This window comes from Miscanthus floridulus, chromosome 15 (genome assembly GCF_019320115.1).
Source record: "Miscanthus floridulus cultivar M001 chromosome 15, ASM1932011v1, whole genome shotgun sequence".
NCBI lineage: Eukaryota > Viridiplantae > Streptophyta > Magnoliopsida > Poales > Poaceae > Miscanthus > Miscanthus floridulus.
Window position 1 is genome coordinate 15988296 of NC_089594.1, and position 144179 is coordinate 16132474.

The 144179-nt window shown below is 45.5% G+C and overlaps 3 protein-coding genes, 1 long non-coding RNA gene and 2 pseudogenes across 5 annotated transcripts; 2 read left to right on the forward strand and 4 right to left on the reverse strand.

Annotated features, from left to right (window-relative positions):
- Positions 1-34315: 34315 nt before the first annotated feature.
- On the forward strand, positions 34316-57897 carry LOC136506637 (uncharacterized). The gene is made up of 4 exons (XR_010771682.1): positions 34316-34446; positions 34533-34605; positions 57376-57577; positions 57664-57897. It is a non-coding gene; the product is annotated as an uncharacterized lncRNA (long non-coding RNA).
- A 2131-nt stretch (positions 57898-60028) lies between these two features.
- LOC136508832 (protein SCARECROW-like) lies at positions 60029-63976 on the forward strand. The gene is made up of 2 exons (XM_066503613.1): positions 60029-61960; positions 63297-63976. Exons 1-2 carry the CDS (start codon positions 60348-60350, stop codon positions 63742-63744), a joined length of 2061 nt encoding a protein of 686 aa, XP_066359710.1. The 5' UTR covers positions 60029-60347; the 3' UTR covers positions 63745-63976.
- A 7353-nt stretch (positions 63977-71329) lies between these two features.
- LOC136508003 (putative disease resistance protein At1g50180) lies at positions 71330-77863 on the reverse strand (annotated as a pseudogene).
- A 3859-nt stretch (positions 77864-81722) lies between these two features.
- LOC136509135 (disease resistance protein Pik-2-like) lies at positions 81723-89739 on the reverse strand. Of its 2 annotated transcripts, none has more exons than XM_066503946.1 (10): positions 88830-89739; positions 86429-88439; positions 86056-86322; positions 85857-85952; positions 85484-85750; positions 85286-85381; positions 84913-85179; positions 84512-84809; positions 84347-84442; positions 81723-82298 (listed from the first exon to the last, which is right to left on the reverse strand). In XM_066503946.1, exons 1-9 carry the CDS (start codon positions 89675-89677, stop codon positions 84381-84383), a joined length of 4212 nt encoding a protein of 1403 aa, XP_066360043.1. In that variant the 5' UTR covers positions 89678-89739; the 3' UTR covers positions 81723-82298; positions 84347-84380. The 2 variants fall into 2 exon arrangements, with proteins under 2 accessions (XP_066360043.1, XP_066360042.1); XM_066503945.1 differs by lacking the exon at positions 81723-82298 and adding an exon at positions 83353-83830.
- A 22651-nt stretch (positions 89740-112390) lies between these two features.
- Positions 112391-115995, reverse strand: LOC136509330 (disease resistance protein Pik-2-like; annotated as a pseudogene).
- A 16142-nt stretch (positions 115996-132137) lies between these two features.
- Positions 132138-132547, reverse strand: LOC136507078 (uncharacterized). The gene is made up of 2 exons (XM_066501917.1): positions 132449-132547; positions 132138-132362 (listed from the first exon to the last, which is right to left on the reverse strand). The coding sequence occupies exons 1-2, from the start codon at positions 132545-132547 to the stop codon at positions 132138-132140; spliced, it is 324 nt and encodes a 107-aa protein (XP_066358014.1).
- Between the last annotated feature and the right edge of the window lie 11632 nt (positions 132548-144179).

Below are 144179 nucleotides of genomic sequence, written 5' to 3' on the forward strand. Positions count from 1 at the left end.
ATTCTGCAATGCTATCAGGGCCCTAGTAAGAGATAAATTGAACCCAGCAATCCTTAACTAGAAAGAGGTACCAGAGAAGAAAAATGATGAACTATGGGATAAGCAGTTGAAGCTCAATTTTAGATTTCCAGAGGGTAAGCACGAACTGGTAAAAAATGCTTTCAAGATCATGGGAGAGTCATTCTGACGTTGGAGGTCAGAGCTCAACAAGAAGTATATCCAAAAGGGGTTAACTCCGTTCAACGAGTTTGGCAACATAACTCCTAGTCAATGGGAGGAGCTTGTGGCTCAGAAGACTTCACCAGAGGCATTAGAGCTCAGTGCCCATAACACCGAGCTGGCGAAGAGGAACAAACATCACCATCATCTAGCCCCCGTGGCTACTATGCCAAGAAAGAGCAATTTAGGAAGATGGACGAAGAGGCCACAGCTGCTGGGAATATCGATGTGAAGAATTTGAACGCACGCTCAAAAAATTTGATATATGCGAGGAGTACAGAATCATCCGGTGGTAATCTTAAGTTTGATAAGCCGAAGACCCAATAGGTAGTATCAAGGATACTGAAATATGCTAACGACAAGAAGAAGGGCTCATTCAATCCTTCCAGAGAGAGGGACGAGCTTAGCCTTGGCTTAGGAAACAATGAGCACACAGGCCGCACCAGGGGGCTAGAGAAAAGAATGTCCTGGAAGCACAGATTCGAAGAGGACAGGCACATATACAAGAAATATGGCATAGACCGGGAGGCTAATCTTGAGCTCCAAGTGAAGGCTCTAGTTGCAAAGACGCTGGAGGAGCAAGGACTGTCTATGGAGCCACGCATATTAATGACGCCACTGGGAGAACTAGCATTAGTTGGCAGCCCTCCAAAAGTTCCTAGTAGCCAAGGTTCCACTGCAGCCACAATCCCCATCGATCGCATACGGGAACCAACTAGTTGCACCTTGGTGTTTCTCAGCGGCCGGTAGAACATTGTGATGGAGGTGGCAACGAGTGTGGCACATCCTCCTGGTGGCTTACACCATAATAATAAGATATCGTCGGACTACACTAGGGTCGAGGTGCATACCGTGAAGCCCGAGTTCATGCAGTGGAGGATAGACTACGCAACTCCCGAGGGTTGGTGTTACTCGAAGACGTAATGGGGCAGTTCATCCTCTGGCACAAACGGGACATTATATTGACTGCTTCTTTGCCGCCTCCCCCTCTCTCAAATTTGGAGCGAGTTATTGAGGACAGGGAGATATTTTCCCCATCTCGTGACCACCACATTCCTGAGATGACACATTCTTCCCCGCCTCCTAGCGAGCATGTGCCTGATAAGCCATAACCTTCTCCAGCTCATACCGAGCAAGTGCATGATGAGATGCCACAATATTCTCAACAAGCATAGCCAATACATGAACAACGAGTGCCTCCTGAAGAAGGTGATACACAAGAAGATGAGGACATGCCTGAATGGGAATTTTGAAAGAAGCATCCAATCACCATAAGACCAATTTATGTTCTGATGAAAGACATCTCATCGGTGCACAAGTGATATTCCCATAACCAGTTCAAGCCTGAGAATCAAGTTAAAAAAGTCCCATCACGGGCTTCTGAGGAGGCCATCACTAGTAAACTCCACCAAACAGCAAAGCAGTATCCAAATGTTGATGCCATCAAATGGTCAAAGGATTGCCCGAAAACATATGAAAGAGGCAAGCCCTTCCTACCAAACCGGGACATCCTGCGCCTACCACTTGGAATGAGAAGGTTCCATGATTGGTACTTGCGTGTTCTCCTAATGAGCATAGACCTCGTACAAGCATGCTTCTCCCCACTAGCATATTTGGAAGCCCAGCCAGGAAAATTATCTTTGACTTCAATGACATGCAGACATGCTTTCACCTCGGAGCAATGGAAATAAATCTAATTCGCACGTGGTGCCTATAAGTCCTTGTTCTTCCGATATGATATGAATATAATCTTTGAATTTTGTTGTAACTAACCCACGTCGTGATTTGTAGAATGCAAGTGCGCATTGTAAAACAAATGCCAAGTGTGAAAGTCGGGTATATAGACCCTCAAGCTATAGCACAAACAAATTTTAATTACCCTAGACAGTGGAAACTGGATGCCAAAGAGCTAACAGCTGGAAAGACCTTTCGGGAGAAAGAGGACATCCGTGTGAAGAAACTAAGGCAAGAGTCCCTTAAGGTTTTGGCATACATTGCCCTGGCTTTTAAAAATCTCCAACAACACTCTACTATATGGCTACCATACAACTTCGAGTAAGTTCAACTCTATACTTAAAGCTTTGTTCGATATATTTTATTCGATGCAAAAGAGTTTATCTAGTTCTATGATTAAATCCATGCAGCAACCACTGGATTTATATAGGCGTCGATGTCGGGAGGAGCATGGCATGGGTCTTTGATTCAATAGATAGGGACCCGGTGATATACAAAGACTTCATATTGATTCTCAAGACATATACATATCGACAATCCTCATTAGCTTATATGTTTGTATACAAACTTGTAACGTTCACTTTTGGATACTAACAAGTTGTATTTGCTAAAATAATTCGAACTGGGCATTTAGGTTCTATGTCAATCAACATCACGAAAGGCATGATCTAGTAAGAAAGGAAAGGTTGGCTATAAAAACACTATGTGCGGTAAGTGTAACTTACTTCAGTACTCCATTACATGGCTGTCAAAAGCATTACTTAACATTTCCATATGCAAAACATATAGTGCCCCAAGCAGAAGCCTGGGAATGTACATTGTGGATACTATGTATGTTCTATGATGAGTAACACCGGTGTCTAGAGGAGACACCCCTTAAGGGTAAGTTTGAACCTCTTCACCCATAGTATAAAAACTTCGCACATGGTATGAAATACTAAACCGAAACTAGTTCTCTTGTAGTGGAAAGAAGAGGAAGAAATGAATAGAGACATATACAAGGATGACCAACTCTTAGAGCTCGTCGGTGACCTTTGCAACTTTATATTGAACCAGATTGTACACGTCAAAGACACCTACCATGACCGAGATTCTGACTTAGGTAGAAATCCTCAGTATCAACACCTTCGTGAGACTGAAAGGCTAACTCTAGGCCGTTGATTATAATGTGTATGGAATTTGGCATTGGTCTTACCTTATGGGACGGTTTGGAGTTGTGGAACGAATTAGACACGTGAATTATGTATATTTAATGATGGATTGTATATATTCTTGTGAATTGGACTTGTAATTGTAGTTTATATAATACTCTTTTGCTTGTGGTCGGATTTGAATTATATATGCATATATATATATATATATATATATATATATATATATATATATATATATACACACACACAATCCTGTAGCTGGCTACAAAATAACTTATTATATAGCCACTTTGAGTTACGATAATTACTATGTTAATTTACGAGATTATAGTAACTCCTTACAAAGTAGTTTACTATAACGTTATGGTAAATATCCCCATGTGTTATTAGAACCCAACTATCGTAAATACGTATTGACATTATCGTAAATGAAGATGGCTACAGAATAACTTATTTTGTAGTTGGCTACTGAATATACTCTCCATATATATATATATATATATATATATATATATATATATATATATATATGTGTGTGTGTGTGTGTGTGTGTGTGTGTGTGTGCGCGCGCGCGCGCTGGTCAAATTTGAATTTTTTGGCGAAAAAATATACTGTAGGGGCAGGTATTATAGGGGCGGCTGTGTGTGTGAATTGTAAATTTGAATTTTTTTGGTGAAAAAATATACTGTAGGGACGGATATTCTACAAATCGATTTGTAGGGGCGGCTTATAACACCAGCTGCCCCCTACAAATAAATTTGTAGAGACGGCTTATAACACCAGCCGCTCCTACAAATAGATTGGTAGGGGCGGTCTGAGAACCGCTCCTATAAATACATGATTTATAGCCACACTTTAGTAGGAACGGTTGGCTAAACCGTCTCTACAAATCACCTGGAGCCGCTCCTATAAACAAAATTTTATATAGTAGTGACAGGACAGGACTCTGCTGATGCAGCGCAAGCGTGCTAGGCCGCTAGCAGCTGTGCCCTTCCAATTGTGAGACTGGTGACTGCACAACTCCTATTATCCTACAATAATACCATAAAATTATTCAAAGAAAAAAATCATATACCACAAAATCATAGATCGATCGTTTTCCAAATTTTATTCTAGACTGGATATATACGTGCATACGGTGGATTTGAATCATGCATGCGTTCTGATCTCTCTAGATCTATTCATCAGGTCGATCCTTTTACTAGTTACTAGTAGCATTACATATATAACTCAGAAACACTTGGTTGCATTACATTATAATTCGTCGGGTAAGTTGCAGACATGTAGGTGGCTCCAAGAGCATGCATGTGTATGAAGGAACACGCACGTACGAGTGGTCACTGACGCTGCATGCATGGAGATCTGGATCTGGAATACCACCAACCTGGTACACTTGTGTGTGGTTGCACTGGTACGGAAGTAGAGTCATGATTGTGTAGCCCCGGCGCAACGCAAGAGACTCGGCTTTTACTGATTGTCTCGCCGGAATAATCGGCGCTCTGTCGGAGATCAGATCGGATGAGAATGGCATTTGTGTCACGTTCACTGCTACAGGATTCTTTTCAGCGGCGCCAACCTTTTTTTACTGGAGACGGGCACAACTTTTGACCCCTTTTTCATTGGAGACGGGCACAACTTTTGACCCCATCCGTGAGCGATCGCCTCGGTTAATATTTAACGGAGACGGTCGCCTTAACGTGACTGTCTCGGTTAATCAGCCATTAATCAAGACTGTTGGCTTAACACAACCGCCTTCGTTAATCTATTAACGAAGACGGTCAACGTTGCTTAACCGCCTCCGTTAATGGCAATTAACCGAGTCGGACGCCTTACAGAAATCGCCTCCGTTAATCAATGACATATGCAATGATGAAATTTTTTAAATTTCAAAAAATGTGCTGAGGCAGTGGCATATGTAATGATGTGAACCATTTTATGCTGAGGCAGCGGCTATGTTGATTGAGTGCGCCCCCTACTTGTGAGCTGCTAAAACTAGGATGGCTTGTATACCATATACAAGCAACCAGTTTAGAAGCGATGTTATATCGATGACAATGGGGCAAATCTAAGCCAACTATGTAAATGATTTTTTTGTATTTAACACTTTTGTCCTTTCCTTTCTATAATTTTGTACTATCCTTCTATTTATGTATGGCAATTCCAAATGTTAATGAAAAAAGAATTCTGTATTAAGTTATGAGATGAATATAATCATTCCATTGTCTATACAAGTGAATTGTCCATATAACCCTATTCTTCATAGATTATAATGGCGAACGAATCGAAGGCTCTGCGCGAGGGACGTGAGGCTACCCTTGATGACGATAGTGACAAAGGGTCATCGTCTGGCTCAGACGGCGGGAGCACGAGTACGAGAGCGAAGAGCTGACACCGAGGCCGCAGAAGAAAGCTCGTCGAGAGGAAGAAAACGATCCCGACTTCGACCCGTTGGTCGAAACACAAGGTTCTCGCAAGCAGCCACTGCAGATTCCTCTGGATGAGGATACCGAGACACCAAGGCTCGAGGTACTTGCATCAATGCACACGTTAATTAACATAGCATTTGATGTGCTTGTGCAAGTATATAGCTAATGCGAGTTTTTGCCCTCGACAGCTACCGCTGGTGCCTCGAAATTTGCAGTTCGTCATGGAGGAGGAAGAAGAAAGGGCTCCTAGAGCACCCGCTCCCTCCACGACAGCCTCTTCAACCACAACGGCCGGTGACAAGCCGAAGCGGAGAAGGGGCCAACATGGAAGGCACAAGAAGCACGATGATGTGCACGTGATAGCCTAGGTGGGGCCGCAGGGATAGCCATTGTAGCCAACAGGGATCCTTGGCAAATTCAGCAACCAGTGCTCCATTTTAGTCAGGGAGAAGGTGCCTATCACTGTATGAAAATTGGAAGGATGTCCCAGGAAGACCTCAAGGAACACGTGTGGAAAGAGATGCTGAGGCGGTTCACGTATCCAGAGGGCTATGATAAAGAAAAGTGCAGGGGGCATGTCATGGTCCTGGCAGGAAAATCACTTCGAAACTTCAGGTACAAGCTCAACAAGGAGTATGTGCAGAAAGGGGAGACACCCTTCACATGTTACAATTACGTATTGCCTGAAGTTTGGGAACAGTTCGTCAGTCAAAAACAAACCCCATAAGCAAAGCTCAAGAGCGAGTAGTTCTTCCGAGCTTGCTAAGAGGAACCAGCACCACCACCACCTGGGCATGATAGGGTATGCCTGCTAAGAGGTCCGCAGTGGCTGAGCAAAAGAAATGGCTTTAGCTGAGGCCGAGCTGCCGGATCCGTATGTAGACTATGATGTGAGGGCACGGGACTTCCTCAAATGCTGCAAGCCAGAAAAGCTTGAAGGAGGGCAAGTCCAAGTTCAACTGAGCCACAGACTGAGGAGGCGAAAGAAGTGGATCTTGGAGGTTGCTACGTCTGAGAAGGGCGGGTCATTCGAACCTCGCCGAGAGAGGGACGTACTAACCGAGGCGCTTGGGAAACCCCTGAGCACTACGGCCGCGTCCGTGGCGTATCCTCAAGGAAGGGCTAGAATACCGTGGATTCCTAGCAATCCTGACGCAAGCACATACCACACGAGGCAAAGATACAAGGAAGGGCTCGTCCAGAAAGGCAAAGATGAGGCAATGAAGGACATGATCATTGGGGTCGATACAAGATGCTTTCATGAGCATCCGACCCCAAGATGGTGGAGCTAAGGTCACGGCTATTTTCGCCAGGCTGGCGTGGTGCTGCCACAGGTTCAAGACGCCATACAAGGGTAGATGGTGCCATCGCTCGGAGGACTCCCCAGGTACCCAGGTCGACGACATCGTGGAACCTACTGAGCTGCACGCTTCAGGTGCCCTTTAGCAAGGCGCAGAGGAAGAAGGATGTGGTCATGGGAGTGGCATTTCCACCCGAAAGCAACGCCTTGTACGGCGGCAAGCTGATCCCGCCTGACTACACCAGGGTGGACGCGGCGTGGACCAACACAAAATTTGATGAGGATGAAATCAACATTCCCACTGAAGAGGGGAGCAGATTCATCGATGCTACTCTTAGCATGCGTGTGCTATGGAATAAGGGCAACATTGTCTTAGAAGTGCCGACGTCGACGTCAGCCGCTCATAGCCATCTCCCCCTAGTGACTCGGGTGACGACAACGACGATGACAACATCGACGATGACAACGGCGGCGACAATGCCAATGCTGGCGGCCCAGGTAGCAGTCCTCGAGACAGTCTGGCTCCTGGCAATAGCAGTCCACAGGGATTCATAGGGCCAGCATCGAGCGATGTGACACCACCGCCTACAAGTGGTTTGAACGAGGGCACAAGCCAATGTCCTCCCCAACCAAGGAAGCCTACAGATGAAGAGGAGGCCATACCCTGCAACCAAACCAAGACGAGTTGGGCGGCCTATAAAATAGCCGACAAGCACCCATACTCAGCTATGTTTGAAAGGTTTGCTACTTGCGAACATAGTCAATTATAATTCAATTGGAGATGAAAGCTGCTTTTTTCACTCCCTAACATCTTAAGCCCCGGTGTTGTAGGCCGAAAACACCCTCGTCGATTTGGGGCCTGTCGGATGATTGCCCCGACAACTATGAGCATGGCAAGTTCATGATGACCTTGGGCGACCTCCTTGAGAATAAGTGGGAGGTAAGGAGGTTCCATCTATGGTACATCGAAGCGGCGAAAGCGGGCCTCCGAGATTTTGTCATCAAGATTCTGGCGGACTACTTCCACACGCCCAAGGATGGTGAAATACTCGTAGATTTCCACGACATGTATAGACTACTACGGTGAAAGGACCTCAACGTCGTCCCAAGTCACCTTATTTGCTATGTAAGTTAACTACGACTTTAACACCAATACATCGTTGTAGGTACTTTAGGAGCAAACTAATAATGCCATGATGACTTTTCCTTGCAGGATGTAGGCCTATGTAAGTAAGGAATTGGGGAAGGGTATTATATATCTCTCTCTCCGATGCTTATTGTGGCAGAACCGCCTAAAATAACATACCTTCGGAGGCGCTTGTCTTCCACTAGACACTAAGCACCCCGAAAGCAAGCTATATCGGACGGTTCCGTCGAGCACACCCCAAGGGATAACTCAAACCATCTAGGATTTTCCTCCAGGATCCAATAATGAGAATGAGTTTACAATACTTAGTCCATTTCATACAACAAGAGTTCTCAGAAATACATTATTATAATACCCAGTTCAAGTGTGGAATTTAAATAGCGGAGTTACAATAAACATCTAACGATAAGATACAAGGATTCGTCTATGCCCACTAGAAGAATCCTCCAAACAATAGCTACTTCTCAAGCTGCACCTGCAACAAGGGTAAATAAACCCTGAGTACATAATGTACTCGCAAGACTTACCCGACTAGTGGGAATAATTTTCTGACTCTAAAGGATATGATAAGTTTTATGGTTTGTTGGGTTTCCTTTTTGGCGAAAAGCATTACTAGTAGTGAATCCTTATGTATGTGTTTTATTAGCAATCATGATTAGTTCATTGGCTAACCATTCTATGTAAGCACATGTTCTACTTTCAAGCAAAAGTTGAGCAATCAGGTCCATTCATCCGCTTTCATCTTATAGTTCTTACTATGGTGCTAGATCGTAGATAAGTCATATCATATTATATGGCAATTCGCGAATCAATGTAGCCCAGTTGGGTACCTTGAAACATATGCCCCGCTCGTACCCTAGGCACAAGTAGGACCAACCCACCACTCTCCTACCAAAGGGTCTAGGTCCCCGTCCAAACTTAGACTCCAAGCCCCCACACATGAGTCCCGAACTCAGTGTGGTGCTTAGACCTCCACCATCCCCGTCTCCAATCAATCGGTCTGGAAAGAGCCAGAACCCACGACAAGAGAGCAACGAGCCTTCCTGCCCCCATAAGCAAGTATGTGCTCAGGATAATAAGTCCGTGACTTGACTAGAATTCAATGCAACGGCCGGTCCTTAACCGACACGGACAAGGAAAACAGTGTAACCAAGCTATGCCCCGTTGGCCGCGGGACACAACCTCTTACACCCACCAATAGCCACACCATATCTCTACCCAGTCTCCATTTCTTTTCACTATTTTATCATGAGAGTGATAATAATAATCACATATTATGAGTAACGGCAGGTTACTCACGCTACCGATAGCCTAAGCATAGCAGCTACGCGGCCTAAGCTAGTAGGACTCATGGTAGATATATCTATGCATGTAGTTTCAACAATAAGCCTGTAACATAAATGCACATCACATATATATATCCAGTGGTTATTCAAAATAAGGGTTATGCACCGGGGCTTGCCTTGGGCAGGTGGGGGTGTCAGCTCAGTTAGTCAGTGGCGGCTCTAGGACCTCCTCCTGCACAAGGATCTCCTCCTCGTACTCCTCGATCACCTCCTCAAACTCGTGGTCTCTAATGGTCACGATCTCCGCCAACTCGTTCTCTACATGCATGCGATGATGATGCAACACTTAGCATTTCGGCAACAGCAACTCTTAAAATAAGAATACACATGGTAAGCTACTAAGCTAGCTCAAATGACTAAGATACTAAGCTAACTATCATTTCCACAAAAATAGGTATGGATTCATCTAATTGATATTAACTTAGCAACTAAAATGTAATCTTACTCTTATTAGTGATTTAACTTATATAACAACAAGGAACACCTAACTACGCTAGTACTTAGCCTATTCTAAGGCTACAAAAATTACGACGAGCACATAATAATACAATGAAGCTACTATAAAAATTTCAAGGTTTTCGCTATCACCAATCTACCACAAAAATTCCTACAATAATTAACTTAATAATATTGAGCATTCTCAAATGATTTAATAGCTCCTGGTATCAACAAGCACATATATGCACTAAATACACTAACAGATAGAACACAATTTTAGAAACTTAACAAAATTTGTTTCACAATTTTTGGATACCTACATAATTTTATATTAATAACCAAAGTTCAGTTCAGAATTAAAATGAAAATCTATTTCTATTCTCCACGAAAAAGCTAAACTGATTTCGTCCCAACGCGGCCCACGTGACGCAACGCGCGCGAGCGCGCGGTGGCCCTTAGGCGTGGCCCACATGAGGCTGGCCTACAGCACGAGGCAGCCCACAGCGGGGGAATCCCACACACGCTGGCATATTAGCAAAAATGCGCCTGAACTATGAGCAAAACAACACGCAGTGCACGTTACTATTTCTATAGACAACGACTTTGCAACAAAACCCTCGGATATTTTCACCTTCACACCGGAGAGGTCCCCGGGATGCCCCACGCTCACTGGTGCGGCGGGCAATGGCACTAGGCGGTACGCCGGCCACCCGAGACCCTTGTAGACCTAGCTAGGGGACCGATGCTCACCTATGGGCCAACACGCGATGATGGGCGGTGGTTGCACAAATGGGGGTGAACCAGAGTGGGCTCTCCCCGGCGGCGGCAACCTGCAATGGCGGCAACCGCATTCCGGTGAGCCACAGTGCTAATAGGATGGTAGAGATAGGGGATAAGCACCAATGGCACACCGCGAATCCGGCCGAAGTGGCGGTTCGGTCGGCGACTACCTAAGCAGTGCAAGCCATGTGCGCGCAATGAGCACGGCGATGAGCCGTGGTGGACACGGCCACGTTAGCGGTAGCGGGGAGGTAGTAGAGCTCCCACTGGTGTGCGCATGGTGGAGAGGGAGCCAAGGCGATCTAGTGGTGTAGAGGAATTTGCGCAAGGTGAAGTGGTGGGGGCTGGACACGACGCGGGCGGTGATGGTTCATAACGGCATGGTGGCGGGCAAAGCTCCAAAAATTGGAGCTCGGCCAGGCCATAATCAAGGCGGGGTAGGGTCGGCTGGAGAAGGGACATGAAGAAGGAGATGCGAGCATGAGGATTTGATGAGAGGTGCTCGCTCTCTGGCTCACCGTGACGCGACACAACGATGGCGGAAATAGAGGGAGAAAGAGGGAAAGGGAGAGACGCCGCGCCAGGTGGGCTCGACTCGTCCACGCCTTGGTGGGACGTTAGCGGCAAGATCGAGAGGCCCATGCGAAGGCGCTAGCAGATAGGCGCGCGCCCGACCGGCATGGCCCGTGTGGCCGCAACGCCTTAAATGACAAGGCGACGGCGGCTCGCCCACGTGCGCATGGTAGAGGCAACACGCACAGGGACGGCAACAGCGCAGAGATGTAGCGGACCAGTGCAAATACGATGACGATGCGACGGTAGCAGCAGCATCGCGACGCAAGGAGTGACGGTAGTGCGGACGCGACAGCAGCGTAGCGTGGCCGTGGCGGCACCCAAGGCGGTAGCATGAGGCAGAGCAGCAGGGTGTGGGACCAGCTGCTCGCTGCGGCCGGCCTCAGCCATGCCCAGGCGCTCGACCGGCCAAGCACGGCGGCATGGTTTACCGCGTGGGATGCGACCGTGTGCGTGGCATAGGGAGGCCGCGTGGTGACCGCGCACCCTGCGCCAACCAACACGAGACCAGTAACGCGCACAAATTTTAAAGCGCTCAACATGACCAAACGGTTGCTCCTAATCCTAAACCGTCTTCACTACATTCAAGATGGCATATGGAACTACCAAATCGAATCATAACACTACACCACTCCTTAACCCAATCTCTCATAATAAATTGCTAAACATAGCAATGTCTAGCTGTTGGTAGACTTGAAAATTTCTAAGTTTTTGAGCTGGATTTGTTTTCAAGTATCGTTTCTAGACTATTAGAAATACCAGCTAGTAACATTATTTTTCGACCACAACTATTTCATTGTCATCTACAAAGTTTGTACTTCAAACTTTATTTAAGTATCACATACATGTTCTATAGCATTTTTGCTTAACAAAAATTAGTTTTAAACCCTAAGTGACATAACATGACTATCGAATCAACTTTCGTTTCGCATTTTTGTGGATCATTTTGAGTTACGGAAATTGATCTACACACTTTATCACATGCATTAACACCTAAACATAATGCTCATGACATGTTTTAATAAATGATTTAGGGTTTAACACCGAGGGTGTTACACTTATTACAGAGAGAACCATCACGGGTTATGATATACCGGACACTCATGAAGACCTGGTGAACTTGAACCCGGAGGAGAGAAAGAAATTCTAGGAAGATCTAGAAATCGAACATAAGTATCGGACGGGAATGTACATCTATGGAGCCATGAAGAAGGTCCAGGAAAATGGGTGTGCCATGGCCGCCCACTAGTTCGGGTAAGTTCAAAATCTTCTTAGAACATATATATAGCTACTTGGATCATGACTTCTCATATTTGAACATTTCAAATCTCTATTGTATGAATGGTGCAGCAAGGGCATCATGAGCCACTGAATTGCGTTTGTAATCTATCCTTATGATGAAAGGGCCTGTATATTTGACTCTTTGCGGGATACAAACAAAGCAGGCTACAGGAACTTTGAAAGTGTATTGAGATAGTAAGTGACGGAACTTATTCATTAACAGCTAACATACGTGTTAAATTGTCATTGACACAAGTGTTTTTTCGTACAGTGCTTATAAGAAGTACGTGCAAGATCCTGACTGCTATGATCGGAGATCCGAGAAGAAGAATATCAAGAATGGCACGAAACTAAAACTCGGGCGCGAGTTCCCGGTAAGTACATCAAAAGTCCTTTGTGCTATTATATCGAGCATGCTCTCTACTACTGCTACTGTTGCTGCTATTGCTATTGCTACTACTGCTACTGCTACTGCTACTGCTACTGCTACTACTACTGCTGCTGCTACTGCTGCTATTGCTACTGCTCCTGCTGCTGCTGCTGCTACCACCACTACTACTACTGTTGTGGCTACTGCTACTGCTGCTCCTCCTACTACTGCTACTACTGCTACTGCTGCTACTACAACTCCTCCTACTACTACTACTCCTGCTCCTACTCCTGCTCCTACTACTGCTACCACTACTGGAATCTCTCTTTTTCTGTGTGTGCGAAAACCCACGGAAAAAATCGAATACCATCAGAAAAATATTTTTCTGACGGTGTACCATCAGAAAATAACCCACAAAAATAGAATGACAGAAAAATCAACTTTTTCTGTGGGTTCACCGTCAGAAATAATTTTTCTGTGGGTCTCACATGCACAAAAAATTGTGTTCACCCAGATTAAAACTAATTTTTCTGTGTGTTAATCCACACAGAAAAAAAGAAATAAACGCACAGAAAAACACATGTTTTTTTCTATTGGTCTAGTGAACTCACAGAAAAATTCATTTTGCCCAGATTAAAAATAATATTTCTGTATAGCCAGCCTCACAGGAAAAAAAAGTTAAACACACAAAAAATTTATTTTAAAACAGTAGCAACAGCATATTAAAATATATATTGTCCATACAGTAATGAAGTCTACAAGCACGGCTCATAACTAATGACTATCATCATATTTCATCATACATGAATAGTATCATTTAGCCATGCATCAACATGTTACATTCAGCAATCTCGATACATATAATCAGCATGAAAGTTGTTACATATCATTGTTGTTCATAACAATGGACTCAATGTTTCAATGTCATTATACAGTTACAAAACACAATGTTATTGAAACCATATAAACAAAGCACGTCTACTGATCAACATATCTACAATCTGTTCTCAAACTAAGAAATTCCCAAAGCCTCCTGCAAAAGACCATTTTTCATTAATTAGAATAATCTTGTGAATAGGAAAAAATATTCAGAGGTAAAGAGAAAAGTAATTTCTAATAGACATTGAACTGAATTAACCATAACTCAAGATAGTGTTTAGACACTAGTCCACAAATTTCAGTAAGTTTATGAACCCAACCACAAGCCTCTAAATCTACAGTTCAGTGTTTAGACCACCCTTTTTATTGGTGGGGAAAAGGCTATTGGGCTAACAAGCGTGTCAGCAGGGGAGAAAGCTGTGAGCAAGGTAACAGGAGACATCATGCATGCAAGGATTACACTATTATAAAGAAATAGATATGCTGGATTGGTCGTCAAGCATCAATTCAACTCTAACACAATGAACCCTCCATAGCAATCCAAGTACTTCATGTGTACAGACTAATGGGGAAAAAACAATGGATAAATTCTTCAGCTCGCTAGAAGCAACAATCTCCAGTAAGCTGGACACATATTGTAAAACAGATGAGGTCTATATTCATACTATATTATTATGTAATATTAAGTTCTGAAAGATTGTCCACAGTTGTAAGATCTTATAGCTTAGATGATACTAGCTAATATTTGGTTTCATCAACAAAACTGAAAGACCTAATACTTTTCTCCACTAACTCTAATTAGAAAATCAGAGGCACATCATTTTGGAGATGAAATAAGAAATATGCGTATTGTCAACATCAAGAATAAATAAAAATAATTATAAAAAAACTAGTTCAAATGAGAATACCTGAAGACAGCCAGCCATCAGTATATTTGTCAGTCAAACTGTACTGATCATTGCAGACTTTGACCATGTGTTGGTCCAGAATCTTTTCCAAACCCTGGAAGCACAAAAATAGCCCAATTTAGCAATCACAGACATCCCATTGATAAAAGTACAAAAGCAATAGAATGACATAAGAATAATACAAAAGCAACAGAAAGGTTCTTATCCGATAATAATGTTGCTCTGAAAATATTTCCAGAACTGAATTTTTTTGGATCCGATTACTTATCATTACTAAACTATTTAAAAAAACTATCCTCATAGAAGGGCCTTTCAGCAATGCATGCTGCCTAGTGAATTCTGTGGAAGGGGACCTCATATGTTTAGGAGATCAAGCTAGGAAGTTCAGCTGTCCTTAATACTGTAATCTACAAGAAATGATCTGAGCACACATCTAATTAAATAGGATGTACATTTCATTCTCAAGAAATGAAAAGAGAGTTACAGTAGTTCACTACAAGAGTGATCTGAGCACTGCATCCTGCTATATATTTACAAGGTTTGCTCTTGAATACATTCATAGAGTTCCTGTTGCAAGGTTGTCATGTAACTTTCCATATCAAGCAGAAATGCAATAACATGGACACCATAAAGAGAAAAACAGATACCAAGCTGAATCATCTCATGAAGGCAATTGGGAGCATCCCAGCAACTGGAATGGGCAGAGTTTGAATGTAGATCAGGACACGTGGGGAAATGTCAGGGGCAAAAAGAAGGCAGATGGTAACTGCTAATGCATGGTCTGAATTCATGGGAAGTGCATGCTGAGGTGCAGGACAATTCCACTGATTGGGGAGGCTTTGCTTGGAATGCTGGAGATGGAATTGGAAGACCAAATGCCAAGTCTAATGCAGGAAATGGAATTGAACATTCTTCTAGAAGTTGAACCCATAATATTCCGTGTGAGAAGTTGAACCCATAATATTCCTATGTTACAACAAAAGCACCATCTAAAGGACTCAGCTTTTACAAATATATTGAATTAAGCATTGCCTTCAACAAATAATCAGCACGAGAAGGCTCGAGAAAGTAAGGCAGTGCAAAGGAACAGATCAGTTATATCTCAAAATAATAATAAGAAGAAAAAAAACAGGTCACGAGCGCTGAACAAAACATGATGACAAGGCGCAGGTACACAAAATACCAATAATAAGATGGTGATCAAATGATGTAGTATTCAACACATTAGCCTCAGATATCAGTTGCTCCTCGGTTGACCTTGAGCTTGGAGCATAAGAAACAAACAGAGTAAGAAACAAAGTTCTAGTACCTCAACACAAGCTCAAGGTCATCAGTTCTTGGCATGCTTAATATGATATCATCATTGGCAAAGTAAGTGAGTGTCGATGTTCGACCACCGATAGCCTGCCACGGGGGTCCTTGACGCAGTATGTTTGGGCTTCAGCGTATGTGGAACTCGATGGTTAACGCAAGAGACAGTCGATTTATCCTGGTTTGGGCCCTCGATCGTAGATCGAGTAATAGCCCTACGTCCAGTCGGCGTTAGCCTTTGCGTTGGATTAATTATGCAGTGTTGTGTTGTACAATTGTTCTCTTGAACTCCTGATTCAAGGAGCCCTGCCCTCCATTATAAAGTCAGGAGGCCAGAGTCCTAGTCGGTTTACTATGAGAGTTCCTAGTAGGATTACAGGATAATACTACTACTAAGATTACAGGGGAAGAATCCTAGTCAAGCTAGTTCTTCTCCCTTCCTTGCGGGGTATCCCGTGGGTCCCGCACCGACAAGCCCTCGAACACTTCATGGTTGAGTTCTAGAAGCCTCGTCTTGTTCCTTCAAGTCTTGTCGAGCAGGAACAAGCGTCGTCCGAGTGCTTTCTTGAGCGAAACCGTGTAGCGCTTCGTGAGATCTTCGCGTGGTGTGTACCTTTTTGAAGAAAAAAGTACCCCCATTTGGATGTAGCCCCCGAGCCTCTTGCTGTTTGGGACAAGGAGCTTGAGGGTCTCTTCTTGATTCTTCGTTGAAAGGTTCCCCAGATTCCTTGTTGAAAAGAGCTCTGATTTAGCTGTGTTCAGGTTCTTTTTATCTTGTGGCCTTGAAGTCGTCTGTCTTGAAGAAGTGTTCTGAGTGACGTGTGCTTTTTTGAAGAAAAAAGTGCACTCACTGAGTGTAGCCCCCGAGCCTCTTGCTATTTGGACCAAAAAGTTAGAGGGTCTTGAATCTGAGTTGTTCTACAGAACTGTATACCTCTCCTTTTGCAGCCCCCGAGCATATATCCGGGTTGTTTTGTTCAGGAAGAACTCGGATGCAGAGCCTTGGCGTATTCTCTGGTAGTCTGCTATTGTCAGATGTAGTTTTATGGTGGTGGTTGAGTGTAAATGCCTTTTGTTCAAGGGTTGTACTGTGTGGGTATATTCTTCCGAATATGCTCGTCTTCGAGTACTGTTCCCTCTCGCCTGAGTCTTCCATTATTGAGCCATGTCTTTTCACTGTGTCCTTTGTTAGGCTTGTTTCATTGGTACTCCTAGTCCATGTGCACCGCTCCTTCGATCTATAAATACCCTCCCAAAGTGCTTGTTTTTATTCATTGAACATTCTGTTGAAACCTTCGTGGTCATGAACATGGTAGTTTGCGAAGTAGAGCAGCCCCCGGGCGTGTTTTGTGGTTCCTGTGTGTCTTTTCATAGCTGGAGGAAGTCTTGTGATAGGGATTAGAGGTAGGCTAATCCCGTAGCAGCATTGTACCAGGATGTACGTGGCGGTAGTTGGAGGAAGTCTTGTGATGTGGGCTTTATTCCTTCATCTGGCAGTTCTGGGTTGATCCTCGTCGCCTGTCCTGAGACTGTACGGTGCAGATCAACACCATATCCAGCATCACATTGGTCTTGGGTAGACAGATGCCTGCTGGCCTTCTCTGCTCCATGTCCCGTCGTGCTGCTGATTTCCGCCTTGGATGCACTGCGTCCGTCCTTTGAAGAAAACAGTGTAGCCGATGGTGGTTTGTCCTTCCGAGTAGCAATTTGGGACACGTAGTCGTTCCAGAGCCTAGCCGTGTCCGGGTTCCTCTTTGCTACTTTGCTTTTCATGGTACCAAGTTCATTGGGTCTTGTAAGGTTTGTAATCTTCTATTTTTGAAGTCGCTTGTAATGGAAAGAATCTTGTCTTCTGAGTTGTCATTTATTATTCTGTTGTAGTCCTGGTTGTTCATGAGATTCCTGAGTTCTTTCCGTAAGGACCGAGTTCTTATGTTTCTTGTAAGGTAGCCCTTCTTTTCTTCATGGTTGACGGGTTGTTTTTGCAATAATCTGGTAACCCCATCGTAGTGCTGGATGGATAAGTCTAAAATCTGCCCGTTGAATTGTACCGTTGTGTGGATCTATGCCCTCCGTCATTTTAGCTGTGTCAGTAAATGAACCGTTGCGTTCTCACACGGTGCTTTAATGGGCCTGGTGGGCCATTTTTATCGCTGTAAAATCTATTTAAAGACCCTTCATCTTCTTTTTCTTTACTTCCCTTCTCTTGCCTTGAAACCCTAGCTTTCAGAAATCCGCCGTCGCCATTGTCGCCGTCACCCGAGCGCCGCCATCCTAGCTTTCATCTTTCCTAGTGCCTTTTCGCTTCTGCTAGTTCATGGGTACGAAGAAAGCCGCGAACAAGTCCCAGGGAGCCTTTGTGGATGAGGAGTCATCCCTTTCTTTGATCGAGAACCAAGAGTTTGTGGCCATGAGGGCTGCCCAGAAGGTTTGGCCGGCTCCGACAACAACCGAAGAGCAGCTTCGCGAGCTTGTCAGCGACGGCTTGATCCAGAGCAAGGACTTTGCTGAATGGAGAGCTCCAGGCGAGCATCGGGTCCCTGCTCCCGGTCCTGGTGAGATTGTCCTCTTTGTCTCCTTTGTCTGTGCTGGACTCTGCCTTCCCGCTTCTTCCTTCCTCCATCGATTCCTTAATTATTTTGGGGTTACTTTGAACCATCTTACCCCCAATGCTGTCCTCCATCTTTCTGTCTTTATTCATCTTTGCGAAACCTTTCTTGGAATTCCTCCTTCTCTTTCCCTCTTCCATTTCTTCTTTCGTCTGAAACCACAACCCCACCGGGATGACACTTCTGTTCTTGGTGGGTGTGGGATTCAGTTCCGTCAGGGTCTCAGAATTAAATTCTTTGATTATGACTTAGTTGACTCTGTGAAGGATTGGCGTTCCGAGTGGTTTTATTCCGCCAACATGATTCCTCCTCTTTCCGTTCATTCTTCTTCTGGTCCCACAGTTAACGATCGATGGGAAAAGAAACTCTTGACGGATTATGAGAACCAGGCGATCAAGCCGCTTGTTGAGAGGATAAGTACTCTGAAACAACAAGGTTTGACCGGCCTTGGTATTATTTCTAGTTTTCTTCGCCGTCGAGTCTAACCTCTTAAGGAGCGAGAAAACTTTGGTTTTGAGTACTCTGGGGCAGAGGATCCTTCTCGTATGGTCCCTGCCCTTGAGTTGACCGACGAGGAGGTGCTCGAGCGTCTTCGAAAGATGCTGAAAGGGGTCAACGTCGTTCCTTATGCTGTTGTTGAGTATTGCGCTAAGAACCCTCCTCCTGCTGTGAGTTGTTTTTCTTTATTCGAGTACTTTTTGAATTTCCTTTGTGGTCTCCACCTTTGTTTAATCTTTATCTGATTGTTTTACTCTTCTTTGTAGGAATTGGGGCGCAACTTTGTTGACCCAATCCCCATTGATGTCCTCCCTGCCGTGGTGAATACTGGGGAGGATCTTGCTGGGGCTTCTATAATTAGTAAGCTCCAAATCACCACATCATTTCCTGGAGTTTCTTCCGGAGTTGTTGATGTATATGAAGAATATGTTCCTCGTCCTGTCCCTCAAGGTCCTCGTAGCATCTCAAAGAGGGGGCAGGCGGATGGCCCTTCATCTGGTTTACCTGTTTCCAAGAAGTCTCGCCAGCCGAGTACTCATCCAGGTACTCCAGTTATAGGTAGCGTGCTCCTAGGTGAGCATATTAATATGTTTGGTCTTTCTGTTATTTATTTGTGCCTTTGAATGAGTTCTTCTCTCTCTGTTTTCAGATGGCGCTGTAGCTGTCTTGCTGGAGACTGAGGAAGATGAGGACGATGATGTGCCTCTCATTGCGCGTCGGTGAGTTGTTTACTTGTCTTTGTTTTGTTGAGCGTTTTTTTCTTGTTATGACTTCATCTTGGCTCTTTTGTAGCAAGCGGTCATTGGGCTTGAGTTCCTCTGGGGCTCTGGCACCAAGTTCTTCTGGGGCTCTGGTACCGGGTTCGTCTGGGGCTCCGGTACCAGCCGCGCCGCTCCTATCGCAGCGTAGCGGTAATGTTTTTGCTGCCGTGGTTCCTCCTACGAGGTCTTCTTTTTGTTTTACGAAGAAGAAGATAGCTGGGTGAGTGGATTCTGGTTTTGTCTCTTTGCTTTTGTTCTGCTTTTCTTTTGTTCTCATTGACGAGTTCTCTTATCAACTTTCAGGCCTTCGTCTTCTCTCGTCCCCCCGTCGACTTCTTCTTAGCCCTCTGTTGTGCCACCGAGTACTGAGCCTCAGGACTCGCAGCGCACTGTCGGTGAAGTGGCTGTGGGGGCGACGAAGCTTTCTGGCGACGATGCCACTGCTGACTTGGTTATCCCAGAGGTGACCATGGCCATTGCGGCGGGTCCTTCTGAGGGATTGGCCTAGGCTTCCCTAGAGATTGCTCTGGTCGTGCCTTCTTCGCCTCGGCTGGCTTCTCCTTCTCCTTCTCTTGCCTCCGGTGGTCCACCTTTTGCTGATGATGTGGTGCAACAGTTTGATGCCACTCATCGACTATCGGATTTAACTGCTGCCTAGGGAAGCTTGTCGACCCTTGCGACTTCTTTTGGAGAAAAGCTCCAGGTAGGTTTTTCCGCCGTTCCTTCTTTGGATGTTCGCTTTTCTTCTGTCCTTATGCTTTGTTTTTCTTTGTCTCTTTTTGCTCAGTCCTTCTCTCATGATCATACCGACTTCTTTTTCTTGTCTGAAAACAAGAAAAGTTGCCTTCTGAAGTGAGCGCCCTGAAAGCTGATCTTGACCTCCTCCGGGCCGAAATGGAGGCTGAGCGCCAAACGCATCAGGAGGAGGAAAAATCTCTTCGTGCCCGGGTTGTTGAGACCGAGAAGCAGAGGGATGCTGCTTTCTAGGAGGCTCAAAAGAATTCGGAGGCCGTGAAGAAGGAGTGCAACGGTATTGCAGGTTCTTTTTGTTTCCTTTTGCATTCAAATTCTCCTTTCTGCCGACTTGTTGTTTGTTGTCTTGTCTAGCTCTCTAGGTTGAAAAGCAGAAGCTCTCGGAGGGCGTTGATGAAATGAAGACTCTTGTTCGTACGAGTCACAACAAGGCTAAGGAGGTAATTACTCATGCTGAGGAGGAACTTGCGCTTGCTAAGTTGATTAGGCGTGGAGCTGATAGAGATCTTGTGCAGGCCAAAAAAAACTATTGAAGACTTGTCTGGCAAGTTGGCGACGGCTACTGAAAACTAGAAAGCTTTGTGGAAATCCTTTCGTTCAGTAGCCGATGTTCTACGAACTCCAGCGGATGATGGGCAATCTTGGGCTCAGTTAATTCCTCGAATTCCGACTCGTTTCCAAGAGTTCGTGAAGAGGTGCGCTCAACTATGTACCAAGAATGTCCTGGCCTAGGTCCGGGTTCTTGCTCCAGCGGCTCCTTTGTCCAAGATAGCAGAGGAAGCTGATAGTCAAGAATACATTGATGCCGTTGAGAGGATGGAGCCTGAGGTTGAAGACTTAGCTAGTAGAATAGTAGATAATCTTAATATTGTTATCCCTTCTCCTGATGATGATGAGGCTTGATGTATTTGACCTTTATGCCCGTGCCTTATAATATGACATTATACTTCTTTTGAATAAAGATTTTTTGTTGATGTCTTCTTTGCCTAGATGCCTTGTTTATTCCTTGGATGATTTGTCCAATTGGTCAGAGTTACTTGACTTGCCGAGTACTTTGTCTTGCTTTTGTCTTTGCCTTGTAAACAACTCTGCGCGCTATCTTGACAAACTTTCTTGATTTGTCGAGTACCATGTAAACAACTCATTATATATTGTGTTGACAACCTTTCTTGATCTGTCGAGTGCTTGTCTGATTTGTTGAGTACTTTTCCGTCCCATGTAAACAACTCGTTATATATATAGATCTTTGTGTTGACAACCTTTCTTGATCTATCAAGTGCTTGTCTAGCCTTCTTTTGTGCCATGTAAACAACTCGTTATATGTAGACCTTTGTGTTCTTGGGTACCTCCAGTGTAGCCCCCGAGCCTCTTGCTATTTGGAATAAGTAGGTGAAGGGTCTTGTCTTGAAATTGCTCTGGTCTATGCTCAGGCTTAGTTTTAGTTGTTTTGCTTTTTGTTTCGGGTGTTAGCTTATTAGCTACCCTCATTGGTGGGCTCAAGCATCTTTTCAGCTATTTTGCTCTCGGTCGGGATGCTCAGGCGTCTTCTTGGCCATTTTGCTTTTTATTTCGGGTTTTAGCTTGTTAGCTACCCTCATCGGCGGGCTCAAGCGTCTTTTCAGCTATTTTGCTCTCGGCCGGGATGCTCAGGCGTCTTTTCAGCCATTTTGCATTTTATTTCGGGTGTTAGCTTATTAGCTACCCACATCGGCGGGCTCAAGCGTCTTTTCAGCTATTTTGCTCTCGGCCGGGATGCTTAGGCGTCTTTTCAGCCATTTTGCTTTTTATTTCGGGTGTTAGCTTGTTAGCTTACCCTCATCGGCGGGCTCAAGCATCTTTTCAGCTATTTTGCTCTCGGCCGGGATGCTCAGGCATCTTTTCAGCCATTTTGCATTTTATTTCGGGTGTTAGCTTGTTAGCTTACCCTCATCGGCGGGCTCAAGCATCTTTTTAGCTATTTTGCTCTCGGTTGGGATGCTCAGGCGTCTTTTTAGCCATTTTGCATTTTATTTCGGGTGTTAGCTTGTTAGCTTACCCTCATCGGTGGGCTCAAGCATCTTTTCAGCTATTTTGCTCTCGACCGGGATGCTCAGGCGTCTTTTCAGCCATTTTGCATTTTATTTCGGGTGTTAGCTTATTAGCTACCCTCATCGGCGGGCTCAAGCGTCTTTTCAGCTATTTTGCTCTCGGCCGGGATGCTCAGGCATCTTTTCAGCCATTTTGCTTTTATTTTGGGTGTTAGCTTGTTAGCTACCCTCATCAGCAGGCTCAAGCGTCTTTTTAGCTATTTTGCTCTCGGCTGGGATGCTCAGGCGTTTTTTCAGCCATTTTGCATTTAAGAAACAACTCGGAGAAAGCCATGATGAGACATATGTTTGTCGAAAGAGAATCATCTTTATTGATCATGAATACTGATGGGTCACAATGATACATATGTTTTTGGTGAGCGCTATCTTTGTTGATCATGAACGTTGATCTCTTGCGTTTTGTATACATATTTTCCCTTGAGTTGTTTTCATGCGTAGAATCTTCGTAGCTGACTGATGTGCCATGTATTGTTGACTTCTTTTTTGTCTTTAGTTATGAGCTTGTATGTGCCTGGTCCGATGACTTTTGTGATGATAAAAGGACCTTCCCATGGACTGAGTAGTTTGTGGCGTCCGTTGATTTTTTGTATTCTTCTTAGTACCAGGTCTCTGACTTGTAGTGATCGAGACTTTGTATTTTTGTTGTAGTGGCGCCTTAATCCTTGGAGGTATCTTGTTGATTGCAGGGTAGCGTTTACTCTGACTTCTTCTGTACTGTCGAGTTCTAATCTTCGGGTGTGTTCTGCTTCTCCTTCGTCATATTGCTCTATCCTTGTTGACGTCCAGATCAAGTCTACGGGTAGTACGGCTTCTGATCCGTACACCAGGAAGAAAGGTGAGTATCCGGTGGCTCTGCTTATTTGAGTCCGTAGCCCCCATACAACCTTAGGTAATTCTTCAATCCATTTTGATCCATAGTCTACTAGTTCTTCATACAGTCTTGGTTTTAATCCGGCTAGTATGAGTCCATTAGCCCTTTCTACCTGTCCGTTGGCTTCTGGATGTGTGACTGATGCGTAATCTATGCTGAACCCAAATCTATGATGATTCGATTGGGCATGCCGAAGCGGTGCATAATGTATTGGATGAACTCGACTGCTTTGGCTGCGCTGTATTTTGCGAGTGGTTTGTATTCGATCCACTTGGTGAACTTGTCAATTGCTACAAAGATGTACTCGAAACCGCCCTTTGTTTTCTTGAGAGGTCCTACTTGATCTAGCCCCCAGCAGGAGAAAGGCCAAGCGGGCGGGATGTAGATGAGATTGTGAGCTGGCACATGAGCTTGTCTTGCGAACATTTGACAACCTTTGCATTTTCTGATAAGTTCTTCTGCGTCTTTCAAAGCGGTTGGCCAGTAGAATCTGGTGCGAAATGCCTTGCCTACTAGTGTTCTTGAAGCAGCATGATTTCCGCAGCAACCTGAGTGTATTTCGCCTAGGATTTCTTTGCCTTCTACAATTGAGACGCATTTTAGGAGTACTCCTAACGATGCGGCTCTTCTATATAGCTTGTCCCCCACTAGGACGTAGTTTTTGCTTCTGCGAACTACTCGGGTAGCTTCCTCTTTATCTGCTGGCAACTTATTTTCTTTGATATAATCAATAAAAGCCTATGTCCATGAAGTGTTAACTACCATAATCTGGATGCCTTTGGCTATGAGTTCTAGGGTTGTCTCATCGGGTTGTTTGATAGAGGGAGCTGATAGCTCCTCTATGAATACACCGGGTGGGACCTTCGCCCTATCTGATCCAAGCTTGGCGAGGATGTCTGCCGCAATATTAGAATCCCGCAGGACATGTAGAATTTCTAATCCTTGGAAATGTTTTTCGAGTTTTCGGATTTCAGCACAGTAAGCATCCATGTTTTCTTTGGTGCAATCCCAATCTTTGTTGACTTGGTTGATGACTACTGCCAAATCGTCGTATACGAGTAATCGCTTGATTCCGAGGGTAATTGCCACTCGTAACCTGTGGATGAGAGCTTTGTATTCTGCTTCATTGTTGGTAGCTTGCCATAATATCTGATGGACATACTTGAGTTGTTTTCCGTCCAGAGAAATTAGGAGGACGCCTGCACCAGCTCCGCCTAGCTTGAGTGATCCATCAAAGTACATCTTCTAATGATCAAGGATGGTGCTTGACACGGGTTGTTGAATTTCTGTCCATTCGGTAACAAAATCAGCAAGGGCTTGGGATTTAATTGCTTTCCGTGGGGTGAAATTGATGTTGAGAGCACCGAGTTCGACTGCCCACTTGGATATGCGCCCTGTTGCATCTTTGTTGTGTAAGATGTCTCCTAGTGGGAAATCTGTCACCACGGTAATCTTGTGGCTTTCAAAATAGTGGTGAAGCTTACGTGAAGTGATCAGTAGGGCGTAGAGTAGTTTTTGCACATGTGGGTACCGGATTTTTTATTCTGACAGTACTTCACTGATGTAGTATACTGGGCGTTGTACCTTATATACGTGCCCTTCTTCTTCTCTTTCTACTACTATCGCCGTGCTGACCACAGTAGAAGTTGCCCCAATGTATAGCATCATGTATTCGTCTTTCTTTGGAGGTATGAGGACTGGTGAGGAGGTGAGGTATGCCTTCAGTTTCTTGAAAGCTTCATTGGCTTCTTCTGTCCACTCGAACTTGTCTGTCTTCTTTAGCAATTTAAAGAAAGGTAACCCTTTTTCGCCGAGTCTTGAAATGAAACGGTTGAGTGCCGCCATGCAGCCTATTAGTTTTTATACATCTTTGACGCTTCAGGGAGGGCCCATCTCTGTTATGGCTTGAATTTGCTTGGCGCTTGCTTCGATTCCGCGATGATTGACTAAGAATCCAAGTAGTTGTCCTGAAGGAACTCCGAATACACACTTGTTTGGGTTCAATTTCCACCTCCATCTTTTTAGATTCTCAAAGGTTTATTTTAAGTCTTCAATCAGTGCATCCGAGTTCTTTGTTTTTACAACCACATCATCCACGTATGCTTCTACGTTTTCACCGATCTGATCTCCAAGGCATGTTTGGATAGCTCTTTGGTAAGTGGCTCCAGCATTCTTGAGTCCAAACGACATGATCTTATAGCAATAGGCGCCGAACGGAGTGATGAAAGATGTCTTGCTTTGGTCCTGTTCTTTTAATGTGATCTGGTGATATCCGGAATAGCAGTCCAGAAAGGATAATAGGGCAGATCCTGCCATTGAATCAACTATCTGATCAATGCGTGGTAGCCCGAACGGATCTTTCAGGCAGTGTTTGTTGAGATCTGTGTAGTCGACACACATGCGCCACTCGTCCGTATTCTTTTTCTGTACTAGAACTGGGTTTGCTAGCCAATCTGGATGAATGATTTCTCTGATAAATCCGGCTGCCATTAGTTTTGTAATTTCCTTTTTAATTGCTTCCTTCTTGTCGGGAGAGAATCGTCGTAGTCGTTGTTTCACGGGCTTGGAGCCTTCATTGATATCAATTCTGTGCTCAGCCAACTCTCTTGGGACCCCTATCATGTCGGTCGGCTTCCATGCGAAGATCTCTTTGTTGTCCTGAAGAAAGTTGGTGAGCGCGAGTTCCTATTTTGCTGATAGGTATGCACTGATGGTTGCCATTTTTGAGGGATCACCGATGCCCAGTTTGATTTGCTTGACGTCGGCTTCTTTTGGTGGTGCTAGGATGCTTGGCTTTTTAGTCGGTATCTCTAGTTCTTCTTGACTTATTTCTGCGGCAATAGTGACTATTTCTTTTCTTCCATCGTTTGCTTGTGTTCTTGCTGCAATTTGAATAGCCTGAACATCACAGTCAAATGCGCGCTTTAAATTACTCCGAAGAGAAAGAACACCGTTAGGCCCTGGCATCTTAAGCAATAGGTACGGATAATGCGGTATTGCCATGAATTTTGCTAGTGCCGGGCACCCGAGGATTGCGTGATATGATGAATCGAAGTCTGCGACTTCAAACTTGATGAACTCTGTACGGTAGTTTGAGGGAGTTCCAAAGGTAACCGGTAGAGTGATCTATCCAAGTGGCATTGCTGCCTTGCCGGGTACTATGCCATAAAAAGGTGTGTTTGTTGGTGTGATCATCCTAGCGAGTTGTAGTCCCATCTTCCTTAGAGTTTCTAAAAAAAATAATGTTGAATCCGGCTCCTCCGTCGATTAGTACTTTTGTAACAGTCATATCGGCAATGGTTGGATCTAGGACCAGTGGGTAATGGCCTGCGTTTCCTACGCTAGTCCATTGGTCTTCTCTTGAAAATTAGATTGGATACTCTGACCAATTGAGATATCTTGGTGTAGCAGGTTCTGCTACCATGATGGTTCGTAACGCTAGTTTTTCTTGATGTTTGCTTCTAGAATCTGGAACCCCAACAAAGATTACTGCCACTGTCCCTCTGGATTTTTGGAATCCCTTGTCTTCATGGTTGTCTCCTTCTTTTTTCTGGTTGTCTTCTTTATTGTTTCCCTTGCTATCTTTTCTAGTGTATCTTTCGTTGAAGGTGTAGCAATTTTCGATGGTGTGCTTTCCACTGGGGTGCAAGGGGCAACGTATGTTTTCAATGTCATCATATCTTCTGGGCTTGGTAAATTTCTTTGATTTATCAGCCATTGCTACTATGTTGTCTGGACCTCGCTTTTTCTCCTGATGTCTATTGTTTCGAGGATTCTGCCTGTCCGGGTTGTCTCTACTGTTCCTATCCGGGAATCTTTCTCTTGTTTTTTCCTCTGCGGTAATCATCTTTTCCACTGTCCATCTGAATTCTTCATTGTTTCTTGGGTTTTCTTTGCAGAAGTCTTGAAATTGCCACCTGGCTATGATTCCGTGTGAGAAAGCTTTGATTACTTCTCTTTGGGTGATGTCATGTACTTGAGCTCGTAGTTCGCCAAATCGTCGATAGTAATTTCTTAGACTTTCCCCGCCCTTCTGCTTGAGTCCTTTTAATTCTGCATGGGTGATTGGATGTGTAATAATTCCCGCGAAATTTTCACAAAAAGCTCTTTGCAAGTCTTCCCAATTTCTGATTGATCCTGGATTCAATTTGTCGAACCATTGAAGTGGCATGGTTTTCTAGGGCCATGGGAAAGAACAAGGTTTTGATGTCATCATCCCCATCGGCCAATTCAATCGATTGCGAATAAATCCTGAGCCATTGCTTTGGTTCGGTCTTGCCATCATACTTGGAGTGGTTGGACGGCTTGAACTTGTGAGGTAGTCATATTGAAGCAAGTCTGTTTGCAAAATAGAGGAATCTATCATGCATTCTGGCTTCTGTATATTCTGATTCTACGCCCCCTTCTTGCCAACTGTCATCTTGGTGAGAGTAGTTCTGTGTGGCTGTCCGAGTAGGCATTTCGCTTCTAGCCTTTCTTGGTTGTTCGACTCGGTTGTTTTGACTATGATTTCTTCGGCTCTCTCTGTTATGACTTCCACTTGGTCCAAGTCTTTCGAAAGCGGACTTCCTTTGATTTTGATCTTCCTGTTCATGAGATGTTGCTCTTCCATCGCGTGTCCTAAGGACTATTGATCGGAGGAAGTCCTGGAGTTGTTCTTGTTTTTCATTGGGATGTGAAGTTGCTCTGAGTTCTTCTAATGCTTCTCGGATCTTATCGTAGGGTGTATTCGCTGCCCGTCCTTCTTCTTCTCGCTCCGATTTTCTTCTGTTGTACTCGGCTAGATCTGACTCACATTTGATCCAAGTGTCCACGGCGTTGACGTCCTTGTTTCAATTTATTCTTTCTTTCTCTCGCTTGCCTTTGACTTTCAGTCTCACCATTGTGCCCCTGGATAAATGGTGATATGTTGGATTCGGATTCATCTGAAGACCTTACGTCGGGTGCTTCTGGAGGGATCAATGGTGATCGAGGACGGCGAATCATCAATACTTCTCTAGCGTGAGTTGTTCTGTCATCGTCGTTGATTTCCGTATAGCCAGAGCTGTTGATAACTTTAGTAGAGGTTTCAAGGTCATAGATCGAATCTCCTTCTTGGTAGGGTAGAATTGCTGTTGTCATATCATCGACTAGTTGGGTGTTGTCATCCTTAGGAACGGTACCTGGCCAGTGAACGATGTAGTCTTGAGATGTTATAGTTAAAATGAGACCTTCCTGGGCTCCTTTCAGTGGCATTCTAAGCACGGGATAGGTGGATCCTTCATGCCATGTTTGATAAGGTGTTGCCATGTTGTGGAGTCCAAACGGAAGAGGACCCGACTTCTTTGAAGTACTTTCAGTGAACTCCGAGTAGTTTCTTGATAGGTTGACGTCATGTTCTGGAGCTTTGTCAGAAAAGAACTCGGTTTTCCGAAAGAACTCGGATAAGACTTCGTCTCGGAAGCGGAACTTGAGTTCGAATCGAATACATGAAGTCGCGGAATCTGAGTTGGGTTGGAAATCGCGAGCTACGCAAATCTTCCAACAAGCTGATCTGTCGTTGTCGTCGAACTGAAAGAGTCCTGATGATGATCTGAATCTTCGAGGAGATGGCCTTGGAGCTTGCCATCGTCGCCTGCCTCGCAGATCCATGAACCGATGATGAAGATTGATCCCTTCGAGAAGATCATGTTGTCGAGGTCCATCGAGCTCTTGGATGCAAAATCGCCGAAAGCCCCTACCTGGTGCGGCAGCTGTCGATGTTCGACCATCGATAGCCTACCACGGGGGTCCCCGAGGTAGTATGTTCGGGCTTCAGCGTATGCGGAACTCGACAGTTAACGTAAGAGATAGTCGATTTATCCTGGTTCGGGCCCTCGATCGTAGATCGAGTAATAGCCCTATGTCCAGTCGGCGTTAGCCATTGCGTTGGATTGATTATGCAGTGTTGTGTTGTATAATTGTTCTCTTGAACTCCCGATTCAAGGAGCCCTGCCCTCCTTTATATAGTCAGGAGGCCAGAGTCCTAGTCGGTTTACAATGAGAGTTCCTAGTAGGATTACAGGATAATACTACTACTAAGATTACAGGGGAAGAATCCTAGTCAGGCTAGTTCTTCTCTCTTCCTTACGGGGTATCCCGTGGGTCCCGCACCGACAGTGAGGCCTCAGCTTAACGATATGTTGGTACAATTTCTAGATACTCAATCATAGGTGGCTGCCAAGGCAAAAAAACAGATAGAAAAAAACTAAGATCATGTCCCATGGTTTGATGATAGTCATGAGAATCATACAGAATGCACAAAAAACAAATTGCAGCCACCTCAGAGTTTATTTTTCATGTTGCATCATTGGCCAAATAGATATCAAGAGTTTGAACATCACAGTCATATCAAGAGATTGAACATCAGTGTCATAAATTCTAGATGCTTCAGCACAAAGAACCCTCACTAGAATCAGAGCTATGGACTTAAGCAAGACGCGGCTGCCACACCATAGGGTGCTCCTCTAGCACCTAGGGTTAAGTAAACATCATCGACCAAGGCACTTTGCTCAGTTTGTAAATCGGACTAGGCATCATCATGTGCAAAATCTAGGCGACAACACATGTGTACAACAAATAAGAGGTGCACATCACATAGATCTGAGGGCAGAACAAGACGAAAGCAAATGTAAACATGTACATCAACAAAAATATCGCCCAGATCTAAGTATCTAAGAACATGAACCCTAATATCAGTGGACGACAAACAAAATCCACAAACGATTCAATAGAGGGGCAGGAGATGGGGGCAGGTGAGATATACTGTCGGAGCACTGGAGGACCAACACGAATCCACCGGTGGAGGTTGACCGTATAGGTCAAGCGAGCTCAATGGGGAGGAAGAGGAGAGAGCGCACCAAACTAGAGGAGGAAGGAGAGGCACGAAATAGGGGCGGTAACCCTAGCCCAGGCCCTAGGACGACAAGATCTCCCACGCAAGATCTGGGGGCGGCGGTGGCCGCCGCGACGGTGGAAGAGAGGAGGGGGAGGCAGATCTGGGGGCGGTGGGCGGCGAAGCTCCTTGGTGCGGCAGGAGGCAGATCTGGGGGCGGAGGCGCCGCCATCCGGCCTTGCACGGGCAGCCACCGCCGTCTTCCGAGGGAAGGGAGGGGAGGAGTTGTAGTGGAGGAGGGGGTGGTGGCCTCACCGGTGGAGGAGGGGGTGGCCGCCGCGACGGTGGAAGATAGGAGGGGGTGGCCGCTGTGAGATCTAGGAGCGACGGGAGTGCGGGCGTGGTCTCGGGCGGTTGCGGGCGGCGAGTTTGGGATAGGGATGGGCGGCCGCATCTGGGTGTATTGACGCAGATCATTTTTTTGTGTATATGGTTTTTCTGTGCGTGTATATAGTTTTTCTGTGAGTTTTGAAAAGACCGACAGAATGATGTCAATTTTTCTGTGTGTATTGACACGCAACGAAAAATCACGCAATTTTTCTGTGGGTTTTCGAATATTTCTGTCGGGATTTTTGAAACTGTATAAAGAAAAACGCACAGAAAAATTAATCAGTTTCCAGTAGTGTACTGCTGCTACTGCTACTACTACAGCTGCTACTGCTGCTACTGCTGCTGCTACTGCTACTACTACTCCTGCTACTGCTACTACTATATATGCTCTAATGATTGAGTATTATATATCGTGCAGTGCGTCAAACAACCCTATGACTCAGTTCTATGTGGATTCTACGTTTGCGAGTACCTGAGGACGTGCACCAGATTCAGCAGCAGCTGGCGGTAGCTGAAGAAAGCATAAGGATGGTGGCGAAGGGAGAAGGTCGACCAAAACTTCAGACAAACAGTAGCAGACATATGTAAGTTTGTCACAGAGTGCGCGCATGAAGGGCGACCGTTCTTCAACAAGGAAAGCGAGTTAGCGCTTGATTCGAAGTTCGAGAAGATCAGAAACTGGAGCACCAAGTTAGAAATGATGGATTACTTGTTGCCAGACCTCTTTTCCGACAAAAGTTGATAGCGTGGTGATTTTAGTTTCGCATGTAAACATTTGACATCATGCATGTGTAATAACTTTGAATGTTGTTGGTTGACGATGGAGGACACCAATGAATGTGTTATATGTTTGTGCTCGATATGCGTAATATGTGTTTATATATGTCTTGATTCTGCTTTTATATGTGTTTGGTCTGTGAAAATAGAATTCAAATCAAATTGCCGAGGCTATTTTGTTATAATAGGAAAATATTAACGGAGGCAGGCAAGTAACAACAAACCACCACCATTAAATCTTTATCTGTGGCGGTCACATTGGCCCTGTTCGGCTTACCCCATATTCGGCTTGTTCGGCTTCTTTTTTCAATCGGAACAGTGTTTTTCTCTCACAACAATTCAGCCGGAACGGGGCCATTATAGATTTTCAGCCGAGTTTCAGACCAGCGAACGGGGCCATTATAGAGACCGCCTCGGTTAATTGTTTAACGGAGACGGTCACCTTAGGGCAACCATCTCCGTTAATCATCATTAACGGAGGCGGTTGCCCTAAGACGTCCGCCTCCATTAAACAATTAACCGTGGCGGGCAGGGCAACCACATGTCACGATTAACCGTGACCTTTGATTGAGATGGTTGCAATGCCCGCCTCCATTAAGCATTTTCGTCGGCCTTCGTTAAGATTTCTATACTAGTGGTTCGTCTCATCACCTTCTATTCTATTCGATAGTACTGGATGTAATCTCTTCATCGGCTTGGCTTGCTTGTACGTGACGCTAGTATCAGGAGAGCTGAAGTTGAAGGAGAATGCACCCGGTTGTATGGCCATGCGCGGACCACTGGAGCACTGATCGATCGTATAGTCACGTCACGTGAATGCACGGCTATTATAAACGACACCTAGGCCTCGTTTAGATTGAAAGTTTTTTCAACCTGATGAATAGTACCACTTTCGTCTTATTTGGTAAATATTGTCCAATCCTGAACCAACTAGGCTCAAAAGATTCATCTCGTGATTTTCAACTAAACTGTGTAATTAGTTATTTTTTTACCTACATTTAATACTCCATGCAAGCGGCTAAAAATTGATGTGATGGAGAGAGAGTGAAAAAACTTGGAATTTTGGAGTGATCTAAACAAGGCCCTAATTAGATGCACGTGAGTACGCCGGAGTGCCAGCAGCAGCAGCAGCAGCTAGCAGCCTTATATACTTGCAGACTTGCAGTGCATTGTGCTTCTGCAGGATTATATACTGATGTCTGTATGCTGCAAACTCGCTCGCTCGTCGTCAGTTGCCCCCACTCCGGTCACTGCCACTGCCATGCATTGCCAATTTGCCATGCTGTAGTATACCATATGCATGCAGAGCTAAAGCTAGCTAGCTAGCAGCTGCTATCTTCCACCGAACACAAGCTTGCAAAGTGACGAGCACCTGCAACTACAAGAATACGAAAAAGAGAGTAATCGATCGAGGGGGAAAGGAAAGGGACGACGATGCGGTCGCCGATGCATGGATCCTTGCGTCTGCAGAGGTAAGCAGTACTCCCTCCGTTTTAAATTAAAGATGTTTTGGCTTTTCTAAATATATTATATTTGTTATGCATATAGATATACATTATGTCTAGATACATAGTAACATTACGGGTAGAAAAGTCAAAATATCTTATAATTTAGGACGGATTTAGTAGTATATATAGCTAGCTGCTACCGTACTGCTGCTGCAGAAATGCCAAAATATAGCGCATGCAGTATCTATATGCAAAAATGCCAAAAATGCATGCATGCATTCAGAATTTTCACTTGGGATCGATCGATCCTACTACTACAACGCCGCAGCTAGCATGCGTGCCAAACAAATACTACCGCCGGTACTGGACATGAATGCAGTGTATCTACTGGTTTGTTTCGTAGCTTTGTACCATGCATGCATGCTTGCTCTGCAGCTAGCTGTGAGTACTCATTGTTGCATCGCATTTGCCCGTCTACTACTTCTTTGTATCCTACAGCGCGTGTATCCACTGCACGCCTTTCATTTCTTATCCGCCGCCACCGCATCCACATCTTCATGCATTGGCAACCACGCACGTTTCTTGTTCAAAATGTTAACCATATAAAGATAAGCTCCCCGCTTCGACCAGATCAGTACTCCCTCCGTTTCAAAAATATATATATTACAGGTTCATAAAATGAACCTCGTAAATATCGAACAGTAATTATTCAAATTATATCAGTATATGAATCCTTAGTGAAGTACTATCATCAATACATTCATGTGTCTTCTAATACAAGAAAAGAAGAAGCATCACGCAAATAGCATGGGTAGTTAGTTTTTCTTTTCATTATAACATTTAGTAATCTTTTAACTTGAAGATATTTTGTGAAAAACAACTTTGTTTGTTTTGTTGGTTGAAATTTTCCTCTATTGATGCCACCCGTTGTATCCATTTGTACAATCTTCATAAACCTGTCATGGACCAATTCCTTGCTCAAAGAACTCTCCTATTTTTCTTTTTTTCACTCCTATCATTGTTCAAGCCTCTTCTTCTTCTTCTTTTTTATTTCTTGGGCTCTCTTGTAATTTAAATTTTAAGGCATCTTATACCTTCCTTTATGCATTCGTTGTTTCCTCTTTTCTCCTTACCATTACCGGATCCTTCATAATGTTGCTCATGTTTATTAGAAGACTACAGGTTCCTCAAGCAACTGCTTGCTGGTCTGGTCATTGCACCAACACATAGCCCTGTTCGTTTCTCTTATATCCCGTCTTTTTCAGCTTGTTTTTTCAGCCGGAACAGTGTTTTTCTCTCACAACAAATCAGCCGGAATAGTGTTTCGGCTTGTTTTTTTAGCGAAGCGAACGGGGGTACCGTTTGACAGGGATTCAATTGGAGCTAGAGCCAACATATATTTGATATGTCTGCACGGTGCTAATAGAGAAAGCGGCTTGGCCGGCTCCTTCAAACTTATTTACCAAAGTCGTTTTCTTGGATGTCCGTTTGACAGGGATTCAATCGGAGTCAAAGCCAACATATATTTCACAGGTTGGCACGGCGCTAAAAGAGAAAACGGCTCCACAGCTCCTTCGAACTTCTTTGACAAATCCGTTTCTTGGATGACCGTTTGATAGGGATTCAATTGGAGCCGGAGCCGAAACCAGAGAATGCCAAACGGGCCCAAGCACTTCATTTCTCTTTTAATGGGTAAAATCTACTCCCTATGTCCAATAAAAGAAAGCAACTATAGCATGTCTAGAAGTCAAGTAATCTTCAACTTTAACTAACCAAATACATAGAAGAGAATACTAGCGATAGTTATGATGCATAATAAGTATTATTATATTAATAATAAACTATATTTTATAATGAAATTATTTAGAGATATAAATATTAGTACTGTTTTTCCATAAATATCATAAATTTAAAAATGTTTGACTGATTTAAATTGTTTTCCTTTTACGGAGCGAGTAAAATGTCACCGGAACGACGCACACCGGCACATTATTAGATTAGTGACGAACTATATTTTAAAATAAATGTTTTTAGATATATAGATTTTAGAACTATTTCCTAAAAATCTAATTAATTTAAAACTGTTTGACTGATTTAAGTTGTTTTTCTTTCACGGAGGAAGTAAAATGTTACTGGACCGCACACCGGCACACGCATCTAGAATAGAAACAGGGTCACGTGTCGCCGTTGAGTTTCCTATTTCAGCACAGTAGCGTACTGACCGGAAAAGTGCAAGTGTTGAGGAGTCGTGGACATCCGAGCCACTTTTGCACGGCACGGCACGTTCGTAAACCAGGATTCCCAATGAACTGGCCTCGCCTGGCCCTGGTTGAGCTGCCTGCTAGTAGTACTCTCGAGCGCCGTGTCGACCACCTCTCGTGGTCATGGGAAATGATGGAACACAGGTCAAAATGCATGCATGCTCACTCACCAGAAAGGCTAGTAGAATCTCACCAACAAAGCTCGATGCTGTGTCCTGTCTGTGTTTGACCCAAGCGCTCTTGCGCTGGTTGTTTCTTCCTTTCCAGCTCACGCAGCATCATCGATCGAATTGGTCAACACCGGCAATGGGACCCAGAGTAGGTAGTTTTTAATCTTATTCTACGGCCGGTTCTAATAGTTCAGAAATCAGAATGTGAACACGTACTGTACTTCTCTCGATCAGGTCCCTGCATAGTTACCTATGGAAACTTAGCACCTGTTTGGAGGAGCTCCGGGGGGCTCCGGCTCCGGTACTGTTCATGCACTGTAGCACGGAGCCGGTGGAGCTCGAAATCGTGGCTTCGCCGGCTCCTCCTCTTTTCAGCTTCTTTTCAGTTCATTTTGCGTCTCGATTTTCGAAACGGCTCCTGCTACAGTACCCGAGGTGAGGAGCAGCGCCAAACGCGTCCTTAGTCCACACACCTTTGTCCATCTGGACTGATTCCTACCTCTACCGGTTATTATATATCATCGTCATCATGTCTGACTGGTCGAGAGCCTTGCTTCCAGTCCCTGCAGTCAAGCAGTTTTAAGTTTCAGCCTGTTCGCTGGTTGGTTTCAGCCAGCCAAAACCAGCTAGCCAACAGTGTTTTTCTCTCACAAAAAATCAGCACCAGTCAGCCCAAACCAGTCCCAGCCCCAACCAGCGAACAGGCCGCTTGACAGGATCCATACAAAAAAATATAATATTTTATGATATTATGATTAAATTTTTTTCGATTAGATTATTAGATTCTATATATGGAGTGTATTTTTATATTAATAGTTAGAGTCCTAGATATAAATGATATTTTTTTTGCTATAAAATTTAGTTAAACTTAGGAAGTTTGACTTAATTCAAACACAGAATTTCATGGTTTGTAAGGATGGATGTAGTAGCAGAGAGGCCTCTAAGGGCACTCACAATGTAGACTCTACTATCGAGTCTAAGTCTATTTATTATACTTTGCTGATGTGGCAGTCTATTTATTGAAGAGAGAGAGAAAAAACTAGACTCCAAGTCTTATTTAGACTCCAAGTCTATGATATTTTCGAGGTAATAAATAACTTAGACTCTATGGTAGAGTCTGCATTGTGAGGCCTTGTTTAGATCATCTCCAAATTCCAAGTTTTTTCACTCTCTCTCCATCACATCAATTTTTGGACGCATGCATGGAGCATTAAATGTAGGTTAAAAAAATAACTAATTGCACAGTTTGGTTGTAAATTACGAGACGAATCTTTTGAGCCTAGTTAATCCATGATCGGACAAAGTTTGTCAAATACAAACGAAACGTGCTACAGTGTCCAGATTGCAAAAATTTGCAATCTGAACAAGGCCTGAGTGCCCTAACAAGTGGTATGGTATAATTAATAATCTCCACAGCCATCAGCGCTCACAGCAGGCGGTCTGAATATTCAAGATGGCGCAGTAGACAGTAGTGTCACAAGAACTCCAGAGTACAGTAGAGCATGCACGGTCGTCCTAACGCATTAAAGCACGCGTTGTCAACAGTACGTTGGCTTATAAACCGTACTTTTTTAGTCAATGACTACTATTTTTCTCTCACGGTAAATCAGCCAACGGTCCTTTTAATCCTGGCTTATGAGCCAAACATGATCCTTTCGTAAGCCATCAAATTAACAAACCATAGAGCATGTGCAAGAACAGACATGCATGCACTAGTACCCCTACTAGTCCAAGTCAGGATCTTCTATCCATCCAATATTTTTCGCCCATCCGTCTCGTCTCCCTCCCTCCCTCTTTATTTGGAGTTGGTGTTTCCCATGCAATAGCAAAAAGAAATCGGGAAACATGCATGCACATCATCGATGCGTGCCTCTCCATGCATTGGCATGGCCTGCAAATGGAAGCATGCATGCACATGAACCAGCACCTGCAGGATCACCACAAAGCCCCTCCTATGCGGTGTAGCCTGCTGCTTGCCTTTTCTTTTCACGAACCCCTTCCCTTTGCACACACGCGCTACATACAGCCATCAGCAATGGGCACACCGTCACTCACGTGGAGTATGTACTAGTGAACGGGGTCAGGCAGGCAGGTCCACGTACGTACCAGCTAGCAGACACTGACAGCGTGCTGCATGAGTGCACTGCAATCGCTCGCATCGCAGCAGCAGGGTCCCATGCAGGGGCCAGCAAACCACCACCCAGCATGCGGGCGACCGCGGAACAAACTCTAAGCACCCACCAGCGTGGTTATACACACTGTGGTACGTGCTCAAGGGGTCAAGCCCCACACGCACACTCCTCGCCATTGCATCGCATGAATTGTGACCAACGTACGGTGATTCATATGCCGATGGGGGCACTAGAGAATAATGCAAGAGAGAGGTAGACAGCCATGGAGAGTTGGGGACACCAGAGACTATAGTTGGTCATACAGCCCGAGCCTGTCGGCCTGGCCCAAGGCCTGTTTTTTTGGCCTGGCCCAAGCATGACCCGGCCCCAGACACGTGGGCCGGCACGGCATGGCCTGCTACAGTACATGAGGCCCGCTAGCGGCCTAGCCTGCCGCCTCCCCCTCCTCACTTCTCCTCCCCTCCCCATGGCCCCACGCGCTCCCCGTCGTCCCCGGCCCGCCTCCCCCCCTCATATATAAGCGGGCACGCCGCGGCGGCTCTCCGCCTCTCCCTCACGCCTCACCTCGAACCCTAGCGCCGGCGCCGCGGACGCCCCCTCCTTTTCCCTCGCGCGACCTCTCCTCTCCTTGCAGCACCGACGGCCGAGCGCGGATGCCGACGCCCCCTGCCCTTCCCTCTCCTCGAGCGACGCCACTGCGGGAGCGAGCGCGCCAGCCCCGAGCTCCGCCCCGACGTAGATCCGATGCCAAGACAAGCTCGCCGGCGGGCGGCGGCCACTTCCATCTCCCGCCTCGCGCTGCCTTCTTCCTCGATCCCGCCTCCACCAGATTTGCGACGCCCGTCGTCCTCCTCACCATCCCTCGCCTCCGCGGCGGCGCTGGATCTCCGCCGCGCTGGGTCTTCTCCACCACGGATCCAGCTCCCCACCCTTGCCTCGACGCCTCCTCCCCGTCCCTGACTCCCTCCCTCTCCCTCGGCGGCACGCGGCTAGGAGCGGGCGGGCGGGCAAATCCGGTGACTCCCTCCCTTCCTTGTTTTCTCTCCTCTCCATCTCGCTCACCCCCTCTTCATCTCATCCTCTCCATCGCTTGAGGGAGGGCGCCGCCTGCGCAGCTCCTGCCCCCGAGATCCAGAGCTCCGCCGCTCCCAGCCCCGGTGGCCACCTCCTCCTCGCCTCCCCACGCGGCTGCTCAGTGGGCCTCGGGCTAGCACGGCCTGTGAAAATGGCCGTGCTTCTCGGGCTGGCCCAGCACGGAAATCGGCCCATAGGGTCGTGCCTAGGCCGAAGGCCAGGCCCGTGGCCCTGTGAGCCACGGCCCGGGAGGCACGGCGTGCCATGTCGACCCATTGGCTACCGAGCCGTGCTGGCACAGGCCGTGTCGTGCCGGGTCAGGACGGCCCGTTGGCCATCTATGCCAGAGACTGAGGATGATGCTCATCTCACGACAATGCACATCTCCAACTCGGAATGTAGTGGGTGTTCGGTTCCCTGTCTTCACTTGCCACACAGGTGTGGCGATGGTGCCGCCATACCTATGCTATGGTGAGTGACGGCTAGGCATCCAAACAGACTTGTGTACTCCTAGTAATAGAATACAGATACAACGGCACGGCTCTCTTGCCTATCTTCCTCGCACCGACCTTACTCTCACAAGGTAGGTCAAGGTGACCGATCTGATGATGGTGATGATATGATTCTATCGCTAAAAACTCAGAGCGTCTTTAAAACACAGGAATGTCACAAGAAATTGTATAGAGATTTCACAGAGTTTATTAAAAAACATAGTAATATAGAAAAAATCTCACGTTCCAAAAGGAGCTCGAAAGCGAGGTGTCGGGGACCTAATATCGGGGTACCCCAGGAGGTGGAACTAATAACCATCGAATGTTAAAAACTCTCGGACGGACAAGGAGGCCACTGCGTTTCTTGCCCGAATGACGGGAGTTTGGTTCCGCCTCGCCCGACGCCCGTGGGCTAGCTCCGCCTCGCCCGAGGGCTAAGGGCTAGACTCCGCTTCGCCCGATGCCCGTGGGCCAGCTCCACCTCGCCCAAGGGCTAAGGGCTAGACTTCGCCTCACCCGACCCTCGAGGGCTGGGCTCGGTCTCGCCCGACGGATAAAAGCTAGGCTCTACCTCGCCCGACGTTCGAGGACGGACCTCGCCTCGCCCGATGTCCAAAGACTGGTTCCGTCTCGCCTGACGACCTCTCCCTGCTCCATCATGATGATAGGTACAGGGTAAGACAAGACGTTCGGGTCAACCGCGGCATCGAGGACCATACCCTACGCCTCGGCAAGAAAAGTACTGCCAGGGAACGACGGGATAGGTACTTTAGCCCACTCCGGCATTGCAGAGTCCGAACAGTATTGTAGGTGCCGCCTTCAGCCCTCATACACGGAACCCGACGTAGATATACGACAACCACTACGGTCCAGGAAAGGACTCGCGCCCTCCACAAATGATGGATCTGCTGTCACCACGCTATGGTCCCAAGGGAGCGGCGCCCGCTCCACGGCCCCTCGAGTCCACCAGATCGGAGCACTCGCTTCGGCCTTCGGACACCCTCTCCGATCGAAAGGCCTTGCCCATAGCGCTACTTCAGACTCTAACCCCGCGTCCCTCCGACGGAGACTCATAGGAACCAGAAGGCATGCGGAGCATGGCTGGGCAAGGCTCATAAGTCAAAACCACTATACCAGAGTCCATACCCTATGTGGAGCAGTACTCTATAGCCATCCTGACATTCTACAGTGCATCGATAATATTGTAGGCACTTACCATTATCTGGTATCCGCCAGAATGGACAACAAGGCTTGGTAGACGTGAACAATAAGGCTCGGTAGCATACGCACCCTTTCCCTCTCACTTGTAAAGCCGTCTCCTTCATCTATAAAAGGGGATGTGCTTCCTCCAACAAGGGGACGGACTTTTGACAGACAACACAACACACATCACACATAGTCAAGCTGCTACTAGGCTCTTGGCATCCTTTTTACCCTTCCATCAAAGACTTGGGACCAGTCTCTCTCTTGACCTTTTGTACCCCCTACTACGAACCATTTTTGGTGCTAATAACACGAGCAGCAACAGACTGGACGTAGGGACATTCAGCCCGAACCAGTATAAATCTTGTGTCCTTTAGCGCACCATCCGGGCCTAACGCGCATCAATATAAATTTACTTGCCGGTGCTTATTCGAAACACCGATAGTTGGCGCGCCAGGTAGGGGAACTTTGCGCGTTCCAAATCAAGCCTCGGATGGCTAACCACACAATCAGCTGGGTCCCAGGCGCACACGTGCGTTTTGGTGACCTAGATTTCATCTTCACACTAGGAGGAGAGCTGGCGCTGGCCCACGCGGCCGTCCAGTCTCTCCCTTCCATCAACTTCAGCCACCGAAGGCTTGAGGGCTAGCCCGGCGTCTCCCTTGGACCCCAGTCGTCCAGGGAGGCCCCGCGCCGCATCACCCTCTCTCTGAAACACCATGTGCGGAGCGCCCCGACAGTGTTTCCGTTCGGTCTCCGCAACACCGTGGCGACCGCTGGCCACCTTTTGGCACTACACATGGTTCAGCCGCCCACGGACAGCGAGTTCGTGGGGGCAATTGAACACGACATGGAGACTCTCCACGAGCTCCTCACGGAGAAGCCAAGATCGTCCTCTAGCTCTGACTGCAACAGGGGGAGCCATCACCCTTCCCGGGAATGCTTCATGGCGCAAACCCCCGAGGGGCGCATTGAAAGCGTCTCCAGGGAGGAGGCTACCCCAACAAGCAACCCTGGCGGCAGGTTCGAAGGGGAGATAGCGGCCCCATCTCGCTTGAGGATGGAGCAGCTGAGAGCCCGGAAGCTAGAGATCGATGAGGCCGGACAAGGGCTCGTGCAGGAGTATGCGGACATCAATCGCGAGATCGAACGCCACAAAGACGGTGGGCGTGCACGCGCCACGGCCCACACTGTACACCAGAGGATCCTCACCGACGACGAGACCGTCCCTCACTTCGCTCGGGCGAGCCAGAACATCGCCGCTACGATGGCCTTGCTTCACGGCCTCCCAGAGGCCACGATGTCCGAGGATCGCCAAGCCCGCCGAGAAATTCGCACGTTGCTCGAGCGTGCGGCGGCGCAGCAGGCGGAAAGCTCGTTGTCTCGGTGATGCAAGCCCGACGCCAGCTAGCGCACGCCCTCAGTGCGGCCCATCAAGGATGCGTCCGTTCACCAGACACCGCCAGGTGGCAGGCAGCACACCGCTGTCCTGGTACATCAACGTCTCGGCCACAACCGAGACGTGCGCAGCACCATCGACGCCCGCAGGCGCACCCACGGCGACGCAAGGGAAGGAGCCCGCCGTGGCTATCATCCTCGACACAGTGGACGCTACGACAGCGGCGAGGATCGGAGCCCGAGCCCCGGCCTGCCAGGCCCTCAGGCCTTCGGCCGAAACATTCTCAACACTGCTTTCCCACCAAGGTACCGACCGCCTACCAATATCCCTAAATATTCTAGGGAAACAAACCCCAGGCTTTGGCTCGAAGACTATCAGCTTGCCTGTCAAGCCGGTGGTGCGAGTGATGACGATTTCATTATTCGCAATCTCCTGCTATTCTTGGCCGATTCGGCACGAGCGTGGTTGGAGCACCTACCATCCAACACCATTCAAAGTTGGGCGGATCTAATGAAGATCTTTGTGGGGAACTTCCAGGGCACGTACAAACGCCCTGGAAACCCATGAGACCTCAAGAACTGCCGCTAGAAGGCCGATGAAACCCTCCACGGGTACATCTGGCGCTTCTCCCGGTAGTGCAATGAGCTCCCTAACGTCGCCGACGCCGACGTGATAGGAGACTTCCTATCTAGGACAACATGCGAGTCTTTGGTTCACAAGCTGGGGCGCAGGGGCCCATGGACCACCAAGGAACTCCTAGACATCGCCACCAGCCACGCCTTAGGAGAGGAGGCGGTCGGAGCCATCTTCGATCGTTCCGACGGCAAGGCGAGGCGAGACGAGGATGCCGGTGAAGGCGCCTCCAACCGTCCAGCCAAAAGAAAGAATAAGAAGCAACGGCGCGACAACTCGCTCGTGGCCGCTGCCAACCGCAAGGTTGGCCAGAAGCCCACGGAGGGCACTCCGAACCACTTTGAGAAAATGCCCGAGGGGCCATGCCCAAACCATGCTTTCCTGGCCAAGCATCTATACAAGGATTGTGGCCTCAAGCGCAAATACTTGTCCGGAGGCCTCAACAAAGGGGAGCAGGGGAACTTACCTGCCCCCACCACAGACGACGCCGAGGAGAAGGACGACGCCTTCCCAACACCGAACGGCGCCCTCATGATCTTCGGAGGATCAGCGGCCTACGACTCCAAATGCCGCCAGAAGGTCGCGTGGCGCGAGGTCTATACGGCCAGACCGGCCACGCCTGCCTTCCTCCGGTGGTCAGAATCCACCATAACCTTCGACCGGACGGACCATCCGGATGCCGTCCCACACCCGGGAAGGTACCCGCTTGTTGTCGATCCGATCGTCGGCCCAAAGCGACTCACAAAAGTATTGATGGACGGAGGCAGCGGCCTCAACATCATGTACGCCAAGACGCTCGACGAGATGGACATCGACCGAACGAACATCCGCACCATCCGAGTGCCTTTCCATGGCGTCGTGCCTGGTAGGCAGGCCGTGCCACTAGGGTAGATCGATCAGCCCGTCACTTTTGGGGATCAGTCCAATTACAAGACTGAGACCCTCACCTTCGATGTGGTAGGGTTCCCCGGAACTTTCCACGCCATCCTAGGACGTCCATGCTACGCGAAGTTCATGGCCGTCCCCAACTATACATACCTCAAGCTAAAGATGCCGGGTCCCTGCGGGGTCATCACCGTCGGCACCTCATTCCGCCGCGCTTACGAGTGCGAAGTCGAATGCTGTGGCCACGCCACAGCAGTCGTCGCCTCCGAAGAGCTCACCACCCTCAGGGGGGTGGTAGCCAAAGAAGCACCCGACGCGAAGAAATCAACTGGGTCATTTGAATCGGCAGAGGGCTCCAAGGAGGTCCTCGTGGACCCCAGCAGCTCTGAGGTTAAAAAGGTACGCATTGGTACCGCGCACTCCTCCGAATAGGAAAGCGCACTCGTTGACTTCCTCCGTGATAACAAAGACATCTTTGCGTGGAAACCCTCGAATATGCCAGGCATCCCGAGGGAGGTCACCGAGCATACCTTGAAAATCCACCCAGGCTCCAAGCCGGTGAAGCAACGCCTATGCCGCTTTGACGCAGAAAAGCGCAGGGCCATCGGTGAAGAGATAGCAAAATTGTTGGCTGTTGGGTTCATCAGGGAAGTACACCACCCAGAGTGGTTAGCAAATCCCGTTCTTGTGCGAAAGAAGAGCGGAAAATGGAGGATGTGTGTCAACTACACGGGCCTCAACAAGGCATGCCCAAAGGACCCGTTTCCTTTGCCACGCATAGACCAAATAGTTGATTCTACCTCAGGGTGCGAAACCCTCTGCTTTCTTGATGCATACTCCGGCTACCACCAGATCATGATGAAAGAGTCCGACCAGCTCGCGACGTCTTTTATCACCCCCTTCGGATCGTTCTGCTACATTTCAATGCCGTTCAGTCTGAAAAACGTTGGGGCAACTTACCAGCGCTGTATGCTCAACTGCTTTGGGGACCTCATCGGGCGGACCATTGAGGCCTACGTCGACGACATCGTAGTTAAGTCCAAATGGGCTGACCACCTTGTCGTCGACCTTGAACGAACCTTTGTGAAACTCTAGGCAAATGGCATCAAACTCAATCCCAAAAAGTGTGTTTTCAGGGTCCCAAGGGGCATGCTGCTCGGCTTCATTATCTCCGAGCACGGCATCGAAGCCAACCCAGAGAAAATCTTAGCCATTACAAGGATGGGCCTGATCCAGAACATAAAGGGGGTTCAGCGGATCACAGGGTGCCTCGCCGCCCTCAGCTGATTCATTTCGTGCCTCGGCGAACGAGGACTCCCCCTTTATCGACTCCTGAAGAAAGCCGACCGCTTCAAGTGGACAGCCGAGGCCTAGGAGGCGCTTGACATGGTCAAGCTACTTCTAACAAAACCCCTGGTCCTGGTTCCTCCAAGCAATGGAGAATCCCTCCTGCTGTACATAGCGGCCACCACGCAAGTGGTCAACGCCGCCTTAGTAGTAGAGCGGGAAGAAGAGGGGCACGCCTTCAAGGTGCAGCGCCCTGTATATTTCATCAGCGAGGTGCTATCCGACTCCAAAACCCGCTACTCCCAAATCTAGAAACTCCTCTACACCATCCTCATCACCAAGAGGAAGCTACGCCACTACTTCAAGTCACACCCTGTGACAGTCGTGACGTCGTTCCCCCTCAGCGAGGTCGTCCATAGCCAGGACGCCATAGGAAGAACCGCAAAGTGGGCACTCGATCTGATGGATCAAGGCATTACTTACGCCCCCCGAACGACGATCAAATCCTAGGTGCTGGCTGACTTCATCGCGGAGTGGACCAAGGTCTAGATGCCACCAGCAGTCATCGATCAAGAGTACTGGACAATGTACTTCAATGGATCGCTGATGAAAAAGGGCGCCGGCGCGGGACTAGTCTTCGTATCACCCCTCGGCGTCCGCATGGGGTACATGGTTTGGCTCCATTTCCCCTCATCAAACAACATCGCCGAATACGAAGCGCTGATCAACGGCCTACGAATCACCATCAAGTTGGGCATCCGACACCTCGACATCAGGGGTGACTCCCAGCTGGTCGTCGACCAGGTCATGAAGGAGTCAAGCTACCACGACACCAAGATGGCGGCGTACTGCCAAGAAGTCTGATGGCTGGAGGATAGATTCGACGGCCTCGAACTCAATCACATCCCAAGGCGCCTCAACGAAACAGCCAACGCACTCACAAAAGCAGCATCTGGTCAAGAGCCAGTGTCGACGGGTGTCTTCGCCAGCGATCAACACAAGCCCTCGGTGCGCTACGAGGGGTCAGAATGGGCCGATGATGGCCTATCTGATCCGGCCCCGGGGGCTGACCCACCGACTATTCCGCCTGACCCCAAGGTCATGGAGCTTGAAGAGGATCCAGCAGCAGAGCTCGACCCTCTCAATGACTAGAGAATGCTTTACCTCGACTACCTTCTTCGCGACACACTACCGGCAGACAAGACGGAAGCCCGACAGCTCACACGTCGCGCCAAGTCCTTCATTCTTGTAGAAGGCGAACTCTACAAACGGAGCCACATCGGGATCCTGCAGCTCTGCATCCCCAGCAAATAGGGAAGACTTATGCTGAGCGACATCCATGACAGGGTCTGCGCTCACCATGCCGCACCGAGGACCTTGGATGGAAACGCATTCTGACAGGGCTTCTACTAGCCCACCGCAGTAGCTGATGCCGAGCAAATTGTACGCACCTGCGAAGGGTGTGAGTACTACGCTCGGTAGACTCACCCCCTAGCCCAGGTGCTCCAGATGATCCCCATCACATGGCCCTTCGTGGTCTGGGGGCTCGACCTGGTTGGGCCACTCAAAAAGGCGCCTGGGGGCTTCACCCACCTACTTGTCACCATAGACAAGTTTACGAAATGGATCGAAGCTCGACCGATCTCCACGATCAAATCCGAGCAAGCTGTGCTATTCTTCCTCGACATCATCCACCGCTTTGGAGTACCAAACTCCATCATCACAGACAATGACACGTAGTTTACTGGCAGGAAATTCATTTGATTCTATGATGAACAACACATCCGAATCGATTGGGCGGCCGTCGTGCACCCCTAGACGAACGGACAGGTCAAGCGCGCAAACGGCATGCTCCTGCAGGGCCTCAAACCTAGGATCTTCAACCGGTTGAACAAGTTCGGCGTGTGCTGGGTCGCCGAGCTCCTGGCGGTGCTCTGGAGCCTAAGGACAACTCCGAGCCGGGCCACCGGCTACACACCTTTCTTCATGGTCTACGGTTCGAAGGCTATTCTCCCAACGGATCTTGACTATGGGGCACCAAGAATCAGAGCATACGACGAACAGAGGGCTGAGGCATCCCACCAAGACACCATGGATCAGCTAGATGAAGCCCGCGACATTGCCCTCCTCCGTTCGGCCAAGTACCAGTAGGCGTTGCGACGGTACCACAGCCGACGGGTGCGGGACCGAGCCTTCAATGTTGAGGACCTCGTCCTCCACCTTGTGCAGAGCAACAAGGACCGCCACAAGCTCTACTGCCCTGGGAAGGGTCATACGTCATCGCGGAAGTACTCCGCCCAGGCGCCTACAAGTTGAAAACCATCAACGGCGAGGTCTTCACCAACGCCTGAAACATTGGGCAGCTACGTCGTTTTTACCCTTAAATAAACACATGTTTTTTCTTATCAGTTTTTGTCTTTACAAATCTCCGATCTTTAGTGACATCCGACCCCTACAAATCACGAGGGGCCGGACCTCACTCGGGGGCTGTTACAAATAATACAAGCATGTTTATCTTGCAAACACTTCATGTGTTATCTTTGTAAACTTTCTCTAAGTTTTCCGTTCTTCTCATAACGAGTCCTAAAGACTAAGATTTCAGGAACAAATTCTGAGTACAACTGGTAGGACCGCGGGAGACCCACGCCCTAGCGGCTACAACCTCTTTGCTCACCAGCATAATCAGAACTAATTCCTCCGCATTCCTAGTTTTTTGCAACTTGAGCCATGGGAGGGCATCGAAACCTCTTCTACAAAAAGAGGAAGCTGAAAAAACTGTTTGCTGTAACAAAAGATGAAAATTTATTCATTTTCGCACAAATTCACCACTTACAAAGTGATTTCTTTACAAAAAGGATTGTTCACTCGGGGGCTCCCCCACAAACTTATTCAATTACAGCTCCTACATAGCCTTGCTACAAGTACTACTACGGTCGTCGCGCCATGCTCTCCATCGGTAGCGTCCAGGCACGTACAAGGCCCAGTTCGTCTACTATGGCCGCCGCACACTGCTCCCCATCGGTGACGTCCTATCGCTTCGCGGGATCCTCGAAGGCGCCATCATCTGCAATGACGAGCACCATGCCGGTGACAACGGCGCCTCCGCCGGGACGCCCAGGGACTACGCCATCGTCATCAGTCGCAACCCCGACAACGATGCCTCCGTCAGGACGCCCAGGGACTATGCCATCGTCATCAGCCATGACCCCGACAACGGCGCCTCCACCAGGACGCCCAGGGACTATGCCATCATCATCGTCCGCAACCCTGACAACAGCGTCGGGGTAGGAAGAGCCCCTCGCTGAAGGAAGGCCGCAACCAACGATGGCAAAATCGACAATGCTCAGCACCCTCCGGCGCCCTTCCTCCTTCAGTAGCGGCGACCCCTCCTCAACATAGGCGAACAGCGCCATCTCATCTACGTTGGATGACCTCCAGCTCGACATCACACTCTAGATTCATGAGTAGATCTGTGAGTTCTTCTCTCCCTAGCATTACCCTCTCTTACTTAGGAGCCGATGCATTCGGTGAAAAGGAAGGAGAAGAGGTGGCGGCTCAGAGGCTGACGGGGAGGTGGGACGAGAACTCTCCCCCCCTATTTAAAGAGGGGGCTTAGCAGCTAAGGAAAGGCAAAAGGTTCGGATGAAAAACTCTCTGCCTTCCCCTATTCAATACAAATGCGAAATCAATGCTGAAAGAAATCTGAGGGGACGCGTCGGAAACGACGCGACGCGCTCTGGTCAACGGGACGCTGCCTGGCAACTCTCCGCTTCCCCAGGTAGGACCATGGAACAACCCAATGACGGAACCTCCCTCCAGGGGTAGCCCAACAGGCCTCCTGGGTCGATCGGGCAGCCCAGGCAAAACAACGAACGAACGACCAATTGAAAGATAAGCACCCCTATTTACTTACTTTGAGTGTTAAATTCTTTACCGAGCCTCCGACCCCAGCAACGGCAGGGGCACGGACATCGCTCGGGGGCTGCCGAGGGCACTTGTTTGTTTAAACACCCTCTTAGCCCGACCCCTCCTTACGTTTGAGAAACCAGAAGCACGGCGTGTGGGAATAAAACGATGAATACAACTGGACGAACCACCAGACCCTATGCCCCGACGGCTACGGTGTTTTTTGTTCACCAACATAATCGCATTCACAGTTCCTCACATTACTAGCCTTAGCTCCCGCCTTCCCAAAAGGAGTTTGGAGGGGTCCCTATAGAGCCCCCTTTCAGGGGGGAAGCTGACAGATCGCTTAAAAATCAATCGGGCAGCTCGGATCGCCGCCAAGAGACGAAAACAAAAATAGTGATACTTATGCAGGTTACGCCGGCCTCATCGCAAACGTCGGACCCAAACCTAGCACGGACATGTCTGGTAGGAGCTTCCCACAGCTCATACCACCAAGGTAACGTTACCGACCCCCGCTTTTGTTTCGATTAAACTATATGCTAAATCCATACATCCAAACGTTGCATATGCAAATCCTTGCATCTCAACGCTTCATGTCGCGCCATGAAGCGGTCATCGCCTCATTCAATATGAGCAATGCCTGACCGAGGTTCGAAGGCTAGCCCACGAAGGGCTCGAGGCCGCCTTGTGTCAAACAGAGCCAGGGGAGGAAAACAAAAATGAGCCCCAGCGGCCTCGCCCGACCCCGTTTAGAAGCGGACAGGGACATCTCGACCTTTCTCGTTCAATTCTAACCTCAAGCCAGACCCACAGAATCTCCGTTGAGGAGAGGCCAACGGGCCACCTGAGCCCAACGAATGGCTCGGGCATCTGCCGGGAGGTGGGTTAAGAAGTAGTGGAATGCCACATGAGGGCTCTGCCGACCCCGTCAGTGAATGATGGATCCAAATTCCACACAAACATACCCGTTAGCGAGCTCATTGAGCGCGACACTCAAGCCATCGAGGCAAGTGTCGTCAACTTAGCCCCTCCGGTCATGGAAACCGAGGATGGGGTAGCACGCGAAAACATGGTCGACCCCTAACAGACCCTAAAGGGCTCGGGGCTCGAGCTGCTCGATCCAAGATCGAGAGACCAAGGTTTGAAGGCTGACCAGCGAAGGGTCCGGGGCAGCCTCGCGTCAAACAAGAGCCAGGGGAGAAAACACAGATGAGCCTCAACGGCCTTTGCCCGACCCACATTAAGGCGAATAGGGTCATCTCAACCTTCTTGTTCAATCCAGCCTCTAGCCGAGCCCATAGAAACCCCATTGAGGGGGAATCTGTTGGAAGGCAGGCCAAGGAGTAACGAAACGCCACCTAAGGGCTTCGTCGACCCTGCCGCGAAGCAAATGGGATCGGATTCCGTCCGAACATCCCCATTAGCAAGCTCATAACGCACGGTCACGCAGCGATCATCAAAGTCCTAGGCAAGGGGTATGAGTAAATACAAACGTAATTTCACCTCCCTCGCTCTAGTCTCTAGTAACATCCGACCCCAGCAACCGCAAGGGGTCGGATCTCACTTGGGGGCTGATAAAGGTATGTGTACCTCCTTTCTTTTTTTGAAAAAAACATTACATTAGACCTCCTCTTCGCATCAAGACTGGTGGCAAGGTTCGGGGGAACAGACTGGTAAGACCACAAAAAGCCCACGCCCAGACAGCTACGGTAATTTTGCTCACTAGCACAATCAAAATTTCAACTAAAAAACCTCGGGCCCTATGGTCTTAACAAACGGAAGGGTCGATTGTCTAAATCTTTTTTCATCGCAAAAAGAGAAGAAGGTAAGATCAAACAAACGAAACAAAAATTATAAAACCGTTTCCAGGACACAAAAGTACTGGCACTTGTTCATATATTACAAATAAGTGTTTATCAAGCTAACTACTTCCGCGAAGGCAGAACCTCTTCTTTCAACCTGTTCGCCAGGTTTAGCGCGAGGGGAGCCACTGCCTTTTCCATCTCGTCCAGCTCATCGTCATCATAGACAGGCGCGAAGCCATGGCTCGTTACCTCCAGGTTAATCTCCCGATCATAATGGGAACGGGCGACAGCAAAGGCTTGGGTGATCCCGGTGTGAAAGGCGTCCTCCTCAAGTTGGCCCACCCACGCCATGATACCCGCGGCACGAGCCGCGAGCGAGCTAGTTTCCACCGGTTGCTCCACCCTCAGGGCATCGATGACCACCCCAACAACGGCTTGTAGAAGGTCATGCTCGTCGCTCTCGGTTCAGAGGATCCCTCGCCCTTCGGTAAGCTCTTTCTCCAGCCTGGCAGCAACGCTCTCAACGTCCAACCTTCGGTTCACCGTGACTCCAAGATCTGTCCGGAGGGAGTTGGCCACCCCACACGCCTCGTCACGCTCCCGGATGGCTCGGTCACGATCCTCATGTACTGCACTGCACTCCGAGAGAAGTCTTTCCTTGGTCCAGCGTAGCTCGTCCCGCTCCTCGCTCAACCGGGTGATCGTCTCGGCGTCCCGGTCTACCCTCTACTGCAATGCCGTGAACCTCTCCTCAGCCTTCAGCTTGAGGTCTCGCTTCGTCTCTAGCTCCGCCAGGAGCTCGCTGGCCCAGTCACTGGCCATGGCGTCCTTCTGTAGCAGCTCGTCCTTCTCCTTTCGAAGCCTGGCGGCATCCTCCTCGTCCAGCTTCACCCTCGCCGATAGGTCCTCAAACATCACATGAGCCTCCTCCGTGTCTCGACGCGCCTCGGCCTCCCGCTGCTGGGCGGCAGTGAGTTACGCACCCACATCTCCTCGCAGCCTAGCCTCCTCGGTAAGGCGGCCTCATTCTGCCTTTTGCTCACAAAGGAACCGGGACTTGTCCCGGCTACGAGCAATAATATTCTACAAAGAGGACCGGAATCAGAAGACACGAAAACACAGAAATGTGTGAAGAAAGAAGAAAACAAGCAAGAAGATCAAGCGGATACTCGGCTAGAAGGAATGAGGATTTCGTGCAAGGCACCACTGGCCTCATTCAAGGCATTCAACGTAGCCGAGAACCCGATGTCCAGATTTTCCTGCTCTAGGCTCTCAGCAGCATCGTCGAGCGAGAACAGAGCCGATGTTGGGTCCTCGGTGGCCATACACTGGAGCGGCGGCTCCCCCTTATGGGAGAGTGGCTGCCCCCCGACAACAAGGCTAAGGACGGCCTCCTGCGGGTCATCTCCACCACCACCACGACGCCCGGAGACCTTCTGACCGTGTCCTCCTACATCTGGCCTGCCCCGGGCGCCATGGCCTGGTCCGCCGGTGGCACGGATTGTGCCACCCCCTCGGATGCCACCATGGCGGTGTCCGACCCTGCCAGGCTTGTCGTGGTCATGGCCACCTCCGTCTGGGCCTCCGGCAGCGTGAACTGCGTCGCTCCATCGGACGCCACCGCGGCTGCATCCAACTTCGCCCGGCCCACGTCAGGCACCGTCACTTGGGTCGCCGGGGGCACGGAATGCGCCACCCCCTCGGATGCCACCGTGGCTGCATCTGGCTGCTCCCGGCTTGTCGCGGTCGCGGCCGCCTGCTCGACAACCACCAAGGGCACAGGTGCCACCGCAGACGCCGCCGGACCAGCCAACAAGGCCGCAACGTCAGCGCCACTCCTGCCCGAAATAGGAGCGACGTCGAGCAGCGCCATCCGTCCCTCCTGAAGGGCAAGGCTCTTCTTGGGCACCGGCCCCAAAGGGTGGCCCCGTCGCAAGAATCTACAAAAAGGAAAAAAGAAATAAAGTCGGAACATAACAGTAAAAAAGGGAAAAACGAGGGGAATCGATGACATACTCTGACGCTTTTGGGCGACGGGTACATTTGGGGGACGAACCCCTGGACCCCCGCTCCAACTCATGTGGGCGGGACCGCTTCAAGCCTGCCCCCTGCTCTGAGGCAGGGCGGCTCGTCTCCCTTATCTCCAAGGGCGCGGCGATAGAGCCGCCCCCCTCCATCAGCTCACGAGGCGCGGCATCGGAGCCGCCCCCTCCATCAGCACCTCGGGGGCAGCCATAGATCCATCCCCCGACAGCACCCTAAGGGTGATGGCGGATCCACCAGCTCCCACCAGACCCAGGGGCAGGCCTAGCTCCACCGTCCTCACGAACTCGCTTCCCTCCGCGTGGAACGGAAGGGGTCCCTGCATGGACAGCGAGTCCTCATTCTCCAGGTCACCCCAAGCCACGCCGGCTGCTGCCTCATCATCGTTGTCATCGTCATCACTGCTTACCTCCTCTCCATGGTCCCATGCCAGCTTCTTCCGTATCAACTCCTTCTTGAGCTCCCTTGTCCTCTTGTCCCACTCAGCCACGGCGCAATTTGCCGCCGTCAGAACCCAGTCCTTCGGCTCTGGGGCTGGACTCTCCTTGAAAGAAAGTCTCCTCGGTTGGTCTCGCCATCCCAAAGTTAGCATCAAGGGGTCAGAAATTCAAGCGAAAAGAGGAGCGCGGAGAAAGAAAGCTTACGAAGTCGAAAAACCCCGGTTCCGGCCGCATTGGGGGATGCCCCCGCACCGGATACACATGATCGAGGATGTCGCCGGTGGAGTCCTTCGTACGCTCCATCGCCTCCTTGATGCGCTGCGCCACCTCAGAGGGAGGAAGCGCTTCATCAACGAGCATCGTCCCTTCAAACGGCACTCCAGGCACCATCCGGTGCAGGGGGAGCGCGCGCACCATCAGCGGTGCCACCCTCCTCATGTGGTAGGCACCAATGATCCCTGACCCCTTCACACCCCGGTCCTTCAGAGTATGGAGGGCAACGAGAAGATTGGTGATATGCTTCTTCTCCTTGGTCAGGATGCCCCACTTTCACGACTCCGGGGCCTCTTCAATGAGGCGCCCTGAATACTTCGGCAGGGGGGCATTCACGTCATCCCTGACGTAAAACCACTACGAATGCCACCCCTTGTTGGAGGACGACAAACGCATCAACGGGTAGCCGCTCGCCCGAGTATGGCGTAGATGAATGCTGGCACATCCCATCGGCACACTCACCTCCTTCCCCCCAATCCGCCTCTTCGACAGACTGACGGTAAAGAAGTGCCGCCATAGATCAAAGTGAGGATCGATCCCTAGGAAACCCTCACACAGGGCAACAAACGCCGCCACATGTTGAACCCCATTGGGAGTAAGATGCTGCAACTCCACCTGGTAGTAATCCAATAGCCCCCCAAAGAAATCTATGCGTAGGTACGACGAATCCCCGCTCATGAAAGATAGCAAAAGACACGACATACCCTTCGGGCGATGACGGCTGGTCCTCATCACCGGGCAGCAGCCACCCCTCGACAGCGGCTGATGGGCGGAGAAGGCCATGGTGGACGAGGCCCTCCAAACACCGAGGGGTAATTCCGGATCTGCCCCACAGCTCCATTGAGGCGTCGAGAAAAAAGGTGGGTGCGAGCTCAACGGCGGCTGCGACGCGGGCGCGAGCTTGATGGTGGCTATGACGCGGATGCAAGCCTAACAACGGCGATAGTATGGGAGCTAGAGGCTAAAGCGATTGACGGCGGAAGATTTAGACGCGAAGGCGAGGAGGCGAAATATAGAACCCTAGGAGCGAACCCCGTGGTTTTATAGGGGCGACGAATGCGAGAAGGGCAATCGTTTGCCTCGATCTCTGAGCCTACCACGCGCACTGCCGTGTCACGTCATGAGACACGCGCACACGATCCCTATCTCTTCCCAAAAAATTACGCCGGACGGTTCGCCTTCCTCAGGCGGACCAAGACTCTCTCCCCATCGAGGGGACACGGGTCACAGAGCTTTTCCCTCCGGCCCACCTAGGGCCCCGGCGCCAAAGGGCCGTCCCAATGAGGGATAGGCCCACAAACTACCGGGACTTAAGGACGCAAGCATCACCAGGGCCTCGATCCGCTGTCGAATCCCAGCCAGGCCGGCCCTGAATAAAATCCCCGCGAACGGAATGCCACGATTCTCTTAAGAAAATATATCTTGTTGACGAAAAACCAAGTCTTTCAACCTTACCCGCGAAGGGTCCGATACTACCCCCGGGTGACTCTACTCGAATCACCAGGGGGCTCGGGGGCTACACCCATCGGGTGCGCTCGCGTGCACCCTCTGGCGAATTAACTCTGACAAAATCGAAAACACCCCCCGGGCGATTCTGTTCGAATCACCCAGGGGCTCGGGGGCTACTGTCGGGACCTAATACTGGGGTACCCTAGAAGATAGAACTAATAACCATCGAACGTTAAAAACTCTCGGATGGACAAGGACGCCACTGCGTTTCTTGCCCGAATGATGGGAGTTTGGTTCTACCTCGCCCGACGCCCGTGGGCCAGCTCCGCCTCACCCGAGGGCTAAGGGCTAGACTCCGCTTCGCCCGACGCCCGTGGGCTAGCTCCGCCTCGCCCAAGGGCTAAGGGCTAGACTTCGCCTCACCCGACCCCCGAGGGCTGGGCTCGGTCTCGTCCGACGGATAAAAGCTAGGCTCCACTTCGCCTGACGTCCGAGGACGGACCTCGCCTCGCCCGATGTCCATAGACTGGTTCTGTCTCGCCTGACGACCTCTCCCCGCTCCCTCATGATGATAGGTACAGGGTAAGACAAGACGTTTGGGTCAACCGCGGCATCGAGGACCATACCCTGCGCCCCGACAGGAAAAGTACTGCCAGGGAATGATGGGATAGGTACTTTAGGCCACTCCGGCATTGTAGAGTCCGAATAGTATTGTAGGCGCCGCCTTCAACCCTCAGACACGGAACCCAACGTAGACATACGACAACCACTACGGTCCAAGAAAGGACTCGCGCCCTCCACAAATGACGGATCTGCTGTCACCACGCTATGGTCCCAAGGGAGCGGCGCCTGCTCCATGGCCCCTCGAGTCCACCAGATCGGAGCACTCGCTTCGGCCTCTGGACGCTCTCTCTGATCGAAAGGCCTTACCCACAGCGCTACTTCGGACTCTGACCCCGCGTCCCTCCGACGGAGACTCATAGGAACCAGAAGGCGTGCGGAGCAAGGCTGGGCGAGGCTCATAAGTCAAAACCACTATACCAGAGTTCATACCCTACGTGGAGCAGTACTCTGTAGCCATCCTGACATTCTACAGTGGCATCGACAGTATTATAGGTGCTTACCATTATCTGGTATCCGCCGGAATGGACAACAAGGCTTGGTAGACGTGAACAACAAAGCTCGGTAGCATACGCACCCTTTCCCTCTCACTTGTAAAGCCGTTCCCTTCATCTATAAAAGGGGATGTGCTTCCTCCAACAAGGGGACGGACTTTTGACAGACAACACAACACACATCACACACAGTCAAGCTGCTACCAGGCTCTTGGCATCCTTTCGACCCTTCCATCCGAGACTTGGGACCAGTCCCTCTCTCGACTATTTGTACCCCCTACTACGAACTATTTTCGGTGCTAATAACACGAGCAGCAACAGACTAGACGTAGAGACATTCAGCCCGAACCAGTATAAATCTTGTGTTCTTTAGCGCACCATCCGTACCTAACGCGCATCAATATAAATTTACTTGCCGGTGCTTGTTCGAAACACCGACACGAGGGAGGGAGGAACATGAACCGAAGAAGAACGTTAAAAGGACCCATGCACTACCATAGATTTGGCATTCACTGTCGGCACCATCGGTGCCGGTTTATAGTGAACCGACAGTGATAATCCTTCACTGTCGATTCTAAGCTTCAAAATTAAAAAATGATTGAAGGTCACTAAAAATCGACAGTGAAAGTCAACATCATTGTTGGTTTATGGCTAGAACCGATAATAAATGGACGAGTGATATATCACTACCGGTTCTAGCCTCAAACTGACAGTGATATAATGCTATCACTGTCCGTTGACAGTGATATAGCGAAGTACGAAAAGCTGCCGTCCTCGCCTCACATCACAAACTTCGCTGTAAGTGTATAGACAGCTACTAGTAACAATATAGTAGTCCAAAGTCAAAACAGTATTTTCCTAGCGGGAACAAAACGTAATACTAGTATGTGTGCAATCCTGAATAAAAAAAAAAGACAAACGTCACACGATTTGGCCATCACCGTCTAAAAATCTCACTACAAACTGACGACGACATAATGCTGATGCTGATAGATCCACCATGAAACATGCTTTCATAATAACAAACTTAATTCCTCCCCGCTTTCCTTTATTTTGTCTTACTTCTTGGCGGCTGTTGGGATTTTACTGTATTAACCAACCAACTAGTAATAAGTTGCATACTGAGTGTTTTAGACTTGGCAAATGCATTAAGACCTTTTGACTTTTTGAGATACATAGCTTGTGCTATACCCGCTTTCCTTTATTTTGTCTTACTTCTTGGCGGTCGTTGGGATTTTACTGTATTAACCAACCAACTAGTAATAAGTTGCATACTGAATGTTTTAGACTTGGCAAATGCATTAAGACCTTTTGACTTTTTAAGATACATAGCTTTTGCTATATACTTAAATGTATATTATGTCTAAATATACAGTAAAAACAATGTTTCTAGAAAAAGCCAAAACATTTTCTAATTTGAAAAAAGGGAAACTATATATGTACCACCTCTGTTCCAAAAAGAAATTGATCTTTTAGATGCTTCGCTCCTGATCAATAAGCCAAAATATCTTAAGTTTGACTAGATTGCTAAAAAAATAACAACACTCTACCTGAGTGGCCATATGGGTGTATTATGAACATGTACTCAATTTAAAATAATAAATTATACTTACCTAGTATTATAAATAAACATTTTAGCCAATCTTACAAGTTACAATGGTTTCACTTAAAACATATAAAATCATTTTCTTTCAGATGGATGCAGTATATCATTTTTTTTAAAAAAAAAAATTGGATTGCATCAGCCTCCTATTCGAGACCCGCCTAGTATTTCTTTTTGTGCAGGTCACTTGAGGTCCAAACCTCCCTAACCAACATGTACTCAGCATGTTTATTCAAATTCCACTTGAGACCCGCCAGCTTGCATTTTACTCTTTTTTTTTTCATTCAAAGCTATATAGGAGTAGAGCACAGAAAAAAGAGGGCAGCACAAAACACAGGGGACGATATATAAGGAAGAAGCGGTTTTCATAGATGAGATCTGGTAGAAAGGCAAGAGCAGGTGGAGATGAAATGACACAAGGAAAAGAGGAGAGCTAGCTTGAGGATGACGTTGGATGGATGTCAACGGGGGTCGGAGGGAACCCCAAACAAGGTTTGTAACGTGACTGACTGATATTGGTTTTAGGCTTTTATTATCTCCCATTTGTAATATTGTTTTTTTTTTTGCTGAGATTGAAGTTTTGATTTGAGACTGCTAGAGCCTTAGAGAGATCAAAGAAAGAAAGCAGACCACTACGTCAAGCTTGGAGAGTCATTCATGTGGCACCGTTACACTGCATAACAGAAAAAGAAAAAAAAAACTCTAGGATTATCCAGCCCCTCTTTTGATTTTGTTTTTCCTTTGAACATGAGTACTACTCACACGTGTGAAATGCCCTCACATGATAGTTGTGATAATTGTACAATACTCGTATGACGGTACTCTGTCTAGTCATAATAATTCAGTTTTGTAGTTATATACTATATCTTTTTACCGCATTCAGTTTAGATATTGGAAGTGGACATGAGTAGTTTGGTAATGTAACGTTGTTTTATTTACATTAGTACAATTTTAGTACACTCTATAAACAATTTTACATTAAAAATAAGAGCCAAAACCACGTTTTGGGCCACGTGGGTATCTAAAATGCCACATGTTTGTGACGGACTAAATTGTGGAGTTTTTTTTGGATTATTTATATTGAGGTTTGTTCTCAAATTATTTGTCACTCTCACGTACCAAAGGATCACTTGAGTCCCAATATTCATCAATATAGTTGCAACGTACAAACACATGTCTTTGGCCAAATGCACCTGCCAATGGCGATGCAAGCCATTAAGACCGTGTTTTGGACAGCAATATCTGATCATGTCATGGGTTAGTCGTGCCGCGATACGTAAAATCATATTTGTTGTTCATTCTCACGGTGGTTGAGTCAGGCACGATTACAACAAAGAATCGACAAAATTAAATCATGCGGCATTAGGTGGGATTCTCTGCTTCCCTCAACTCTCACCACAAGATACATGGTCCCAAACACAACCTAAACATTGTGATGAACTTAATTAGGACATATCTGTCCTTATTAGTGTGAGATTAACTAAAATGACAAATGTTATGGAATTGAGGGAGTAATGCTTTACAAATATATTTTTTACTACCGCCGTCCTAAAAAACATGGTGTTTTAGGACTTTGAGTATAGATTAGTGCTCAACATTAATTACCAATGTATTACCGCCTATTTATTAAAGTTGAACCTTGCTAATTAAGGAATAATCCCTCATTATTAGAATGTAATGCATGAAGGCATGTAGACCGCAATCTCAAACTAATGTGGTTAAATCTATTGTTCAAGAGCTAAAACATCAAGTAATTTGAGACATTTTTTGAATTCTAAAATACTAAGTTTTATGGACGGAAGGAGTATAGAAAAAATACGATCAAAATTGTGTCTTTGGAGTTTGTGTGGATAATCCAAAATGGCATTTCTGCGTAACTTACCTAAAAAGAAATTGACTAGATTATTTGAAACAATATAATACTCCATCTGTCGTAGAAAGAATGTAATTTGAGACATTTTTTGAATTCTAAAATATCAAGTTTTATGGTCGAAAGGAGTATAGAAAAATACGATCAAAATTGTGTCTTTGGAGTTTGTGTGGATAATCCAAAATGGTATTTGTCGGTAACTTACCTAAAAAGAAATTTACTAGATTATTTGAAACAATATAATACTCCATCTGTCCTAGAAAGAATGTAATTTAAGACATTTTTTGAATTCTAAAATATCAAGTTTTATGGACGAAAGGAGTATAGAAAAATACGATCAAAATTTTGTCTTTGGAGACCGTGTGGATAATCCAAAATGTCATTTCTTAGTAACTTACCTAAAATGAAATTTACTCCATCTGTCCTAGAAAGAATGTAGTTCTCACTTCTTGAAAGAAAAAAAAATCTAAAGGTCTGTTTAGAACATAGGAATTTTGCAGAAAACATGTAGGAATTTCACAGAAACCAGTTCAATTTCACAGGAAAAACAAAGAAATAGAGAAAAATTCTCACATTCCAAATATGCACTAAGTTGAACCAAACCTATACAAGAAAATACTAAAAATTAGTATGTGGATCGAATAAATATCGTTAGATTATTATAAAATACATTTTGTAGTAAAACTGTTTTAAGATATAGATCTGGATACTATTCTTTTATACAAATTTGGTCAAACTTAATAACGTTTGACTTATCTAATACCTACAATTATATTTTTTTTGTGGGGCTGAGCCGCTGAGGGAGTACAAACCAGTGATAATCTTAGCCTCGTTTTCCCCCTCATTTTGTGTTTGAATTTGAATTACATTTTTTGTGGGGGTGAGCCGCAGAGGAGTACAAACTAGTGATAATCTTGCTTCGTTTTCCCCTCATTTTGCTGGCCACAGAGATAATACAAGATTTTTTACAAGGATACTCCACCGATAATAAAATTGTAAAGTGTGTGGTACTAGTAGAAAGGAGGCAGGTAAACACGGAGCCCAAGGGCAAGCAAATCCTACTAATCCTAATCCTAATCCTAACTGCGGCGCGTGCATAAATTAGCGGCAGCAGCATGCCAGCATCCCCTGCAAACCCAAGCGCTTGTGCTGACGCGCTTGGTCCTCTCCCGCCGGCGTCTTCCTCTTTACTCCTCCTCCCGCATCCGCCGCCGTCCATCTACTCCTACCCATCCCGAGTCCGGACTCCGGACTGGTGGTGCTTGTGCAGGTGCAGCCCGCGCGCGCGGCGCCAAGCCACATAAACAAAACCGCTGCTCATCCCCCCGCGCAGCGCAGGGCTGCCCGACCCCGACCGCCATGCGCGCGGCGGCTTCCTCTTGGCGTTTCTAGATGGGCTCCTCCTCGCTCCTCCTCTTCCCCTCGTCCTCCTCCGCCGCCGCCGCACCCGCCTCTTTTACTGCCGCTACTCATGCCACCGCCACCGCCGCCTCCTCCTCCTTATTGCCGCCGCTCCTCCCCCAACAATCCCACCACCACTTCCTGCAAGTCCTCCACCACCACCTAGGCCAGCAGCAACAACACTCCTCCTCCGCCGCAGCCGCCATGGTCCGCAAGCGCCCCGCGCCCGACGTGGACCTCCCGCCGCCGCGTCGCCACGTCACGGGCGACCTCTCCGACGTCACTGCCGGCGCCGGCGCCGCTGGTGCGGCCCCGCCGCCGCTGCCGCCGTCCTCCGCCAGCGCGCAGCTGCCCGCACTGCCCACCCAGCTCCACCAGCTGCCGCTCGCGTTCCAGTTCCAGGCGCACGCGCACCACCAGGCCGGCGCGGAGGTGAACGTCCCCACGGCGCACCCGCACGCGCACGCGCAGGCAGCCGACGTGGCGGCGGCGGCGCCCTCCACGACGGCGTGGGTGGACGGCATCATCCGCGACATCATCGGGAGCAGCGGCGGGGCCGGGGTGTCCGTGGCGCAGCTCATCCACAACGTCCGCGAGATCATCCACCCCTGCAACCCCGGCCTCGCCTCCCTCCTCGAACTCCGCCTCCGCTCGCTCCTCGCCCCAGCCGACCCCGCGCCGCTGCATCCACCTCTCCTGCACGCCGCCCCACACGTCGCCGCGCTCCCTCCCGCTCCACCGCCGCCGCCGCTTCATTCCGCAGACAAGCAGTGTCCGCCGCCGCAGCAGGAGCAGGAGCCCAACAACCCGCCTGCGCCGTCGCAGTCGCCCAAGACCCCTACGGCCGAGGAGACCGCGGCGGCGGCGGCGGCGGCCGCCAAGGAGCGGAAGGAGGAGCAGCGGCGGAGGCAGCGCGACGAGGAAGGGCTCCACCTGCTCACCCTGCTGCTGCAGTGCGCGGAGGCCGTGAACGCGGACAACCTCGACGACGCGCACCGGTGGCTGCTGGAGATTGCAGAGCAAGCCACGCCGTTCGGCACCTCCACGCAGCGCGTGGCCGCCTACTTCGCCGAGGCCATGTCGGCGCGCCTCGTGAGCTCCTGCCTGGGCATCTACGCGCCGCTGCCACCGGGGAACCCCGTCGCGGCGCGCCTGCACGGCGGCCGCGTCGCCGCGGCCTTCCAGGTGTTCAACGGCATCAGCCCCTTCGTCAAGTTCTCGCACTTCACCGCCAACCAGGCCATCCAGGAGGCGTTCGAGCGGGAGGACCGCGTGCACATCATCGACCTCGACATCATGCAGGGGCTCCAGTGGCCGGGACTCTTCCACATCCTCGCCTCCCGCCCCGGCGGCCCGCCTAGGGTCAGGCTCACCGGCCTGGGGGCGTCCATGGACGCGCTCCAGGCCACGGGGAAGCGCCTCTCCGACTTCGCCGACACGCTCGGCCTGCCCTTCGAGTTCTGCGCCGTCGCCGAGAAAGCCGGCAATGTTGACCCGGACAAGCTCGGCGTCACGCGGCGGGAGGCCGTCGCCGTCCACTGGTTGCACCACTCGCTCTACGACGTCACCGGCTCCGACTCCAACACGCTCTGGCTTATCCAAAGGTAGTAGGAGTACTCCAGCAGATGACTCCTCCATTTCCAAATTCCAATCCATCGTGCATTCTTGCTTGCTTGTTGCCATGTCAAATCTTGATGCTTTCATCATGGCTACTTTTCAGCACCGTTCAGTTGCCAAAAAATTTTGCATAGTAACTGTCACATCGAATCTTGCGACACATGCATGCAGTACTAAATGTAGACGAAAAAAAAAACTAATTACACAGTTGGTCGAGAAATCGCGAGACGAAACTTTTGAACCTAATTAGTCCATAATTAGACACTAATTACCAAATACAAACGAAATGCTACAGTGAGCCAAAATCCAAAATTTTTTGGATCTAAACGCACCCTTAATTAGCCCTTAGCCCTTGTTTAGTTCGTGAAATTTGGAATTTGGGGTTACTGTAGCACCTCCGTTTTTATTTGGCAAATAGTGTCCAAACATTAACTAATTAGGCTTAAAACGTTCGTCTCGCAATTTCCCACCAAACTGTGCAATTAGTTTTTCTTTTCGTCTACATTTAATGCTCCATGCACGGGCCGCAAACATTTGATGTGACAGGTACTATAGCAACTTTTTGAACTTTGGGGTCCAACTAAACAAGGGCTTAACCAATGTGGCATTGCGATATGAACGTCAGGCAGGCATCAGTCGCCGTACATCCGGTACAAGCACGATCCGTCAGTTGGCTAACTAGTAAAAAATTTGTGTTTTGGAGCTCAAAAAGCTCGTCATTATGACCAACTTTCTATGTAGGCTAAAAAGGTTGGATCTTATATACGTACAATGCTTTTGTGGTGATCCGAGAACGGAGAACCACAAAAGATCGACCGTGCTTGCATTTGGTTAGTGGATCACTGGAACGAGCTGAAAGTTCTTACCATCATGGCCAACTTTCCAAGCCAAAAGGTCTTAACTTTCTAGTCCATAGTGCCAGAATCATGATTACTGAATAGAATACCTGTCATCTTCTCCTAGTACGTATACACTAATCATCTTCTCCTCATCACACTATAGATCAGATCAGGAAGCTAAGCTGCTAAACTCGAAAGCACATCAAATGCGTGTTATGCTTTCTCTAATCTCTCGCTAGTTTTGTTGATAGACTGCTAGTAGTACTCCATATCTGCCCAATGCGTACTTTGAACATGAGATAAACTGCAATTCAGTGTTGATTTGATGCATCATTAAAATGCTAACTGCTGCTGCTGGCTAGCTGCTTCAGCCGTCTCGTCATGCCGCTGCCAGCACCAGCAGGCAGCAGCAGCATCGAATGGCCACCAAATGCGCTTACTTACTGACTGACTGACTGATTCACATTCACCAATGAATCACCAGGCTGGCCCCGAAGGTGGTGACAATGGTGGAGCAGGACCTGAGCCAATCGGGTTCCTTCCTGGCGCGGTTCGTGGAGGCCATCCACTACTACTCGGCGCTGTTCGACTCGCTGGACGCGAGCTACGGCGAGGACAGCCCCGAGCGGCACGTCGTGGAGCAGCAGCTGCTGTCGCGGGAGATCCGCAACGTGCTGGCCGTCGGCGGCCCCGCGCGCACGGGCGACGTCAAGTTCGTTGGCAGCTGGCGGGAGAAGCTGGCGCAGTCCGGGTTCTGCGCGGCGTCGCTCGCCGGCGGCGCTGCCGCGCAGGCGTCGCTGCTGCTGGGAATGTTCCCCTCCGACGGGTACACTCTGGTGGAGGAGAACGGCGCGCTCAAACTCGGGTGGAAGGATCTCTGCCTGCTCACCGCCTCCGCCTGGCGCCCGATTCATCAGGCCCCGTGCCGTTAAAAGCTGAGATTACTAGCCTTATTTGTTACAGAGCTAAAGGCATTTTATTTTACTGCTACTAGAGCTTACTTACTTCTAGAGGTTCTAATTGTTCTTTTGCATCTTTCTTAGCTAGCTAGCAGCTCATCAATGCAAATTGGGTCAATTCTCAATTCTGAGAAAAGGAAATGAAAACATGCACTCTGATCACTAATTACTAATTGCTAGATGCCTGATCTCTTTCACAGTGACAGTTACTGATGTGAGCTTATTAATTAGTTTCTTGGTAGGTTCTGCTTAGAAGTCCTGTCAAACTAGTCTTATTTCTCCATCATCATTACATAGATGAGCTCTTAACCATATAGAGTACAATATATGGTGCTCTTTATGCAGGTTAGTGTAAACTCTTGCTACTGTTAGGAGAGTGTTTTACTGTTATCTCCAGAAAATTGGGGGGGGGGGGGGGGGGGGGGGGGGGGGGCAAATAAAGTAACCAATGTAGCTGTAGTCCATTTTTAATGTTAGTTCTGGATGATCTACTCATGTACGTATTAGAAGTTGAGCCCTTTTTGGTGTGGATATATATGCAGTTTGCCTACTTTTAACATCCTTTTCACCTTTACTTCCATGAGATCATCAGGTTGTCAATTCTTGCTCCCTGGACATGTTGACCAAAGGAGGCATTAGCATGATGATGAGGTGACATTGCATCTTTCTTAGCTAGCTAGCAGCTCATCAATTCAAATTGGGTCAATTCGCAATGCTGAGAAAACGAAATGGAAACATGCATTCTGATCACTAATTGCTAGTTGATCCCTGATCTCCTTCACAGTGACAGTTGCTGATGTAAGGTTAATTAGTTTCTTGATAGATTCTGCTTAGATTTCTGTCGTGCATCTTCATCAACCTGTCAAACTAGTCCTATTTCTCCATCATCATTACATAGAGGAGCTCTTAACAATACAGTACAATAAGTGGTGCTCTTTATGCAAGTTAGTGTAAAGTCTTGCTGAGAAAGTACAAGCACTGTTAGGAGATTGTTACTGTTTTCTTTCTCCAGAAGAAAATATGGCAAGTTAGGCAGTTATAGACCAAGGCTATTTTTCTTTGGGAGGCAAATAAAGTAACCACTGCAGATGTAGTCCATTTTTAATACTAGTTCTGGATGATCTACTCATGTACTATTAGAAGTTGAGCCCTTTTTGGTGTGGATATATATGCATTTGCCTACTTTTAACATCCTTTTCACCTTTGCCTCCATGAGGTCATCTGCTTGTCAATTCTTTGCTCCCTGGACATGTTGACCAAGTGAGGCATTGGCATGATGATGAGGTCACATTACATTACATTGCATCCATCCAGAATTCGTACGAGAGGGTGTTTTATTAGTTCACCATCCCCATCATCTTTCATTCATTCATTCATGCGATAATCTCACTTCACTAGTCTGCTGGCTGTGTGTCTTGTTTAATAATAAATAAAGTTTACTGATATCACTTAAATGAGAAGTGGGGACAAGCTATTAGGAGTAAGAGGGAATTGTTGTTGATCACATTTCCTTACTCACATCAGTAGTACCTGGGCACCTGCCTTGTTAGCTAGCTTATTAATTAGCTTCCTAAGTTCCTAGTGACATTTCCAAAGTGAGTTATGAGCCAATTAATCTTTGTTGGCAAACATCATCACATTGAATTGAAGGCTTCATCATCAAAGCCTATCTATGCCCCCACAACAGGCACAGGCAGGCCGTTTGCAGGACTGTCCTCAGATAACACATGCATGGTAGTATGGTCATGGAGTTGGAGTGGATTGGAGAGTTGCTGAGGGAGGCAAAGCAATCAGTCCTACTACAACTAGAGAGAAGGGGCAAAGAGGACAAGGACATGAGCTTGCTTTGCCTGCCTCTAGGGCCCAGTTTAGATGCAAATTTTTTTGCAAAATGATCACGGTAGCATTTTCGTTGTTATTTGGCAATTAGTGTCAAATTATAGTCTAATTAGGCTTAAAAGATTCGTCTTGTGGATTTCGTCTAAACTGTGTAATTAGTTTTATTTTTTATTTATATTTAATGCTTCATGCATGCGTCCAAAGATTCGATGTGACGGGGAATCTTGAAAAATTTGGCAAAACGAAGTGGAACTAAACAGAGCCCCTCTTGCATGCCATTGGAAGTTTGGCATTGCCAATTGCCATGATGGGGGCCGGGCTGGGGCATGCATGCATGGGTCTCGTCTCTCTCTCTCTCTCCTCGAACAAAAGGCTCCTCGTCCAAACCTTTTTGTGGTCTGCCCGGAAATCATCTCGCTATCTTTTCTTGTCCCAGGGCCCAGCGATGGCGATGAGCAGTCCTTTTACTCACAGCACAAGCCGTACCCTGTTGTCTCTTGTTCTCTACTGCCAGGGCAGGTTGGAAAGACGCTACGCACGCTAGTATACTGATTGGAAAGACACTACCTGTTGGGCCTCCATGCAAACAGGAAAAAAAAAAAGCTGTGAATGAGGCATTTTGGGGAGTGATGCTGATAGTCGAGCGTGGTTGTTGGACGTGCCAAAGTCTCAAGCCCCCAGTTTGATTTCCCTTGCTCGGAGTCGTTCAGTGGTGTGGCTCGGTTTCATCCTCATCTGAATGTATCTGACGGTGACAGGGATGGTTCATGTTGCATTGCATCCTCTTCCTCTACCATAATGCATAACTGGTGGTGAACATGTGATCGATCGGATTTTCTCGGCTGTTGTCTGGCCTTCTCCATCTCCAACAAGCAACAGCTCCAAGCCGGCCATAGCGGTCGGGGGACCGCAGAGACAAAAGGGGGATGGAATGATGTAGAAAGAAAAGTGACTAGATTTGTGCGTGTGGCGAATTGCCCAACTGTGGCGGCGAGGAAATCCGGCGTCAAAATCTGGGAGCGTAAAAGTGAAAGAAAGCAGCAAGCGGCTGGCCTGGAAATGTGCATCACAGGAATGTGGAGGTAGGGCTCAGGATTTTGTGGGCTGATCGATCGATTGGCCCAGTATTCCGTCCACCGCTTCAAGGAAAGGAGGCTCCAGGCCAAGCGCAGTGGGGTGCGTGAGTCATAACACCGTAGGTGTTCGTCGTAATTAGGCCCAATAAATAAGGTTGCAAAATTAGACACGCATCGGCCTTGGCCCATCCAGCGTGTGTGGGCATGGCCTTGTAATTAACCCCAAAATTGAATTAGGTTGGCGCGGAGCTGTGCACCCGTGTGGCCAAACAGAACAGAAAATTGGACTCCGAGAAACCCAACCTTTGCATTCTCAAAATTGCTAGCGCTCGGACGTCCGTTCTGGGGCACTAGCGTCTGGCGCTAGTGCGCTTCATATGGGGGCCCGCGCTGCTCCGTTTCTCATGTCAACGCAGGGGCCACGTCTCCATCAGCGCTCCACTCCGTTTCCCTCGTTTGCCGCTCGTGCCCTCTCGGCTCCCACGGGCATGCACGTGGGCCCAACAGTTGTATCAGGCGGTTGCAATAGGTGGGTTCCACTGCAACATATGCAACACCAGATCTACTTTTGCAACATCTAGATAAAACACTTGTAACATAGTTCGAAAACAGTTGAAACACTTGCAACATATGTCTAAAACACCAAGAAAACATGTGTGTAGCCATTGCAAAACATATGCAACATCCAAATAAAACACATGCAACATACGTATGAAAACACCTGAAACACTTAAAGCATACGCTTGCAACATGCATGTATATACAACATCCGGATATACTTTTGCAACATCTAGATAAAACACTTGCAACATACGTCTGAAGATAGATGAAACATTTGAAACATACACTTGAAACTCCATTACAACATGTGCAACATGCCAACCTACTTTTGCAATATCGATATAAAACACTTACAACATACTTATGAAATATTTGAAACACTTGAAACAGACGCTTGCAACATACGATTTTAGCACAATATCTCCTTGATGCTTAGGAGAACGGAGGCTCGTCGACGTGCCGGAGGTAGCGGCCCGACGACGCTTTTGTAGGAGGCGGGCCGGCAGCGGTGACTCACGACGCGACGAGGAGGCAGCGGCCACATGACTGGGAGAGGGCAGCCACGCGCTCCGCCGTCCTGCGGCAGCGCCCGGTGGTCGTCCCTGAGATCCAGCAGGTCGCCAAGGCCCACTATGTCGAATGCCCAGAGGAGGATACGACAGAGGTACCCCAGTGGCAGGAGGAGGTGGAGCAGCTGCTTCGGGAGCGACATCTCCGAGATGCTGGCCGCGACCGATGCAGCACTTGTCTTGGCGTGTTCGTGCCTCTTGGCTTGAGGCGGTGGTGGGCATGCCTTGGGAGCAGATAGTAAAGAGTGGACGAGAGAATATGACTGGACAAGAGTATTTCTTTTCTTTGAGAAATTCCCGAGTGGATGAGAGGGGATAGTTGGGTTGACGTCGTAGCCCACTAAGGAGCGTCCGGACGAATAGACGCCCGCAGCACAGCATTACCGTTGCCCTCTCCAAGGAAAGCTGTCCGTCCCTAGCAAAAGCTACCAGCATTTTTCTCACATTCAGCCAAAGGGTTGCACCAAACTACTCAACCAGGGGCTAATCCACGTGGCATCGTTCGTGTTGGTTTTTCCTTTTCTCCTGCTGCTGGTGCCTGTTGTTTAATTGGTTAGGCCAAACCGGCCGACCTACATTACATGCAGATGCAGGGATAGTCGCATCGCATCGTTCGTTCGTTTGCCGGCAGTGCAGAATGGAAGCACGTACTCCCTCCGTCATCATCAAATTCGGCATCGTCGTCATCGTCCTTGATTGAGACCCTGATGATCCCATGAAGTGACGCACGCAGGTGAATCCTGAATGTCACGTGTCGAAAAGAATCCTGAATCACGGGCTCACGGCCAACCACCCAAACATATGATTTTCCATTATGTTTCAATAATCAATATTCAATAACGAAAGGTTCACGTCAACTAGTTAGGTTCCGGTGGAACTTATCTACCTGGGTTTAAGTCCTCGACTTGGCACGAGTGCTCATATTTTCCTGGATTTATTCCACAATTTAACGGCTATACTTTCAGTAGTAGGCGACGTCCTCGTAGACAGCGAAGCGTTAGTGGTGACTTCGGGAATCTCGAGATCTGTTGGCTCGGTTCTTCGGAGGTGCTAATAGGGGTAGGGTTTACGTACGTGTGCTCATACGGGTGAGTGTACGTGCATGTTGTGGACGTTTACGTTGTACTGTGTAATTCTCAAAAAAATAAAATAACAAAAGGTTCACTGTATATTCTGAATTACATCATTAATAAAACTAGTACAGATATAGCAGTGATCTTTCATTTTAGGATTGGGTAATTTATTGGCGATACTTAAGACAAATTTTCTCAAGATCATTCTAGGGACGGACAGCTTCCCTCAATATCATAAAAAGCAAGTATTCCAGGGACGGACAGCTTCCCTCAATATCATAAAAAGCAAGTATTGCCACCCTCAATATTAATTCTCACAAAATACGTTAAAAAATAAATCATAAAGCTTCTCATAAAAATAAAAAGATAACTCATCATCTGAGTATTCGGTATACTATAATAGTCAATCAATAACAATAATAGCCAATAAGGCCCTGTTTGGTTGGGCTTTTGAATGTAGCTTTTGCCTCCAAAAGCCAAAAGCTCAACCAAAGGGCCCAAAAGACATATGTGCTTTTGCTCAAAAACAGCTTTTAGTGTAGTACAAATCTAAAAGCAGCTCTCCATTTGCTTTCACTGGCTTTTGGGTGAAAAATTACCCACCTGCCACTGGTTATGAAGATACCGATTCGTTTTTTTCTTCTATTCCGGTCCATAACGTATCACGAGGAAAGAAGCTCTCGCCTCCAGCCGGCTGGCACGACGGCGCCCTCTACGCCCGGGCAACAGCTCTGTAACACCACAGCCCATTAGTAGCCTATAGTAGCTGTGAAGTTGGCCCATGTAGCCCAAGTGGCACATGTATGGTTGTAGTTGGTGGGTTTAGTATCACCTTAGCAGCTTAGGAGGGTGAGGGCCAGCTTATAAGCCTTGTCGTTCCAAACGTAGCACCTACAGGTTAACCCTTTTACACGAAGCGAGGACGAAAGTGTAAGAGAGGTGCTACGCGTATGCAGGCCCGGGCCCGTTCTACGTGCGGAGCTAGGCCATATAAGCAGATTTTGGACGCAGGGTATTACAAGCTCCTCTCCGATGGGTTCGCATGGAGGCGGCGGCCCTCTCTTCCTCTTCACCGGTGCCGGCTACTGCTAGGGCGCGGCACTGGGGGCTATGAGGCAGGGGCGGCCCTGGGGGCTCCCTTGCCAGAGGCGGAGCTCTAGGGCCAGTCAGCCTCGCCAGTGGAGAGCACCTCGGCGCCCTGGCCGGGCCTCGCCGAGGGAGAGCACTGGATGTGCAGCAACACAGATCTGTGTACTGTCAAGAGGAAGAAGAAGATCCTGGCGAATGGGGTCCACTCGTGAAAGAGAGAGGGGGTTGAGTAGGGAGGCATGTGGATGACATGTGGTGTCTGCTTGTAAGTGAGAGAGACTGACAACTATTTTTACAAAAGCCACAACTACTGATGAACCAAACAGCTTTTGGCTTTCTTACAGTTGTCGACATCTCACAGCATCTTTTCCAAAAATCTCAGCTCACAATAATTTTTCCAAAAACCACAACTCAACCAAATAGGCCTAAGTCTATTTTGTTTTTTTTTCTAAAAAAACTACTCCCCTTGGCCGTTTTAAAATTACTCTAAAGTAACAATCCTCTAAATCTTAATCTAAATAATTCACCACTGTCATTATGTAAAATAACTTAGTAACCCCTTAGTTTTCATCTAAATTACTCATATATGCCAATACAAAAACTAATAAAAGTAACTCACCAAAATTTGCATCTAATTTCCACCTCCACCCATATATATGTATAAAGCAATGAGTATGTTGATTTTTGAGCTAAATACATAGATAAGCACACGTGAATGTTGTATGCAAAGATGGAAAATATGAATAAGGGGGTGAAAAAGTATATAATATAATTAGTAACTAAAGTCAATCATAAGCGGATAAATATTCGAAGTGTGATTCAAGTATGCTATTAGAATGCAGACACATGAAAGACTATTAATTGAACACACGTCAAACACACATGGATGTGTGATGCAAATAAGAAACCATGAACGATGATCGAAAAGTAGAATATGAACAAATGAGAGATATTTTCAATTAAACATATGTGAGCACATACTGAGGTACGATGCAAAGTGGACAACTATAAACCATATGCAAAGCAATCAGGGGCAGATCCAGGCCCTGGGCTAGGCTGCAGCCCGGGGCGGAGCCCAAATTTCCTACAAGCAGATCTTCTGCAGCCAATAGAAATCCCTTACGTTCAGCCTAATATAGCCCCTCCCGCAGCCAGCCCAAGCAACCCTTTACTAATTAGCCCTCCCCGGATGGTGTTTCTAGATCCGCCCCTGAAAGCAATTGGTAACTAAAATCTATCACAACCAGATATTGATAAGAAAATACCTAGATGAGTATTGTGCTACAATATGAACAATATAGAGACAACAAAGACAAGCTATAACAACAGCTTGCACCAAAAACCCACACGTTGGCATTGAGAATACAGGGTTCAGATCACACATACATGATGATCACGTTATTTAAGAAATTAAAGTTCAAACGTTCTCATGATTATTTTCAAGGAAAATATATCATCCTTGTTTTTCAAGCAAATACACAACTCATCTCAGAAAAAAAATGGAAAAGTATAGTTCACATACAAACTCTCATGGTTGTTTTCAAGGAAATACATGGCCCATGTCATAAAAAATACACTTCACATAAAATCTACAAGATCACTTTCGAGGAAATATATAAACCTTCTTATAAAAATAGAGACAAATATTGTTCACACTTGTGGTTCATCTGCCTCTTCAATGTGATTTTAGAGTAAGAAGCACAAATATGACAAGCTCTACGAATGCTTGTAATCATCTTGCTGAATGGGACCACTCGTCAGTGCTTAAACAACTCACATTTACCTGAAATATTGATTTGCATATATAGTAAATAAGTTGAAATGCAAATGATGGAGCAACCATGTAAAGGAAAATGTAACCGCAGAATTTCTTCAAGCAGAGCATAATGAGATAAGGTGGTTTTGCCGAGGAATACACCTAATCCAAAACAATTCAATCTAGAAAAAGCACTATTACAAGATTAAAACATGAACTACCATCCAGGTACATGATATATTGGTTTCCCTCGATGATTTGATTAGTTCATTTAACTTAAAATCATCTTAGGACATATCAAACCAATTAACCTGTTAAAATTTATTCTCCAGATATTAGCACACTTTTTATCAGGGCTGCCATAAGGAAATCAGTTTGATTAGCATACGTGGTGCGTTTCAGTTGGTTAGCTATTCTTTTTTTTTTATCTGCGAATCAACTTTTAATTTGTACCAAACTTTGATGTCTACTAACTGAAACAAGAACAACCAAATTAGCTTGAAAAAATTGGAAACTTTGTTTAATAAAAGAAGGAAACTGAGCATACATCCAGTAACCGAAAACTCATAGAATGTCTAAAAAAAGCTGTTGGTGATTATGTTCTAGAATGCTGGTGCCGAAAATTTTCTTTCGAGAACTTGGTGAGAATGTTTTTCATTAAGGAGAATCAAGAATACAATAAACACAAGCAAAAAAAAAGAACTCAACAAGTAAAATGAACCACCCCCAACCCACAAGGATGATCAACGGCAAACAAGCGCTGAGAGGCCCTTGTACCCTGCCATCATCCATGAGCTAATAGCATCATCTAGGATGATTGGTGCCAAAGCAACCGGCTGCCATCATCTACAATGGCGGTGCCTAAAATTACAAATCAATTTTCCTAAAAGCATAAAAGAAGGGGATAATTAAGAGATGCACATACTCATGCTTTCACAAAATATAAACGTATTAGGACAGGAAAATACAAACTGTTGGGACACAAACATATGAGCCGTGGAGGCTGAGTACCCATACTACCAGAAAAGACTAATGTTGTGAATCATATGAGAAATAATCTGTAGGGATTATGCAGGAAGCCTTCGCCCGCGCCCCCTAGACAGGCGAAGGCTCAAGGACGACGGTGAAGGCCCCAAGTGGCGTAGGCTCGATGCAGGGCAAAGGTAAAGGCCATCATGGCGGAGGCGGACAGGAGGATCCAGGAGGCGGCAGGAATCAATGAGGGCCTCCGCCGACTGAAAGGGGATCTCCCATGGTGCATGGATCCTAAATGGCAAATGGGCCTCCAATGGGTGCGGGATAAGTCCCATAGAGCAAGGCGGTTGGTGAAGGAGGAGACCCGAGATGCCCTCGGAGGTTTGCTTATGTACGGGAATATCCCAAGAATATGCTCGTACTGCCTAAAGGCACGATTGTAAATGAACCTCATCATGCACAGTGACCTATAAAAGGGGGGAGTGAACCCTATGTAAAAAGGGAGGTTGTTAAATGCTATTTATGAAACCCTAATTGTGTTTGAGCCCACCTGAGTTCTCATCCTTGCATTGAGCCTTCGCCCAAGCGGAGACTCTATCTCTACTCACTCTGTTGGGATCCATTATCCCAACACAAACCGACCACTCACTGTATAAGATCATTGTTGGATACCCATTTTTCTCTGGCATTGGGATTGTCTATGCAGCATTATTTAATCACTCAATCTAGTATTCAGAACCAAGTACCTTCAATTTGCACATTCAGAGTTCCAACACACCGAAAACATGTGTGAGCGTGCACATGTAAACAACCAACTGAGCATGCACATGTAAAAACACATCCACATACTGACACGTACACATGACGGTGAATCGTGATAAACTAGATAGAGCAATAAAATTTGGAGCAGTAAAACACATCCACATACTGACACTTACCTGCTGGGTTGGAAGGACTGGAGAAACAAGAGTTATCAATTACTGAGCTGGAGTTTGCAAAGCAAATGATCGTCGTCCAGCTGGAGTTTGGGAAGGAAAAATAAGCGCCGATGGTAAGTTATATAGTCAAAGCTAAGGTTTCCATTAATAACTACTGAAAAAAAAATCAATCCAGGCTGCTACCTCTGTGTCGGGATGGTCAGATGAGGAGACCATTTTGTCGGTGTTTGTTCTGATCAGTTGGATAGTCGGATGGTTACGGTGAACCTCGGCTGCATGCCTAAAAGCTGCTTCCACTTTCTCCACCTCACATTGGCTGGCACCCGCACAGTCGATGGAAATAACGGCTTTCTGAAGAAGTCGGTACCACCGCAGGTTGCTGATGAACAAAGCATCCGGGTCATCCTTCAACAGGAGCACATGGTAACGATGTTGAATGTGTTGCTGAAGTTGAGAATTGCAAGGAGCAGAATGCAGTAAACAGGTCAATAAATAGTAGCCACGCAAATTAAGGCCCCGTTTAGTTCCAACCCAAAAACCAAAAATTTTCAAGATTCCCTGTCACATCGAATCTTGCGGCACATGCATGGAGTATTAAATGTAGACGAAAAAAAAAACCAATTGCACAGTTCATCGAGAAATTGCGAGACGAATCTTTTAAGCCTAAATAGTCCATAATTGGACAATTTTTGCCAAATAACAACGAAAGTGCTACAGTAGCCAAAAGCCAAAAATTTTCGGAACTAAACACGCCCTAAACGTATTTTTTTAATAGATAGGGACTCACCAGATCCTCGCTTTTTTCGTCAGAAAACATATATTGTTCACATGTTCGATCCACTTTTATAGTTGGACGGTTAGGATGATTTTCCACCTCAAGCGTGACCATGGCCTCCACCTCCTGCACTTCTGCGGCAGTAGCACCCATGCAGTCGACTGTGACGGTGACTTTCTCAAGTGAAAGGAGGTTATGCAGGCCCAAGTCAAGATCTTCGAATTCATCCTTTGTTGGGAACTGCTCCAACGGCACACCATTTACTACCCAACTGCAATACCCTGCAAAAACTTCAAACTGCAGCTCTTCAAGCCTTGGCATGGCGCCCATGTGAAACTTGAGCGCTGTGCCCACATGGCAGAACCTCAGATTCCTGAAACCGTCCATACCAACAGTATACCCTGGAGGCCAGCTGAAACCAGATAGCTGGAGGTAGCTCAGCTCTGGCAATCTCGCTAGGTTATCCAGGTCCTGAATTTCAACAGCGTACATGCCCAGAGATAAGAAGCAGAGGCGTGGCAGGCGGGAGCGATTGATCCACCCAGGGAGCCGCGTGAAGAAGCGGATGCCACGTATAAGGAGGCACCGGAGCTGCATAGGTGGCTCCCAGTCTTCCCACACAGTGGCACCCTGCTATGATCCTGAAGAAGAAAGCACTAGTTCCTGGAGTTCCCGCAGACTGCACAGAGATCGCACCAATGCTTTTTGCATGCTCTCCTCTAGTTCCTCAGAAAAGGTGATGCTGACCACCCTCAGCTTTGTCAGCTTGCCAAGCTCTGCCACTAGGCCCTCGGCGGCACTCCGGGCAACTATGCTCTCTAACCGTAGCTCCTCCAGGGACGTAAGGTTACCAATCCTATCAACTGGGAACCGTTTGAACCCCTGAGCTACCAGGCACATCAGCTGTGTAAGCGAACAAACAGTCGGTGGTAGCTCGTCTAGCCCAATATTGATTAATACCAGTGACTGTAGAGATTTCAGATGCCCCAGTTCCTTAGGAAGCTCATCAACAGCCGTGAAAGATATATCTAAGTACTTGAGATGCAACAACCTCCCTATATGCTTTAAGCTGATCGGGACGTGGCATTTTTGTAAACTTAGCACACGGCAAACTCTAAACCTATGAAGCGGGGCCATATTCTCAATCTTACTACGTTCAATGTTAAGTGACCTCAGCACCTCTGGCATCTCCATGCTGTCTACAGGGAAGCACTGCACATGGTGATTTTGGATAGCCAGCCGGCGTACCTTGCTGTCCGAACAAAGCATGTCTGTTTTCTTCTCATTTCTTAAACTGTCTGGAGAAGCATGTTGCTCTCTGCTGTCCAAAACAGTAATAAAGTTTTCAACGCCCGACAACTTACGGATGAAATCAAACACAATATCATGAATACGGAAAAATTGTGTGAGCCAAATATATGTGTCGTCCATTGGTTGGATCAAGCTTCTATTGACAAGCTCGTTGAAGTATCTTTGTCCAACCTCAAGTAGACTACCCTCCTCTTTGTCAAGATGGACAAAACCTTCACCTATCCACATCCAAATCACAGCCTTTGTATCAATGATAGAATCTTCTGGCAAATGGCTTAGATATAATATGCATGGCTTTAGGTAAGAAGGCAGATCATAGTAGCTATATGATAGTATCTTGGTTGTATTGTCTCCATTCCCAAAACCAATTGAGTCATAAACCTTTGACCAGTCCTCATACGGTCTTTCAACCAATAAACTAGCTATTGCAATGATAGCCAATGGTATGCCGCCACATTTATGTATGATTTTACTAGACAATTCACCTGATACACCATCAAGACTTTCTCCTTCCTGGCTCTGTATTCTTTTGTAGAATAATTTCTCAGAGTTTCCATCAGAAAGTGGTTTTAGTTTGTAAACCTCTCCTGCTTTTGTGGCAACCTCAAAATTACGAGTAGTCATGATGATTCTACTCCTACAATTATTGTACTCCAAGGCATGTCTGATCTCTTTCCACGATTCAACATCCCATATGTCATCAACAACAATGAAGTACCTATAATTGACACAAGAATGTAGAGTTATGAATATTTTGGCAATCTGTATAGCCTATCCAAATAAACCTAGACGCACGATAACATCAACGTGATTCTAGCAAGGAAACATTGCAACCCACTCCATGGGAGAGGAGTATTTGCTAACCAATTTAATTTGTGCTTCAATTTAAAGATCCAATCTATATAAATTTGGAAATTTCATAGATTTTTCTAGATGTTTGGCAGCAAATTCGATTAACATTTCACCGAAATTGAAATTCTTCATAATAGATTTCACAGAATGCCTAGACCTAGGGCTTGGCGTAAAATAGGAACGTACAAACCGCTCACACTCTGCTAGTGAATAAAAACAATTCAGCTGAACTGAATGAAGAATGACGTGGACATACCTCTTTTGTTCTAAGAATTCATGCAGTTCGTTTCCAAATTGCTCTATATCCCATCTGGCCATGTCGACTTCCTTATACTTCTTATCGAGCCCCACTAGCATCTTCTCAAATGTCCTAGTCAGGTTAGGAGTCCTACCAACAGAAACAAAAGCAGAACAACCGAATTGTTTCTTAAGCATATCATGCACTGTTTTGGCTAAAGTAGTCTTGCCCAATCCTCCAACCCCGACTATAGACACTATCTTTAGATCTTGATCAGACGCATGAGCGTCATCTTTGGCCTCCATAGATAGCATCCTTATGACTCTGTCCCTTGACTCCTCGATGCCAACCAGATCTGACTCTTTCTTGTACAGATTGCGGACACGGGGGTCGATGCCGGTGCTCGCGGCAAGATCAGCTCCCGGGCCTCTAACTGTGTACTTGGCACGGAGCCCAGCCAGCTCGTCGGAGAGTTTCTTGATGTCTTTAATCTTGTCAGAGATCTCACGGCGATGCTTGACCTTCTTCACCGCAGCGGTGGCCTTTCCAAGGATCTTCTTGAAGACGTTGGCGTCGGTGGCAGTTGCAGACTTGCCACCATTAGCCACGCGCAGGATGAAGTCGTCGACGGTGTCCTCCATGTCATACGACAGCTCCCGGACCTGCCGTGCCCAGAGCTTTTCCACCTCATGGAGCTGGTCCGGTGGTACCCGAGACGAGTCCTCCAGAGAGGCTTTCATCATCACAAGCTCCTTGCAGAGGGACTCGATGTCGGGCTTGAGGCCCTTCTGCACGACGTACTCCGCCGTGAGCAGCTCGCCCAGCTTGGGAGCCAGGCCGGCCATGGCCCCCAAGGCGAGCTCCATGGTTTAAGCTCGATCTCGGTCACACTCGCTCTCCGTTGCTCTTGCTTGCTTGGTAGTAGGACATGCTAGTTGGGACTTGGGTGCAGCCGTGCAGGGCAACAAATGGCGAGATGGTGTATGGGTGCGGACTGGGGAGAGCTATTATTGCCTTGGCGACGACTTGGCTAGCTGAGTCAGAATTTTGAAGTGCAAGCGGAGAGAGTGTGCGGAGAGAGAGTGTGCTTAATTATCTTTGGTACGGACCGGAATGGAAGATGCTGGAGTCACCATACAGGTGGACCCCTCGGGTGCGTTACTGCTGGCCTGGCCTACTGTGGTTCGTATTATTGTGTGGGCCTGGCGGGCGACCCATCACTAAACGGGATTAATGCTCATTGCTCACCTGTAACCTCTGCTGCCGGCGTCGCTGTCGCACATGGCTTCGCAAATTCATGCCTTACGCACATGGCTACCTCTGCTGCCGGCGTCGCTGCTGCAAACAGGATAGGAGCAAAACCGGGACACCACTCTTGGTTTCGGCTGTTGTGTGAAACGTATGGCCGCATATGCTTTTGATCCAAGCTCTCCGATACCACTTCCATAGCACGCGCTGCATGCCGAGTACTCCCTCCCAAGAACAAGCCCGTGTTTAGTGGGCGAAAAGTTGGAAATTTGGTTACGGTAGCATTTTTGTTTTTATTTAGTAATTATTGTTTAATTATAAATTAATTAGGCTTAAAACGTTCGTCTCGTAATTTTCATCTAAACTGTGCAATTAGTTTTTTTTCGTCTACATTTAATGCTACATGCACGTATCGTAAGATTCGATGTGATAGGTACTGTAGCATTTTTTTAGAAAACTTTTCACGAAACAGGAGTTAAACCGACCAAATATATAAAAAAAATAGTAATGTTTAGGATACCAAAGAGACGTTGTTATTACTCCGTAGATTACTATCCATCTAAGTCCCACATGCGCCAGGCCCTTCGAAGCCTAGCCCGTGCCCAGACTGCTTTGATGAGGCCGCGGCGCCGGCGCGCATACGCGTCTCCCGCTGCTCGACGTTTTTCCGTGGTCTCGCGGAGTGGGCACGGACGCGGATACACACTTGTGGCAAGATAACACGGCAATGTTACAGTGCGCGAAAGGGTCAACCCGAAACCGGCTCCTAATCGGATTCGGGGTCTTTCTATGCAAGTCGGTCGGACGCCAAGGTTTGCTGAAGCAGATGGAAACCGGGGCCTGGTTTAGATCGGAAGTGTTTTCACTCTCTTTTTATCACATCAAATTTTTGAACACATGTATAAAGTATTAAATATATATAAAAAAAATAACTAATTACGTAGCTTGATTATAAATTACGAGACGAATCTTTTGAGTCTAATTAGACCATAATTGAACAATAATTATCAAATATAAACGAAACTACTGCAATATCAAATACTGATTTCTAATCCCAACGTAAGCAAGGTCCGGGTGAGTCCCCGTCAACGTCAACGTCAACGTCAACTCCTCCATTACTCCTTGCATGTGACGACTGACGACTGACGCGTGACAATGCATGCCAGACGCGGTGGACACGGTCCTTGTGATGTGTGCTGTATCCTACCACCGCTTGACAAATCACCAATCACGCGTCGCTGTCAGATGGTGGTACCGTATTCTGGACGCAAGTGGACGCCGTCGGAACGCAAGTGGAAACCGGCTCCTATTCGCATTCGGGGTCTCTCTATGCAAGTGGACGTGCTCGTACAGAACAGGGCCTTCCATTTCCTCGTGAGGGAGTTTGAACTCACAAGCTCCTGCCTCTTCCGATACGTTCCGCGTGAGCACGTGTGCCGGGGCCGTTCCCCGCTAGCTGCTGCCCGCATGAGGGAGTCCACCGCCTCTCTGATGGACGCGGCCATCGCGACGGTTGCCACCGCAGGCGCTGCTGGCGAGGCGGCACCACCAGTCCACCACCATATGAACGCATGGCCGCCACACCTCCCATCCTCCGCGGCGACGAAAAGCATATACGGTGGACGTTAGGGAGAGTCCACGATGACTCCGCTCCACGGCAGGCTCTCAGAAAAAGACGAAAACACCTGCTATGTTAGGAAACTGGAAAGGAAAATAAGCAAGTTCTAATTAATGACTATTTCATTACGTTGTGGTAATTTTTCTTGGCCGATGGCTGCGTTTTGCAGTAACAAAATGTGCAAACATGTGCTTTCAGACAAAGTTCATGGCAAAACCATTGTTTTATACAGGATTCAGCACAGAGCATTAGATTATTTAGAGCAGAGACAAATCAGAGCAGGCTGCTGTACACAACGTATTCTAGGAGTTCCTGAGTTTCTCAAGCTATCATCAGAACAAACAAAGTACATCAGCCTAGGGCATATCCATAAATAAACTCCATTAATTTTTGGAATGCTAGATACATCAGCCTTCAACCAATCATGTACATCTCCGCCGACCAGCTCTCAGCATTTCGCTCGCATATTAATAAGCTCGACAAGCCTTGTTCCCTGTTCCACGCCTAGAGCCTGTAATGTTTTTTTTGTTTGGCCCAAAACCAAGCAAAGCCTAATAGCCACTAGACCCGTTTGGCCATATCATTCCTGCGCTCGCCCTCAACACATGGCACGTAGGCGCCGCACATCTCGCCTTGGCTGCGTGTCGCTTTGCCGGGGCGGGTCAGGAAGGAAAGGAGCCTCCAGTTCGGGCCACATGCAGTTGGGCGCGTCGGCCATGTTAACTGAGGGATCGTCGTGGGCTTGTAATTAAGCCCCCTAAAAGGTTGGGAATTCAATGCATCGACATCTGGCCTGGCCCATCCAGCTTGTGGAGCCATGGAGGAACCTTGAGGGAGGCTGACAAATGCATTCAGCATTTTCCTCAAATTCAGCCAGTCAGCCGAAGAACCTCGATCTGTGGGCATGCATTTTAATCTCCCCAAATTCAGCTTCATGCCATCGCTAGCTCCAGCTTTTTGACTGTCACATATATCGTTCGTTTTTCTCCTGCTGGTGCCTGTTTGGTTAGCCAAAACATGCACGGGCTGTCGCATTGCATCGTTCGTTTTACATGCATGCACAGACACAGTGCTCTGGCTCGGTTTCACCCTCGTCTCAATATCTGACAGGGATGGTCCATGTTGCATTGCATCCTCTTCCGCTACCATGTGCTGCTTTTAATTGGCAAGTGCTAGTCCATACATAATTGGTGGTGAACATTTGATCGATCGGAACTTCAGAATCTCACTCAGGCTGTTGTCTGACCTTCTCCGTCTCCAACAAGCAAGAAAGACACTACTAGTGAAATTCTCGTCTCCACCTCGGATTTTCTAAACACAAGGCTGCTTTGCCAAAAAAAAAAAAATCATATACAGACCTTCTTGTGACATGCATTCCTACGTTAGCTCCTGAAACATATGAAACAACCAGATGAGACACTTGCAACAGAAGTATGAAACACCTGAAACCCTTGAAACATATGCTTGCAACATGCATGTATATGCAACATCCAGATGAAAACACTTGCAACATACGTCTGATACAGATGAAACATATGGAACATACATTTGAAACATACGTGTATAGCCACTGCAACATGTGCAACACTCGGATCTACTTTTGCAACGTCCTAATCTACTTTTGCAACGTCGATAAAAAACACTTGCAACATACCTCTGAAACACTTGAAATATACGTTTGCAAAATGCTCTTTCAACGCAAACATCTTCTTGCTGCTTCGGCGAATGGAGGCTCATCAGCGCGTGGAGGTCACTGGTGTGCTCACCGGCAACGCGGAGCTGTAGGCGGCGGCGCACAGAGGGCGGGTGTGGGGGCGGCATGTGCGGCGGTGGCACAAAGGACGGGTGGGTGGCGCGTGCAGGTCACTGGTGTGCTTGCCGGCGACGCGGAGCTCACCGGCAGCACAGAGCTGGGCGGCGGCGCACAGAGGGCGGGTGTGGGGGCGGCACGGGCGGCGGTGGCGCAGAGGGCGTTTATGATTCTGAAAACTTCTAAGGATTTCATAACCCGTTGGAAAAATCTAATAATGATACAAATCTGTCTTGAGTCATCCACTATAAAAAAAAACAAGCTTCCGTAATCAATGTTCTTTTGTTTAGTTTGTTGTGCAATGTTGGGGACTAGCTGTAGCAGTCTAAGAACGAATACTGTTGAAGCAATAATTTGCCTTCAAGAACGTCCTGAGAAGCTAGCTTGTTCTTCAAGTGGTAGCACCGCGCGCATCTTAGTATTGTGGTCTGAAATTTGAGCTACATACATACTTTCTTTTGTTGCCGAAATTAAAGTGTTCGTTGCTCTTCCCTCCGTCTTTGTGGACCGTCCAGTACCATTTATTTTCCTTGTTCTTGTGTTGAAACTTGCTGGTCTTCGATTACCCATCACTGATGTCTTAGCTGCTTGCTTCCATTCCATAGATTAAAAATATGCTTGCAAAAATAACATTATATCTTCATCTTCCCTCTTTTTTTCGTTCAAAATTTTGTGAAGCTGAGTTTAATTAGTCTATGGGCTCCCTCCATCATCGTCATCGTCCCTGATTGAGATGAGACCCTGATGATCCCATTAAGTGACATAGGCAAATCCTGAATGTCACGTGTCCAAAAGAATCCTGAATCACAGCCAACCACCCAAACATACGATTTTCCATTATGTTTCAATATCCAATAACGACAGGTCACCATATATTCTGAATTGCATAATTAATAAAACTAGTACAAATACATCAATGGTCTTTCATTTTGGGATTGGGTAATTTTTTTTGGCGATTATACAAACAAGATCGCAAAAAGCAAGTATTGCCACCCTCAATATTAATTCTCGCAAACTCATGTTAAAAAAATATAAATCATAGAAATTCTCAAAAAAAAATAAAAAATAACTCATTATCAAGAATATTTGGTATACCATAATCGTCATTTTTTTAATAGCCAATAAGTCTATTCTGTTTTTCAAAAGAAAAAAAGCTACTCATCTCGGCCATTTTAAAATTGCTCTAAAAGTAATATAGCCCACTCTAAATCTTAAACTAAATAACCACCACTGCCATTATGTAAAATAACTTAATAACCCCTTAGTTTTCTTCTAAATTACTCGTATATGCCAATACGAAAATTAATACACAGTAACTCACTAAAATTTGCATCTAAATTTTCCACCTCCACCCATATATGTATATATATGTACAAAGCAATAAGTATGTTGATTTTTAAGTCAAATACATAGCAAAAGCTAAGATTTGAACTGAACACTTGTCGAACACATGTCAATGTTCTATGCAAAGATGGAAAATACGACTAAGAGGGTGAAAAAGTACATAATATAATTAGTAACTAAATTCAATTATAAGCGGATAAATATAGGAAGTGTCGGAACAAGTATGCTATTAGAATGCGCTGACACATGAAATACTATTAATAGATGTGTGATGCAAGTAGGAAACCATGAACAATGAGTGAAAAGTAGAATATGAACAAATGAGATATATTTTCAATTAAACATATGTGAACACATATTGAGGTGCGATGCAAAGTGGACAACTATAAACCATATGCAAAGCAATTGGTAACTAAAATCTAACACGACCGGATGTTGATAAGAAAATACCTGCATGAGTATTGTGCTACAATATGAACAATATAGAGACAACAAAGACAAGCTATAACAACAGCTAGTTTGCACCAAAAACCCACACGTTAGCATTGAGAATACAGGGTTCAGATCAGACATACATGATGATCACTTTATTTAAGAAATTAGAGTTCAAATGTTCTCATGATTATTTTCAAGGAAATTATATCATCCTTGTCTTTCAAGCTAATACACAACTCATCTAAAAAAAAATGAAAAAATATAGTTCACATACAGACTCTCATGGTTGTCTCCAAGGAAATACATGACCCATGTCATTAAAAATACACTTCACATAAAATCTATCAAGATCACTTTCGAGGAAATATATAAACCTTCTTATAAAAAAAGAGACAAATATTGTTCACTTATAAACTGCATCACTAGTGGTTCATCTGCCTTTTCAATGTGATTTTAGACTAAGAACCACAAATCTAACAAGCTCTGCGAATGCTTGTAATCATCTTGTTGAATGGGACTTGTCTCTTCAGTGCTTAAACAACTCACATTTACCTAAAATATTGATTTGCATATATAGTAAATAAGTTGAAATGCAAAGGATGGATCAATCATGTAAAGGAAAATGTAATCACATAATTTCTTCAAGCAGATAATGAGATAAGGTGGCTTTGCCAAAGGAACACGCCTAATCCAAAAACAATTCAATTTAGCAAAAGCACTATCACAATACTAAAACATGAACTGCCATCAAGGCTTGTCTATACACATTTTTATCTGGCATTGGGATTGTCTATACACATAATTGCTGGATACCCATTTGTCTTTGGCATTGGGATGGTCTATGCAGCATTATATGTAATCACTCAGTCTGTTTGGAACTTAGTACCTTCTGTTTCCACATTCAGAGTTTCCAACACTGAAAACATGTATGTATGAACCAAGCATGCACATGTAAAAAACACATCATTTATACATAATGACACGTATACAGGCAGTGAATCGTACGTGATAACTGGATAGAGCAATATAATTTGGAGTGTTTATACATGCAGACTGGCATGCACGTACCTGCTGGGTTGGAAGGATTGGACAAACAGAGTTATCAATTCCTGAGCTGGAGTTTGCAAAGCAAATTATGTATTGAATCATCATGATCGTCGTCACCTGAGGGAAGATCAGGATTAGAGAGGAGATGGGTTTTTAAGAGGGCCTGACGGAGGCGTCGAGACGCACCAGAGAAGTCGACGCGGGCAACTTGGACGGGCGAGGCGCTGCTGGGAGACGGGTCCTCGAAGTTGGGGCGCTCCTTTTCAGCCAGCCTGGTGCTGGGCCTCAGCTCGCGGGCGCTACCAATCGCACGTTTGCGGCGGGCACAGCGCTTACGAGCCGTGCTCTCATGATGTTCCTCCGAGCCGGCGCCAAAGGAGAAGACAAGCGCAGTGGAGCCAAGCTGAGGAAGGTCGTGCCGCTTGTCGTCAATTTGGAGTTTGCAAAGCAAATTATTTGGTGAATCATCCTGATCGTCGTCAAGCTGGAGTTTGGGAAGGAAAAATAAGCGCCAGTGGTAAGTTATTATATAGCTAAAGGTCAGGTTTCCATTAACTACTGAAAAAATTTAATCATGGCACAGCTACCTCTGTGTTGGGATGGTCAGATGAGGAGACCATTTTATCAGTGTTCGTTCTGATCAGTTGGATAGTAGGATGGTTAGGATGAACCTCGGCTGCATGTCTAAAAGATGCTTCCACTTTCTCCACCTCACACATGCTGGCACCCGTACAGTCGATAGAAATAACGGCTTTCTTACCACGTCGGTATGACCGCAGGTGGTTGATGAAGAAAGCATCAGGTTCATCCTTCAACTGGAGCACACGGCAGCGGCGTCTGATTGTTTGCTGAAGCTGAGAATTGCAAGGAGCAGAATGCAGTATACATGTCAGTAACAAGTAGTACTCACAAACATATAATTAAACGTATTTTTTAACAGACAGGAAGAGACAGCCTCACCAGAGCCACCCTGTGTTCGTCAGATAACATATTTCCTTCATGTGCTCGATCCATTTGTATGGCTGGACGGTTCGGATGATTTTTCACTTTCTCCACCTGGAGTTTGGGAAGGAAAAATAAGCGCCGATGGTAAGTTATATAGTCAAAGCTAAGGTTTCCATTAATAACTACTGAAAAAAAATCAATCCAGGCTGCTACCTCTGTGTCGGGATGGTCAGATGAGGAGACCATTTCGTCGGTGCTTGTTCTGATCAGATGGATAGTCAGATGGTTACGGTGAACCTCGGCTGCATGCCTGAAAGTTGCTTCCACTTTCTCCACCTCACACAGGCTGGCACCCGCACAGTCGATGGAAATAACGGCTTTCTGAAGAAGTCGGTACGACCGCAGGAGGGCGATGAAATAAGCATCAGGCTCATCCTTCAACCGGAGCACACGGTAACGTAGTTGAATGTGTTGCTGAAGCTGAGAATTGCAAGGAGCAGAAAGCAGTATACATGTCAGTAACAAGTAGTACTCACAAACATATAATTAAACGTATTTTTTAACACACAGGAAGAGACAGCCTCACCAGAGCCACCCTGTGTTCGTCAGATAACATATTTCCTTCATGTGCTCGATCCATTTGTATGGCTGGACGGTTCGGATGATTTTTCACTTTCTCCACCTGGAGTTTGGGAAGGAAAAATAAGCGCCGATGGTAAGTTATATAGTCAAAGCTAAGGTTTCCATTAATAACTACTGAAAAAAAAATCAATCCAGGCTGCTACCTCTGTGTCGGGATGGTCAGATGAGGAGACCATTTCGTCGGTGCTTGTTCTGATCAGATGGATAGTCAGATGGTTACGGTGAACCTCGGCTGCATGCCTGAAAGTTGCTTCCACTTTCTCCACCTCACACAGGCTGGCACCCGCACAGTCGATGGAAATAACGGCTTTCTGAAGAAGTCGGTACGACCGCAGGAGGGCGATGAAATAAGCATCAGGCTCATCCTTCAACCGGAGCACACGGTAACGTAGTTGAATGTGTTGCTGAAGCTGAGAATTGCAAGGAGCAGAAAGCAGTATACATGTCAGTAACAAGTAGTACTCACAAACATATAATTAAACGTATTTTTTAACACACAGGAAGAGACAGCCTCACCAGAGCCACCCTGTGTTCGTCAGATACCATATTTTCTTCACGTGCTCGATCCACTTTTATAGTTGGACGGTTGGGAAGATTTTCCACCGCACGCGTGACCATGGCCTCCACCTCGTGCACTTCTGCGGCAGTAGCACCCGAGCACATGACTTTGACGTTGACTTTCTCAAGTGAAAGGAGGTTATCCAGGCCCAAGTCATGATCTTCGATTTCATCCTTTGTTGGGAACTGCTCCAACGGCACATCATTTACTACCCCACTCTGATACCCTGCATAAACGCTAAACCACAGCTGTTCGAGCCTTGGCATGGCGCCCATAGGAAACTTGAGCGCTGTGCCCACATGGCAGAACCTCAAATTCCTGAAGCCGTCCTTACCAACAGTATACCCTGGAGGCCAGCTGAAACCGCCTAGCATGAGGTAGCTCAGCTCTGGCAATCTCGCTAGGTTATCCAGGTCATGTACTCCGACAGCGTACATGCACAGAAATAAGGAGCAGAGGCGTCGCAGGCGGGAGTGATTGATCCACCCAGGGAACCGCGTGAAGCGGATGCCTTTTATAATCAGGCACCGGAGCTGCATAGGTGCCTCCCAGTCTTCCCACACAATGGCACCCTGCTGTCGTCCTGAAGAAGAAAGCACTAGTTCCTGGAGTTCCCGCAGACTGCACAGAGAACGCACAAGAGCTTTTTGCAAGCTCTCGTCTAGTTCCTCGGCAAAGATCATCATGACCATCCTCAACCTTGTCAGCTTGCCAAGCTCTGCCACTAGGCCTTCGGCGGCACTCCGGCCAACTATGCTATCTAACCGTAGCTCCTCCAGGGACGTTAGGTTCCCCATCCTGTTAGCTGGGAACCTTTTGAACCCCTGAGCTACTAGGCACATCAGCTGTGTAAGCGAACAAACAGTCGGTGGTAGCTCGTCTAGCCCAATATCGATTAATAACAGTGACTGTAGAGATTTCAGATGCCCAAGTTCCTTAGGAAGCTCATCAACAGCCGTGAAAGATATACCTAAGTACTTGAGATGCAACAACCTCCCTATATGCTTTAAGCTCATCGGGACGCGGCATTCTTGTAAATTTAACACACGGCAAACTCTAAACCTATGAAGCGGGGCCATATTCTCAATCTTACTACCTTCAATGATAAGTGACCTCAGCACCTCTGGCATCTCCATGCTGTCTACAGGGAAGCACTGCACATGGTGATTTTGGATAGCCAGCCGGCGTACCTTGCTGTCCGAACAAGGCATGTCTGTTTTCTTCTCATTTCTTAAACTGTCCGGAGAAGCATGTTGCTCTCTGCTGTCCAAAACAGTAATAAAGTTTTCAACGCCCGACAACTTACGGATGAAATCAAACACAATATCATGAATACGGAAAAATTGTGTGAACCAAGTACATGTGTCCATTGGTTGGATCAAGCTTCTATTGACAAGCTCGTTGAAGTATCTTTGTCCAACCTCAAATAGACTACCCTCCTCTTTCTCAAGATGGACAAAACCTTCACCTATCCACATCCAAATCACAACATTTGTATCAGTGATAGAATCTTCTGGCAAATGGCTTAGATATAATATGCATGGCTTTAGGTAAGAAGGCAGATCATAGTAGCTATATGACAGTATCTTTGTTGTATTGTCTCCATTCCCAAAACCAATTGAGTCATAAACCTTTGACCAGTCCTCATACGGTCTTTCAACCAATAAACTAGCTATTGCAATGATAGCCAATGGTATGCCGCCACATTTATGTATGATTTTACTAGACAATTCACCTGATACTCCATCAAGACTTTTCCCTTCCAGGCTCTGTATTCTTTTGTAGAATAATTTCTCAGAGTTTCCATCAGAAAGAGGTTTTAGTTTGTAAACCTCTCCTGCTTTTGTGGCAACCTCAAAATTACGAGTAGTCATGATGATTCTACTCCTACAATTATTGTACTCCAAGGCATGTCTGATCTCTTTCCACGATTCAACATCCCATATGTCATCAACAACAATGAAGTACCTATAATTGACACAAGAATGTAGAGTTATGAATAATTTGGCAATCTGTATAGCCTATCCAAATAAACCTAGACGCACGATAACATCAACGTGATTCTAGCAAGGAAACATTGCAACCCACTCCATGGGAGAGGAGTATTTGCTAACCAATTTAATTTGTGCTTCAATTTAAAGATCCAATCTATATAAATTTGGAAATTCCATAGATTTTTCTAGATGTTTGGCAGCAAATTCGATTAACATTTCACCGAAATTGAAATTCTTCATAATAGATTTCAAAGAATGCCTAGGCCTAGGGCTTGGCGTAAAATAGGAACATACAAACCGCTCACACTCTGCTAGTGAATAAAAACAATTCAGCTGAACTGAATGAAGAATGACATGGACATACCTCTTTTGTTCTAAGAATTCATGCAGTTCGTTTCCAAATTGCTCTATATCCCATCTGGCCATGTCGACTTGCTTATACTTCTTATCGAGCTCCACTAGCATCTTCTCAAATGTCCTAGTCAGGTTAGGAGTCCTACCAACAGAAACAAAAGCAGAACAACCGAATTGTTTCTTAAGCATATCATGCACTGTTTTGGCTAGAGTAGTCTTGCCCAATCCTCCAACCCCGACTATAGACACTATCTTTAGATCTTGATCAGACGCATGAGCATCATGTTTGGCCTCCATAGATAGCATCCTTATGACTCTGTCCCTTGACTCCTCGATGCCAACCAGATCGGACTCTTTCTTGTACAGATTGCGGACACGGGGGTCGATGCCGGTGCTCGCGGCAAGATCAGCTCCCGGGCCTCTAACTGTGTACTTGGCACGGAGCCCAGCCAGCTCGTCGGAGAGTTTCTTGATGTCTTTAATCTTGTCAGAGATCTGATGGCGATGCTTGACCTTCTTCACCGCAGCGGTGGCCTTGCCAAGGATCTTCTTGAAGACGTTGGCGTCGGTGGCATCAGCTGCACACTCTCCGCCGGCCACACGCAGGACAAAGTCATCGACAGCATCCTCCATGTCATAAGATAGCTCCCGGATGTGCCGTGCCCAAAGCTTTTCCACCTCAGTGAGCTGGTCCGGTGGAACCTTAGACAAGTCCTCCAGGCCAGCTTTCATCGTCACAAGCTCCCTGGAGAGGGACTTGATGTCGGGCTTGAGGCCCTTCTGCACGACGTACTCCTGCGTGAGCAGCTCGCCCAGCTTGGGGGCCAGGCCGGCCATGGCCCCCAAGGCGAGCTCCATGCTCAGCTCGACCGCTCAGTGGAGTGCTCTCACACTCTCTCACTCTCTGTCTCTTTTGCTTGCTTGGTACATGCTCGCGGAGTGGGCACGGACGCGGATACACACTTGTGGCAAGATAACGCGGCAATGGCCAATGGAAAAGAAACAAAAAAAAAAGAGCTGCCTTGGCGCGAATCTCGAGTCTGGACCAATTCTGAGGGCCGAGGCGATGAAAAAAGAGTGACGGGCCGATGTGACGGGAGTGGACAGACGAGAGGACTCTCAATACGATCTCAATATGACGTTTGATATGACGTTATAGAATCTGTAAACTTGGTCAAAGTTAAATAAGTTTCTCACTTGAGACAGAAAGACATTTTATATTCTATAACAGAGGGGGCATGGCTACTCTCTTCTTGTTGCTTTTTCTACTCCTTTTGTTCCAAATTATAAGTTATTTTCGTTTTTTTTAATAAGTATGTGGACACATAACACATATATATCAAAGTGCATATATAGCAAAAAACTATGTAATTTGGAACAGGGGGGGTAGATTTTAATGTAGGTGTGATTATTTGTACTCTGAAATCTGAATTAAAGACTAAAACATCTACTGAGCGTTCTATTTATTTATTTATTTATTTATTACCAGTACATTTATCTGTATTTAAATTCTCCTAATACTTGTCGGCTTGGCCACCACATCCTCCAAAGTTATAAAAGAAGGCATCTTTGGGTTCTTGGCAGAACGGCAGTCCCATCTTGTTGTCATGATAAACCCAGATGCCTAGCTGCGACGGTCTCATTTGTGTTAAAATTCCAACGTATATATCATCTTTCCATGTGATATGGTATAGTGTGCAAATTCGAGTTTGGTGGCTACCGAGGCAAGTAAAGAATATTAGGCAGCGTAGAAGGAGACTCAACCAAGGCCATTGAAGATTTTTTCAAACCGATGAATAGTAGCACTTTCGTCTTATTTGGTAAATATTGTCTAATCGTGGACCAACTAAGCTCAAAAGATTCATCTCGTGATTTCCAACTAAACTATACAATTAGTTATTTTTTTTACCTACATTTAATGCTCCATGCATGCGTCCAAAAATTGATGTGATGGAGAGAGAGTGAAAAAACTTGGAATTTTGGAGTGATCTAAACAAGGCCCAAGAAAGCTTACAAGGGACGTGCCACTTGCCAGCAAGATTCCAGATAAAAATGAGGCTTCAACGCCACTACTCCTCTATTTTAAAAAGAAAGATTCCAACCCCACTTCCGCTGCCTTATGTGCATGTTTAGTTGCTAAAAATTTTCAAGATTTCTCGTCACATCGAATCTTTAGACGTATGCATGAAATATTAAATATAAATAAAAAATAAAACTAATTACACAGTTTAGACAAAATTCACGAGACGAATCTTTTAAGCCTAATTAGACTATGATTGGTAACTAATTATCAAATAATAACGAAAGTGCTACAGTATTATTTCCAAAAAAAATTAACCAACTAAACACAGTATTATTCCGATATAGAAGAATCCTTGTGATGTGCGCTGTCTCATGGTGGCACCGTATTCTGGACGCAAGTGGACGCCGTCGGCACGCACGTCTATGAATTCATTAATTACCTATGGTCGTACAGTCCCTATCTAGTACTGTGGCTATTTGGCCGTTACATGAGAGAAGAGGGTAGTCGTTAGTGACGAACAAATAACCAATCTATTGCGTATAGTTAAAAATCTGAAAGAGGAATATATGAATCTAATAGTACATAGAAAAATAAGAATGTACTCAGTATAAAATAGTCTTTGCTTTTGTCTCTCGTCTCCACATAAGCTGGCTAGGTAACTAGCACCATTGCGGACGCCCTAAATGTCGTGGTGTAATTCGTACTGGTTAAACCTAAAAAAATTTGATTAAGTTTGTAGAAAATATTAGAAATATTTATATCTATAAGTAAATTTAGTATAAAAATAGATTCGTCGACCTATCCATTTTACACCCGCGTCGTGTTCCTCGTGCCCTACCTGCCCACCTTCCTCGCTCACGCCCCCGGCTAGCAGCTCCCTCAACGCCGACCGCGCCGCCCACTGCCTGCCCTCGCCGCTCGAGCCCTCCCCCCTAAACACAGAGTAGTGCGCCAGCGACGTCCTCCTCGTCCTCGCCCCCACTCCCGCTTCTCGCCCCCGCCATCCCCTAATCTTAGGGCAGGACACCGCTTTTATTTTTTTTTAATTTTAATTTTATAAATTTATGTTTCATGAATCCGCCAACAGAACAGGACACCTGTGTTCGGAGCTTCCCCTGCGCCTGCCTTCCATTTCCTCGTGAGGGAGTTTGGACTCGCAAGCTCCAGCTGCCTCTTCCGATACGTTCCGCGTGAGCACGTGTGCCGGGGCCGTTCCCCGCTTGCTGCTACCCGCATGAGGGAGTCTGCCGCCTCTCTGATGGACGCGGCCATCGCGACGGTTGCCACCGCAGGCGCTGCTGGCGAGGCGGCACCACCATATGAACGCATGGCCGCCACACCTCCCATCCTCTGCGGCGACGAAAAGCATATACGGTGGACGTTAGGGAGATTCCGCTCCACGGCAGGCTCTCAGAAAGAGACGAAAACACCTGCTATGTTAGGAAACTGGAAAGGAAAATAAGTAAGTTCTAATTAATGACTATTTCATTACTTTGTGGTGATTTTTCTTGGCCGATGGCTGCGTTTTGCAGTAACAAAATGCGCAAACATGTGCTTTCAGACAAAGTTCATAGCAGAACCATTGTTTTATACAAGACCATTGTTTTATACAAGATTCAGCACAGAGCATTAGATTTATTTAGAGCAGAGACAAATCAGAGCAGGCTGCTGTACACAACGTATTCTAGGAGTTCCTGAGTTTCTCAAGCTATCAGAACAAACAAAGTACATCAGCCTAAGACATATCCATAAATAAACTCTATTAATTTTTCGAATGCTAGATACATCAGCCTTCAACCAATCATGTACATCTCCGCCGACCAGCTCTCAGCATCTCGCTCACATATTAATAATAGATCATAGTGAAGCATAGTTACTTTATCTGATAATAGATCTATGTTTCAGGTTCATGAATGAATCTATTTGTATGAGAAATGTGCACAATGATGTTACTTTTGTATTAATTTGCAACCAAATGGTCTTTTATTTTTTAAATGCAATTAAATGATCTCGTCAAACCATCAGTCGCTAAAAACATTTGTAACTTCAAATTGTCTGTCGCTATAGAGTACTGGCAGGCTATCTGTCGCTAAAGAGTAGCAGCAGACTATCTGTCACTAAAAAAATTCAGGGCAACGGACTGTCTGACGCTAAAAGTACTGTTTGATGCTAAAGATTTTTAGCGATAGGACTTACAGGGTCCGCAGAAGTCTGTCGCTATAACTTTTTGGCGTCAGATTGTCTGTCGTTGTAGCCGCTTTTAACGTCAGACCGTCCATCGCTAATCTTTGTGTTGTGGTGTAGTGATAGTACAAATCTAAAAGCTCTCCATCTGCTTTCACTGGCTTTTGGGGTAAAAAATTACCTACCTGCCACTGGTTATGAAGATACCAATTCGTTTTTTCCTTCTATTCCGGTCCGTAACGTATCTCGAGGAAAGAAGCTCTCGCCTCAGGCCGGCTCGCACTGCGGCGCCCTCTACACCCGGCCAACAGCTCTGTAACACCCCAGCCCATTAGTAGCCTGTAGTAGCTGTGAAGTTGGCCCATGTAGCCCAAGTAGCACATATAGGGTTGCAGTTGGTGGGTTTAGTATCACCTTATAAGTTTAGGAGGGTGAGGGCCAGCTTATAAGCCTTATTGTTCCAAACGTAGCACATCCGGGTTAACCTTTTACACGAAGCGAGGACAAAAGTGTAAGAGAGGTGCTACACGTATGCAGGCCCATGCCCGTTCTACGTTCCGAGCTGGGCCATATAAGCATATTTTAGATGCGGGGTGTTACAAGCTCCTCTCCGACGGGTTCGCACGGAGACGACGGCCCTCTCTTTCTCTTCACCGGTGCCGGCTGTTGCAGGGGCGTGGCACTAGAGGCTATGAGACGGGGGCAGCCCTGTGGGCTCCCTTGCCGGAGGTGGAGCTCTAGGGCCAGTCAGCCTCGCCGGTGGAGAGCACCTCGGCGCCCTGGCCGGGCCTCGCCGGGGGAGAGCACCGGATGTGCAGCAGTGTAGATCTGTGTACTGCCATGAGGAAGAAGAAGATCCTGGCGAATGGGGTCTACTCGTGAGGGAGAGGGGGTTGAGTGGGGAGGCATGTGGATGACATGTGGGGTGTGCTTGTAAGTGAGAGAGACTGACAACTATTTTTACAAAAGCCACAACTACTGAACCAAACATCTTTTTGGCTTTCTCACACTCGTCGACATCTCACAGCAGCTTTTCCAAAAGTCACAGCTCACAAATAGTTTTTTCAAAAACCACAGCTCAACCAAACAGGGTCTAAGTTTATTCTGTTTTTTTCTAAAAAAAACTACTCACCTTGGCCATTTTAAAATTACTCAAAAGTAACAATCCTTTAAATCTTAATTTAAATAATTCACCACTTTCATTATGTAAAATAACTTAGTAACCCCTTAATTTTCATCTAAATGACTCATATATGCCAATACGAAAACTAATAAAAAGTAATTCACCAAAATTTGCATCTAATTTCCACCTCCACCCATATCCATAAATAAACTCCATTAATTTTTCGAATGCTAGATACATCAGCCTTCAACCAATCATGTACATCTCCGCCAACCAGCTCTCAGCATCTCGCTCGCATGTTAATAAGCTCGACAAGCCTTCTCGCTCAAGTTCCCAACGCACTGAGCCATATTACAATCAATTAGGAAATGCTCTGTTCCCTGTTCCACGCCTAGAGCCTGTAATGTTTTTTTTTTTGGTTTGGCCCAAACCAAGCAAAGCCTAATATCTGACAGGGATTTTTGGGGAGCATGGTCACACTGTGATCCAATGGGGGATTTTTGGGGAGCGATGATAATAGTCCCCCATTTGATTTCCCTTGCGAGAAGGAACAGTACACTAGCACTAGCACAGACACAGTGCTCTGGCTCGGTTTCACCCTCGTCTCAGTATCTGACAGGGATGGTCCATGTTGCATTGCATCCTCTTCCTCTACCTCTACCATGTGCTGCTTTATATTGGCAAGTGCTAGTCCATACATAATTGGTGGTGAACATTTGATCGATCAGAACTTCAGAATCTCACTCAGGCTGTTGTCTGACCTTCTCCGTCTCCACCTCGGATTTTCTAAACACAAGGCTGCTTTGCCAAAAAAAAAAAATCATATACAGACCTTGTCAACAGAATTATGAAACACTTGAAACATATGTATGCAACATGCATGTATATGCAACATCCAGATAAAAACACTTGCAACATACGTCTGATACGGACGAAACATTTGGAACATACATTTGAAACATACGTATATAGCCACTGCAACATGTGCAACACTCGGATCTACTTTTGCAACATCCTAATCTACTTTTGCAACATCGATAAACAACACTTGCAACATACCTCTGAAATATCTGGAACACTTGAAATATACATTTGTAAAATGCTCTTTCAACACAAACATCTTCTTGCTGCTTCGGCGAATGGAGGCTCATCAGCGTGTGGAGGTCACTGGTGTGCTCACCGGCAACGCGGAGCTGTAGGCGGCGGCGCACAGAGGGCGGGTGTGGGGGCGGCATGGTATGCGGTGGCACAAAGGACGGGTGGGTGGCGCGTGCAGGTCACTGGTGTGCTTGCCGGCGGCGCGGAGCTCACCGGCAACGCAGAGCTGGGCGGCGGCGCACAAAGAGCGGGGTGGGGGCGGCACGGGCGACGGTGGCGCAGAGGGCGTTTCTGATTCTGAAAACTTCTAAGGATTTCATAAGCCGTTGGAAAAATCTAATAATGATACAAATCTGTCTTGAGTCATCCACCGAAAAAAACAAGCTTCCGTAATCAATGTTCTTTTGTTTATTTTGTTGTGCAATGTTGGGGACTAGCTGTAGCAGTCTAAGAACGAATACTGTTGAAGCAATGATTTGCCTTCAAGAACGTGCTGAGAAGCTAGCTTGTTCTTCAAGTGGTAGCACCGCGCGCATCTTAGTATTGTGGTCTGAAATTTGAGCTACATGCATACTTTCTTTTGTTGCCGAAATTAAAGTGTTCGTTGCTCTTCCCTCCGTCTTTGTGCACCGTCCAGTACTATTTATTTTCCTTGTTCTTGTGTTGAAACTTGCTGGTCTTCTATTACCCATCACTGATGTCTTAGCTGGTTGCTTCCATTCCATAGATTAATTTTTTTTTTGCAAAAATAACATTATATCTTCATCTTCCCTCTTTTTTCGTTCAAAATATTGTGAAGCTGAGTTTAATTAGTCTATGGGCTAAATACATGTTCTTACAAGTATTCAAATTTTCGACAATTGTGAATCTTGGGAATGATCGTATGAGAGATTGTTGAGAAGTGGTTTACAAATTTTCGATAATTCTGAGGCTCCAGTTCCGGCCACGCGCAGCCGGGTACCACTACTAAAAAACATTTGTAGCTATGGAACAATTTTTTTTGAGCCGCCCCTACAGTGGGCGTGCTCGAGACCCACGAGACCAGTCATCCCTACAAATGACACAGTAGGGGTGGCTAGTGATACCAGCCGCTCCCGGTGTTGTGATTTGTAGAGGCGGCTCAATCACCAGCCGCCCCTACAAATGCACGAACAAAAGGCTGCAGCCCCCTTCTTCCTCCTCGGGTCAATCACTCTTACCCGAGAGAAAAGGCTTGGGAGGCCTTGGGCACCTCCCAAAAATTACTCTACTAAGGGGGAAATGTTTTGGTCTCAAATCCTTTGGTGGAGAGGTTGTAGAAGGTAAGAAAATGCTATTCCATACTTTTTTAAAAGTTTTAATGGTTGGTTAGTGAGTAATTAGAGTTTTGCTTTTCTCTCTCTTCTTTGGTGTTTGAGCTACTTATGAAGCAAATTAGACCTAAGTTTTGAATGTACTAGGGTAAATTAGGTCGAGGAACAAGATCATACCCTTATTTGGTCCATGTTTCTTAATTTTAGTGAACAATTAGTTAGTTTTATGGATGTTTCATGTGCATGTAGATCTAGATCTAGATCTAGGGTTTGGTTTTTTTTATTAATTTCATTTTTGTTAATTTATGTTTGATGAAATTGGACTAGGGTTTGCATGAAAGATAATGGGTAAAATATAATTGTTGTCTTTGAAAGTGTTTATTATAATCAACAAATATGTATTTTAATTATTTATGGATAAATAGTCCATTAATTAATTTTCCTCTACCATGGTGTGTTTGTATGCTTCATGTAATTATATTTGATTTATATTCATATATATCTGAAGTATATACAATTATTCTCAAGTAATTATTAATTTGATTCATTTTTATATATATCTGAATAAGTAGTCCTTTAACGTTTGTTTTGTTGTTGTTGTAAAAGATGAAGTACGGGAACTCTTGGATGTATGGTTCGTTAAGGTCCCGACTGGGTTTTCAGCGAACGTAAAGAAGCTAGTGTCGATGAAGGACTTATCAATAACACACTGCAAGGCTCACGATTGTCATGTGATGCTGACAGTGTTTCTAGCTATTGCAATCAGGGCTATAAAGCTAGAGTTCTTGAAAATGGTCATCACCCGCATGTGCTACTTCTTTTCGAAGATCTCACAGAAGACGATTGACAAGAAAGAGTTGAGTGACCTACATGAATTTGTGGTGGAGACTCAAAACCAACTAGAGATGTATTTACCTCCTGCTTATTTTAATATAATGCCACAAGACTAAAATGATAGAGCACGATTTTAGAAAATTTTAGTAAAAAACCATCACATTTGGAGTTAGTATGAGGGAGAAAAACTAGTTACGAGTTTCAGCCACAGATTAAAAAGAGAAATCACACTTGTTCATCATTAATCTTCATAAACAGTTGTGATTTTTCTTTTTAATCTCTGGGTAAAATTTATAACTAGTCTTTCTCCCTCATACTAACTCCAAATGTGATGATTTTTTTTCCTAAAATTTTCTAAAATCATGCCCTATCAAGTTACTGTGTTGATTTGGTCATTCTTTTCGTTTGACAAAGTTTGAATAATTCAAATTTTTAAATTTAAAAAATGACAAGTTCTAACAAGATTTTAAAACACCAACTGATTTCAGCTGAAAAGTGATGAATACCAAAGATGTATAACTCATGAAGATCTACAACTTTTATTTTGGTTATTTTTTCATCTAACAAAGTGATAGTAAATATTGTTCACAAATCAACATGTCTCTCATATAGTTTATGAAACTCTGAGTGATATGTGAATTTGTGAACAATGTTTACTAATACTTTGTCAAATGAAGAAGTGACCAAAATAAAAGTTGTAGATAGTGATGAGTTCAACAACTTTTATGTTCACGACTTTTGTAGTTGAAATCATTTAAGGTTTCAAAATCTTGTTTGCAGTTGCAATTTATTGAAATTCAAAATTTGAACTATACAATTTTATCAAATGAAAAGATAACCAAAATAAAAGTTGTAGATAGTGATGTGTTCAATAACTTTTATGTTCATGACTTTCTTTTTTGAAATCATTTAAGGTTTCAAAATCTTATTTGAAGTTGATATTTATTGAAATTCAAAATTTAAACTGTTCAAATTTGGCAAATGAAAAGATGACCAAAATATAAGTTGTACATCTTGATGAGTTCTACAACTTTGATGTTTACAAAATTTTCATTTGAGGTCATTTAGTGGAGATGAAATTGTTTTAGTTGTTTTAAATTTCAATTTTTTAATTTTTAAAATATTCTTTTTGTAAAGAACAAAATATATAATTATATCTGTCTATATATATATATATCATGAAATTGTTTATATATATATTTATTTATACATATATTGAATAATAAAAAAAGTATTATATAAATTTACATTGTGTTCTTTATATATAAATTACAAAATTATTAATTAAAATAAATTGAAAAATATTTGTAGGGGCGGCTTACTTAGGAACCGCTCCTACAAATCGATTTGTAGGGGCGGCGTACTCAGGAACCGCCCCTACAAATGACCTTCTGTATATAAGCAAGAGCTCGCGGGAGGCCAAAATTATTCTAAGTCCTGGGCGCTTTCTTCTCCACGACGCCGACAAGCAACCAAGTTTTTCTCCGCCGCCGCCGCCTCTGTGCCCTACCTCCACCGCCTCCATGCCCTACCTCCCTCGATCCGCCTCCAACCCCCGGTTCATCTCCTGCCCTGCACGCCGCCGTTCCCCCCGGCAGCTAAGGTTTCCGCTGGCGTTCCCCCTCCCACGGCGGCTAGGGTTTTCGGCGCTGTGGTGCGCGTGGCACGGCCGGTGGTGGCGCCGAGCCGACGCTGGCTTTGTACAAGCATCCAAGGTGTGCTCCTAGCTTGCTGCTGTGCACTCTCCCCTTCATATACTCTGAGCCTTCTACTCCCCTCTCTATATAGCTACTGAACTCAAGAGTATAATATGCTACTACAAACTGTTAGTTTTCCTACTGGTAATGATGTGCCCTCTGTGATTTGCTATGAAATGGTGGAAGGGGAACATATGCTAGAAGAATATTGGTGAACTTGTACTGATGTGTAGAGGTCATGTGCTTATGAGTTAGTACTACTTGGCAATGGTGGCATGCTTGCTTAAATGGGTAGGGTTAGGGTGGGAAAATAAATCACCTTCTTACAGTTGAGAGTTTGGCCGCAGTCACAAGTGGTGGCCGCTGCTGCGTTCCTCCCGGTCAGCTCACATGCTTAGCCTTGCTCAGTCCACACTTCTAGCTTCCCCATCAGCGTGCTCTTCTTCGCCCTCTTCTGGCTTCCCCCATCAGTGCTAATCCATGTTGCCTATTGATTGTTGGGGTGGCACCTGGTGTGTGGATTTTGCTTTTGGGAGTCATTTATACTACTACTACTACTACTCTTCATCCCTCCAAATAGATATTTACTTTAACTCCAGGCTGGTCAAGGTGGTCAAGGCTTTGCATGGTGTGGTTGCCTGCTGCTGCATCACACTGAGGAAAACTAGTACAGATCCATCCTAAATAAGTTGCTAGTATATTTCTAGTCTCCACATATAAGGAAGAGAAGAATTAAACGAAGGTGCACCCTGTTTTCTTTAAGGGCGTGATATGATTTGGTGTTCGTTTTCCTGTCAGATAAAATGCTGAGTTCATGCTCATACTGGACAATTTGTTAAACTACTCTTGGAAAGTAACATACATAGATTACATCTGTGTGGGTGGATCTGCTATTTGAAGGAATGTCTGTGTGGTCAGGGGGTGGTAGCTTCCTGTGTTCTGGTTTCCTTCGATTGGGATTAACATTACCTTGCGTTTCTGAATTGCAGACCAAGAATGTTTGTGTTGATTTAACTAGATTTGTGGTCTTGGTGTTCCATTTTTGGGCGTAGACGTGTGTGCCACTGCTAGCTGTTTTATTTGTTTGTTTTTCTTAAATTCTAATTATGATTTGCTGGGTGAACCGTTCAAACAAGAGCGCCTTGAAAGGTGCTGATATTCCTTTGTTGTCTATCCTGTAGTTATTTTCAATTTGTTTGGTCTTCAAAGAATTAACTTGAATCGCTTCTTTTTTCCTTATAAATGTCATATCCTTTTTTCTGTGCTTCTTGTTGGTTTTCATTTGTAGCGTGGTCAACTTTCTTGGGATAAAGGCTACTATACCATGCGTGTGTGTGGAGCCATTATCCTATTAAGGGTGGTAGTGTGGATGCACTTGTTTTCTTTTGCAGTGTTCTGTGCCTGCAATTGTTTTCATCAGTTGATAGCTATGTTCTTGTGCAAATCAGTGAGTTGGTATCACGCTTAATTAGCCGTTGTAAGCTTTAGTCATGTAAGCATCAGTTTTGGTACTTGTATGGTTCAACTTTGTGCTGCTATTCTATTTATAGTTTGGTACTTTAGTTCTTTGATGAAATATGGACAGATTTCTATGCCTAAACTATTTTCACTTGCAATTGGCATAAATGATCCGGGCTGAGGGTAAAATCCCCCTTTATATGTTGTTGTTCAGTTTTTTGAATTTGAAACTCTGAACTCAGGAGTGAACATATTTGTCTATGTGGGAACTATCTAACATTTGCAATTTTGAAAGTTAACTGATCTGAACACATGAAAGGAAGTAGCCTAATAGATATTCAGATAACCTTAGTTATGGGGGTTCTGGGATGCAAGAACTTTTCAAATTTCCTCAGATGGATATATCGCTAGCTGTTAGTTTTAGATGTGGGTTTCTGCTAAAGAAAGAAACACATTGGTTTTCTATATATATGTCCATCTTTAGTTCTTTCACAATTCAACAGTGTTTGCAATCTAAATTTACTTGAAAACTGATGTCAGTTGCAACATTTTTTATCAACTTTGCTACAATCTTTAGTTCTTTGATCAACGCCTAGTGCTATGAATTCTTAGTTATGTGTACGGATGCAGCCTTGCAGCCACTTCATTATGGTAACTAGCTTCTTCCTTCATTGTGGCACAGAGATCTCTTTCCTATAATGAATTCTCTGGACCAGTTCGTCTTACTATTGGTGATCTCAAGCATCTTCTTGAATTGTATAAGCAAATCCCCATTCCGCCCCTATTTTTTATTGAGACATATATGGTTTGCATTTTGTTTTTATGTCTAGATCTGAACAAATTAAGTAAACAGCTTGCACCTACAGTTCTAGATTCTCTGTACTCTACTATTCTTCTCTCTATGTTTGTTAACAGTGAGCATATATATGTTTGTTAAGCAGCTGTTGTTTGGTGGATCTGTAGGGGTCTTCCAACCATGTGGCAGTAGTCAGCTGTTTTTTTGGCTATTTTTGCCATCAGCTGCTGCTCTATGTTTGCTAAGCAGCTGTTGCTTTTTTTTTTGCCAAATCTCCCCTCCCCTCTCCTCTCCTTTGTTTTGCCGATGATGAAATTGTCCAAGTCCATACATTATATGGAATATGAGCTGATGATCAAGAACTTGTGAGGAACTTGGCATCATTACCAGCCGCCCCTACATTACCTTCTCCTCTCTTCTCTGTTATGATGCCTTGATGCTCCAAGTTCATGATGAAATGATGATTGACATGTTTATGAGGCATATACTACTGCTACTAGTTTTTTTGATATATTGTTGTTTTATAGGACTACTTTGGTTTATAGACCTTTTTTTATTTCTTATACCTTCTCGCGTATCTAAAACACACTTTCTTGCATCTATTAGAACAAAGCGTGAAATAATGTCGTGGACACCAGACAGTGCAGCCCGATGCCCCGAGCATGATGAGCAACCAACTTATGAGGAGCAAGCACTAGAGGACCAACTTACTTAGGAGCAGTTCGATAACAAGTTAGAAAAGGATCTAGAAGTGATGCTTACTCAGAAGTAGTGTGATGAGGAGGAAAGGGGAGCAGAAGGAAGAGCAGGAGAGGCTGTTGAAGGCAAAGAAGAAGAGGATGATGATGAGGAGGACTCAGAAGAGGGATATGTAAGTCCCGAGGATCCTTTCCCACGTGAAGCCAGAAGGAGGCCAACGAAGGAAGATTTGGACAAGGATTTTGACCCGAACGAGGAGGTAGGGATAAAGCCTTAGCTTGTAAATTTTGCTAAAGCTTTGGCTGTGTTACCTCTGCTAACACTTTGACCTGTCGTATATACAGGTCCCTCCTGAAACTCAGAAAAGATGACATCGACGTCCATGACATTTCACCGGACAAGACAGAGTAGAGGAAAGGAGAGCAGAGGCAACAACCATAGAGATGGACATTGAGGCCTCTGCTCCACAACCTCAAGACACAACCACAAACACGACTACCAAGCCAAAGAGGAAACGAGGGGATAGAAAAGCAAACCAATATCCAGATAAGGCATGCTATGTGATAACGGAGGTCAGGCCAGCAGGGGAGATCCTTGAGCCGAAGGAATTCAGAGGACAATTCCGTAATACGATCGGGGCCCTAGTAAGAGATAAATTGAACCCAGCAATCCGTAACTAGAAAGAGGTACCAGAGAAGAAAAAGGATGAACTATGGGATAAGTAGCTGAAGCTCAATTTTAGATTTCTAGAGGGTAAGCAAGAACTGGTAAAAAATGCTTTCAAGATCATGGGAGAGTCATTCCGACGTTGGAGGCCATAGCTCAACAAGAAGTATATCCAAAAGGGGTCAACTCCCTTCAACAAGTTCAGCAACATAACTCCTAGTCAATGGGAGGAGCTCGTGGCTCAGAAGACTTCAACCGAGGCATTGGAGCTCAGTGCCCGTAACACCGAGCTGGCGAAGAGGAACAAACATCACCATCATCTAGGCCTCAGTGGCTACTATGCCAAGGAAGAGTAGTTTAGGAAGATGGACGAAGAGGCCACAACTTCTAGGAATATCGATGTGAAGAATTTGAAGGTACGCTCAAGGAATTGGATATATGCGAGGAGTACAGAATCATCCGACAGTAATCTTAAGTTTGATAAGCCAGAGACCCAAGAGGCAGTATCAAGGATAGTGAAATATGCTGAAGACAAGGAGAAGAGCTCATTCAATCCTTCCAGAGAGAGGGACGAACTTAGCCTTGGCTTGGGAAACAATGAGCACACAGGCCGCACCACGGGGCTAGGGAAAAGGACGATCTGGAAGCACGGATTCGAAGAGGACAGGCACATGTACAAGAAACATGGCAGAGACCGGGAGGCTAATCTTGAGCTCCAAGTGAAGGCTCTAGTTGTGAAGGCACTCGAGAAGCAAGGATTGTCTATGGAGCCACAGACATTAATGGTGCCGCCGGGAGAACTGGCATTAGTTGGTAGCCCTCTGGAAGTTCCTAGCAGCCAAGGTTCCACTACAGCCACAACCCCCGTCGATCGCATACGGAAACCAACTAGTTACACCTTGGTGTTTCTCAGTGGCCGGTAGAACATTGTGATGGAGGTGGCAACGAGTGTGGCACATCCTCCCGGTGGCTTACACCACAATAATAAGATACTGTCGGACTACACTAGGGTCGAGGTGCATACCATGAAGCCCGAGTTCATGTAGTGGAGGATAGACTATGCAACTCCCGAGGGGCTGGTGTTACTCGGAGACGTAATGGGGCAGTTCATCCTCTGGCACAAACGAGACATTATATTGACTGCTTTTTCACCGCCTCCCCGCCGGCACATTTGGAAGCCCAGCCGGAAAATTATCTTTGACTTCAATGATATGCAGACATGCTTTCACCTCGGAGCAATGGAAATGAATCTAATTCGCACATGGTGCCTGTAAGTCCTTGCCCTCCCGATATGATATGAATGTAATCTTTGGATTTTGTTGTAACTAACCCACGCCGTGATTTGTAGAATACAAGTGCACATTGTAAAACAAATGCGAAGTGTGAAAGCCGGGTATATAGACCCTCAAGCTATTGCACAAACAAATTTTAATTACCCTAGACAGTGAAAACTGGATGGCAAAGAGCTAGCTGCTGGAAAGACCCTTCGGAAGAAAGAGGACATCCGTGCGAAGAAACTAAGGCAAGAGTCCCTTAAGGTTTCGGCATACATTGCCCTGGCTTTTAAAAATCTCCAACTACACTCTACTATATGACTACCATACAACTTCGAGTAAGTTCAACTCTATCCTTAAAGCTTTGTTCGATATATTTTATTCGATGCAAAAGAGCTTATCTAGTTCTATGATTAAATTCATGCAGCAACCACTGGATTTGTATAGGCGTCGATGTCGGGAGGAGCATGGCATGGGTCTTTGATTCAATAGATAGGGACCCGATGACATACAAAGACTTCATATCGATTCTCAAGACGTATATATATCGACAATCCTCATTAGCTTATATGTTTGTATACATACTTGTAACGTTCACTTTTGAATACTAACAAGTTGCATTTGCTAAAATAATTTGAACAGGGCATTTAGGTTCTATGTCAATGAACATCACGGAAGGCATGATCCAGTAAGGAAGGAAAGGCTGGCTATAAAACACTATGTACGGTAAGTGTAACTTACTTTAGTACTCCATTACATGGCTGTTAAAAGCATTACTTAACATTTTCATATGCAAAACACACAATGCCCCAAGCAAAAGCCTAGGAGTGTACATTGTGGATACTATGTATGTTCTATGATGAGTAACACTGGTGCCTACAGGAGACACCCCTTAAGGGTAAGTTTGAACCTCTTCACCCGTAGTATAAAAACTTCGCACGTGATATGAAAATACTAAAACAAAACTTGTTCTCTTGTAGTGGAAAGAAGAGAAAGAAATGAAAAGAGACCCATACAAGGATGACCAACTTTTAGAGCTCATCGGCGACCTTTGCAACTTCATATTGGACCAGATTATATACGTCAAAGGCATCTACCATGACCGAAATTCTGACTTAGGTTGAAATCCTCAGTACCAACACCTTCGTGAGATTGAAAGACTAGCTCTAGGCCATTGATAACAATGTGTATGGAATTCGACATTGGTCTTACCTTGTGGAACGGTTTGGACTTGTGGAACGAATTAGACTTGTGAACTATGTCTATTTAATGATGGATTGTATATATTCTTGTGAATTGGACTTGTAATGGTAGTTTATATAATGCTCTTGTGCTTGTGGTCAGATTTGAATTATATATGTTCTGGTCAGATTTGAATTATATATGCATATATATATATATGTTCTGGTAGAATTTGAATTGTAAAATTTGAATTTTTTTTAACGGAAAATGTACTATAGGGGCGGCTGATACTACAGCCGCCCCTACAAATCAATTTTGTAGATGTCGTCTGGGAACCGCCCATACAAATGCATGATTTGTAGAAACGGTTTTGTAGGGGCGGCTGCCCAAACCACCTCTACAAACCCTCTAAAACCGCCCCTACAAACCCTGTGTGGCATAGTGTACGTGGGCCATGTTAACTGAGGGCCCAACAAGAAACGCCGCATGTGCTCGTCTTAATTAAGCCCAAAATGAGTTGGAAAATTAGACACGCATCGGCCTCGGCCCATCCATCTTGTGCAGGCATGGGATTGTAATTAAGCCCCAAAATAGGTTGTGGCAGAGTTGTGCCCGCATGGGCCGAACAGAACAGAACAGAAAATTTCTTGGACCTGGAGAACCTAACCTTTGCCTTCTTCAGGGAAGCTGTCCGTTCCTGACAAAAGCAACCAGCATTTTTCTCACATTCAACCAAAGGGTTGCACCAAACTACTCAACTAACCCGGGGCTAATCCACGCTGTAGACTGCACGGACTCCCCGTGGCATCGTTCGTGTTGGTTTTTATTTTTCTCCTGCTGCTAGTGCCCGCTGTTTGGTTAGCCAAAACCAGCCGACCTACATGCAGATGCAGGGACTGTGTCGCAACGCATCGTTCATTTGCAAGCAGTGCAGAATGGAAGCACGCACTCCCTCCATCATCATCAAGTTCACCATCGTCGTCATCGTCCTGATTGAGATGAGACCCTGATGATCCCATTAAGTGACACAGACAAATCCTGAATGTCACGTGTCCAAAAGAATCCTGAATCACAGCCAACCACCCAAACATACGATTTTTCCATTATGTTTCAATATCCAATAACGACTGGTCACTATATATTCTGAATTGCTTAATTAATAAAACTAGTACAAATACAGCAATGGTCTTTCATTTTGGGATTGGGTAATTTTTTAGGCGATTATACAAACAAGATCACAATAAGTCTATTCTGTTTTTCAAAAGAAAAAAAGCTACTCATCTCGGCCATTTTAAAATTACTCTAAAAGTAATATAATCCACCCTAAATCTTAAACTAAATAACCACCACTGCCATTATGTAAAATAACTTAATAACCCCTTAGTTTTCATCTAAATTACTCATATATGCCAATACGAAAAGTAATACAAAGTAACTCACTAAAATTTGCATCTAAATTTTCCACCTCCACCCATATATGTATATATATGTACAAAGCAATAAGTATGTTGATTTTTAAACCAAATACATAGCAAAAGCTAAGATTTGAACTGAACACTTGTCGAGTACATGTCAATGTTCTCTGCAAAAGATGGAAAATACGACTAAGAGGGTGAAAAAGTACATCATATAATTAGTAACTAAATTCAATTATAAGCGGATAAATATAGGAAGTGTTGGAACAAATATGCTATTAGAATGCGCTCACATGAAAGACTATTAATAGAACACACGCCAAACGACATTGATGTGTGATGCAAATAGGAAACCATGAACAATGATTGAAAAGTAGAATATGAACAAATGAGAGATATTTTCAATTAAACATATGTGAACACATATTGAGGTGCGATGCAAAGTGGACAACTATAAACCATATGCAAAGCAATTGGTAACTAAAATCTACCACGACTGGATGTTGATAAGAAAATACCTACATGGGTATTGTGCTACAATATGAACAATATAGAGACAACAAAGACAAGCTATAACAACAGCTAGCTTGCACCAAAAACCCACACGTTGGCATTGAGAATACAAGGTTCAGATCATACATACATGATGATCACTTTATTTAAGAAATTAGAGTTCAAATGTTCTCATGTTTATTTTCAAGGAAATTATATCATCCTTGTCTTTCAAGCTAATACACAACTCGTCTTAGAAAAAAATGAAAAAATATAGTTCACATACAAACTCTCATGGTTGTTTCCAAGGAAATACATGACCCATGTCATTAAAAATACACTTCGCATAAAATCTATCAAGATCACTTTCGAGGAAATATATAAACCTTCTTATAAAAATAGAGACAAATATTGTTCACATATAAACTGCATCACTAGTGGTTCATCTGCCTTTTCAATGTGATTTTAGACTAAGAACCACAAATCTAACAAGCTCTGCGAATGCTTGTAATCATCTTGTTGAATGGGACTTGTCTCTTCAGTGCTTAAACAACTCACATTTACCTGAAATATTGATTTGCATATATAGTAAATAAGTTGAAATGCAAAGGATGGATCAATCATGTAAAGGAAAATGTAATCACATAATTTCTTCAAGCAGATAATGAGATAAGGTGGCTTTGCCAAAGGAACACGCCTAATCCAAAAACAATTCAATTTAGCAAAAGCACTATCACAATACTAAAACATGAACTGCCATCAAGGCGTGTCTATACACATTTTTATCTGGCATTGGGATTGTCTATACACATAATTACTGCACTACCCCAGATCTGGACATCACTGTCGGTTCAAAAACCCTCTTCACTGCCAGATTTTGAACCGACAGTGGCATACCGGCAGTGATGTGGGGTTAACATCACTGTCGGTTCTTAAAAACCGACACTGATCTACAGGCAACAGTGTCGGTTCCTGGCTCCACCCGACAATGTCTAGTTGAACAACACTGTCGGTTTGTAGTCCCAACCGACAGTGATGGTTGCTTCAAGAGTGTCGGTTCTTGGCTCAAGCCAACAATGTTGAGCAAGCCTACACTGTCGATTCATGGTTCAAGCCGGCAGTGTTGAGCAAGACAACACTGTCGGTTCATGGCTCAAGCCGGCAGTGTTGAGGAGTCCAACATTGTCGGTTGATGGCTCAAACCGACAGTGTTGAGCAAGATAACACTGTCGGTTTGTTGATAACCGACAGTGATGGTTACGACAACACTGCCGGTTTCGTTGCTAACCGGCAGCGATGGCCCATTCACATTTTATTGTTTTATAATTGATTTTAATTTATATTTTTTGTGGAATCGGGTTTCGCTTTATATACGCTACGTAGACGACATGTCCATCAATATTAAACATTACAAATGTTACGGTTACAGTTCAAATATTCTTATCTAGATCTCGATCCCTCAAAACAAAAAGAAATGTTCTCGGACTTCACAGATTGTGCAATGCTTCTCGGACTTCTTACAATAATCTGGCGAGCCGCTCTGGGCCATACTGGTCCTTGTACCTCACGGATTATGCAATAGAAAATACTCCATCTTTTTCCAATATCTCGGCTAAGATGAACTTTGTGAGCTCAGATTGCATTGCGACGATCTCCATGTCTAACAGCCTTTGGTGGTTATATTTCTTGCGCTGTCGTTCAAAATAGATGATATCCAAAGAGGAACAGTAAATCATTTTGTTGAATTATTAACAGACATAAATGAAATGGGGATTATAGACACCAACTTATCGGCTTCTTCCGATTTCCCGCCGATGTAGCGAAGCATTGCCCACATTATATAAAACCCGCATTCATTGTTTCCCGCTGGCTGTGACAGGTACTTCTCCTCCATTTAGACAACCTTGAATGGGACCGGCGTCCCACCGATATGTCTTCTTCGGACATTGAGCAACATTAAAGGGAGAAACATTAGAAAGCGGTATGTGTGATTAGAAAATAATATGTTATTATGATCGTTTATTAATTCAGCACTGCCACCAGTGCATCTAGATGATGAAATAGTTTTTTCTTCGAGTCCCACACCTCGATCAGATTTTTGGCAAGATTGACACAAATGAAGACGAAATGGTTGCTACAATCACAAAATCCTAATTATCGAATAATCTTAATGAAAAAAGAAGCATAAAATTAAAAGCCGAGAACACATACTCGCAGTTGTAGGCTAGAAGTATGTGGGTTTTCTTCTTCATCGTGAATTTGTCGAAAACAGCAATCAATCTCTATTTTAGGTCTTCCACGTCACATCCATAGAGGCCTAGACATGTCCTCTCATTGACTCTCAAGGGGTCCAAGAAGCCTATGTGATCCCATTTGCTTTTTACAATGCAAAATTTTGATATACACCTACATAAAATCATGAGAAGTGCTCAAAAGTTAACAATTTGTCTCGAGAGAGTAGTTAATTGTAATATCGCGCGTGTAGGGTACTTACATAGTCCACAGCGTCAACATTTGAACATTGAGATCGCGTTTTTGGTATAACTGGAACAAGCACTCCCACTCGACATCGAACTTCTCTTCTTCGGGATAATGGAAAACATGTGGCGAACAGATAATAACCTCAAAACCAAAGTCGTCCGTCTCTATTGCTTGAGCCATGTAATATTCATGCAACTGGCGCATATATGTTGTCAGATTTTTATACTCGTCATCGGGAACCAAAAGATTGCCCCTTTCATACTTCATTGCCGGTGTTCCCGTCCCTTGTACATCATAATAGATGTTCGCGGCCTCTTCCATGGTTAATCCTGGGTTGTCTTCGACGTACTTCTGTATGTTCCTTAAATCTTTATTGTGTATTTCTTCGTCTCTTGTTGTAGCGTATTTATTCTGTGTTTGAATTTCGAATTCGAACTTCAACAAATACGAAGGCAGTGAGGCACAGAGATTGAAGAAACTAACATAATCTTCCTTCGAGATATGTGCTGTAAATTTTTCTTTCATTAAGGTGGGAACGCTACCACTGAATGGCCTTTTTCTTTTCTGTTGGTCCACTTTGGGAGTATTAGCGACTGAATCCAAGGACCTTTTCTACGACTACGAGGATGTCCTTGATCTTGTTTTGGGCTGAGGTGGAGGAGGAGGAGGATGACGACGAGAATTCTGTTTTCCCGGCGCTGATGAAGATGGAGGAGGAGGGGGAGGAAGAGGAGGAGGAGTCTCTTTTCTCGGGGCTGATGAAGATGGAGTCGGACGAGGAGAAATAGAAGGAGACCTCTGTCTTCTCAGGGGTGATGGCTACAGATGAGAAGGGGAGTGATCTCTGTTGCTAGATGGTGAGTGATCATCGCGGGTGGGCAAAGACTCGTAGTCGTCCCCTTGAAATTCTTGAAGAATGTCCCCATGATTTCTTTTGCTTTTTTCTTGACTAACTCCCTGTCATACTCGGCTGGGAAAGTGAAATACTCTAGAATCTTGACATCCCATATGTAATCCTTCTCCCTTTCGGGAACCCTCCACCGGTCATCATCTTTCCCAATCCACTTCATGTACTTAATCGGGATGAAGTCCCTAACAAGTAACCCTAGGATAGTCTTGTATTTGGTCAAAGCTATAGGCGGTGAGAGTGGATCCCCGAATTCATCGAACTCAGTAATGTGCCAGTGTGCATTCCTACCGACAGGAATCTTTGACACGCCTCGCTTGAATCTAGCCTTCCTGCTACCCGAACCCTCTGGCTCCTCGGCCAGCGGAGGCTCCTGCTAGAGACACCAAGTAAGCTATGACCCTCTCAATTGATTAGCGTGTGTGGCTACATAGTGACTTGATACCAAAGTTACCTGGCCATCTTGGTCATTTTGACCCAGATCGAGCAGGCCAGACGGGGTCCATGGCTGCTCGTTCTCACCGACCTGATTGACACCGTCACCGTTTGTCAGATCATGCGGCTCTCCCGTCCCAGCGATATCAGCCGCTTCTTGTTGCCGATCAGTTCTTCGGCGACGGGGTAACAGGCGACGATGAGTCATGGCTGTGACACGATCGTGGTTAGTTTTGGCCGTGGACAACTACTAATAGCATATGTTCATATATATATATATATATATATATATATATATATATATATATATATATATAATATGTTTAATGAAAAGTCTAATAATAAGTCCACATACAACAAAGTCAAATAATAGCATATGTTCACCTAGAATAAATTCATTGTTTGATTGACCACATACAACAAAGTCCACCTACTCTTCTACGAAACTAAGCCCACATCAACTTCCAAATAAGAAAAGCGATGATCATAGCCATAAATAAAAGCATGACATCTTTCCAAGACCAAATCAAGGTTATGTGGTTATGAACCACAGAACCTTGATAACCTATGTGTATAGTCATGGTTCGATGAAACGACACTTGTACCTCTTTGAAGCATATATACTCCGCCTATGTCGAAATAGCTTGAAATTTTTTTGGCAAGCATGTACGCCCAAATTAAGACCCCACACAGGATCTTAGGTTTTTCAGATCATTTTTTTATTTATTATATTTTTCTCTGTGCCAAATGAGACAAAAGAGGGTGAATTTCATCTTGGACCCAATAGATTTTTTGATCCACCTCCACAAAATTCTTATCCCTAGGGAACATTAGAGCCTGTGTAAAAGTTTGGCACCATTCTGGATCTTTTCGTGGGTAGACTCAGTTTAACCTATAATTAAACGGTCTCGTCGCGCGGAAATTCAATTAAACCTCAGAAAATAGCAAACCATCTCCGAAAAATCCCAAACTTGGTGTTTCCTTCACATGTGGCACGTGCAAGCCTAAGAAAAAGTTTGAGACCAATACGACACCGGAATGCCTATGAACCACAGAAAACTTGATAACCTACGTGTATAGTCATGGTTCGATGAAAGGGCACATGTATCTCTGTGAAGCATATATACTCTGTCTATGTAGAAATGGCTTGAAATTTTTTTGGCAAGTATGTACACCCAAATTAAGACCCCACACAGGATCTTAGGTTTTTCTGATTATTTTTTTATTTATTATATTTTTCTCTGTGCCAAATGAGACAAAAAGAGGGTGAATTTCATCTTGGACCCAATAGATTTTTTGATCCATCTCCACAAAATTCTTATCCCTAGGGCACATTAGAGCCTATGTAAAAGTTTGGCACCATTCCAGATCTTTTCGTGGGTAGACTCAGTTCAACCTATAATTAATAGGTGTCGTCGCGCGAAAATTCAATTAAACCTCAGAAAGTAGCAAACCATCTGCGGAAAATCCCAAACTTGGTGTTTCCTTCACACGTGGCATGTGCAAGCCTAAGAATAATTTTAAGACAAATACGACACCGGAATGTATATTTCTAGTTGCCCAACAAATGTTACACGAATTACATGCATGACAATAATTAAACACACAAAGCCGTACATATTAAAATTAGAACCCAATTAAACTACGACCTTGAAAACCTAGCTAAATAAACATTAATTACTATCAGAATCACTGCCGGGATCGATTGGGCCACGCACACTAACATGCCTCTGTAGCCATATATGGTAATTGATGTCACGGATTATGTATCCGCTTGTATCGACGAAGTGCAATGCCCGTATGAGTGCTCTCTCTCGTACCTTACAATACCGAAAGAATGGTCGGCCATAGATGTAACCTACTGAATGATCACTGCCCCTATTAGTAATCCTTATGTAGTACTGGCGTCCTTCTATAGTGAGCTGGCCGAGGTTTCTATTGCAGAAGTCCCAATCGTACCCGAGTTGCTCCATATCTTGGTCTAGAACGGCCCACAAGCCACATACAGCATAGGTATGGTCCTGTAGCGCAATCTGCATGCAGAGAAAAAGCAAACCGCTTAGGAGGTAGCTCAGCTGTGGCAATCTCACTAGGTTATCCAGGTCATGTACTCCAACAGCGATAAGGAGCAGATTTAAGGAGATGAGGTGTGGCACGCGAGATCGGTTGATCCACCCAGGGAGCCGCGTGAAGCGGATGCCTTGTATAAGCAGTTGCCGGAGCTGCATAGGTGCCTCCCAGTCTTCCCACACAATGGCACCCTGCTGTGATCCTGAAGAATAAAGCACTAGTTCCTGTAGTTCCCGCAGACTGCACAGAGATCGCACCAATGCTTTTTGCAAGCTCTCGTCTAGTTCCTCGGCAAAGATCATCCTGACCATCCTCAACCTTGTCAGCTTGCCAAGCTCTGCCACTAGGCCTTCGGCGGCACTCCGGCCAACTATGCTCGCTAACCGTAGCTCCTCCAGGGACGTTAGGTTCCCCATCCTGTTAGCTGGGGACCTTTTGAACCCCTTAGCTACCAGGCATATCAGCTGTGTAAGCGAACAAACAGTCGGTGGTAGCTCGTCTAGCCCAATATTGATTAATACCAGTGACTGTAGAGATTGCAGATGCCCCAGTTCCTTAGGAAGCTCATCAACAGCCATCAAAGATATATCTAAGTACTTGAGATGCAACAACCTCCCTATATGCTTTAAGCTGATCGGGACGTGGCATTTTTGTAACTGTAGCACACGGCAAACTCTAAACCTATGAAGCGGTGCCATATTCTCAATCTTACTTCCTTCAATGTTAAGTGACCTCAGCACCTCTGGCATCTCCATGCTGTCTACAGGGAAGCACTGCACATGGTGATTTTGGATAGCCAGCCGGCGTACCCTGCTGTCCGAACAAGGCATGTCTGTTTTCTTCTCATTTCTTAAACTGTCCTGGAGAAGCATGTTGCTCTCTGCTGTCCAAAACAGTAATAAAGTTTTCAACGCCCGACAACTTACGGATGAAATCAAACACAATATCATGAATACGGAAAAATTGTGTGAACCAATTATATGTGTCGTCCATTGGTTGGATCAAGCTTCTATTGACAAGCTCGTTGAAGTATCTTTGTCCAACCTCAAATAGACTACCCTCCTCTTTCTCAAGATGGACAAAACCTTCACCTATCCACATCCAAATCACAGCCTTTGTATCAGTAATAGAATCTTCTTGCAAATTGCTTAGATATAATATGCATGGCTTTAGATAAGAAGGCAGATCATAGTAGCTATATGACACTATCTTGGCTTGTATTGTCGTCCATTCCCAAAACCAATTGAGTCATAAACCTTTGACCAGTCCTCATACGGTCTTTCAACCAATAAACTAGCTATTGCAATGATAGCCAATAGGTATGCCGCCACATTTATCTATGATTTTAGTAGACAATTCACCTGATACACCATCAAGACTTTCTCCTTCCTGGCTCTGTATTCTTTTGTAGAATAATTTCTCAGAGTTTTCATTAGAAAGAGGTTTTAGTTCGTAAACCTCTCCTGCTTTTGTGGCAACCTCAAAATTACGAGTAGTCATGATGATTCTACTCCTACAATTATTGTACTCCAAGGCATGTCTGATCTCTTTCCACGATTCAACATCCCATATGTCATCAACAACAATGAAGTACCTATAATTGACACAAGAATGTAGAGTTATGAATAATTTGGCAATCTGTATAGCCTATCCAAATAAACCTAGACGCACGATAACATCAACGTGATTCAAGCAAGGAAACATTGCAACCCACTCCATGGGAGAGGAGTATTTGCTAACCAATTTAATTTGTGCTTCAACTTAAAGATCCAATCTATATAAATTTGGAAATTCCATAGATTTTTCTAGATGTTTGGCCAAAACTGAAACTTTTCATAACTGAAATTCGATTAACATTTCGTCAAAATTGAAATTTTTCCTAACTGATTTCACCGAATGAACCAAATGCCCATGCTTAGGGCTTGGTATAAAATAGGAATGTATACACTGCTCACACTCTACTAGTAAATAAAAAACATTGAACTAAAACCGGACGGAGAATGCCATGGACATACCTCTTATCCGTTAAGAATTCATGCAGTTCGTTTCCAAATTGCTCTATATCCCATCTGGCCATGTCGACTTGCTTATACTTCTTATCGAATTCCACTAATATCTTCTCAAATGTACTAGTCAGATTAGGAGTCCTACCAACAGAAATAAAAGCAGAACAACCGAATTGTTTCTTAAGCATATCATGCACCGTTTTGGCTAGCGTAGTCTTACCCAATCCTCCAAACCCGACTATAGACACTACCTTCAGGTCCTGATCAGAAGCATGAGCATGAGCATCATCTTTGGTCCCTATAGATAGCATCCTGATGACTCTGTCCCTTGACTCTTCGATGCCAACGAGATCCGACTCTTTCTCGTAGAGATTGAGGACACGGGGGTCGATGCCGGTGCTCGCGGCAAGATCAGCTCCCGGGCCTCTAACTGTGTACTTGGCACGGAGCCCAGCCAGCTCGTCGGAGAGTTTCTTGATGTCTTTAATCTTGTCAGAGATCTCACGGGCGATGCTTGACCTTCTTCACCTGCAGCGGTGGCCTTTCCAAGGATCTTCTTGAAGACGTTGGCGTCGGTGGCAGTTGCAGACTTGCCACCATTAGCCACGCGCAGGATGAAGTCGTCGACGGTGTCCTCCATGTCATACGACAGCTCCCGGACCTGCCGTGCCCAGAGCTTTTCCACCTCACTGGAGCTGGTCCGGTGGTACCCGAGACGAGTCCTCCAGAGAGGCTTTCATCATCACAAGCTCCTTGCAGAGGGACTCGATGTCGGGCTTGAGGCCCTTCTGCACGACGTACTCCGCCGTGAGCAGCTCGCCCAGCTTGGGAGCCAGGCCGGCCATGGCCCCCAAGGCGAGCTCCATGGTTTAAGCTCGATCTCGGTCACACTCGCTCTCCGTTGCTCTTGCTTGCTTGGTACTCAGTAGGACATGCTAGTTGGGACTTGGGTGCAGCCGTGCAGGGCAACAAATGGCGAGATGGTGTATGGGTGCGGACTGGGGAGAGCTATTATTGCCTTGGCGACTTGGCTAGCTGAGTCAGAATTTTGAAGTGCAAGCCGAGAGAGTGTGCGAAGAGAGAATGTGCTTAATTATCTTTGGTACGGACCGGAATGGAAGATGCTGGAGTCACATACAGGTGGACCCCTCGGGTGCGTATTGCTGGCCTGCCCTACTGTGGTTCGTATTATTGCGTGGGCCTGGAGGGCGACCCATCACCAAACGGGATTAATGCTCATTGCTCACCTGTAACCTCTGCTGCCGGCGTCGCTGTCGCACATCAGCCAAGAGGATTAGAAAAATATAATACGTGCTGTCGCACATGGCTACCTCTGCTGCCGGCGTCGCTGTTGCAAGGGACACCACCAGTGGCTTCGGCTGTTGTGCGAAACGTCTGGCCGCATATGCTTTTGATCAAGCTCTCCGATACCACTTCAATAGCACGAGCTGCATGCGGAGTACTCCCTCCCAAGAACTTTGAGGAGTTAAACCGACCAAATATATAAAAAAAAGTAGTAATGTTTAGGATACCAAAGATATGTTGCTATTAGATTACTCATGTCATATATATATTGAGAATTCCTCGGTACTCCTCTTTCTAAAAATAGCACACGTCTCAAGGCAGTCCATTTAATAAATTAAAATTTTTTAATTATTCCTCTTTCTAAAAATAGCACACGTCTCAAGGCAGTCCATTTAATAAATTAAAATTTGTTAATTAGAATATCCATCTAAGTCCCACATGCGCAGGCCCTTCAAAGCCTAGCCATGTGCGACTAGTGAACTTGATCGATTTGATGAATCTCTAAAAAGGCTCTTCCTTCGTTGGAGGAAGTGCATCCCCTTTTATAGATAAAGAGGATGGCTTTATAAGTGAGAGGGTGATGGTACGTATGCTACTGAGCTTTGTTGTCCATGCCGGCGGGTACAAGATAATGGTAAACGGCCACAACACTGTTGATGTCACTGTAGAATGTCAGATGCATGTGGAAGGTTGCGTTGCCTTCTTTAGGAATGGTAGATGTCGATACCTGCAAATACTGTTTGATGCCTAGAGGCATATGAGGAGTTTCACCACGTTCACCTGGTACGGTAAATCCCAGCGCCCACAACACTATCGATGCCCAGAGGCATGTGGGGGGCCTTACCGTATGGGAGTTAATGGCGCTCATAATACTGTAGAGGGAAATGTCGGCGCCTACAATACTGTTTGTATCAGGACGGTTGTAGAGTACTGTTCTTGCAGGCGTACAGGGCATGGTCCCTGGTATCATGGTTTGACTTGTGCGCCCTGGCTTGCTTTCTCCGTTCGTCCCCTGGTCCTTTTCGAGCGGGCGTCTCCGGTCAGATGGCCCTAGTCGGCTCTGGTCGCGCCAGTCGGAGAAGAGTGGTGAGCTGGGTTCCTGCGAACCCCGATCGGAGACGCGGGGTCGGAGTCGAAAGTAGTGCTTTGGGCCAGGCCTTCCGATCAGAGAGGCCATCCGGAGGCGGCTGGAGTCCGAAGCGAGCGCTCCGGTCGGAGAGGTAGGCCAAAGTAGTCGGCGAGCGGGCGCTGTTCCTCTTCGGCCAGACCTTCCGGCCGGTGACTGGACCGCCCTTTCGCCCTGTTGTTTTTAGACTCTTGGGCCGGCTCATGAGTTACGTGCTGTCTGCTTGGGTCGAGCCTTGGCGTGAAAGCCGGTCCCCGAGAGACCCCGGGTTTATGAACCCGACATCGCTACTGTTGCATTCCCATATGTCATCCAAGAGAAGTAGAAACCTTTTGGATTTCAACCTCTCTGTGATGGATTTCTGAAGCTGGTCTAAGTTGGTGGCAGGCCCGGCCCTAGGGCGGGGCGGGAGGGACGGTCGTCCCAGGTCCATTCCATCGATGGGCCCCCACCCATGCATATACATATACACTAGTAATAATACGTATATGCTACGCCAGCACTAGATCTCGTGATCACAGCGCCAGGAGTCACGCACGCCACTCGCGACCTTCCGCCTTTGGCCTTTCCTGTGCGTGCGGCGGCGTTCTAGTGTTCCACTTTCCAGAATTCCAGAAGAGCAGCATAGCGGCGGCAAATCAAAATCGCAGGGCCCTAATCTCACCTCCCCTCTCACGTGGACGTCGGGACGTGATCCCTCATCTCTGATTCGGTGATTCCCTGAACCTGAATCCCCGTTCGCCAATCTACTTATCGACAGTTCTAGAAGAGCCGCAGAGGAGAGGATCGAAGGCAGGCGCCAGGCGGTAGCAACCAGCAAGGTAGGAATCTGAAACTTATTTACTAATTGTTTCTCGCATGATCTCTACTTTGTAAATTTGTAGTTACTAATTGTTTATCTTAATTTTAAGTACCATGTCATCATGAAAGTATCCTTCTGGCAATGACAAAACAAAGAAGAAAAAACGAATAGATAATTTGGTAGAATCATAGAGAAGGGCTCTTCGTAATTTCCTTTCTTAAGAGTAATACAAGCACTTCGAGAGATCAAGATGCATTGCTGATAGTTGTTGTGGAGGAAACTGCTAATGCTAATGCAGAAGATTAGGACCATATGGAAGACAATGTTCACATCGATATGGATGAACACAATGTGAGTGATCATGAGAACGAACTTAATTCAAGTGAAACAGAACCTACAAATTATTTTATATGAATATTGCTTTTGCGTTCAGTTAACTGTTTATCAGTAACATTTTGTATATATGTGTATATACTACCAATGGGTAGTACTGGTAGTATTATCATGTTCATATAAAAAAAGGTCTAAAATTTTAGCTTCGTTCCAGGTCGTTCCAGGTCTAAAAATACTTAGGACCGGCCCTGGGTGGTAGTAGTTTCATTTGGTATTTTATTTCCACCATTTTCAGGTGCAGATAGGCAGCTCAGGATCTCTTTGGTGAGCTTAAGCACGTCAAAATTAGTTGATACACATATCCAAATATTAATATCAAGGAAACGTTGTTGTTTAATCCTTCTGTCATTGACGAGGTGCTGGGTGAAGGTAGTCTTTCCAATACCCCTGGGCCAACTATAGGAACAACGGTTTAACCACGCTGTGTCACGCCACCACCGTACATACTCCTTGCTGGCCGCGCTCAGCATGCATAGCAACTCGACCCACATGCATGGCCGCCTCTGTTTTCACACTCGATCGTGCAGCTTGGCACCTTTTCCTGAGAGAAGAAGCTAAGGGAGAAGGCAACGAAGAAGCAAAGATGGCACGTGGATGAGTTGGACAGAGTGGGTTGAGTCGATTGCTTCATTTTGGGCAGATGGATCGAATACCACGCATTGCTACGGGACTTTCAAATAAAACGTATGAATGTTATAGGCAAATAAATAGTACTACGTAGACACATTGTAGGTTGATAGGAAAGCAGGGGCGAAGCTGAAACAGAATTTATGGTGGTACACACAAGCATAGTCTTGTAGTAACATCACCGTTTGAGAGCTTATTCACATGGTCAAAATAGGTTACTTAATGCCACGCAATTTTTGTACCATGGTGCCAGTGCAGCACTTTAGATGAACGAACGTGGCTTTGCCCCTGACTGAAAGTAGTAATTACATTTAGTGGGAGATGTTTTTTGACCTGATTTAGTGGGAGATGTTATAGCAATTATTTGGAATGATGTGGCGCTTAGGGGCCGTTCGGCTGGTGTAGAAACCAGCCGGAAAACACTGTTTCTGGATGAAAAATATTGTTCACACTCTCACAAATTCCTCTATATTTCTCCAAACGAACAGGGCCTTAGTGGAGTATGCCATGTGGCTTGTATGTGGTGGAGATTGAAAGATAGCGAGGTTTGCTTACTAGAATGTAAACTCAATTGAGGTAGTCTCCCAACTAAAGCATATAGAAATGGATACGACCCAACTTATCCCAGTCAACACTAGAACCAAACACACGCCACACTAGCAGAGTGTCGGTAGAAAAGAGAGAATCTTTTTTAACTTTTAATACTGTTTTATACTAGAATACATAAATAACCCCTCACACAATTACAAGATATACATCTTTCTACATTCGATGTTGGCCATTTCAAAAATAAAAATTCCCATTATAACGATGTTCACCACTGATACTCCTACTTTCTTGCAGTGAACTTAAAAGCATAAACCTTTGCCCGCCGACCATGGCCCTATTCGGCTTATCCCATATTCGGTTTGTCCGGCTTCTTTTTTCAGGCGGAACAGTGTTTTTCTCTCGCAACAATTCAGCCGGAACAGTGTTTTTCAGCCAGTTTCAGCCAAGTTTCAGACCAGCGAACAGGGCCCATAGAAACAAGATAATTTTTTGGCCATCTATGGTTTATTTTAATGGTGGTTTTTGAGTGGTCTGAAAATAATAAAAATCTAGTTTACTTTTAAATAATATTAATTCGTAAGTCATCAATTTAAATGGGAAAAGTGTCTCACATGGGTTAGTGTTTGGGTTTGTTTGGATGGACTAAACTAAAGTTTAATTCATGTTTTGGATGTCAAATAGAAGGTATAAACATTAACTAATTACGGTATGACAAAAACTAGTACAGGCTAATTGATTTTTTTTAAGAAACAAAGTACAGGCTAAATGATGAGTGCAACACATTAAAAAAAGAAAAATTTAATTAGCCCATGTTTAGCCTGTTATCCAACAACAACGGACTAAACTTTAGTCCGTTCTTCGCCGTAACCATTCTTCTGCCCGCGGATGCCGAGGTTCGGAGCAATGGGCCCTGGGATGAAGTCGGCATCAATTCATCTACCATCAAACACAATAAAATGCTCATGTGGACTTCTTGTACAGTCCGACAAGCCTCGTCCGTCTTGGCATGCATGCATCCGTCACAGGCTCACAGCAGCTACGACCGGGCCAGGGAGGGGCTCGTCGGGCCACCAGGCACCAGCCATGTGAAGGAGTACGATTCGCAGACTGCACGGCTAGACTTTTTTAGAGCACGCCAAAGCGCGTATTTCACTCCGCCATTGGCGTCTTCTTCTTGTTCTCTCCCGGCCATTGGATGCCATGCCTAGCCCACACTGAGTCGTTGTAACCACAAGAGGACGACGACGGATGCAAAACTTCAACCGGATCGTGACGATGGCACACACTGCTCACTGCTGAATCTGAAGACGAAATGAAAGTCTTTGAAGTGGATGCAGTGCAAAGGATGTCGTCACCACCGTCGTTCCTCACAGCTACTAGCTAGAACTAGAACCGGGGCACACACCAGCCATGTGGTGGACTGGAGGAGTAGGACGCCTTTTTGCTCTTTTGTCGGCGGGCGCTCGATCGCGACGACGTGAGTCCACGGCGAGATTTAAACCTTCGGCTATTTTTTACTTTTCGCACATACATTTTAACATAGTTAGAGCCCAATCTAACGGCACTGGCATGGAGGACAAAAAAAAAAGTTGAAGAAGTGAAGCTAAAAGCCGCTAAACTTTTTCTGTAGCTCATAAAGAATTACGATCTTTTTTTAATAACTTACAAGGAATCCAAAAAATATAATACGTGCTGATGCACATGGCTTCGCAAATTCATGTCTTACGCACATGGCTACCTCTACTGCCGACGTCGCTGTTGCAAACACGGTAGGAGCAAAACCGGGACACCACATGTGGTTTCGGCTGTTGTGTGAAACGTCTGGCCGCATATGGTTTTGATCCAAGCTCTCCGATACCACTTCAACAGCACGAGCTGCATGCGGAGTACTCCCTCCCTCCCAAGAACTTTGAGGAGTTAAACCGACCAAATATATAAAAAAAGTAGTAATGTTTACGATACCAAAGAGATGTTGTTACGGAGTATTAGATTGCTCATGTCATATACATATTGAGAATTGCTCCGGTACTCCTCCTTCTAAAAATAGCACACGTCCCAAAGCAGTCCATTTAATAAATTGAATTTTTTTAATTAGAATATCCATCTAAGTCCCAGATGCGCCAGGCCCTTCAAAGCCTAGCCCGTGCCCAGACTGCTTTGATGAGAGCAAGTATAATAGCAGGTTGTAAGCCGATCAAATACTAAGGTGAAGAAGAGAGGGAGGAGAAGCGAGTTGTAAACTTATAGCTAATTTGGACACAAGAACCAAAAAAATCTATAAGAGAAATAAGTGGACTATGTATTAACTATAAAAAGCTATATAAATAAATTAAGAGAAGACTAAAAAAATCGTTACAGCCAACCAGCCGACTGTGGCTCGAGGCCGCGGCGCCGGCGCGCATACGCGTCTCGCAGTGCTCGACCTTTTTCCGTGGTCTCGCGGAGTTGGCACGGACGCGGATACACACTTGTGGCAAGATAACGCGGCAACGGCACGGAGTTGTGACTTTTTTTTTCATATAGCTACTCCCTCCGTCCCTTTTTATCTGTCGTTTACGTTTTCTAAGAAACAACTTTGATTAAATATATATTAAAAAATATTAATATTTATAGTATATAATTAGTATCATTGGAAAGATATTTGAATCTAGTTTTTTAATAAATTTATTTGGAGATACAAATATTACATGTATTTCTACAAATCGAGTCAAACTTGTGGCACGAAAACCGGAAACGATACACAATAAGAGAGTATCTAGTAGCTATTTAGCACGTTACATGAAAAAAAAAAGTACATCAGTGATGCACAAATAACCAATCTATTACATGGAGTCTATAAATATGAGAGAGGAATATATAGATCTAATAGTATATAGAAAAATAAGAATATATTTAGTATAAAATAGTTTTTGTTTTTGTCTCTCATCTCCACATAAGCTGGCTAGGTAGCTAGCACCATTACGGACGCCTTAAATGTCGTGATGTAATTCGTACATGTGCTTTCAGATAGAGTTCATAGCAAAACCATTGTTTTATACAAGATTCAGCGCAGAGCATTAGATTTATTCAGAGCAGGCTGCTGTACACAACGTATTCTAGGAGTTCGTGAGTTTCTCAAGCTATCGGAACAAACAAAGTACATCAGCCTAAGACATATCCATAAATAAACTCCATTAATGTTTCGAATGCTAGATACATCAGCCTTCAACCAATCATGTACATCTCCGCCGACCAGCTCTCAGCATCTCGCTCGCATATTAGGCCCCGTTTAGTTCCACCCAAAAACCAAAATTTTTTGCGCAGTATCTGTCACATCGAATCTTGCGGCACATGTATGGAGTACTAAATGTACACGAAAAAAAAACTAATTACACAGTTCGCCGAGAAATCGCGAGACGAAACTTTCGAACCTAATTAGTTAATAATTAGATACTAATTGTCAAATAACAACGAAAGTGCTACAGTAGCCAAAACCCAAAATTTTTTGATCTAAACGCGCCCTTAATAGGCTCGACAAGCCTTCTCGCTCAAGTTCCCAACGCACTGAGCCATATTACAGTCAATTAGAAAATGCTCTGTTCCCTGTTCCACGCCTAGAGAGCCTGTAATGTTTTTTTTTTGTTTGGCCCAAACCAAGCAAAGCCTAATATCTGACGGGGATTTTTGGGGAGCGATGATGATAGTCCCCCATTTGATTTCCCTTGCGAGAAGGAACACCACAGTATCCACACTAGCACTAGCACTAGCACAGACACACTAGCACTGGCTCAATATCTGACAGGGATGGTCCATGTTGCATTGCATCCGGCCTCTTCCTCTACCATGTGCTTCTTTTAATTGGCAAGTGCTAGTCCATACATAATTGGTGGTGAACATTTGATCGATCGGAACTCCAGAATCTCACTCAGGCTGTTGTCTGACCTTCTCCGTTTCCAACAAGCAAGAAAAACACTACTAGTGAAATTCACTCAGGCTTTGCCAAAAAAAAAATCATATACAGACCTTGCTGTGACATGCATTCCTGCGTTAGCTCCGGAAACATACGAAACAACCAGACGACACACTTGCAACTCAAGTACGAAACACTTGAAACATATACTTGCAACATGCATGTATATGCAACGTCAAGATGAAAACACTTGCAACATACGTCTGATACAGATGAAACATTTGGAACATATATTTGAAATATACGTGTATAGCCACTACAACATGTGCAACATTCGGATCTACTTTTGCAACGTCCGAAACTACTTTTGCAACGTCGATAAAAAACACTTGCAACGTACCTTTGAAATATGTGAAACACTTGAAATATACGTTTGCAAAATGCTCTTTCAACGCAAACATCTTCTTGTTGCTTCGGCGAATGGAGGCTCATCAGCGCGTGGAGGTCACTGGTGTGCTGACCGGCAACGCGGAGCTGTAGGCGGTGGCACACAGAGGGCGGGTGTGGGGCGCGGCATGGGCGGCGGTGGCACAAAGGACGGGTGGGTGGCACGTGCAGGTCACTCGTGTGCTTGCCGGCGGCGCACAAAGAGCGGGGTGGGGGCGGCACGAGCGACGGTGGCGCAGAGGGCGTTTCTGATTCTGAAAACTTCTAAGGATTTCATAACCCATTGGAAAAATCTAATAATGATACAAATCTGTCTTGAGTCATCCACTGAAAAAAAGTAATCAATGTTCTTTTGTTTATTTTGTTGTGCAATGTTGGGACTTGCTGTAGCAGTCTAAGAACGAATACTGCTGAAGCAATGATTTGCCTTCAAGAACGTCCTGAGAAGCTAGCTTGTTCTTCAAGTGGTAGCACCGCGCGCATCTTAGTATTGTGGTATGAAATTTGAGCTACATACATACTTTCTTTTATTGCCGAAATTAAAGTGTTCGTTGCTCTTCCCTCCGTCTTTGTGGACCGTCCAGTACCATTTATTTTCCTTGTTCTTGTGTTGAAACTTGCTGGTCTTCGATTACCCATCACTGAGCTGCTTGCTTCCATTCCATAGATTAAAAAAATGTTTGCAAAAATAACATTATATCTTCATCTTCCCTCTTTTTTTCGTTCAAAATTTTGTGAAACTGAGTTTAATTAGTCTATGGGCTAAATACATGTTCTTGCAAGTTTACAAATTTTCGACAATTGTGGATCTTGGGAATGATCGTATGAGAGATTGTTGACAAGTGGTTTACAAATTTTCGATAATTCTGAGGAGGCTCCGGTTCCGGCCACGCGTAGCCAGGTACGTGGGCCATGTTAACTGAGGGCTCAACAAGAAATGCCGCATGTGCTCGTCATAATTAAGCCCAAAACGAGTTGGAAAATTAGACACGCATCGGCCTCGGCCCATCCATCTTGTGCAGGCATGTGATTGTAATTAAGCCCCAAAATAGGTTGTGGCAGAGTTGTGCCCGCATGGACCGAAGAGAACAAAACAGAAAATTGATTGGACCTGGAGAACCTAACCTTGCCTTCTTCAGGGAAGCTGTCCGTTCCTGACAAAAGCAACCAGCATTTTTCTCACATTCAGCCAAAGGGTTGCACCAAACTACTCAACTAACCCGGGGCTAATCCACGCTGTAGACTGCACGGACTCCCCGTGGCATCGTTCGTGTTGGTTTTTATTTTTCTCCTGCTGCTAGTGCCCGCTGTTTGGTTAGCCAAAACCAGCCGACCTACATGCAGATGCAGGGACTGTGTCGCAACGCATCGTTCATTTGCAAGCAGTGCAGAATGGAAGCACGCACTCCCTCCATCATCATCAAGTTCACCATCGTCGTCATCGTCCTGATTGAGATGAGACCCTGATGATCCCATTAAGTGACACAGACAAATCCTGAATGTCACGTGTCCAAAAGAATCCTGAATCACGGCCAACCACCCAAACATACGATTTTTCCATTATGTTTCAATAATCAATATTCAATAACGAAAGGTTCACGCGAACTAGTTAGGTTCCTCGTGGTGTAACCTGTCCAACCAGGTTTAAGTGTTCGACTTGGCATGGGTGCTTATATTTTTCTGGATTTATTCCAGGATTTAACGGCTATAATTTCAGTGATAGGCGACGTCCTCGTCGATAGCGAGGCGTCAGTGATGACTTCATGAATCTCGAGATCTGCCGGCTCGGTTCTTCGGAGGTGCTCATAGGAGTTGGTTTTGCGAACGTGTGCTCATAGGGGTGAGTGTACGTGCGTGTTGTGGACGTTTGCATTGTACTGTGTAATTCTTAAAAAATAACGAAAGGTTCACTGTATATTCTAAATTACATCATTAATAAAACTAGTACAGATATAGCAGTGATCTTTCATTCTGGGATTGGGTAATTTATTGGCGATACTTAAGACAAATTTTCTCAGATCATTTCAGGGACGGACAGCTTCCCTCAATATCATAAAAACCAAGTATTGCCACCCTCAATATTAATTCTCGCAAAATACGTTAAAAAAATAAATCATAAAAATTCTCATAAAAATAAAAGACAACTCATCATGAGTATTCGGTATACTATAATAGTCAATCAATAATAATAATAGCCAATAAGGCCCTGTTTGGTTGGGTTTTTGGATGTAGTTTTTGCCCCCAAAAGCCAAAAGCCCAACCAAAGGGCCCAAAAGACATATGTGCTTTGTCTAAAAGCAGCTTTTAGTATAGTACAAATATAAAAGCAGCTCTTCATCTGCTTTCACTGGCTTTTGGGGGGGGGGGGGAATTACCTACCTGCCACTGGTTATGAAGATACCAATTTGTTTTTTTCTTCTATTCCGGTCCGTAATGTTTCGCGAGGAAAGAAGCTCTCGCCTCCAGCTGGCTCGCACTGCGGCGCCATCTACACCCAGCCAATAGCTCTGTAACACCCCAGCCCATTAGTAGCCTGTAGTAGCTGTGAAGTTGGCCCATGTAGCCCAAGTGGCACATATATGGTTGTAATTGGTGGGTTTAGTATCACCTTAGAAGTTTAGGAGGGTGAGGGCCAACTTATAAGACTTGTCGTTCCAAACGTAGCACCTCCGGGTTAACCTTTTACACGAAGCGAGGACGAAAGTGCAAGAGAGGTGCTACGCGTATGCAGACCCGGGCCCGTTCTACATGCCGAGCCGGGGGCGAGCACCGGATGTGCAGCAGCGCAGATCTGTGTACTGTCAAGAGGAAGAAGAAGATCCTAGCGAATGGGGTCCACTCGTGAGAGAGAGGGGGTTGAGTGGGGAGGCATGTGGATGACATGTGGGGTCTGCTTGTAAGTGAGAGAGACAGACAACTATTTTTACAAAAGCCACAACTACTGAACCAAACAAGCCACAACTACTGAACCAAACAGCTTTTGGCTTTCTCACAGTCGTCAACATCTCACAGCAGCTTTTCCAAAAGTCACAGCTCACAATAGCTTTTTCAAAAACCACACCTCAACCAAACAGGGCCTAAGGGTGTGTTTGGTTGGGCTTTTGGCTTTGGCTTTTGGCCCCAAAAGCTAAAAGCCCAATATATAAAAAAAGTAGTAATGTTTATGATACCTCCCTCCCAAGAACTGCATGAGCTGCATGCGGAGTACTCCCTCCCTCCCAAGAACTTTGAGGAGTTAAACCGACCAAATATATAAAAAAAAGTAGTAATGTTTATGATACCAAAGAGATGTTGTTATTAGATTACTCATGTCATATACATATTGAGAATTGCTCCGGTACTCCTCTTCCTAAAAATAGCACACGTCTCAAAGCAGTCCATTTAATAAATTAAAATTTTTTAATTAGAATATCCATCTAAGTCCCATATGCGCCAGGCCCTTCAAAGCCTAACTGTGTTCGGAGCTTCCCCTGCGCCTGCCTTCCATTTCCTCGTGAGGGAGTTTGGACTCGCAAGCTCCTGTCTCTTCCGATACATTCCGCGTGAGCACGTGTGCCGGGACCGCAAGCGCTGCTATACATGGCCATCGGGCCGTGCCGGCCTGGAACGGTGTCGTGCCTCAACGGGCCGCCGTGCCTGTCGGGCCGTGCCTGCACCGTGCTCGTGCCTGGCCTTCGGCCCAAGGCACGGCCCGTGGGCCATTTGGCCGTGCCGTGCCGCCCGTTGGGCACGGCCATTTTCACCGTGCCGGGCCGGCCTACAGCCCGACAGGCAAAAAAACACCTCCAAAAAACCACTAAGTGCTGAAACACTTCATTTTCAAATTTCAACAAACAAAAGATCACATTTTCATTCACATTCACACACAGTTATCAACATTCACATTCATACACAGTTATGAACTGATCTGATCAACATTCAACATTCAACATTCACATTCACATTCACACAACTGTTAACTGATCAACTGATCAAGTTACCATTTTCATTCACAGTGACAGACTGACAGTTCACATCACAGATCACAGCACAAAGACAAAAGGAGACTAGATTATATGAAAATGATGATCAAAAGGAGCTGTTTTGTGCAATGCCGCCTCATTAAAAACCTTTCTAGGTAAAACTCACCCTTGTGAGAAACCCTAAAAAGAAAAAAAGAGTGCAGCCAGCTCAAAGTCTTAGTCTTAATGTGTTATTACAAAAGCCAACAGCTGTGGCAAAGTTCACAGAAATAGAATGACGGAATCAGAGTCCACACTCAGTCACTCACTCTTCTTACTATCACAGACACACAGACTCACAGTCACACACACAGCTTCACAGCACAGCACAGCAGACCAGCAGTCCAGCACAGCACCAGCCACCAGCAAAAGACCAAAACTCCAAAAGTACCTGCAAAAATAGAAGAATCCAATCAGTCCAAAAGTATTGAGTTGATTGAGTCATAGTATTTAGTTGAGATAGACAGTCAGTACCTCTCAGGCTCTCCTCTCTCCAGTTCTTCTTCACTTGTTGTATCCAGCACAGCAAAAGAAGTCCAAAAGTACCTGCAAAATTGTACATAATTCATGTTATTGTTTTGCCATTAATGTAAATAGGCTAGTACTTATAGTTATAGATTTGAGTTGAGTACCTGAGAGCGAGAGGAGAGGTTCTTCACTTCTATCCAGCACCAGCAGCACCGCCGCTGCCGCTGCCGCTGGCTTCGCCTTCACCATCAAGGAAGAGGTTCTTGAATGCCTCCTCCAGGTCCACATCCTCTGGTGCATGCTGTTCTCTTCTTACTGCTTGCTCCCAGTCCTTCATGCAGGTGAGCATCTCCACATGCTCCGGCAACAAGCGCCGCCGTCGGTCTTCGAGTATCCTAGCTGTACAGCTGAAATAAGACTCGGAAGAGACGCTAGATACAGGAACAGACATGATATCTCGAGCCATAATAGATAGGATTGGATAGGTTAGCTTGTGGTCACGCCACCAGAGCAGTATGTCAAAGGATTCCTCATAACATGTGACAGGGTCACTGTCCAAGTAAGCTGAGAGCTCACTGACACCAGAACCAGATGGAGTAGATGAAGATGAGGGGGAACATCCAGAGCCAGGGGAAGCACCAGGACCTCCAAAGATCCTTCCCCATGCCTGCTTTCTCTTACCACAATGAGCTGAAGGCTGTGAAACCCTTTGAGTCCTAGCTGCCCCACCAAATTTCTGCTCATACTTGTTAAACAATCTGTACAATTCAGCTTTGACATGACCATAGTATAAACTATAACTGGATCCAGTATGTTGAGCAAGCAATTCAAGCACATTAAAGAATCCTTTGATCTTAGCTCTAGGATCAAGAATGAATGCATATGAATAAAGCAGTTGAATTTTCTCCCAATATTTAAGAAATTTAAGCTTCATAGGATAAGCAATCATTCTAAAATTCTGATCTGTTTCAGCTTTATGCAGATGCTCAGCAATGTCAAGGATATGGTGCAAAACAAGTGGAGTTGTGGGATAGTAAACACCAGACAGAACAACAGTAGAATCATAAAAGAGTTCCAGGAACACCATTATCTGTTCAGCAACATACCAATGCTGTGCAGTCAACAATTCTGAACCATAATTAGAGTTAAGCCACACAGAAAATACTTCTTTGTATGGTAGCAAATGCTTAAGCATTAAATAGGTGGAATTCCATCTAACATCCATATCCAATCCAAACTTTCTAGGCCTTATACCCTGAGCAATACAGTAATTTTTGAATAATGCAATTCTTTGATTAGATGAATTCAAAAAGTTTATTGCATTTCTGAAATCTTTAGTAAAAGGTTTCAACCTCTTCAAGCCAGATTTGACAATGAGATTAATGATATGACAGGCACAACGCTGATGCACAAGCAAATACTTGACCTTGTGAGGATCATCACGACTAGGTGCAGGATAAGAACCCAAGTAACCAAACAAGACAGGTTGCAAGATATCATAAGCCTTAGAATTAGCTGAAGCATTGTCTAAAGTGACAGCAAAGATCTTGTCAATCAACCCAAACTCCTCAACCACAACAGATATCTTCTCAGCAATGTTTTCACCAGATTGTGACACCTCAATTAGCCTAAAACCTATAACCTTTTTCTGCAACTCCCAATCAGCACTAACATAATGAACAACAACAGAAATATAGTCCTCCTTAGCATTACCAGACCAAATGTCAGATGTCAAAGACACAGATGAGCAAGCAGGAAACAAAGAATTCATAAGCATAGAACGTTGCTCAGCAAACAATTTACCCATATCTCTAGTAGTGGCCTGTCTGGAAACCTTCTCAAATCTAGGGTTATGAGCACGCTTAATGTAATCCTCCCAGGCCTGTGTCTCACCTATGCCTAATGGAAGGTCCAGCCTAGCAATCAACCGGCACAACTCAATACGAGCAATAGCAGGGTCATACACCCAGTTATGCAAACCATCAGCATTCAGAGCAAGCCTAGACTGGACCCTCTTATCGTTATCATGTTTAGCCTTGCAAGATTTCTGGTGCCTTTTCAAATGACCAGTGCCAGCAGCAGATCTAGCAGTATACCTCTTGCCACACATTTTACAGATAGCAGCTACTCGTATGTTATTTTCCTTAATCTCAGTGAAATCCTCCCAAACAGCAGATATGAGCTTACCACCACCACCAGTCGATGAGGTACCATGAGTGTTAGTGGAGGCTGCCACCCCACCGTCGTCGTCGCCGGCATCGAGATCAATCGGATGGGTGCCATCATCGTCACCGAGATCGATGCTGAACAGCCCGGCTGCATCCTCACGGATGTCGTCGTCGTTCTCCACTTCCAGCACCTCCCAATCCGAGGCCGAGGGAGGGGGGAGGGGGACGGCCGGCCGGCCCGGCCCCGGCCCCTAGCTCCAGCTCCAGCACCGCCCCTCGACGGTGGACAGGGGCGCTTTGACACTGCTGGGCTTGCCATGGCGCCTCCAGAGGAGGAGGACACGGCGTCAGGCACCAACCTGCGAAGAAGATTACAAATTTAGAACTTACAAGAACAGAGACAAGAGAGTGACAGTGAGTGAAAGAGAGAGACAGATCTAGGGTTAGGGTTTCGACTCACCTACGCTACCGGAGCCCAGTGCTGGAGAAGAGGCCAGGGAGCCAAGAGCCCAAGACCGAACCAGAGGAGTGAGACACCGGTTAGAACGACGGCGAGCGGCAGCGGAACGACTGACAGGCACAAGCCACTCACATGGTAGTATGGTACACCGGAGGAGGAGAGGAGGGAAAGGAGGGAGGAGAAGGAAAAGAGGGAAAGGAGGGAGGGAGGCGAGGTGCAGGACCGGCGGCGAGGTCACCGGAGCAGGGCCGGCGAGCACCAGGCGAACGGCGACGACAGATCGAGGTCGAGGCGTCGACCGTCGAGGCACCAGACACGAGGCGAGAGCGGAGAGCGGTCAGCGACTCAGCGGCGAGGCGATTGGAAATTTGGAATGTGAAGCTAGGGTTAGGGTTAGGGGCAGCCCGTAGCGGCGCCTGCCTTTTATATCAAGAGGGGGAGCCGGGGAGGGGGCTTGTTGGGCCAGCCGCCAGCCAATGGACCGTGGGGGCACCGGGCCGCCACCGGGCCGCCTCTTTGGACCGGGCCGTGCCCGTGCCGTGCCACGGGCCAGGGTGGCGGCCCAAGCCCGTCCTGGTCGCTCGGGCCAGGCCGGCCCGGGCCCGGTGGCCACCGTGCCGTGCCGTTCTTGGGCCGGGCCAAAACGCCGGGCCGTGGGCCGGGCCGCGAGCCCGCGGGCTGCATGGCCATCTATAGGCGCTGCTGGCGAGGCGGCACCACCATATGAACGCATGGCCGCCACACCTCCCATCCTCTGCGGCGACAAAAAGCATACGTTAGGGAGATTCCGCTCCACGGCAGGCTCTCAGAAAAGACGAAAACATCTGCTATGTTAGGAAATTGGAAAGGAAAATAAGTAAGTTCTAATTAATGACTATTTCATTACTTTGTGGTAATTTTTCTTGGCCGATGGCTGCGTTTTGCAGTAACAAAATGTGCAAACATGTGCTTTCAGACAAAGTTCATAGCCAGCTCGTTGGAGAGTTTCTTGATGTCTTCAATCTTATCAGAGATCTCACGGCGATGCTTGACCTTCTTCACCACAGCGGTGAGCTTTCCAAGGATCTTCTTGAAGACGTTGGCGTCGGTGGCAGTTGCAGACTGCTTGCCACCATCAGCCACACGCAGGATGAAGTCGTCGACAGTGTCCTCCATGTCGTACGACAGCTCCCGGACCTGCCGTGCCCAGAGCTTTTCCACCTCAGTGAGCTGGTCCGGTGGAACCCGTGTGACGCGTCGACGAGGGCGGCGTTCATCATCACAAGCTCCCTGGAGAGGGATTCGATGTCAGGCTTGAGGCCCTTCTGCACGACGTACTCCGCCATGAGCAGATCACCCAGCTTGGGGGCCAGGCTGGCCATGGCCCCTAAGGCGAGATCCATGGTTAAGCTCGATCTCTCGGTCACACTCGCTCTCCGTTTCTCCTGTTGCTCCTGCTTGCTTGGTACTCAGTAGGACATGCTAGTTGGGACTTGGGTGCAGCCGTGCAGGGCAACAAATGGCGAGATGGTGTATGGGTGCGGACTGGGAGAGCTATTATTGCCTTGAAGACGACTTGGCTAGCTGAGTCAGAATTTTGAAATGCAAGCCGAGAGAGTGTGCGGAGAGAGAATGTGCTTAATTATCTTTGGTACGGACCGGAATGGAAGATGCTGGAGTCACATACAGGTGGACCCCTCGGGTGCGTTACTGCTGGCCTGGCCTACCGTGGTTCGTATTATTGCGTGGGCCTGGCGGGCGACCCATCACCAAACGGGATTAATGCTCATTGCTCACCTGTAACCTCTGCTGCCGGCGTCGCTGTCGCACATCAGCCAAGGAGGATTAGAAAAATATAATACGTGCTGTCGCACATGGCTACCTCTGCTGCCGGCGTCGCTGTTGCAAACACGGTAGGAGCAAAACCGGAACACCACCAGTGGTTTCGGCTATTGCGTGAAACGTCCGGCCGCATATGCTTTTGATCCAAGCTCTCCGATACCACTTCAATAGCACGAGCTGCATGCGGAGTACTCCCTCCCTCCCAAGAACTTTGAGGAGTTAAACCGACCAAATATATAAAAAAAGTAGTAATGTTTAGGATACCAAAGAGATGTTGTTATTAGATTACTCATGTCATATACATATTGAGAATCGCTCCGGTACTCCTCTTTCTGAAAATAGCACACGTCTCAAAGCAGTCCATTTAATAAATTAAAATTTTTTAATTAGAATATCCATCTAAGTCCCACATGCGCCAGGCCCTTCAAAGCCTAGCCTGTGTTCGGAGCTTCCCCCGCGTCTACCTTCCATTTCCTCATGAGGGAGTTTGGACTCGCAAGCTCCTGCCTCTTCCGATACGTTCCGCGTGAGCACGTGTGCCGGGGCCGTTCCCCGCGTAACAAAATGCGCAAACATGTGCTTTCAGACAAAGTTCATAGCAAAACCATTGTTTTATACAAGATTCAGCACAGAGCATTAGATTTATTCAGAGCAGAGACAAATCAGAGCAGGCTGCTGTACACAACGTATATTCTAGGAGTTCCTGAGTTTCTCAAGCTATCAGAACAAACAAAGTACATCAGCCTAAGACATATCCATAAATAAACTCCATTAATTTTTCGAATGCTAGATACATCAGCCTTCAACCAATCATGTACATCTCCGCCGACCAGCTCTCAGCATCTCGCTCACATATTAATAAGCTCGACAAGCCTTCTCGCTCAAGTTCCCAACGCACTGAGCCATATTACAGTCAATTAGAAAATGCTCTGTTCCCTGTTCCACGCCTAGAGCCTGTAATGTTTTTTTTTGTTTGGCCCAAACCAAGCAGAGCCTAAGGGCAGTCCCAATGAAAGAAACTAGTAGTTTCTATAACATAGGATACCGCACCAAAAAAGTACTGCTTTCCAACCCATGGTTTCTATGAGTAATAATTATTTTCTCTTTCTCTCTCCCAACTCTATCTTCTTCCTCCAATGGGAGCGCGACACGAGCTTCCTAGAAACTGGTGGTTTCTCCCCAATGGCGATTTCATGGTTTCTGGGTGCATTGGGTCAAGAGTAGACCTGATTTCTTCATGAAGAAACCATTTCTATGATTTTTGCTCTCTTTCTTCATTAATTACGTTGCCATGTCAGCATTTTGCCTACATGGCAAGTCATTTAATGAGGATAGAAACCATCATCAATACACCATTGGGACTGCCCTAATAGCCACTAGACCCGTTTGGCCATCAGGTCCATATCAATCCTGCTCTCGCCTACTACGTACACCGCCGCTACTGCAAGCCCGCAACACATCTCGCGTTGGCTGATGCTTCCGTTATTGCTGCTGGATTGGCCGTAGGGCTTGCTTCTATTGGGCCTGGAGTTGGTCAAGGTACTGCTGCAGGACAAGCTGTAGAAGGCGAGACAGCCAGAAGCAGAAGGGAAAATACAAGGTACTTTATTGCTTAGTTTAGCTTTGATTTCAACATCTGCGTTTAAAGACCATGCTTTTCATTTCTGTCCTACCCACTACCATTAGTTAGGCATTTAAGCTCAGACCAGCCCTACCTTCCTACTAGAAGATCAAACTATGAATACACCAATATGGCCTTATAGTCACAGAACAGAGACATCATGCAGACCTTCTAGCCAGAGATATAAAATTACTTTGAATAAGAAGTTCATGTTTTATAGACAAGTAAGATAACCAGTTAAGTAATACGAATCCGTACTACGAAAATGTGAGTCCTAGGCACTGGAATTGGTTCTCTTCTCCCTAATCCCTATTACCCTTTCCATACTCAAGTGTTACTTTCCTATTACCTATCTCCTCTGCTTTGGCTCCTTTCCCAAAGGATCACCCCCTCTTCTTCCAAGCAAGACTACGGAGCAATCAATAAAATGGGTATGCGACGGAATGAATATAGGTTGTTTTTGAAGAAAGCAAAGGATTTCGAGGAACTACATCCGAAGCTTGTTCGATTGACCTGATACCGAGCCCTTATCTTTTCAGAAGATGTGCAATGAAGGATAGCCTTGCTTTTGGTTTTTCAGTCACCAGTAGTAGATACAGGAGGAGGTGCTGTTAGAGAAGAATTAGTTGATTTGGAATACCCTTCGCTTGCTTTGTCAAGGGAACATTTGACTTTTCGAAGATAGTATAGTATTTGGAAGGAAATGCCCATGATCAGTTATCCCTAGCGAAGTGAATCATCCCCTAGCGCTAGCTAATAATTATAGGTAGGATACGAGCTATTAATACAATAGAGATATTCCTAGACCTTTTCCGAGCTATAGACGTTATTCCCCGGCATATCCAAGATCCAGATCCGGGAACGGTTTCCTACCCAACACTAGCTCTGTTGAGACGCGTTCCTACCTAACGCTCTTCGATTATATCCTTGGCGACTTGGGGCACGTTTAGTTCGCGAAATTTTTTGGCTTTGGCTACTGTAGCACTTTCGTTTGTATTTGGCAATTAGTGTCTAATTATGGACTAATTAGGTTCGAAAGTTTCGTCTCGCGATTTCTCACCCAACTGTGTAATTAGTTTTTTTCGTCTATATTTAGTACTCCATGCATGTACCGCAAGATTCGATGTGACACTTTAGGGTGAAAATTTTTGGGAATTAAACAGGGCCTTGGCTAGCTGAGTCAGAGTTTTGAAGTGCAAGCCGAGAGAGTGTGCGGAGAGAGAATGTGCTTAATTATCTTTGGTACGGACCGGAATGGAAGATGCTGGAGTCACATACAGGTGGACCCCTCGGGTGCGTTACTGCTGGCCTGGCCTACTGTGGTTCGTATTATTGCGTGGGCCTGGCGGGATTAATGCTCATTGCTCACCTCGTGTGCGCATTCAAAGCTTGCAAGGGACCGCACCTCCAGGCTCCGGCACCAGCAGTTTACTGTTTTCCTCGGTTCCTAAATAAATTTAAAATTTAAGTCAATCTTTTTCAGTGTTTAACTAATAAATATATAGAAAGAATACAAATGTTCCTGACACCAAATGAACACATTATAAAAACATTGTTTATTGTATATCTAATAGTGCTAATTTGGTGTCTTAAATCTTATCGCTCTTTTTTTATAATATAAATTCGGTTAATTTTTTCAAAAAAATTGACTTCAAACAATTTTACAAATTGATTTATTCAAAGAAAGAGAGTATCTACAAATCAGCATGACGAGGAGGAAGGAAATATCGTGCAGTGGATAAATTATCCGATAGAAGTGGTCAAATCACTCCAGTAGAGTATTTAGCTTTATCCATTCTTTTGAATTGAGTTAAAATATTCTGACACATTAGTCTCTCTCTGATGGTTACAAAAGGAATATACTTTTCCATGTGATACGCAAGGCGTCATAAAGTCACCATCAAAACATTAAATGAACGATAATGATATATGACGGTCGTTCGGACGGGAAAGGACGCACCCACCCCCTCCCCCCCCCCCCCCGCTCTCTCGCACGCACTCGCTCTCCTCCCGCTCCCCCGCAGGCATTCGCTCCCGCTCGCCCGAGCCGCTCTCCGGCCACGCCCTAGGACGGGATGCCGCACCCACGTGCGAGCTCGCACTACTAGAAATACCCCCTGTAGTGACGTTTTATTTATATGATAGACATGTTTTATTTCGTCTCTACAAGATTGTAGGCATGTTTTTATAAAGCGTGTTAGAAGCGTCTTCGCATGGACCGTGTCAGGACTTGTAGAGACGAGTTCTCTAAGCGTGTCAAGGTGATAAAGAGACATATTGTAGAGACGTTTGTTGCATGCCTACGGACATTGATACACTTTTATAGATACATTTGTATAACATGGTTATTTGTGTAGTTACGTTATATAGCAGCGCTTCATATGTGCTAAGAAATTTAGAGACGTTCTCATAGATACATTCGTATAATGTGTGTACTAATGTAGTAACGGTGTGTAATGATGTTGTATTGTGTGTTAAAAAGTGTAGAGACGTTCTCATAGATATATTTATATTATGTGTGTACTAATGTTGTCACGTTTTGTAATGACATCAAATTGTGTATCAAGAAGTATAGAGACGTTTAAGTAATACATTTATATTACATGTCTAACAATATAGATACATTGTTTAGTAACATCATTTTGCGTTTCAAGAAAATAGAGACAATTTTACACACATTTATATTTCGTGTCTACTAATATAGAAACATCATATAGTAACGTTTTATAACGTCATCTAAAAAAAGATATTTATCCATTTTATAATGTGTATATTTTTATTATAGCCATATTTATAGTTACACATTCTTACTAGAAATAAAGAGACTTCTACAAATTTGGACACACATGAATTGGAATGACTAGATAATGAGGAAGTGAATCATGAAGGCATTGCATTGAAAAATCCACTGTCTTTACAAAACAAGATAATGTTTAATGACCCATTAAAGTGCACTCTTGGAAGCAAACCATATTCATAAAGAAGCATAGGAAAAGTGGCAATATTATACAAATATCTATATTTTTCACTAACATCTAAAGTCTATCTTGTTCACTCTGAAACTTGTAGCTTCTCTTTCCAAGCACATCGAGTTACACGTTTCCATCAAGCTGCAAAATAAGACAAGATTGAGTTGACACATGAATTCTAATAAAACCAATATAGCAAGAATAAAAGATACCAAGGCTGTACCAGCTTGAGTTGAACTCTTTAGTTTTTTAACCTACAATGAGACATGTGTTTAGAGGGATATGTAGTATATTTTTTAGAAATACAAATTAAAAAATCGATAATATAAGAGAGAACTTACATGCGAACGAGGCCAAGCAACAAGAAAGCCAATAGCATCTTTCATAGTTTTGATAGAAAAGAGTGGTCTAGGTAACATCTCATCTCCATTGTTTCCATTGCCATTATTTTCAAGGGTCTCAACATAAACCCCAACAAATTCTTTTCCAAGCACAGTGCCACCAATGCTTCGAGTGCTATCAGTAGTCACTAGCTTTCCTTTGGCCACAATTTTATAATTGTTTCTTAGTGAAATAAGATAGACTTCCAGTTGGCTCTATCATTTTGTAAAACATAGTCATGATCATCAAACTTGTAATTAATTTAGCTTCAAAACAAAGGAAACAAGCACATACCGATCCTGATTGATTACAAGCAGGAGCTTCAATTCTTTGAGATCTCTGCAATAGACACAATCAAACCATATCATTGATCTAGCAAGTTCAGCCATACTTTGAAGTGTTACAATAATATAAAATATAGACATACAATATTGGTCATTATGGTAGCACGTGGAAAAGTTAGACCTTCAGAACCCTTATCTGCATGACCTTGATTCTCAATATGTGCCACCTGCAGTCATAGTTGCACTATCAATTTTGTGACATGTAACATGGTTTATGTTGCACTCAATTCGGATTTTGATAATCAAATAGATGTACATGACTAGAATAGTTCATAATGTTAGCACATCTCATACAATAGTTCTTAATCAGATTATTGTTTTTAACTTCATATTGGGAGCTATAGCAAGATTGTTAACCAAATCTCACATTAAGACCCCTTCAAAAAAATATCATACATACTAGATGGAACTAAGGAAGCAGCATATTTCCCTTCAAATGTGTTTATGAGCTGCAGTCTCCCACCAGTCTTTCCTATCTGAACAAGCCAAGTATGGAATATTTACTTGCTAAGTAAATTTACTTTTAGTCACATGCCTATTTACTTGCTATGACAGTTTTTCTTTTGCCTGCAGTAAGGATAACAGCAAAATAATTGTTGCTGCATGTGACCATAAAATAGCAATACATTGGAATATTTATTTTGTGCTTTCTTGCAGGACAAAGCATCCAGTGAGACCATTTTACACTAAATAATAAAAGAGTTATGATCTATGGTTCAAATCTGAAAGGTTTTAGTTTTCAGGTTTGTCTCTAGTTTTTGTGAATTGAAATCTGCAAGGTTTTATTTTCTAAGAGCAGATCGGTGAGCAGAGTTTGGCAAGAACTATCCCTGGAAAATCACAAATGCAGGCTGTCTAAGAAGCAATCAGCAGTAAGCACTGTTGAAGCTACGTGGACAACCAAAAAGAGCAGACCTTAATTTTCTTGCCCCTTGTATATTTCTAACATACCTTTGCAACCATTGGCTCACGTGGTAACTCTGGCACGGAACAATCCTTGTTGACTTGACTAGAATTCTGGGTATGTGCCCCCTGCATATTTGTAACTTTAGAATTTAAGACATTCGAATGTACTTACATGGTATATTGTAGCTTAGAAATTAGAAATAAGGGTTGTGCTCCCTTCTAATTCCTGTAGCTGCATCTCATAGCTACAATAATGTAGAATCACAAACAAGCAGGGTGAAGAAAGGTTAGTGTTACCTGAACAGATTTTTTTGGAGAGTACGCATTATCATTGTCGATCTCAATACCATCATCGCTACATGCGCCATGGGTATCGTCATCACTACAGTCTTGCTCAGTATCAGTCTGACCATCCATTTCAGTATCAACAACCTACAGAAAAATGAAAAAACATACGCTTAGTTACAAGATATGAATAAACTCATTCCTAAGAGAGAGAGATATAGACAGGGACCCCATGGAGGCTTACTTCATCATGTAGAGCTCTTTCCATTCTTTTTAGCAAATCATCATCTGGGTACTTTTGTGACACAAAAGCAAGCCAAAGTTTCATAGCACCACTCATGCATTGCATCTTATTGTCCATTGTATTCACTTTGTCACGGTACCTTCTTTCTTCTTCAGTTTCAGTAACAAGAGTAATACCTTTAGAAACTTGCACTTGACTCCAGTACTTATCATCGTAGTACCCACGTGCTTTTAATTGTTTAGCAACAATCTCGTTGAACACCTCATTAAAATCATTAGCTGAAAGATTACCATTGTTCTGCTCTTTTCTTTTTTCTAATTCCTCAAATGATGCATCCTATCGAAATAAGCATATAGCAAGGTCACATAATCATAACAATAACTCCAAATCGAATCCACAAGTAGCAGAAAAATATACCATTACTAATTTCACTTTGTTGGTGCTGTATCTCCCACTCTTTTTTTTATGAGCAGCGTCCCATAATTCTATCTTATGAACCTTTCCTTTCCTTCGATCTTCCTGCACAAGATATTAAAATTGAGAATCCAATCAATTCTATTACATGATCATTGAATTTTACACATAACAACAGTTAGAATATATATCACCATCTCTTTCTTCAGTCTAGCATGGCTTTTCCTCCCCGTTGTGTGCGTATTCTTCTGTTCTTTTGCACACCGAGAGTTTGTTGCACACAATTTCTGTAAACATGGCAAAATTGTAAAGCACAAATGTTACATTACTTTCTTTCAAATTTCTTGTAAATGTTAGATAAAAAGATATCACCTTATGTGCTTCTTGACACCAAAAGCTAACAAGAGGTCTCCACTGATGTTCATTAACAGTTATTGGTCTACCTTGTATAATTTGTTCTAGAGATCTCTGTTCAGGATTGAAATGTTCTTTCTTCAACTTAGATTTGTAGGCTCGCCACCTATTGTTTACAGTTCTTAAGATCCAATCTCTTGTAAGCTGTAGCGTTTGTCTAGGAAAGACAAATTTTGACTGTACAAAGAAAAAGTAAATAGTTGATGATTGGAACAAACAATAGTGTACTTTTCTAGCATTGTACAGATTACATTTACCTCAACATCCATGATTATTAGTTCCTTGTGTTTATTGAATAGAACATTGTCCCATCTTTGAATGTGTAATGGCGCAAATGTATGTGTTTGTGCTAGATCACCAAGGTGTTGTCCAAGAACAGAGGCTGACCTTTCATTTGGTACACCATTTTCATCGGTCCCTACAATTACCTTTCCTCCTTTTAGTTTTGATAAGTCTGAGACTCCAAAATCTCCTAAAACTTGTCGCAGCTGTCCATTAGGCCCTACATGTATGAAATTATATTATTTGACATTGTATTTAGATGTGTCACCAAAACAAAAATCAAACTTACATATTATCTTGATTGGACTTGCACGTCGGTTTGGCATGTGGGCTAATATATTGTCAACATCTGGAGGACCTTGTAAATTCTCCTCAATCTCATTATCTACCAAATCATCAGGCTCCTGTTGCTCATGTCTTTCATCTTGTGCTTCAAGGTGCAAGTTTCTTAATCGTCGAGGTCCTCTTGCCATGATTTCTATTGCAAAAGAGCAGTTTTAGTTTGCTGCTCAACAAACAGATAACTAAGAAAAGTTTCAATGCTGATCATAAATCACATAGTGCACTCATAAGATGTCGCACGGAACCAACACAGTGAGAACCATACATACAGAGGGGGAAATGAAGAACATGAATCTTTCTGACAGGAAAAAGAGAGATGGATAAGTATAAATTTGTAGCGCTGACTGCGCTCTAGTAATCTACACAATGGGATCATTAGATTTTCACAGAGTGACAAAACCGAATAAAGAGAAGTCATAGAGCCAAAGAATTACTCCATACAAAATCCAGGAGTCAAATAACTACTCCATACAAATTCGGAGAAATCATAGAGCCAAATAATTACATATAGTTAATAGATGTTTCATGGAGTAAATTTAGATCAATTTTATACAAAATCATTTAACACTAAAATACAAACAGAATCATAAACAATGCTATATGTTTTCATATAAGAAATAAAATTGTCTTTTTTATAAGAATTGTTCAGAGCTCATAACTGAGGTTGAGTCCTATGTCCATGAAAGAAATTCTACTAAATTCACATGTACATGTTTCGATCTATCATAAATAAATGTGTTCTAGACAAAAAGGACATGGATCAAAATATGCATACGACAACTATTTAAGATGTGAAAATCAGAGAATCTGCAGTACTTTATTTTAGAGACAAAATCTAATACTGCAGCAGGAAGCAGGCAGTAAGGGCACCGGGCACCGCGGGGGCGGGACGGTCGGCCGCGCCCAGGCTGCCGGTCGGGGTACGAATGCGCGTTCGCAGAGGCTGGACTGCCGGAAGCAGAATAACATAGAGGAGCGGCGGGGACGGCCTGGGCAGCTAGAGCCCTGGCTCTGGCTGTGGCTGCTGGCCGTCCGATCGCCCGGTTGGGAGGCGCTGGAGAGTGGAGATCAGGTGAAGGCCAGGAGGGGAGAGGCTCACCGATGGCAGATCTGGACTAGTCGATGACCGGCGGATGGCCTGCGCCGTCCGAGGAGCGGCCAGGCCTTGGGTAGTTGATGCGTCGGCGTCGAGGAATTTGGGGTGTGGGTGTGCCGCACTGACGCGTGCTGCGGTCTCGCAAATGTGGAGACGGGAAGGAGTGGGAGAGGTTAATAGATGCGTTTTTTCCGTAATCTCACGCCGTGGGGGTGATTTAGGCGCGAAATTAAAATGTTCGAGCCCTCCACTACGCGGCAAGTTTTTGCAATTGTACACTATAAAATAGGCGGCAAGACAAAATACGTTCATACATAGAGAGGAGGAGCGATATATGCACAAATCACAAGATTTCAAGGCACCTAGCCACATACACAGGCATAGGATACAAACACAAAGAAGCAAAGAGAACACACTACTCCAGCTCTAGCAACACCAGTAGGCCAACCGGCGAGGCAAACTGGCTGCAGACTGGTGCTGGCAGCCGAACACGGAGAGAGGCAGGGAGTACACCGCGGCTGCAGACCGGCCTCCAGGGATGCTGGCAGCCGGACACGGAGAGAGCCAGGGACACCGCGGCCGGACACGTCGTTCTCGTCAAGAGCCTGAGACTACGTGTTATTGGGCAGAGATCGGGTGGAGGCGGACAGGGGCACCGCACAGCCGCACAGAGCGAGCGGCGGCCGGCTTCTACAGAGTGGAGAGAATGGATAGGGTTGGGGAGTGGGGAATTAGGGTTTGATGGCGCGTATATATACTCTCAGCCAGTATCTGGGCCTTTACATGGGCCTGGTCGCCTGGTTGCTGAAGCGCGGTGCCACGATACTGCTTGACGGGGCGGGTCTACGGGGATCGGAGCCGGGGACAGCCAAACCATCCTCGTCCCCGTCATCCCCGACGGGGAATGATTTTCTACCAAATTCATCCCCGTGGGGAACATTTTGGCTGCATCCCCGTCCTCTAATAGGTGAATTCCCCGCGTGGAAAAATCATGACAAAACCGTGTAAATGCATCACAGGCATCCTTATACTTGGCCATGCAGCACGAGGCACGACAACACGACACGAAGCACGAAAAATAAGCCCGACACGAACCCAGCACGGCCCCTACAGTTGAATTTTTTTAAAAAAATTCTAAATCAAAATAAATTATTCACATGTAAATAATAAATAATACAGTACAAAATTTTATAATCATTTTTATAGATATATTTACATATACAATAACTAAAACAACTACAACAATTTAAAATTGTAAAATTGAATCTTTAAAAATGGGAAAAAATTTAAATTTTAAAAATTAAAATCAAAACTACTAAAATAATTTTGAGACACCAAATGATCTTAAATGAAAATTTGATAAACATCAAAGTTGTAGAGGTCATGAAAATCTACAACTTTTATTTTGGTCATCTTCTCATTTGACAAAATTTGAACCTTTCAAATTTGTAATTTTAAAAAATGACAAGTTCGAACCTAAATTTGAGATCCAAAATGATTTCAACATAAAAAATGATGAATACCAAAGTTGTTCAACTCATTAATATCTACAACTTTTATTTTAGTCATCTTATCATTTGATAAAATTTGAACCTTTCAAATTTGAAATTTTGAAAAACGACAAGTTCGAACCAAGATTTGAGACCCAAATTGATTTCAACATAAAAAGTGATGAATACCAAAGTTGTTCAACTCATGAATATCTACAACTTTTATTTTTTTCATTTCTTCATTTGATAAATTCTTAGCACACATTGTTCACTAATCTTACACATGTCTCATATAGTTTATAAAACCTTACGAGAGATGTCTCACATTTATGAACAATATCATTACCACTTTGTCATCTGAAGAAATGACCAATACAAAAGTTG

Excerpts from the sequence above, each read along its gene's own strand:
- LOC136508832 (XM_066503613.1), top strand. The coding sequence starts at position 60,348 with ATGGGCTCCTCCTCGCTCCTCCTCTTCCCCTCGTCCTCCTCCGCCGCC. Across the intron at positions 61,961-63,296 it reads ACGCTCTGGCTTATCCAAAG|GCTGGCCCCGAAGGTGGTGA; the intron begins GTAGTAGGAGTA and ends ATGAATCACCAG.
- LOC136509135 (XM_066503946.1), bottom strand. The coding sequence starts at position 89,677 with ATGGAGCTCGCCTTGGGGGCCATGGCCGGCCTGGCCCCCAAGCTGGGC. Across the intron at positions 88,440-88,829 it reads GAATTCTTAGAACAAAAGAG|GTACTTCATTGTTGTTGATG; the intron begins GTATGTCCATGT and ends TGTCAATTATAG. Across the intron at positions 85,180-85,285 it reads ACGAACACAGGGTGGCTCTG|CTTCAGCAAACAATCAGACG; the intron begins GTGAGGCTGTCT and ends TGCAATTCTCAG.
- LOC136507078 (XM_066501917.1), bottom strand. The coding sequence starts at position 132,547 with ATGGCCAGCCTGGCCCCCAAGCTGGGTGATCTGCTCATGGCGGAGTAC. Across the intron at positions 132,363-132,448 it reads AATCCCTCTCCAGGGAGCTT|GTCCGGGAGCTGTCGTACGA; the intron begins GTGATGATGAAC and ends TGGGCACGGCAG.